Here is a 120,272-nt window from a genome sequence, read left to right on the forward strand (position 1 = left end):
GTAATCATCTAATGGTATACTCAATCAATTCCTTGATTCAAAAGTACTCATAATCATATAGATTAATTTACACAATAATTAATAATTATTAATATTTGTTTTAAAGAATTTTATTTTTTTTCCTTTGTGAAAGAATTAAATGTATATATTTAATGCAATAATGGATTGGATAGTTGGGTTTGTACTTTGTAGCCGGGAAATACAAGAACAGAGGGCCCAATATTATGCTCATTGAAGTTCACTACAAATCCCAACACTTTTGACTTTTGAGGGAAGAAAAATAAATAGAACCAAAAAAGAAAGAAAAGAGATGGTATTTGGCAACTCAACTATAAATTGTTAGTTTGGTCTCTAACTTAATTAACATTAATTTAGTGGCTTAATTTAGTTTGATAAAGAAGGAAAACAATTCATTATTTAATCAATTTGAGTTGGTCGAGTGGTCAATTCACTCGTCCGCTTAAGCAAGTGTTGGGGATTTGAATCCTGCCTTGTGCATGCAGCAATCCATTGACAAGCGGCAGATCTTTAAATGGAGCTTAGATCTGCGACAGATTAGTCATTGATCTGTCGGATTGGGGGATACCGTGGACAACAAAAAAAAAACAATTCATTATTTTGATTCATAATTTTTAATTAATCGCATGATACCATTTTGAATTTCTCATTTTAGATAGAGGAAATGAAATATTCCAATGTGAAATTATTTTCAAAAGTTGTTGTCCTTATTAATTATATCCAACAATTTTCTGCACCGCTAGGCTAACAGCTACATCCACAAATAGAAAAAACAGCATTGGCATCACATGAAAATGATAAATTCAAACCCCCTTTTTGTTTTTTGAAAATTCCATTTGGCTCGGTGATGCACATGTATTATATGAAAGGATACAGCCTAATAATAAAGAAGGGATAGGAGATATAGAAGATATATCATAATATGATATGATACAGTTATAGTATATAGTATATAATAATATATTAATATATATAGTAGTGATGATAGTGGTCCATGCAAAAGTTTGTCTTTAATTGGTGAAACAAAGGAATTCAAATACGCTAAAGTGTTGCGGTGGAATAATGAATACATCTTAATACATATCTTAGAGAATCACGTGATGGGTTTGAATTTTTGTTTAGGAAGTTTCGTGTATATATATATATTCGTTCATTGGTGCAGTTTGAAATTGGATTAGGGTAGGTGAAACATATGAGAAAGAAAGGAAAAGAAACCAAATTAATAAACTCAACATAAATATTTTATTTTTTACATGAATTTATGATCCTTTTATAGTATCCTTGCTTCAAAGTTTGAACATGGACAAATACAAAACCCATCTCTCTGTTTTGAGTGTTATTATTTTTGACCAAATTATCGCACCAGTATTTAAATTCAGCACATAATAATTGCTGGGGTATTTTGATAGATCACAAGTAAATTTAAAAATTTTATATGATCACGAATACCTCTTCTTTCTTTCTTGCTTGCTATAAAAGTTTGTTTTTATTTGTGATCGATTACTTGGCAAATTTTGGGTTTATACTTAATTATAAGGATCGGAACAATATTAATCACCAGTCTTTTTTGGATTTATAAAGGAAAAAGACGCGACGAGGAGGAGGAAATTTCTAAAATTTGTCATTCTCTGTTGGTTTAGTCAAAGCAAAACTATTATTATTATTATTATTATTATTATTATTATTATTATTATTATTATTATTATTATTATTATTTATCTATGTATCTTGTGTTTCAAAATACGTATTAAATATATAAATTAAAATTTTTTAGTAATAGTAAATTTATCATGTGCAATATGTTAGCTAAACCCTTATTATTATAAATGAAAAGAAAATGAAAGCTGAAAGTAAAATATCTACTAACATTTTATTTTACGTCCTTTCTTTTCTGTGGAGAGTAGGGCCGGCAATATATACTCTACCCGCGGATACTCAACCCGAACCAATTCGTTTGAGTAAGGTTGTTTATCTGATCTGTTGCGAATAGAATAAGTACGGTATAAATTTATTTGTTGGTAGGATAAAGTACGAGTTCATAGTATACCTTATCTTATCCTACCTTCACTTATAATATATATATATATATATATATATATATATATAGAGATCAGAATAGAATAAGTACGGTACAAGTTTATTTGTTGGTAGGATAAAGTACGAGTTCATAGTATACCTTATCTTATCTTACCTTCACTCATAATATATATAACCTTCACTCATAATATATATATATATATATATATATATATATATATATATATATATATATATATATATATATATATATATATATATATATATATATATATATATATATATATATAAATAAGTTATGTATGCAGTGAGAAAAGTGAGTGTTGAACTTACAATTTTTTTTTATAAAAATTTGAAATAACTACTAAACTAATTGATGATCATATTATTTATAATTTTATGTTAGATTTTTTAAAATTTTATTATTTTTAATTTTAATTTGAAGTTAGTTTTTATTTTCTATTTTATTAATATGTATGAAATTTGGAATGGTTAAATTTTATATTTGTTTAAAATTTTTTTATTTTTTTGTAGGTAAAGTCGGGTAGGGTAGGGTTTAGAATTTTAGGATAATGGTAGGGTTAGAATTGAGAGATTCTCAACTCGCAGGTAAGATAGGGTATAATTTTATAAAAAGTTTTTAACCCGCAAATAAAATTAGAATAAAATCTAAACTCTAAACCCTACCTTACTTTACCCATTACCAGCTTTAATGCAGATGTTGATCTCTTTATTGTGTTTATTTGGGATAAAAATAAAAAAAATGAAAAAAAATTTGAAAAATAACTATTTTTTATTATTTAGTTAAATGAAAAAGTCAAAAACAAAAAACTGGGACGTACTAATTTTTTTTCCAACATTATTGGATGAAAAATAAACAAATATATAGTTAATATCAATATTCTAATATTATTTTTTAATATGTTTTAAAATATGTAATAAATTTATCTTTTTATAATATTATATATTATTTTTTTCTCATCAAAATATATTAAAAAAATAAAAATTTATTCAACTTCTTTTTTTTTTCTCTTTTCTTTTTACTTCTTTTTTTTTATTTTTTTTAACTAAACAATATAGTCCCTTCTCAATTATGTTTGTTTCTTTTAATAAAAAAATATAGAATAAAATATTAAATTAGTCCTTTATATTTAGACGTAATTTTATTTTTGTCCTTTAAGGTTTAAAGTATTCTATTTAAATATAAAAAAGTTTCATTTAGTTTTAATATAGTTCCACCGTGAGGTCAAAATTAAATAATTAACGAAATGTCCTACATGACCGCAATAAAAGAACCAGGTCGATAATCTATCTGGAGAACAAGTACAAGTTCCAAAGGCACAAAATCAACCGTGAATGCATCAATACATTTATTTATCATTTTTCTTACAATTTAAATGAAATATTTTCTATAAAACTAAAGATAATGATAAATAAATGTATTGATACATCTACGGTTGATTTTGTGTCTTTAGAGCTTGTACTTGTTTTTCACTCTCCAAATTATCGACCTTATTCTTGTATTGCTATCATATAGGACATTCTGTTAATTATTTAATTTTGGCCTTACGTTAGGACTGCATTGAAACTAAATGAAACTTTTTTAGATTCAAATAAAATACTTTAAACCTTAAAAATCAAAATAAGATTACGCTTGTAGGAGATCAATTTAATACTTTATCAAAAAATATATAAGACAAAACTAATGAATCATATTTGATTTAATTTTCTAATTTGCAAAATATTGAGTAAATGGTCAAAGTGTTTTTTAAAAGATCGTTCATTTTTTAAATTGATTTTTGAATTTTTTTTTAATCAAATTCGTCTTAAAAAAAGTTTAAATTAGTCATGTTAATTCTTCTATCATTTTGGTTGCTAATAACATCTGAGTTTGTTGATGTGACATGTTAAATAATACCATAATACATATTTAGTAGTCCTAATTAATGGCTAATATAATAAGCTTATAAAATTATTTCAAATCAATCTTAAATTGAGGGATGACAATACCTCAAGGTCCATTCTCAATTAAGTTTTAATTTCATTTAATTTCATAAATTTATAATGTTATCATCTAATTAAAATTTTTAAATATGTATTGCATTATTATTTAACGAATATTATTAGTAAATTTTGATGTTGTCAATAAAAAAATATGACAAAAAGATCAACATAATTAATTTAAAATTTTTAAAAAATAAATTTAATTAAAAAAATTGATAACTAATTTAAAAAACAAGCTATATTTTTCGGGGACGAATTTTATTAATTACTTACAAAATATTACATTTCTTATATCAAAAAGTCATTGTGACAACCAAATGAAATTTTCACATAACTAATTGAAAAAAGTCCCCACTTATTCAAAAGTGATGTTTTAACATTGACACTTTGTGTTAAATGTGCATTTGCACATGCGTGGTTGCGTGCTTACCAAAATAGGCAAAGCCATGACATGATACATTAGCATAATATTTGGGAGTCATACTTTAAAAATCATAGAGATTGTTTTGCTTTTTTTTTATATGCATTATTTTTTTATTTTGTAATTATTATTAAAATAAATAAATAAGTTTAGATATAATGAACATGTAATTATAAATATCATATATATAAATTATAAATATTAAATTAAATAAAATAACTTTATGTTATTATCTTCCTAACATTATTCATACATTATATATAGTAAAATGTTGATTATAAAATAAAATTCTTCAAAAATAAAAAAGATTGATAAAATAATAAAATAATATTTAATTATTTTTAAATTAAAATAATAAAATTCACATATGATAAATAAAAATATAAATATATTAATAATTAATTTATTATTTTATTACTTTACTAATTTTTTTACAATGCAAAATATTTTCCCTAACTATAACAGGCATAAACTATTCTTGAATGGCATGAAGTTAGTACCAATACCAATATCAATAGCAACTAGTACTAAATACTTTGAGTGGTGCTAAAAAAAAAAAAAAAAGCAGCAGAGTTGAAAATGTTAAAGGAAGTCGATGGCATTGGTGGAATCAAGAAGATGCACACAAAAAATGAACTTTAGAAAAAGTAGCTGCCATGCACAAACCTAAAGTCAAGGGCTTACGGTGCCTCTATATTTTCACAAACGGATATAAAACACTTTTGCCTTTTTCACTTGGCTTCGGCGAGTTTAAAAAGACGAGCGTAAAATATTATTTTAATTTTTAATTTTTGAATAAATTTTTAATTTAATTTTTAATATTTTTAATATTTTATTTTTTAAGAAATTTTAAATAAATTTAATATTATTCTACCTTAAATTTGATATTAATAGTTAACAATGTGAGTAACGTGAATGTTAATAATTTTATTAGTTAAATTATATATTTTTTATGTGTTAAAATATAATTTTTTTAATTTTTTATTGTACAAAATTTTAAATTCTAACAATTAATCATTAATATTTAAAAAAATATTTGATGGATTAATTTTACTTTCATATTAAAATTGAATATTATTAATTTTTTAGTATGCGTATTATTTGTATCAAATTTAATAACGATGTAACATTAAACATGTTTAAATTTTTTTTTAAATTGAAATATAATATTTAAAAATTTTTAAAACTAAAATAAAATATTTAAAATATTAAAAATTAAATTAAATTTTAACCCCAACATTAAGAGTAAAATAATACTTTACCCAAAAGAGATAAAATTAAAGGAGTATGCATGAGCCGTTGTAGCTGTAGGCACTATGTTTGGCCTTTAGCCTATAGCCTTTGATGCCTTTGGAGATGTTGGATTTCAACGGAAACATGTCTAGAAATTTGAATCCAAGCATCTTACGTTAAACGTCCATAACGGCATCACACACACACCCGTATATATAAATAAAATTTAATATGATTGTATTATGGCTAACTACGGATTATATAATATATATGAAAGGATATTTATCTATTTTGGTTTTAAAAAATTTTAGACTAGACATTTTAGTTTTTATCTAAAATTAATTACTCAATTAATTTTTAATAATTACTTTCATCAGTCACTTTGATAATATTTGATGAAAAAACAGAAATAAAAAGACTGAGACTGAGAGATAGAGACTAAGAGACAGATATTAAAATAAATCTCAATATTCTGTTTGGTGTAAAGTATGAGATAGAAATTGAACCAAAAATGAAATTCTAATTTAATTTGTACAAAGGGTAAAATTAAAATTAATTAATTGAAATAAAAGTATTTTTGGTATAAAATGTTATTAAAGTTTCAGTCTCTATCTCTAAAAATTTTAGTTCTTTGTGTCTCCACTTTTTAGAGGTATTGAAATACTAAAATTTTGGGAATAGAGATAGAAATTTTAATATCAGTCTTTAAACTAACAAACATGATATTGAGTCTCGTCTCCCAATTTCTATCTCAGTACCTCAAAACAAACGCTATCTTACAGGGGTGGAGCTACATTGCAAGAAAGGGGGCAATGACCCCTTAATTTTATTTTTTTTTACATATAAATTATAGGTAAATTTCAGTTTAGCCCCCTTTAAAATTTTATTTTAGTCTTATTTCACAGTATAAATATTTTTTGGCCCCCTTCTAATATTTTATCTAGCTCCGTCCCTGCTACCTTAGGTCTTTAGTTACATCAATTCTAACAGAAGATAAAATAGTCCATGACAACTTTAACAGCAGACAAAATGATCCCTGATAATTCTAACAGAAAACAAAATGATCTCTGACCCCTTATTCGAAAATAACACTGTTTTTTTCAAATTTTCATCATATCTCGTATAACCCTAACATTCATATAAACTCTCCTTTTTCATTTTTAACGTAAACTATTTAATATATAACATATTGCGTTGTTGAAAGTTTAGAAAACTAACACTTTTATTAAAATTTAGTCCACATTTAATCGTAAAAAAAGAATAATTTCATATTATTAGATATAATTTTATACTATTAAAAATACTTATAATAACTAATTAATGAATACAAATTACAAAATCAAATCTGCTATTGGGATTACAGTTACGGTATAAGGTATTAGTGTAAAAAAGTATTGCTTACACGCTAATTAAAATCAATATTATATATCCCTTTTTGCCGACCTATGCAGAATGCTGAAGTTCCTGATTATTAGGCAAATTTTATGCTAATTATTTTTAAAAGAAGAAAAAAATGGTGCGTAAAAAGTTATAAGTATAACAAAAAAAATTTAATAGAAATATAAAAGAAGTGAATATCTAACTCGATCTTTGACAATTATTTCGAAAGAATTATGAAATTTAAAAAAAATATCCAATTTGATTCCTAAATTTTATTTTTATAGGATTGATTAGTCTCTGTGTAAAAGAAACAAAAAAATACTATCACAAAAATTAATTAATCTCATAAAAATAAATTTTAAAAACAAATTGGATATTTTTTTGTTAAAGATTTCATTGTCTTTTGAAATAATTATGAAGAATGGTTTAAAATCTTTTTCTAAAAAAAATTATGTATGATTGTGGCGCTATATTTTGAAGCTACTGATCAGTGGCGGAACTTGAAACAAAATTTTGGGGTGTCAGATAAAAAATAAATGTCAAAAAGTTTTTGTTACGAACTCCATTTAACATAAGCTCGTCTAATCTCATTTCTCTGATTTGGATGATATTGCCAAATTTAAAGCCGTTTTTCAAGGTCTCGTTCCAAAAAATTAAAGTCAAATTTATCATATGTAACTTTTTGAACTTTTGAAGGTTGTATCTCACTTTCTTCGTGATTCATTAAAGTAGAAGAACTATCTACATGTGTTGATATTGTAAAAGTTATATGTTCTCCTCCTTAAATATTAGCCTTCCTCTTAAAAAATGTATCAATTCTTTAATTTTTTTATTATTATTTTATATAAAAATTGGAATATATATCCTATAGAATATGTAAAGAAGAAGTTAGAAGGACAAATATTAAAATTTATAATATTTATTGAATTTTTTTTTATCAATTTATACAAATACAATAATATTAATACTTATTGAATATTTTATTATTTTTTATAATATAAAAAATTAAATTAAATTAAATAAATATTAAAATATAAAATAATATTAAATTAAATAAATAAAAAATATCTAATTTTTTATATTTGAATTTAAAGGTAGAGAGAGTGTTGCTTATTAAATTTATTGAATACTTTAAGTCATATTAAAGTATGTAAGCCAATTGAACTATTTTTATCTTTTAAAAAAATATTACTAATTTTTTTATAAAAAATTTGAGGAAGTCATGACCCTTTTGTCTAAACTAAGCTCCACCACTGCTCTGAACTAAGTTCCACCACTGCTGATTAAATAGTAGTATCACTAGTATGTAATGTTTTATTCTTAGATTTTCATATATGAATTATGACCGTCAATTATATATTAATAGAAATCTGTGAAGTAAGATCATTGATTGCGTCAACTCACATACATAACCTGCAAAGTTAGAGGGTTGAATTAATACACTATCAAACTTGTTGTTTACCTGATCAAACTAGTATAGAGCTGCAATTAACTAGGTTTTTATGCTGAATTTGGTTCCTCTTCTAATTATTGATAGAACTTAGAAGCATATCCAAATCCTTTTGTTTAATCACTTTGATATATATTACTTGTTTAATTAATATTTGATGTGTTGATAAGGGAGAGTCGTCAGCAACTTCTGCCAACTGCTCTTTAACGGCCACATTTTGCTTATTATAAGTTTGAATTATAAAATGACCAAACCTCATGACTACAGCAATTACTGAATAGCCCTTGCACTTTTCACTGCAAATACGGTTTTGCCCAGGGCTCATATTTTGAACGCTCAAGACTGAATACTTCTATCTTCTACGAGTGTGTTCTTCTACGAAGTAAACACAAATAATAAGTCTAAGAAGCTAACTACACCAATTCAAGCCAATTTTTTATATTTTTAGTTTTAAGATTTAAAAAATTTAAACAATAGAAGATTATTTTTTTTTAGGACAAAACTCCTATTTTTTAACTAGTTAATTCTAATTGGCTAGACTCCTAATTAGTTTTCTAACGACACCAAATAAATAATAATACAAAAATTAGATCGGGTAGAAGAGAGGTATACATGCTATTATAGGAGAGTGATTTTGCGTCTTAATTGATGATATATATTTTTTATTTTATTTTATGCTATTTCCAACTAATTCTCTATGAAAAATTTATTTAAGAAAACAAAATAATAAAAATGAAAGATATATTTGAAAAAATGGTAAAAAAAAAAGAGTGTTATTATCAATTTTAAGAGTAGCAAAATTAGTTTCCAATATTATAAATATAAAATTTACTAGTAAAAATTAAAGAAATGTTACCTATTTTTAGGAAGAAAAAAACACCACAAACTTCCACTTTTAATTTTGATGTTGGCCTTCCATTGGTGTTTTTCAACATTGTTAAAACTTAGTTTGTTTTTTTATGATGTGAAATTAAAATTATAAATTTGGCTCTTAGATTTGTTATTTTTAATTTTAAATATTTTTAAATATACAAATCTTCTCCTCATATTTGTCATTTCAGTATTTATTTATTTTTTAAATGTGCTAATAGGACTTTTCAATTTGTTTTACGGTGCAATAAAAAAATTTACTAGCAATGCCAGTGTCGGATTGATCCAAAATGGGTGATACAGTTACAAATACGCTATTTTGGTAACAAAATTGCTTAAATGTTAAATCTTACCTAGTGAGTATTCCAGTAACTTAATTTAACCTGTTAAAACAAATTAACTACTAACTAAATTGTTTATCTTTTTGCAATTAGGATAAAAAGTATATTAATAGCTGGATATCATGATGCTATATTAATAGTGTATTAATGCTTATATTTATGGGCTGAGTTAAATAAGGATGCTACCCTTTTTAAGGCAGCATGAATCTAACAACCGTTCAGTATTTATAACTTATAAATATCATCAAGCACTTTGATTTCATAATAAGATTATATTTGGCCGATATAGACAAAATATTTTAGATGTGCAAGATGAATAAATTGTCAAATTTGACCGTTCATGTTAATATAGATTATGCTAACGTATCACTATAAAATTAGAATTCTAATCTGTTATTACTACTTGCCAGCTGTTTTTACTTTTTAGCATAAAATTATGTTCAATAATATTTTTTTTCACTGTATATAAAAGTAAAGTAATAAAAACAAGAGATAATTTTAAAAAATCACACACAATAATAAAATGAAATTATTAATTGTGACTTGTGAGAGTAATATTGTTCTCTAAATAATTACTATTAATATTAAATATATTTTAAGAATAAATTATAACATTCTGATTGCGTTAGCAATTAGCATAATTAAAGTACTAGTTTGGCATAACAGTACTAATTTCGTTGCTAAAGTACACTTACAAAAAGACACAACAAATTAATTATTTAACTGTGCATAGGGGCAATAATGTAATTTAAGGTATTCGTCGTTTTGCACAGCAACCAGTTTTCAAAAATGGCAACTACTCAAATGAAGATGCTAAAAACATCTTTTTATGAAGATTCTTGTGTTAAAAGTGTACTTTGTTTGTTTAGCCACACTTTAAAAAAAATAACACTTTTGCAACACATCAAAATCAAACCATACATTTTATCATCTAATGGTAAAAAAGAAGTATCTTCATATGAAGACAATAGTAAAATCTTCATGATAGTATCCACCTTCAAAAATTGTTAATAAAAATGATATAAAATTTGAACGTACGCATTACTGTGAGAGCGAAAGCCAGAGAGAGACGTTGGGACATGGCAGGTGCCACTTCCAATTGCAAAGCTTCAAACTTGAAATCAAATTTCCGAACTTTCTAACACTCTCTGTATGAAATGTGCTTCCTTTTTTTGAAGCATCTCAAAACACACAAACTTTTACGGAAAAGGCCACACGTCTTCATCATTTCATCGTCTTTTTTCGTTTCAAAACAACCTTAGAATCGGTCCCTCCCTATAATAATAATAATATCACATTTCTCCTCTTCCTTTGTTCCTTCCATGTCCAAGCCTATGTTACTGGGACCTGGTGAATCTTATCTGGGTCAGTGGTGAAGTGAGTGGTGACTACCCCTTTTGCCTTTTCATATATATAAGCTTGTGTTGTGTGTGGGTGTGGGAAGTGAAAGAGAATTTGTAGTTAGCTGTTAAAGATGAGTGCTTTGTCTAAGAAGAGTGAAGAATTTCGGAAGAAGAGAGATGGGTTGGTTAAGAAAGAGTCGTTAACTGATTCCACTGCTGAGTCAAGAGAAAGCAGTTTCAGTGGATCAAATTCAATTTCCTCGTGTTCATCAAATGAAGAAGCAAAAGCAGCAAAAGGGTCTTCTTCTCCATCTCCACCTGCTCCTCCTCTTGGATGGCCTATTCTGAAAGCTGCAGTTTCCAAGTGTGGGAAATCTGATGAAAAAGATAATGATCAAGAACATCATTTGGATGACACAAAATTTAGTAGTATTGGTTCAAAAGTGTCAGGTCAGTTTCTCGTTATTTTAGAAATCTGTCTTGTTTAATGATATCAGAACTATAAAAGTGGTTGATGTGCTTGAATTTTCAAAAGTATAACGATGACAACGCTTTTCTTTTTTTTCAGTTTAATTATTCATTGGAATCTAATAATCCCTTTTTATGTCGGTTTAGTTGTAGTTTATTCTCCTAAATCATTTTTCTAAATATCCTGTCAATTTTTCAAATAAGGATTTTTTTTTTTTTACTGTTTGTTCTGTTTTTAAGATAATAAATGTATTTCACTTTTACCTTATTTAGTAGGAAGTAGAAGAATTATTAGAAGATGATTTAGGATGATATATGATTATTGCTAGTAGGTTTGTTAATTCCTTTCAAATTGGAGCAGATGCTGAAATGATGAAGGAAAGGTTTGCAAAATTGTTGCTTGGTGAAGACATGTCAGGTTCTGGGAAAGGGGTTTGTACTGCTTTGGCCATCTCAAATGCTATCACTAATCTGTGCGGTATGCATTGCCTTCTTCTGATACTTTCAAACTTCAAAGTTTGAATTAAAATTGTGCAATTTAATTCATTTTGAACTTTTATGCAACTTGTGTAGCCACTGTGTTTGGACAATTATGGAGATTAGAACCTCTACCTTCTGAAAAGAAAGCTATGTGGAGAAGAGAGATGGAATGGCTTGTTAGTGTTAGTGATCACATTGTTGAACTAATACCTTCTTGGCAAACATTCCCTGATGGAAGCAAGCTAGAGGTAAATTTGGATTGAGTCCTAAATTTTCAAGTGCAGTTTCATTCAACAAAAGTGGAATATGAATCATAATGTTTCTATTTCTAACAGGTAATGACTTGCAGGCCAAGGACAGATATTTTTATCAATGTTCCAGCGCTTAGGAAACTTGATAACATGCTTCTCGTGAGTGATGAATCTTGTTGTTTGAATGCACACTACATTGGTGATTGTTGTCACATGTGAATTTATACTTTCTATTACAGGACATATTGGATGGTTTCACCTCCACTGAGTTCTGGTATGTTGACCAAGGAATTGTAGCCCCGGAAGCCGATGGAACGGCCTCATTTCGCAAGACTATTCAACGGCAAGACGAGAAGTGGTGGCTCCCCGTGCCCCGTGTCCCCCCTGCAGGTCTTGGCGAAAACTCAAGAAAACAATTGAATCACTCAAGAGAATGTGCAAACCAAATTCTAAAAGCAGCCATGTCCATAAACAGCATTGCTTTGGCTGATATGGAAGTTCCAGAATCATATTTGGAATTGCTTCCTAAGGTCTCTTATTGTTTAAATTCTTACACTTGAATCTTCTAACCAAAATATGATTGAAATGTTGACAAATTGTACTTTGAACCTGCCTCAGAATGGAAGGACATGCTTGGGGGATTTCATTTACCGTTACATCACATCAGATCAATTCTCTGCTGAGTGCTTGCTAGATTGCTTAGACCTCTCCTCTGAGCATGTTGCACTAGAGATTGCTAACCGCGTTGAGGCGGCGATCTATGTGTGGCGGCGGAGAGCTCACCCGAGACCCTCACCTAATCCAAACCGTTCAACTACAAAGTCCTCTTGGGAGATTGTTAAGGACTTCATGGTAGATGGAGACAAGAGAGAACTCTTAGCAGACAGAGCTGAAAGCATTCTAAATTCCTTGAAGCAGCGATTCCCCGGCTTAACTCAAACTACCCTTGATACCAGCAAGATCCAATGCAACAAGGTTCCATACATTTCTCTTTTATCCAATCCAAATATAAAAATGTTGATATTGACACATTTAACTCTGAATATTTTAGGATGTTGGAAAATCCATATTGGAGAGCTACTCAAGAGTGTTGGAGAGCATGGCTTTCAACATTGTAGCACGTATCGATGACTTGCTATATGTGGATGACCTGACCAAACACTCGGATAGGTTTCCATTGGTTCCTAGTAGTACGGTTAATGTGGTGTCTCAGCAGAAGGTTTCGCGTCCGTTCTCGGTGTCTGTCTCTGGCACTCCACACAAAGCAGGAATCGGCACACCTGGCTTTTCTCCGGCGCCATTGATTAGTCCTGCAAGAGGGGAGAGAACTCCTTTCCTCCACAACAACCCCAACAATAACATCATGAAACCACATAGGCGGGGATTTGGGGTCAGAAGAGTCTTGTCAAATTATCTTGGAGTAGAGACAAAGGCAAAGATATGTAGCAATTCTACAGAGGTTAATTCTTCAAATCTGAATAACAAGAAGAATGAACAACAGCAACAAGCTCAGACCATAAGGAACAAGACAAAGTAGTTTTAGATCTGTATTTGTTGGAAGTTGAGAATTCAAATTCGTAGTTGTTAGAAGCAGAAGTAGTTGGTAATGGTATAGTATATGTATTTGTATTTAAATTTGCTGAAATTCATTTTAGTATTTAAAATGATATCTAGTCAATTGAAGGTACCAGAGTTTCTTTTCTTAAATTATTTTTATCATCCGTAGCAAAATTAGCAAGTGTGGAGTGATTGAAGGAATATCCTTACCGGCAATTGGGCACTGGTGGAGAAAAAATATAATTGAAAGTATATCATAATAGAGTGGGGCATTCCGAGAATTGAACTCGGGACCTCTCGCACCCTAAGCGAGAATCATACCACTAGACCAAATGCCCTTTCTTCCTTAAGTTTTTTTTCTTTTAATTATAAATTGATTATCTAGGTTACTGAAACCTTTTAAGCACTATTGATCAATAAAAATACTATTTATATATTCGAATTACTCGTCAAAATTAATTACTATATAGTTTATATTTTATATAGTTTATATTTTTTACTGATTTTGTATGGTTAATTAATTAATAACGCTGTTTACTAATCAGGTTGCCGAATGCGGACCAAAGTCCTAATTCCACATGGCTTAAGCTACCTGGAGAAGGTTTCAATATAAAATTAAAAGAAATGGAAAAAATTTTAACTATTTATGAATTTTTTTTCCATAAAGAAAATTAAAATTGTTTGAACTTTCGGACTAAATCTCTATTTTTGCCATTGAGATTCATGCGATTACTCATTTTGGTCTTTAAAATTTAAAATTATCTATATTGGTCCTTCAGATTTAAGTTTGTACACTAATATGGTCCCTCAACTCTTTTCGGTGATAATTAAGTAAATAGAGTGTTGAGATGAGCTATTATGTTGGATGCTGTATTGGCTAGCTAATATGACGAGAGTTGTATTTGTATCCAATTTATAATTAAGGTTTGAGGAACTAAATTGGACACAAATATAACTCTCGTCATCAAAAAAAAGTCGAGGAACTATATTGGTGTCCAAACTTAAATCTGGAGAACCAATATAAATAATTTTAAATTTTGGAGACCAACATAAATAATCGCCTAAATATGAGGTAGCAAAATGGAGATTTTGTCGAACTTTGGAGAAACATTTTTTTTTTCTTTTGGTTTAGCAAACTTTACTCTTTGAGAAGAAAGAGTGGAAAAGACAAAGACACTGTCCATTTCCGACGACGACGCGCTTGGAAAGATCACGACGAAGAAACAAAACGCAATGTCATCTTCGTCGTTCACGAGGCTCCACATTACAGCACTGGACGCCATCGTGAACGTGAACTCCCTCTTCACCCTCGCCGTCTTCGTCGGCCTCTCTTGGAACCCCAACGACCCCTCTAACAACCTCAACGCCGATCCAGCCTGCTCTCCCACCGCCGCCATCGCCGAGAATGTCGTCGCCTTCCACGTCTACTCTTTCAGCTCCTTCCTCTTCTCCAGCCTCGTCGCCCTCGCCCTCAAGCAAGCCATCCGCCTTTCCCGTCACAACAACCACCACTTCTCCATCCACTACCCCGCCGCCGTTGAGTTCATCGCCGCTCGCATCAACCGCTCCGCTCTCCGCGCTGGCATGCTCGTCTCCGGCGCCGGCTCTGTTGTTGGATGCGCCTTCCTTATGCTTGCACTCGTCAACGTTGTCCAGATCAAGCTTGGAACACTCGCCTGCGGCAGCGCCCACGCCTACGCCGCCGTCGTGCCACTCCTCATACTCGTCCCCATCGCCCTCCTCATTTACGTTTCCGTTGTTTTGTACGCTTTTACTCGCTAGGGTTCTTGTTCTTTTTGTACTTTGTGCTCTGCAATCACCTTGAATGAACGGGACTAATCTGTTTTTGTTTCTTCTTATTCGAAAATTAAATCCTGAATGCCTGAATTTATTTATTTAAATCTTGTTCTATGATGTGACTAATTTTAATTTATGTGGTTTTTGTTGTAATTATTGTTTTCTTTTGTGCTGAATTTGTTTGGAATGAAACACAGTAAGATGGTGAATTGGAAAGTTTGGTTGAATTGGAGCATGTAATCATGATGTTATAGTTAGTATCACTTTAAATGAGGACTGGTGAAGTTATTAAATTCATATTCATGTAAAATGTAATTGTTGATATTGTGAATCATAGTTAGTAAGGTATGGATGATTATGATCTGAAGTGAGATTGTATTTTGAATTTGAATTTTTTATATAATCTGTAGTTTTCGTCATTACAAATATTATAACTTATAAGTAAGCATTAGAGTAGTTTCAATGTGTGAAGGAAATTTATTAAGAGTATGGGGAAATTAGAAGCTGCTACATTCTTCTTCATTCTTCAAGTGATCACTTCTCTGTAGATGATACTAAATTGAAGAAAATTGTGTAAGATTTAGGATAAGATCATTTGGTGGTTCTAACATCTTTGTTTGGCTTAATCTTGTATGCACATGGGGACAGAGTTTCCTTGTATCCTTGGCAAGTTTAACAGCTTTTGTGGTAATACTTGGACAGAGTAACATTTTGCCTTTGGTTTTGTGCCTTTCTGCCTTATAATGCCAACTGCTAAAGTCTGTATAGGGGGTTCAAATCAAGTAATGTGCGGGGTTGCTTAGAACATGATAGAAATCTCGAAAGGACAATGAAACAAAAAACAAGTTGAAAAATAAGGGTTACTTTTTATTGAAGCTTCGAGGGCAAGAAAGCTTTAACTGAACATTTATGGCTGTTAATTGTTGTCTTTAATTGCTTAATGATGATGTTGTCTTCTCATAAAGAGTAGTGGTTGTGTTTGGTTTCTTTTAAGGGAAAAACCCTAATGCAGAGGGTGGTGGGACAAACCTATTGGCAAGCCATATGATGCCGACTCGCATTCAATCACTCTTTCTTCGTTGCCTTATCAGGTATAAATGTTACTGGCTTAAAAAGTAATTGAGCTTTGAATTGTACTTTGAAGAGAAGGAAGATCCAACAATGTACGTTTCCCTTGTGTTTGTTCTACTTATTGGCCTTGGTGAAAGTGGGAAACTGGGAATGCTCTAGTTTTGATAGGTGATGCAGTCAAATAGAGAAATAAGTTCAGACTCCAGAGTCTAATTTCCCTTTGTGCTGTTATAAAATATTAAAATCTACTCGTGTTATTAGGAGTGCAGTTGTTGTAAAATAACTAAATAAATAAATAAAAAAGAAGTAATAAATATAATGTATGAAAATATAATTAGATAATTCTAGTAGTAATGTTCACTAGAATTACTATATTGATAAATATATTTAATAATATTGTCATAAAGAATATAAGAGAGAGAATAGTATAAGAGAGAGAGTAAAGAATATTTAATATTTTTATTGTTGTGTAATTGTGTGTTACGTAGTGAGGTTTAACCTCTATTTATACACATACTAAGCCTTGCTTTTCAAAGTACATTTATTTGCATCTATTTTGAAGATTGATTCTTTTAATCTTGAGAAAGTTGGCCGCCCAATATTGTGAAGAAAGTCACAATATATTAAATGGACATCCATCCATTCATACTTATCACAATACTTTTCCTTGGATGGCCATTTAGGAATATGCCTCATTAAAATCTTACTAAAGAAAAACTCAGTGGAAAAAAAATTTTAGTGAAGGAAAAAAAGTACAATATCCTTTGTGACGGGGACTGCCTCATTAAAAACCTTGTCAAGAAAAAATTAATGGGAAAAAAATCTGACCAAGGAAAAAAGAATACAGTCTCCCCCTCTTGTCGACATCAGTTGATGTCTCGAAATCGGCGCATCCCAATCTCGTGTACTAATCTTTCAAAGGAGAATTTGGGGAGTGACTTTGTAAATAAATCTGCCAAATTTTTACTTGAGCGGATCTGTTGGACATCAATTGTCCATTGATTTTGAAGATCATGAGTGAAGAAGAATTTGGAAGAAATATGCTTTGTTCTATCACCTTTTATGTATCCACCCTTAAGTTGAGCAATGCATGCTGTATTATTTTCAAACAGGACAGTTGGAGCTATCTTATGATCAATCAGTCCACATGATGACAGAATATATTGAATCAGACTCCTCAGCCAAAAACATTCGCGACTAGCTTCATGTATCGCTAGTATTTCGGCATGATTAGAGGATGTTGCAGCAATCGTCTGTTTCGTGGACCTCCATGATATAGCTATACCACCATATGTGAATAGGTATCCTGTTTGAGATCTTCCTTTGTGTGGATCAGACAAGTATCCAGCATCTGCATAGCCAACTAGTTGTGACTTGGATCCATATGGATAAAACAATCCCATATCAACCGTTCCATGAAGATACCGAAAGATTTGCTTGATTCCACTCCAATGTCTTCTGGTTGGAGATGAACTATACCTTGCTAGTAAATTCACTGCGAATAATATGTCAGGTCGCGTATTATTAGCAAGATACATTAGCGCTCCAATAGCACTAAGATATGGTACTTCAGGACCAAGGATATCTTCATTCTCTTCTTTAGGACGGAATTGATCCTTTTCCACATCCAAAGATCTTACGATCATTAGGGTACTAAAGGGATGTGACTTATCCATATAAAATCTTTTCAAGATCTTTTCTGTGTATGTCGTTTGATGAATAAAGATCCCATTTTTTGTATGCTTGATCTGCAGGCCAAGACAAAATTTAGTCTTTCCAAGATCTTTCATCTCAAATTCTTCTTTTAGAGTTTTTATAATTGTTGGAATCTCTTCAGGAGTCCCAATAATATTTAAATCATCAATGTACACAGCAATTATAATGAATCCAGATGCAGATTTCTTTATGAAAATATATGGACAGATATCATCATTCTTGAATCCATTTTTGGCCAGATATTCAGTAAGACGACTATACCACATTCGTCCAGATTGCTTTAGACCACATAAAGATCTTTGCAATTTGACTGAGTATAACCCTTCTGAATATTCATTGGATGGTTTAGATATCTTTAGTCCTTCAGGGACTTTCATATAGATATCCCGATCTAATGAGCCATATAAATAAGCTGTTACCACATCCATTAAATTCATATGCAGTTTATAATATGCAGATAAACTGACTAAATAACTCAATGTTATCGCATCCACTACAGGAGAATACGTTTTTTCATAATCTATACCGGGCCTTTATGAAAAACCTTGTGCCATAAGTCGGGCTTTGTAGCGCACAACTTCATTTTTCTTATTTCATTTTCTCACAAATACCCATCGGTATCCAACAGGCTTTACATCTTTTGGTGTACAGACTACAGGTCCAAAGACTTCACGTTTTGCAAGTGAGTCTAATTCAGCCTTCATGGCTTCTTCCCATTTTGGCCAATCATCTCTTTGTTGATATTCTTCGACTGATCTTGGCTCAAGATCCTTATTTTCATGCATGATATTTAATGCCACATTATATGCAAATATTTCATTGACAATTGTCTTATTTCGGTCTCATTTCTCTCCTGTAAAGACATAATTTATCGAGATCTCGTCATTTTCACATTTTTCAGGTACCTGAACGTCTTCTAGCGTTATATCAGAATTTTGGACAATTGCAGGTGTCTTTACTATGTCTTTTTCAACAGGAATAGTATTTACCTCTTTTTTCTTTCGAAGATTTTTGTCTTTGGAACCGACAGGCCTGCCATGCTTCTGGCGTGTATTTGCTTCGGTGGCAATTTGTCCAACTGGGACATTAATTCGAATTGGGGCCTTTTTCGCTGGTATATAATATTTGGTTATCCTCTTTGTATCAGAAAATATATTAGGCAATTCATTTGCTATTCTTTGCAAATGTATAATCTTTTGAACTTCTAGTTCACATTGCCCTGATCGAGGATCTAAATGCATCAACGATGATGCATTCCAATTTAGTTCCTTTTCAGGAAGCTTATTCTCTCCCCCTTATGTTGGAAATTTTTATTCATCAAAATGACAATCTGCAAACCGGGTTTTAAATACATCTCCAGTTTATATCTCAAGATACCTCACTATAGAGGGAGAATCATATCCAACATATATCCCCAATTTTCTTTGGGGTCCCATTTTGGTGCGATTAGGTGGTGCAATGGGAACATATATCGCACACCCAAATATTCTTAAATGGAAAACATTTGGTTGCTGGCCAAAAGCTAATTGCATAGGAGAGAACTGTGTAACACCCTATCACACTAAGCTTTATACTTAAGCCGTAAAAAAGAGGTGGTGTGATATTACGAGCTCTAAAATAAAATGAGTACATGTAATAGCAGAAGAATTATAATATGCTAGGAGCCTTGAATAAAAGAGGAAACAAAAATTGCGAAATAAAAGCGCAACGCTCAAGGTACGAGTTAACTTACGTGCTTAGAAAATCACAATTATTAAACATAAGATAACAGAAGTAGGAATAGAGTGCCAAAGAAACAAAATAACAAGCTCCCAACTCAGCCTGCGAAGTCAAGACTGGCCGGAGAATATTTACACATATATACATACATATCCCAAAACCCAAAAGTACATATACACAATACTGCCTCTCCATAAACCTCTAGGAGGATCAAAAGAACAAGTTATGTGGAGAGAAAACCAAGTACATATATACACATCATAGCATAACAAAATAACCTTGTAACCACTCTGTTTTAAGAGTCCAGACGCCTAACGAGATGCCTCTCGACCTGCATCTGAAAAACAAAAACATAGTATGGAATGAGAACCAGAGGTTCTCAGTATGGTAAAGGTGCCACACACATAATATATAATGTATTGGGAATGCCAGAGGCAATCCTAGAACGCCGACACTTAGATTATAGAGCTTAAAGTATTAAACAGGAGCCATAAAAGGTGGTTTTCTAAAAATATTTAATCCTAACTTAACTTAACCTTAAATCTAAGTCTCATACTGTCATTCTTCCACCTCCAACTCCTTTATGCATTTTCACAGACAAATAGACACATAAAGCAAACACAAGAAGGTTACAGTTATTACAGGTAACAAATACACATTTAGCATGGCAAGTACATATAGGCACACCCAATTAAAGCACAAGCAAGTAATTCAAGTAATATGCATATGATGCATGCCTGTCCTATGGATGATGAGGCTCATCTGTTGGTTATCTAGCAAACCTGACAAGTCTGAATTGTCCTTAGACTGTCCCCCGACGTACATCCCCAAGAGTCTATGCATAGCTTTTTCTCAAATAATCAATATTGCTCAATCGGGGTAACATTCCCGGAAATTTATATAGTGCCCGGTGACACTTACGTCGTAGGGTCAACATAGTATCGAGTTTTCAACCTGGTACACGTGGTGGCAAACCACGACACTTGATCCAGGGAATCTCGTATCTCAGATTATTCAAATTCATAAGCCATATAAATAATTCAATTATAATTCATCAACATACACATCATTCTCAATCACATCTCATTCATCATTATACGTCAATCATATTCAATTCTTATCCTTCATTATCACACCTCCCATTCCGTCCATCAATAGTTCCAATTCAAAATATAATTCATTCTTTTCTAAATGAATCAAACTTAAAACATGCTCATTTTCTTAATAACTCTAAATCAAACCATATAACTTTTGAATCTAAATCATTTTAAATAATCATATAAACAAAATCTCTAATTTTTGTAAAATTTCGACAGCATCTCCTCTAAAACTCGGACTTTGCCACCCTTTTCGGGTCCAAACATGCTTTCTTTTCAATTCAACATACCCTTCATCTTCATTATAACAGTCACCACAATAAATCTATCTTAGATCAACAATTATACTCATACAATATTCAAATCCAACAACCAAAATTCAACTAAGGATCATAGTTCACTAATCCTAGGCTTCTAACACAAAATACCTCATTATCACAACAACCTTCACAATAGTTATACCTCAAATCAATAATTTACGAAATCATTAGTTAATCAACAAGCACCAAACCAACCTGTTCATCAACAATAACATTCAACCATAATTCTCTCCAAATTAACATAACAACATTCACCATCCAAAATTAATAACTAATTATCTAATAAACTTCAACCAAATATATTCATCGACAAATTACTAAACATTAAACATACACCTGCATTCCAACTTATCCTATGGTCATCTAGCCTATGTTTTCACAGAACATTATATATTAAATGTAAGAAAACTAAACCATGCCTTGGCCGATTTCCACGTAACGACCAAAGCTATTTATTCAAAACCAAGGCAGCCCCTCAAAACTCAACTAATTTGCTTCCTCTAAGTTCCAGTATTCACAATTTCAAATTCTAATTATTTATTCACAACCTAATACACATTCATAACACATATATATCCAATTTAATACTCAAAACTAAAATTCAATGAAAATAAAATAAAATTATCATATCCTTACCTTATCCAAGCTTCACATAAGTAAGAGTGGACGTTTTCCTCAAACTAATTGGATCCTAAAACATTTGAAATCAAAGAAATTCAACCTTCCCATTAAAAATTTGAAAATTGGGGAAAAAGTGGACTGAGAGTGATTAAACAAGTTACCAGTGAAATTGTTCCGGTAGAAATGTAGAGCTCGACGCGGTAGATGCGTGACCGCAAACGGTGCGACAATCGGAGCTCGGACGGAGAAGTTATGGGATTTGGAAAGTAACGTAAGGGTTTCGGTGAAGTTTTTGTTTTTCCCTCCCCTGGAAGCTGAAAGCTTCGTTTCTGTTGGAATGAAGGGGGCGAAGGGCTTGGGTTCACTTAAAAGAGCTGGTCCGGTTGGACCGACAACCCGGTTTGGATTCGGTTCAACTGGTTCGATCTTTTCGGTCTAATTTTGGACTTTTTTTCGAAATTAGTGTCAAAATTCTCGTTTTGATTAGCTCTACCGTAATTTAATATAATATTCACATTTCTAATCCTTCTTATTAAAAACTAATTTATTGACTAATTATCTACTAATTTAACCGGGGTTTACAAACTGATGGTAACTCGTTGGCCTCAAACGAATAAGTGCTGCGGCATGTAAAATAGCATGTCCCAAACCGAGGTTGGGAGATTTGTTCTCATAAGTAAGGGTCTAGAAATTAATTGGAGGCGCTTAATAAGTGATTCTGCTAACCCATTTTGTGTGTGAACATAAGCTACTGGATGTTCAATACTTATTTCATTAGCCATACAATAAGCATCAAAAGCTTGGGAAGTAAATTCACCAGCATTATCAAGACGAATTGCTTTGATTGAATTTTTTGGAAATTGTGCTTTTAATCGAATAATTTGAGCCAGTAATCTCACAAACGCCAGGTTGCGAGAGGACAATAAGCACACATGTGACCATCTCGAAGATGCGTCTATCAAGACCATAAAATATCTAAAAACCCACATGGTGGATGAATAGGTCCACATATATCACCATGAATCCTTTCTAGGAATTCCAAGGATTCAAATCCAATCTTTACTGGTGATTGCCTTAAAATTAACTTCCATTAAGAACATGCAGCACAACAAAATTAACTAGTTTTAAGGATCTTCTGATTTTTTAGTGAAGGCCCATGAAAGTTTTCAATAATTCTCCTCATCATGGTTGTTCCCGGATGACCCAATCGGTCGTGTCAAGTTATGAATTCATTAGAGCTAGTAAACTTCTGGTTTACAGTGGCATGTGATTCAATTGCACTAATCTTGGTATAATATAAACCAGATGAAAGTAATGACAACTTTTCTAATGTAACCTTTTTATTTAAATCATGAGTTGTGATAAATAAATACTCATGATTTCCTTCATTCATTGTTTCAATATGATATCTATTTCGGCGAATATCTTTGAAACTCAACAAGTTTCTCAGAGACTTGGTAGATAATAGTGCATTTTTTTATTATAAATTTTGTTCCTCCGAGAAACAAAATTATAGCTCTCCGGAGCCTTCTATCACCAATAATAGTATTAACATATTCTTAACAAAATTTTTTCAAAGACAAATAATAATAATAATAATAATAATAAAATGAATAGAAGTACATGCACATCAACATTATTCACATGAATACTTAACAAACACAAACATATATCAAACTATTCCATTATTGATCAAATAGCCAAAATTTTCTTCAAAATCCTTAAAGAAATTAGATACATCATAATGAGTGGTGAAATTTTTATTATTTGAAACAAAATTTGTTTCTTTTTCTTTGTCATCCTTTTTCAAGGATGCTTGATAAAGATCAACTAGTTGTACGATAGGTACGTGACCAATGGCTCTTTCCACCACAACGGAAGTATTTATCCTCAATTGATTTACTTTGCCCATTGTTTCTTTCTTTATCCCACTTCTGGTGAGATATTTTCTTATGAACATAATTTTTTTTCCTTCCGTAATTTTTCTTGTTATCAAAATCTTGCCATTTACCTCTTCTGGGGTTATAATTTGTCGTATTTGCTTCAGGAAATGGGACAGCGCCAGTTGGGCGCGCTTCATGATTTCTCAAAAGTAACTAATTGTTGCGTTCAACAACAAAAAGGTAAGAAATTAACTCAGAATATTTTAAAATTCTTTTTCTTGATACTGCTGCTGCAGGAGCACATTCGAGACATGGAAGGTCGAGAAAATTTTCTTTAACATATCGGGCTTGAGGAAGTATCACCGTCTTTTCATGATTATACCTTTTTCAAGGTCTTTCCACAGATCTGCAGGATCTTTTAATGTGGGATATTTATTTTTCAATCATATGTCAAGATGAGGATGAAGGAAAATTATGACTTTGACTATATCCTTTTGGGATGTATTATTTTCAACCTTAATGGTATCTCCAAGATCCATTGAATCAAGATGGATTTTAGCATCTAGTATTCATGATAAATAATTATTTTCAGATATATTAAGAGCATTAAATTCAAGATGAAAGAGTTTCGACACAATGAAAATTTGTTACCTGAAGTCTTCATAAAATTTCGTTAGAGCATCGTGCTGATAACGTATTGTAAAATAACTAAATAAATAAATAAATAAAGAAGAGGTAACAAATATAATGTATGGAAATATAATTAGATAGCTCTAGTAGTAATGTTCACTAGAATTACTATATTAATAGATATATTTAATAATATTGTAGTAAAGAATATAAAAGAGAGAGAGATTAGCGGTACTGAGCCTTAAGCGGACTAGTGAACTAACCACTAGACCAACCCAACTTGGTTTAGCAATAATCATTCTTAATGGTTTTAAGTTTTAACTTAAACATGAATTATTTTTTTGGTTTATAGCCACAGTAATTGATCGGATTTAATAAGAGTAATGAGGGTATCGAAAGTCTAAAAACTCTTCAAGCAATTGGATTTCTTGGTAGTAAGTACGAAGTTGCAACTAGTGTGGGCTTATATTAGCCCACTTTATTTGATTTGCTTTTGATTTTATCTTTTTTGTTATTGCATTGTCTCCTTATAGTAAACAAAAATATATACATGTTGATTTGATTCTAAATTAAACCACAAGCTTTCAGACATTGTTTTGTCAGTCTGCATGGTTTGGTTGCTTTAATTTTCATTATAGTTCAGCCGTAAAAGTATAAAAAAAATTGAATTGACTAACTATTAAAAACTTAACATTAGGAATAAAATTAAAATTTATGTTAAATAATAAAAATTAAATTAAATATTAATTTTTTAAAAATTTTAAAAAATTTTAAGAACCAGAATTATACTCTACCTGTTTAGTATATATTCTGTTTGCATCGATTAGATTATTTCTTACATCATGCCCCAAGTTTAAAGTTGGTACATTGTAACACTCCAAAATAGTCAAACAAAATTTGCATTGCCATTAGTTTTGCGTTTTGTTTTTGAATTTGAACCTCGAGAAATTAAAAGCCATCGAGCAATACTTGTCAAAGTACAGTTCACATAGGTTTGTAACTAAGATAAGATCTTAGTTTTGTGATGTACGACAAAGTAGTATTAGCTAGCTGCTCCCTTTGAAGTCTGGATGATACCAAATTATATGTTTAGCACTAGGGCGGCAACATCTCTCTCTCTCTCTCTTTCTCTTAAATAGATATTGAACCAAAATTTTTTTGCTAAATACAAAAAATTAATTTTATTTTAAATAACTAAAAATATTTTTAGTTATTAAAAAAAATTAATTATTAATTTAATACGTTTTTTTTATATAAAAATTAATTTCATTTTAAATTATCATCAAGTTATATAATAATATTGTATATTTTTTGTAACTTATGAATTAAAAATAGGTAGAATTAGAATTAAGATATTCTTTACTCGCGAATATAATAAAATTGAGTTTATATAAAAATTTTAACTTGCGAATACGATTAAAATATTAGATATAAATTTTACTCTATTCTACTCATTATCACCTTATTTAGTACATAAAATCAAGAGATTGAGAATTTAGATTTGACTTATCTATAATCGTATTAAAGACCAAAACTGAAGACATGCATCTGCATGCATACAGTATATGTTATTATATTATTCATTCGCCAATAGAAAGCATCCGTTGATATTTACGATTAAATATTTTGGTACATAACCAAAAAATAAAAAATAAAAAATATGTATTTAAAAGCATACATTAAAATTTTTAAATTACACATTTATTATAATCAGATTTGGACAACTTAATTATATAAATTTCACATTTTAAATGTATTATTTTTTTTATAATTTTAAATGTGCAATGAAGATTTAAGTATGTTAGCTTAGTTAATTATTGTGTTTCCTTTTTATAACAAAAAATTAGTTAATTGACATTGTATAGAAATTTACATTTAGTAGTTTTCATAAAAAAATGATTATATTATTATAAAAAAAATTAATTATTCTACCATCATAACCTATTTAATAATTATTTTTGTTGTCAATTATTTTACTAAAAAATATGCATGTAAAGTAATAATATAATTTGCATAAATATACAAAAATTCATAATATTTATTTTTATTTTCATCATGAAGCATTTTTTTTCATAATAAAAAAAATTAAGAGATCAATATTTTTAATATAAAAAGATAAAAATAAATTAGCATTAATTTAAAAATAAAAAATATATTTACTACCTAAAATAATAGGTCGTTCCTAACTGAAGAAATTCCACGCTATATATTTTAGTAACATTCCAATGGATGGCATGCATTTAATTTATGGTGAAAAACTAAAGTGCAATCGACTTAATGTGAAATTTATAACTGAGAGTGTTAGTTGAAATTTTGTCAAATCATCTAATAGTTCTGAATTATCAACTTTACGTGAAGTCAACTGCACCTGAATTTTAACCTTAATTTATTGGTTTTAATAGAGAATTAATTAGGAGGTGAAGGCAATTCTAATAAATTAGTTAAAAGTTAAGTTTGTTATAAAATAAACAAAAAATAATTCTCCACTGTCCTAATTGATTTATAATGTAGTTAGTTTTTTAGACTTTTTTTTTAATTTATCGCTCCAAAAAATCTTAATATAGATAACTACATAATTTCTGGGTTCTAACTAATCAAAAACCATATGCTTTTGGAACATTGTTTTAGACTTTAGTGAGAAGGACAAGTAGCATTTCTGTTATTGTTATTAGTGAAGCAAATCAGTCGCTATAAATAGTCCTTAACACAGAGCACAATCGTATCATATTCATCACATACATACATACATACATAGACACATCAGTTAATCAGTTATCGAAAATGAACAAGTCAATATTGTTGGTGGTGGTTTTGAGTTTGGTGATAGGGGTGACAATGGCTGAGCTTGAAAGCGAGAAGCAATACGGGCCGTGCGGGAAGTTCAGCACACAGAGGATACTCACTCATAAGCTCAGGCACTGCGAGAAACCAGCAAGAAACTTGTACGCACCCGTTTCTAGGCAGTGTTTCCAGGACCTTCAAAACGTCTCCTTCCAATGCCTCGTTACCGTCTTCAGTTCCGATGCCTTCACCAAAATCGGTGTCGACCCACACGTCGCCATGACCATCCCCTCTCGCTGCCACCACGCCTATCATGACAACCCCTAAACCCTGCAGGTCATTAAATCTACTTTTATTTTTTCATTTACGAGAAAATTTAGAATCCAGCACTTTTATTAAAATTTGATCAATACTTAGTCAGTAAAAGAAAAATAAATAATTTTTTATCATTAGATAAAATTTTACATCATTAAAAATATTAATTAATAACTACAACTCATAAAATTGGTTGCCTCTAGCACTCCTCTTTTTTTAATATTAATGCTAGAGGATAGTAGAATTTATTGTTTTTTTGTTGTGGATTAAAAATACGTTGCTGAATTACTAAACTAAAAAAAAAAAAATCATATTTATGACTAAAAATTGCCAATTAAAAACAATAAATTCACGCTGATCCTTCAGTGTTTTTTTAGTTAACAATCTGTCAGTAAACAAACGTTTAAACATAAAAAAGAAAAATTTAAAACCTAAAAAATAATTAATTGATTATTAGCTGAAAAAAAGTAGTTCATAATTTTAAATTAAAGTTAGTTATATTATTTAGCAACATCACAAAATTCGAATTAAGTATCAGTAAAATTAGAAATTTAAAATTTTAAAGATTTAACTATAATAAAATAATATAATTATATATAAAATATTTTTATTTTAAATTAATTAAACATTAAAAAATAAAACTAATTTGATTCGTTTATTAAATTTTTTGTCCAAAATTTTCAGTTTTTAAACTTGATAATCAATTTTTATCATGAACTGAATTGGTCTCATAATCGATTTTTAATTAATTAATCTGATTAAACTGGTCAATTCTTCTCAAAACCATGTTATTTAGTGGGACTTATTTAACTATTCTTGAATTCAATGTGATGTCTTCTTTTGCTTTTCAAATACCGATTAATTATACTGAAGTGAAAGTTTAAGTTATAGTAAAGGAAGAAGTGATTTAGAGTATATAATTATAGTTTTAATTTGTATTATTGGCCGTAAATTTTAACCATATGCTTACGTACTGAATTTTTCACATGATCATTTTGCAGCATATGATCACATACCTTGAAGGCTAAGAGCGTGAGCTATATATGGCGCCTGAAGTTATGCCATATGGTCAAGTTCAAGTTACAATAATAGTTGTTCTTCTATCTTTAATATATAATAAATTGAGCTCGCTATGTATATATAGCAGCTCACACATGTATGTTCAATTGTAATAAACTATAACGTAATAAATAAATAGCTTTCGGCTTTCTTAGCCTTTCAAGTAATTATATAAGATCCATCGTCTAGTACACTCTTTATTCTAGCGTTACACTTGGAAGAGTAATCAATTGTGGACGTTAATATTTCACATATGTAAGAATTGTGTATGTCGCTGGTCGGCTGGTGTGAATTTCAGTGAATGTTTATTTATTAAACTCTAACCAGTGCCAGAATAAAAAAAATTTGATAGTGAAAATAAAATATATATATATAACATGATAATTTTTATAATAAAATATTATATTTATATAAAAAATTAATATTAAATTATTTATTATAAATTTTTGTGTATATATATATTATTTAATTTATTTTTAATATATATTTTATATTTTAAAATTTATTTTATACAAATAATTATTTTTTATGTATACGTATAATTATATTTTATTATAAAATATAATTAATCTTCAACTAATTACAAATTAAAAAATTAAAATAATAATTCAAATAATAACATATAATTTAAAATTTTATATTTAAAATAGTAACAATTAAAATCTCTCTTTTATATATATAATATATAGATATATATATATTATTAAATAATTATTTAAAAATATTTAAAATTTACTTTCATACAATTAATTCTCATCTTAATAATATTTAAAGTTAAAAAAATTCATTTAACTAGTGTAATTATTATAGAAAAAATTAAAACTAATTTAAAAAAATACTAATGAATAAATAATATTTTTTAAGTTGATTTTAAAAAAAAAACACCAATCTTATTTAAATTTAAAAATTTAATCATTATAATGTACATATAATATAAAATTTATAAATTTACTATCAAATCTCAAAAATTAAATAAAAAATTATTATAAGATCAAATTTAATAATTTAATAATAACAAATAAATATTATTATATATTATTATTATTATTATTATTATTATTATTATTATTTGAAATTTCAAATTGTATTAGAGCTCCTTGTCCCATTTCAATATAAGTAGATCAGTCCGTGACTCTACCCATATTGTGTGACAATATATATATATATATATATCAGAAACCATTCATATATAGTTGTATGTTATCAATCTTTTCCTTAGAAGTTGATAAGAGACACTAATTTGGGATTCTTGAATTCATAAAGTTTAATTATAAAGATCCCTACTGTGAGAGATGGTTGATCCAATATATAATTTTTTATTTTTTATTTTTTTTTAATTTTTATTCTTTTGTTGTTGCTATCCTCACTCTGCGGTTTATTTCGTTGTCAGCGCGTCTTATATTATCAAATTTCTTACAATATAAACATACATGTCATTTTCAGAAGGGATAGAGAGAGAAGAACAAAGGACATTTATGTAAACCACAAAGGATACACTATATTATATAGACCCAGAAACCTGAAAGTACATGCAACAAGCTAAGGAGATCACACGATTGTAACAATACAAGACCTAAAGTCTAAAGCTGAAGGTCAGCTACAAAGACGAAACTAACCTTTTATGTAAAATAAAATTACAAAAACAAACTGAGCAGCAGGGAGCAACTATAATTTATATGTGTACTAATTAAGTACTATTGATTTTGATGGTAAGGGCTAACTACTTTAGTTTATGTGCAGTTAACGTTATGTATGTGATGCGACCTGCTTGGTATTAATTAAAAAAAACACCCATAATGTTGTTAATATACTACTTAACCAGGACTAGCTAGCATCTGATCTGATCTCTTATTTAATTTTATCATACACTTTATATATAGTTAATTCTTCAGAGTTCACATCACCCTGCAACATGGCCGGGGAGTTAAGTGTGTAGTAGTGTGTCAATAATAAAGGGAACCTGAAAATTAAAAGTAATAACGATAAAAATTAGGTCAATTATTGTATATAAATTAAATAACAGTATGAGAAGAGTGCATGTATATGTATATACCTTGCCACCAGTTTCCTCTTGAGGCGCTATTTGAGTCGTTACCATCGGGATCATCATCTTTCTTATCTTTGTTAAACTGCACAAATAACACAAATTTAATTTATCTAAAATATAGTGAAACTCAAAGTGCAATTAATGAATGAGTTGAGTTAAGTGTAGATAAATTAAGTTAAGTAGCATATGGCAGGTGGCAGAGAGGGTTAACAAAGTTGTAACGGTGATAAGGTATAGAGTGAGGTGCAGGTCCATAGTAGCCAATTAAATAAAAAAATATAAGAATATGTGTGAAGTGTGATGCATGGACCACCAGAAAATAAAGTAAAGGATGGGGATTAAGGCACTCACAGCATGGTGGGATTCAGTGGTCCTGGTTGATGATGATGTTGTTTTTGGGGAATAATTTTCTTGACCACCATAGTAGATTGATGAACTGTAGTAGCTGCTGGGCTCCACTGTCTCATTCTTGTTGCCACAATTGCTTTCACCTTTACCGTAATTACCTGCAAACCAACCACTATTATATGTTACTCAAACCGCCTAAACATTTAAACTTATATTATAAAGCAAATTAAATATGTTCCCTCTATGTAGACAACATGTTATCAATTATTGTACTATTCAAATGTGGGATCGTAGTACCTAAGTCAAATAAATTCAACTAGCTAGTATATATTTTATACTAACGAACCTGGTGCTCCATAATTTTTGAATCCCACCTCCTGCTTCCTTGAATCTCTCCCTCCTCCAACCTAAATTTGTGCATGTCATATGTTACTTATATATATATATTTACATATAATACCATTATTAAATAAGATTTTGAATTAGAAATTGAATATTATAATATATATAACCTGTAGAGAGGTGCAAAATTAATAAAAATTCATGATTGGTTGGTCAAATGCCGTATATAGTAGAATAATTACAATATTGACCAAAATTATTAAGAGAGGCGGAGGTTATGTGAGAGAACAAGTGTTAAATATGGTAATATTAAGATTATTTGAGTAAAGAAAAAAGGAAAAAAGGAACATGCAAGAGGAAAATGAAGAATAAATGTTAAGAGGCATGCATACAGTGGAAGAAGGAGGGGGGAAAATAGAGCCAAAGATGCTTGTGGAAGAAGATGAGATGGTAGAGGGATCCTTGGGACCAAAAAGATGATCAAAGTTGGTGGTGGAAGAGGATGATGAGGAAGAAGAAGATTTCTTTTTGTTGTTGTCCATGAAAGTAGTAACTAGTAATTGATGAAGCAAAGGGAATGGATAAGATTGAAAGAGAGAAGCACGTGTTGGATTAGTGAGTGAGATTGAAGGTAGAAAGCAAAGAGGAAGAGAGGGGTATTTATAAGCAGAAGCATAAGCATGTGCATGTGCTCTCTCTTCTCTTCTTTGACACGTGGCTTCTCTCTTTGGGCCCCATTTGGACGCCATGCCCAAATCCCAACCCCTCTTGCCACCTCCCCGTCCCACTCTTTCTATTACTTTTATTCTCGAAAATTTTCCACCAAATTTTTATATAAAAATTAATAGTTAAAAATTATTAAATAATTAATAAAAAATATTAAAAAATTATAAAAATTTATTAATTTTATTTATTATTTTTAGTCATAAATTTAGTTTTTTAATTTTATATTCTAATAATATATTTTAATTTATATTTTTAAACATTGATATAATAATTAATTAATAGATAAAAATAATAAATTTTAATAATTTTTTAATTTTTTTTCTATTGAAGTAATAAAACTATCCAAAAAGAGTACAATGAAAAAAAAATTCTTAAAAAAATTAAAATATTTTGTATTTTTTTATTCAATTCTAATTTGATCTGAAAATTGTAGAGTCAAATCAAATAACATCTAAAGATAAAAAAACGTATATATCTTATTTGATTCGATTTTTTTTAATACTGATCTAATTAATATTTTGGTCAAATCTAACCTGGTATGTATACATCGTATATTCTAATATTTAATATAAAGGTAAAGTATATATTTTTTTTTTTGAAGTTTAGTAAAAATTTTTAAAATATTTTTAAATTTTATTTTGTTTTAATTTTGTTTTAAAAGTTTTGTATTTGTATAAATATATTTTTGACAGCTAAATTTTTAAAAATTTAAAATTAATCTAACAATAATGCATGAAAATTATGCTTAATTTGCTTGTATTGAGGATTGTTCTCATGAAATTGTTGTTAAATTGGTCTTCAACTATTTGAAAAATAAGCCGTCAGAGATATATTTGATGTAAATCGAAAATTTTTAAGACAAAATTAAAATAAAATAAAAATTAGAAATATTTTTAAAACTTTTATCAAATCTTAAAAATAAACAATATATACTTTACCCATAATATAAAAATATTTAATTATTTAATTACTTTATTATTATCTTGACTCTAACATCTTAAAAATTTTGGAAAGATAAATATTTCATTGAATATTAGTAGATATATAAAACTCATCTTAAATGCATTAAAAATGTAATTATTTATATATTTTTTATTTAATTTAAATTTTAAAGATAAATAATTTTCTTAAACTTACTACTACCTAGCTACTACCATAATGTGCTCTACACTAGTACACTACACTACTCTTGCGGGCTTGTGGCTATCTAGCCTATAGCATACGGTGATAGGTGAATATGAAGTAGTTCTTTATGCATGCTTACCTAACTTCTTTCATGTTAGAAATGAACCACATAACTGAATTTGTCCTTGACATTCTTCATTGGTAAATCAATAAGCAATATAATCGTTTTGTTAAGGGTATCTCAGCTAGCATTTGGTTGATGTTCATATGCCATTGAGACATGAATATGGGAATATATGTTTGCTATTTGGTTTGATAAGACACAAATTTTAGAAAGATACGAAAAAATACAGATGAATATGAAAATATTAAATTTGTATACTTTTAATTTAGTGAGATTTTGAGACAATTTATAAGGTATTAATTTTTTATTTTTTATCTTTATTTATTTTTAAATTTTTAAAATTTATTCGTTTATCTCTTTAAATTTTTTTTAAACAAAAATAATTTAGTCTTTTTTAAATATTTGTGTCTTTTTTATTATTTTTGTCAAACACAATACAATATCCAGTGGCGGAACCAGAAATTCTATAAGAGGGGGGCCAATTAAATATAAAATATAACAAAAAATTAACAAAATATGATTTGTAGCATATATATCAAAAAAGTAATTATATTATATAAAAGTCAATGTTCAACTACATACTAAAACTTTATGGTCCAAACTTTATGTATGCTCTACGAATTTCATCTTGTTGATTGATAGGATAATTCCAAATTTGCGGACGCTTTCCGGGATCACGCATCAATGTATCAATATTAACTTGATCTATTTCAGTCCTTGCTATTTTGGAAGCAGGGGTTGAATATCTTGCTCAACAAGTTGTGTCACAGGTTGTTCAATAATATTTTGAACATTACTCAAAGAATCTGAAGCTGAATTTTGTTTATCATATATTCTCTCTTTTCTCTTGAAAAATGAGTGAATTGTTTTCATCTTTGACATTTTTAACTTAACTTGAACTATCTAACCAAAAAAAAAACAAAAATAATTGCATATATATTATTTTCTTAAAAAAAATATTAAACCTATTGAGCAATAACAAATAATTTTAGAAACACAAATATATAATAACCAAAAATAAAGTTATTGATTTACCTGATTATTTTTTGTTCCAAGTCTCACAAAAAAATAATTCTATTGAGTTTTGTCCTCACTTCAATCTTTGAACACTGTCCATTATAAAAAAAATAAATTAATTATTTTAAATAAATAATGTAAATAATACTTGACATTGTCATTAACTTAAAAAAAATTGAAATATACCTCTTTGAATCTTTGTTGTGCATTGAATGGTTAATATTTTGTTGTTCACTTCTCTTCAATGGTTTTTCTTCATATGTCTTGTTTTGGTATGGAAAGAAAATTAAAATGAGAAGAGTAGAAGACCAAAAGTTTGGGAATCACTAAAAGAGAGAGAAAAGTGACGCTATGCCTATGATAGTTTGAAATAAATATTTGAAAAATGTACTAGGATTACTTTAATTAATAGTATGGGCTTGGGCTAGTATAATAGAACCATTTTTATTAATTATTAGAATGAGCTATTTGTTAACAAGAACAACAATAATTCAAATATCCAATACATAGTGCAGTTTTTAGTTATTTTAATTTATAAAATTTTGTAACTTATATTTTTTTTAATATTATATATAAAAAAATTTAATATTATTAATTATTACTATTTACTATTTTTTTTTTAAAAAATTTGGGGGGGACCATGGCCACCTTAGGTCCCCCCGTGGATCCGCCACTGACAATATCCATTGACATATATTTTATGTCTTTGTCTTTAATATATATGTCTTTGTGTCTATGTCTCATTCTATACATCAACTAATCAAAACCTCAATGCTTATTTTTTAAATCAATTTATTGATAACATCTATTTCAAAATTATGAAATGCAATTTATTTCATTAATGTAATTGGTTTTTTATTTCAAATATGATAATTATTATATTTATACTAGGCTTTAATTATTCTTCCACATATAATTATTGGCTGTTGACTTTTTCCATATAAAGGCCATATACCATTATACCAATATATATCACCTAATTAAGGCCATACCAAGTCACCATGTAGTTACTATATCTAGAACAATTGCATTTGCACCACGCATAAATATTGAAAAATCTTAAAACATTTTGAGTCCATGTGTAATTGACACCTAAAAGATCATCAATAATGCGTTCAAAGCAGAAGTTGTAAGAATGACACGCACAATAAGAATTCTTGGATTATGGATAAGGTGGCGGTTGCTCTAGTTTCGTTTTTTATTCGGATAGGACTCCCATACCAAGTTGACCCTAGATGTTTCTCATGTACAATTCTATTAATATTCTCTTATGGTAGTTATTTAAAAGAATATTTTCATATAAATATAATATAAAATATAAATAAGTGGTATATATGGTGAGTAATTCTATTAAATATAAAAAAATTTAAGAGTTCACATTGCACAAATAATATTACAACTAACAATCAATAACATAACAAGAAAAAGTTCTAAAATTTTAAAAAAATATATTTAAAACTTAAATAAAAAAATCCAAAATTCAAACTCAACATAAACTCATCTTTAGTATGTGTTGGTTCTGCAATATTAGTCGTCAAATATATATATATATATATTGAATTATTACTTTTATATATACGAGTAGTAACTTTTATAAATACATTATTTTGACATAATTTATAAATATAAAAAATATGTATAAAATAACAAATATCACGTGACGAGCGAAGATTAAATATCTGATGAAATATAAAGTCTATACATACATAGAATTGCACATTTAATTTATAAATGTCCTAATTACATAGAAAATATCCGATACTATGTTAAAAATAACAAAATTTAATTAGTTACTAAATATTAACGTTTTATGACTCGCTCATAGATTTCAAGTCAACTTGTACACAATAATATCACTTTGATATTAGGATAAAAATTCTGATTCTTCAGTATTTTTCATACAAAAAATTATTCTTTTCCGCCATATTCTCCCTCTCCCCCTCCCCCTCATTTTTTTTTCTTTTAATTTTTAATTTTTTCTCTTTCTAAAGTGCTTCTCCTTTTAAAAAAAATAAAAATATATTTCCTCTATTAAAATGGAATGATCAGATGAGAAAAGGAAATCCGATCCAAACCCATAGTTATGTTGTATCAAATCTTTGAAAGAATCTATTTGTGATTTAGGGCCAAAGATACCAACCCTCTGGTTGGATGCAGTTGTAGATTTTTCTAAATGCCATATTAATTATTAAATACTGGTTTAAGTGGTCGGCAAGGAAATCATGATAATAATGCATGTTTCACTTATTTCGTATAAAGATTCTTGAAAAAATTCAAGCGCCGGATATCACAAAAAAATTCAAGCGCCGGATATCACAAGAAATTCACAGATACGCTACCTTAAAAAGAAAGAAAGAAACATTTCCTTTCTCCAAATGGAAAATAGTTGAACACAAGGACTTCCCATTTTTATATTGACTAGTATTTTTAGTTTAATAATTTAGTATTATATTTTTAGCTAATATTTTTAACTATTATTAATAAAAAATAAAAAATTATATTAATTTTATCGTATTGTTCATAAATAAATATATAATTGCCGTCAATAATTTAATACTGGAATGGAATGTGAAAAATTGAAGCAGCCAGCTCTACAAATATATCCAATTTAATTTGCAAGATTATTTGTCTTGGTAGATATGAAACCCTAGTGCTTAATTAATCAAGTATATGTTCCTTGAAATTATCCACATGCCTAATAATTTTCCATGCAGAGGGACGGCTAACACTTTTTAATATTATTCATATAACCAAGAAGATATTCTAAGAGCATATATGTATATATCAAACCTAATTATTAATTCTTATATATACTAAGTGGATATCATATATATGCTCTCGTGATTAATAAAGTGGGATCTAGATCATGAATAGTTAGTGAGTAATCATGAAAACAAATCTATGGCATCAATATCGAAGGCCTAGACGACTCTATTCAAATTTCAAATGCCATGAATTTGATAATAAGATTGCTAGTTGGTAAAGGAAGGTATCCAAAAAGCAAATATATATATGGAGTATTAAATATTAATTAATTAGAGCAACCAGCACAATCTAGCTAATTATTGTTAAAATAAAGGTTGCAACTACCACATGGGGAATGGTGTTAAAGAAGGTGTAAAGTGGAGAAAAGAACAAATATAGATGGAAGGGGATGAAGAGAATTGAATTGAGTACATATATTATTGGTGAAGTATTAAAAGAATTGGGATCCCCTCATTCTTCTGGGGTTCGTTTTGGATAACTAAGGATAAGGACCTGCATGGCAGAATTTCTTTTGAAAGTAATATATTCTATAAAGTGCTTTTTTCACATCAAATTAAATATCGTTATTAGCAATATGCAAGTATACGGAATATGCTGCTCTAAGTCCCTCGAAGCTTCACCATTGCAACACATGCTAATCTTTCCCATTATTTGCCGACATTTCCTAATTAATCATTTTTGCTTTTCTTAATTTCTTTTAAAATAATATGTCGTCTTAGCTATTACAGTGTATTGACGGAATCTAATGCTTCGTTAGCTTTAATTTGTCTTCAACATTATCATATCCCGTTGTTATTGGATATATGTATAGAGAGATTTGGATTTTGGAGTATAATCTTCAAATCAGTCAGACCTAGATAATATTGTCTCACATTCTTAAGGTTGTAATTTAAATATTCAATTTTAATTCAATTCTTTCAATAATTTATGTTTAAAATACTATACTGCTCTAAGAGATTATCACGCCCTAGTAGATTCCGAAATTCAATTCAATGACTATTTAAATGAAATGAGATTTTTTAGTTCACATGGAGATAAAAATACTCATAATCTCAAGTTTAGGGATGTGGCCTGTGGGGACCCCTCTCTGTTTCTAATTTACAAAAAGATAAAAATTCTTATAATGTCAAGTTTAGAGATAACAATAGAATAATAGGAATAGGAGTGGAGACTCCTCTTTTATTTATCCCTTTTTTATTTAATAAAAGATCTTTTATATAATAAAATATTTTTTATTTTTATTTTATTATATCATTTGAGTTATAATTTATTGACGGCGTTATCCTATCGTTAAATTCATAATAACTTTGTTTTAACTTTTATGTCAGAATTCAACAATTTTTTGTTCTACAACTAGAATACTCGATAATCCTATTCCTCATTTTCCTCCAAGAGCAAACCCTAACATGCACACAGATAGAAGAAATTAGTTAGATTCTTAATTATATAACATTATTTACATTGATGGAAATTGGAATAATCCCTTTATACTTTTTTTTTGTGCATCGAATGAATTATATTGCATTATTGCAAGCCGGGTCCAAGTCCTTTGCTTGTCAGGACGCGGTGCCTCTTTAATTTGGTTTGTAATCAGGGAATTATTGTTCAACCACATTATAATAAATTAATAATAAGATCGATGATTATTCAAATTCTGTATTATATTGTGTTAGTTAATTATGATGATGCAATATGGATTAGGCAATGAATACATAATAAGTTTGGACATATAATCACATATATAATCCTTTAATTTTGATACCAGAAAAGTTATATCTTTTTTCACAAGTGATTTTTTGGTGGCTTGTAGCTCTTGGACCTGAAAAGGCTTGAATTTGACACCTCTTAATAAGTATATAATGCATCACACTATACAATAAGCTAAGGTGTGGTGGATATGAATATAATTTTGTATCAAGCAAAGCAAATGATTAGCCTTTTACTCATCACTGTATTCATCATCATGAATTGTTTATACACCAGTAGTGATCTGAGTAGAGAAAAAATAGAGAAATTGAAAAGAATATATACAGCAGAATAAATAGATTCTTAACTTTTTGATTTATGGATATTTAAATTTTTGAGAATTTGAAAATATATTTAAGTCTTAATCTTTTTAAAATTTGAACACATTAATTCTTCTGTTTATTTTCGTTTGTCAGACTCAACGAAAAAATTAAACGTAACTTCTATTATACTAACTTGGTCGATATACAGATATACACGTAAGAGAATTTTTAAAATGAGATAAATTAGACTAAAAAATCGATATGTCCAAATTTTTAAAAAAAAATTGAAGACTTAAATATATTTTTAAATTTTCAAAAATTTAAATATCCATAAATAAAAAGGTCAAAAATCTATTTATCCTTTTCTCTTAAAACAACAGTATACATTAAAAACACTATACAAAATTACAAGTACTCTTTCTAGTGAAATAATTAATCCTTCCGCAATGCATTTGTTGTTGAGTATGTATAAGTTGTTACCGAATTTATAAAACTCAGTTTCATAAGTACACCGGATTATTAATCAAGTATCAATTCACTTAAAATAGTTACTGTCTAAACGTTCAAATTATGGAATGAATAAATAAATAATATATAAATAATTTTATTAGATAATCATTTAGGATACTTAATTATATCTAATTAATATATAAATTATAAAAAAAATTCAACAAGAGAAAAAATTCACAATCTTAAATTAAGAATAATCTTAATCTCATCACTTTCATTCTTATTTACAATAAAAAAAATTCTAACCTTCTCTCCCACATTTTTTACTCGCACCGTTTAGTATCACTTCTAACTGCCTTAGTTGTTGTGTCACGTCATAACTGCATCGCATCACTCATCACCACTCAGTTGTCATTCATCAACATATGTTTTTTTCGGAGAATGTACAATAAAAACTAAATAAAAGAATATTAAAAAAATATTTAAACCTATTAAAAATAATTATCCAAAATATAAAACAAAGAAACATCCAAAACATAAAAAAAACATTCAATACCTATAAAAATTACACATCCAAAATTTAGGATAAAGAAACATTTAAAACTATTAAATAGAATCGTCCAAAACCTAAGAAACAAAAAAAAAGAATGCAAAAGATGCTTCGATGCTAAGAAGGGACACGCCAAAGGATTGGAAGGCGCCGCAGCAGAGCAACGAGAAGAATTCGACAAGGAGAACCCAGCGTCGCGGTGAGAAGAGTTAGAGAAGAAAGTCGCAACATGAGAAATTGAAATGGGAGGACACGTTTTTTTAGCGCAAATCTAGTCTTTTAAAGTTTTAAAGTCAAGTTTTTTAAAAGTTGGCTAATAAATTAACCAATTGGGTGCATAAAAAATTAGTATACAAAATCTAAAAATCAAATAAAAGATAAAAATTCAACTTATGAAACATGGCTAATTTTTTTAGATATTAACTAAACTTTAGCGTAATATTTAATTATTGGATTTTTTGGTATTTTTTAAAATTTTTGAGACGGGACAATACACTTTCTGTGTATTGTTCTGTTCCACATTTTAAAAAAAATCATAAAATCTAATAATTAGATGTTATACCAAAGTTTGATCAATATTTAAAAAAATTACTGATGAAAGACGACACTAATACTAACATGAAGGAAACGAAGTAATTGGGAAAAAAGAGTAAATAATGTATTGATGAACTATTTGTTGATCGAAAAAATATTTTCGATAAAGGCAGCTTGGTTCGAAATAATAAAAAAGTCGAAGACTTAAACAGTTTTGGAAAGGATACATGTACAAGTATTAGATGGAGGTACTCGACCTAGATTTGATCTCAAGGCCCTTCATTAAATCGAATAAGTCCAATCGAACAAGGTATTCGAGTCAGGTAATCGAATAAGTTATTCGAATAAGTGGATCGAGCAGTTATGGTAGTGAAGAAGTTAAAGGCTTCCATCACGCGAGGAAATCATGGGAAACGTTTATAGCCAAAAGGCGGGAATGGTTACCAAAGAATATGCATTTAAGGTAATGATTTTGTAATTAAGTGTCGGTTACCAAAAGTAGATTATAAATACTAGGAAGTCTTATGGAATAAGGGTTGGAACTTTAACTCAGAAAAACACTCAAGCATACTCACATCCCAGGAAATTCCTAAGTTTGCGATCGAGTAACTTTTCTGTAGGGTTCCTTCCATGTTTTCATTCTTTCAATTTATCTTTCAAGTATTCTTTATCTTCTTTGATTAATTTACATTCCTGCATTTTAGATTTTCATGTCAAAATCCTTTGACCCAGTTGAAGCATTTTACTGCTTTCTTTCAATTTCAACGCATACCTTTCCGTTTTCAGCATATTTCCTTTTCGAAAACTTTACTTTTTCATTTCTTTCTTTGACTTTTAAATTTTAATTTATCTTTATTCCTAATTTTCGTCTAATCAAAGACACTTTGATGCACTTTTAGAAAACTGGTACCTGCAAAGAGGAGTAGGTTTCGCTCCCAGACCACTAGATATCGAACCACTATCGATTTGTTAAAAATCGACAAAACAAATTGGTACGCCCAGTGGGACAGTTTTAAAAATTGAAAGTGTGTCAAATAAGTATTTTTTTGGTGTCATTCGGTGTATGCGATTACGAAGTGGGAAGATCATTCACATGGCTGATAAAATGTCAAATAAAAATGGTGGTTCATCCACCAATGATAGCATACCAGTATCCATGCAACAGGCTGACGTGACTTCACACTCGGAAAGTGTAATTGGAACTGAAAATATAGCAGTTACGATTGCTCAAACTGGAAATATAGGACGTAACACTCGTTCATGTGGCACTTTGCCACCATTCCAGCCTCCACTGACCGCTGGTTGGCATTCATATGGTCTTCCTCCTGGTTATACCCCACCAGTGGGTGGTTTTGTTCCACCTATCCATTTTGGGAGTATAAGTGGAGTGAATAATACTCAAAACCCACAACAGTATTCTGAGTATTCTCGTGATTATAATGTGGGCTCTACATCGAATGCTGCTAATTCAATGGCAATATAGCGACAACAAGTAGAAAAATGTCATCATGACTTAGTTAATTTATTGACTCAACAAATGACCACAATTCTGAATTCTATGATGGCTAATCATGAATCGAAATTCGAACGTCTTGCTAGACAAGTTGAACGAATTGCTCGAATTGTTGATTATGATAAAGGTGAAGGGCATAATGCTAGAGGAAATCATGAAGAGTTAGGGAATGGATTTCAAAATGAAAATAATGTTTTTAATAGAGAAAATCCTCATGTAGTTCCTCGTGGGCAAAATGCGGACGAAGTTTTGGCCAGGTTACATGCTAATCATGGCGGTGAACGTTATCAGGTCACCAGAATTGTGGAAGAAGTTCTGAATCGAGTTGGTCTGAATGTTGGTTTTATGAACCGACGGCACTTTATGTCTGCTTTTCCCCAAGTTGTTCAAATGGCTGAAGTGCCAAGAGGGGTTAAAAATTCAAAGATAGTCACAAAGTTTACCGGGGAGGTTGGAGAGTCAACTACTGAACACGTTACTCGATATTTGGTTGAGATTGAAAACTTAGTCAATGATGAAAATTTGAAAATGAAGTTTTTTTCTTCTTCATTAACGAAGAATGCATTTACTTGATTTTTGAATCTCAGACCAAATTTGATAACAACATGGAATCAGTTAGAAACTGCCTTTCACGCTTAGTTTTATCGAGGGGAAATGAATGTGGCAGTTACTGATCTAGTGGCACTGAAACGTGAAGATAGTGAAACCATTGATGATTATCTAATACGTTTCAAAAACGCTAGGAGTAGATGCCATGTTTCATTACCTGAGAGTGAGATAGTAAAAATAGCAACTATGGGACTAGGATTTTATATGCGCAGAAAACAACTTATTGTGCATATCCCTGATTTAGCCCATTTGGCTAAAAAGGTTCGTCAGATCGAACTCATGAAAAAGGAGAAAAAGAAATATAGGAGTGAACAAAGATCGAAGAGTAAACCTTTTACTCGAAAAGAAAAGGTTGCATAGGTGACTGATGAGCGGATAATTTATACGCTTTTTGGCATTGTTTTTAGTATGTTTTTAGTATATTTTAGTTAGTTTTTATTATATTTTTATTAGTTTTTAGTTAAAATTCACTTTTCTGGGCTTTACTATGAGTTTGTGTGTTTTTTCTGTGATTTCAGGTATTTTCTGGCTGAAATTGAGGGACCTGAGCAAAAATCTGATCCAGAGGCTAAAAAGGACTGCAGATGCTGTTGGATTCTGACCTCCCTGCACTCGAAATGGATTTTCTGGAGATACAGAAGCCCAATTGATGCGCTCTCAACGGCGTTGGAAAGTAGACATCCTGGGCTTTCCAGTAATGTATAATAGTCCATACTTTGCCCGAGATTTGATGGCCCAAACCGGCATTGCAAATCAGCTTCAGAATTCCCGGCGTTTAACGTCGGAACTGGCATAAGAATTGGAGTTAAACGCCCAAACTGGCATAAAATCTGGCGTTTAACTCCAGAAAAAGTCTCTACACATAAAAGTTTCAATGCTCAGCCCAAGCACACACCAAGTGAACCCCGAAAGTGGATTTTTACGTCATTTACTCATTTCTGTATACCCTAGGTTACTGGTTCACTATTAATAGGATCTTTTGACATTGTATCAGTACCTCATGACACTTTACACGTTTCTCATTGTATCTTCTACAGCATGAGTCTCTAAATCCCATGGTTGGGGGTGAGGATCTCTGCTGTGTCTTGATGGATTAATGCAATTACTACTGTTTTTCATTCAATCATGCTTGCTTCTATTCTAAGATATCACTTGTTCCTAAACCTAATGAATGTGATGATCCGTGACACTCATCATCATTCTCACCTATGAACGTGTGCATGACAACCACATCCGTTCTACCTTAGATTGAGTAGATATCTCTTAGATTCCTTAATCAGAATCTTCGTGGTATAAGCTAGAATTGATGGCGGCATTCAAGAGAATCCGGAAGGTCTAAACCTTGTCTGTGGTATTCTGAGTAGGATTCAAGGATTGAATGACTGTGACGAGCTTCAAACTCCTGAGGGCTGGGCGTTAGTGACAGACGCAAAAGAATCACTGGAATCTATTCCAACCCGATTGAGAACCGACAGATGATTAACCGTGCTGTGACAGAGCGCGTTGAACATTTTCACTGAGAGGATGGGAGGTAGCAATTGACAACGGTGAAACCCTACATACAGCTTGCCATGGAAGGAGTCTTGCGTGCTTGAAGAAGAAGACATCAGGAAAGCAGAGATTCAGAGGATAAAGCATCTCCAAAACCTCAACCTGTTCTCCATTACTGCAAAAAAAGTACTTAGTTGTTCATGTTCTTTTACTTTTTACAATCAACCATGATAATTATTGATATCTTGACTAAGAGTTACAAGATAACCATAGCTTGCTTCAAGCCGACAATCTCCGTGGGATCGACCCTTACTCATGTAAGGTATTACTTGGACGACCCAGTGCACTTGCTGGTTAGTTGTGCGGGGTTGTAAAAGTGTGATTGCAATTTCGTGCACCAAGTTTTTGGCGCCGTTGCCGGGGATTGTTCGAGTTTGGACAACTGACGGTTTATCTTGTTGCTTAGATTAGGACTGTTTTATTTTTTTGTTGGTTTAGAGTCTTTTATTTGAGTTTAGTTTCATATGTTAAGTTTGGTGTCAATTGCATGCTTTTGTTTTCTTTTATTTTTCGAATTTGCATATCCTTGGTCCTTTCTTGATCCTTAAAAATTCTAAGTTTGGTGTCTTCTTTGTGTTTTCCTTTAAGTTTTCGAAAATTTGTGTCTGATTTTCTAAAAATTTTAAGTTTGGTGTCATTTTGTTGTTTTTCTCTTTCCTCATTTCAAAAAAATCAAATCTTTTTCAAAATAATTTTCAATCATATCTTTTCAATTGCTAATTCCAAAATCTTTTTAATTAACTAATTGATTTAGTTTTCAATTTGCTTTGATCTTATTTTCTTTTAGTTTTCGAAAATTTATTTTATTTTCCTTTTGTTTTATTTTATTTTTTTCGGTCAACTAAAAAAATTTTTTTTACTTTACTTGTGAATTCATATCATATTCCCTTTCTCCATCATGGACCTAAGTGGAATTGAACACTCCAGAAGGACTCTGGGGTCATATGCTAACCCCATTACAGCTGCATATGGGAGTAGCATCTGTATACCTCCCATTAAAGCAAGCAGCTTTGAGCTAAATCCTCAACTCATTATCATGGTGCAGCAAAATTACCAGTATTCCGGTCTTCCACAGGAAGAACCTACTGAGTTTCTGGCACAATTCTTATAAATTGCTGACACAGTACGTGATACAGAGGTGGATCAGGATGTCTAGAGACTATTACTGTTTCCATTTGCTGTAAAAGATCAAGCTAAGAGGTGGTTGAATAACCAACCTACAGCAAGCATAAAGACATGGAAACAGTTATCAGACAAATTCCTGAATCAATTTTACCCTCCAAAAAGGATGACACAACTAAGGCTGGACATCCAAGGCTTTAAACAAGAGGATAATGAATCCCTTTATAATGCCTGGGAGAGGTATAGAGGTATGCTAAGAAAATGCCCCTCTGAAATGTTTTCAGAGTGGGTACAGTTAGACATCTTCTACTATGGGCTTACAGAAAAAGCTCAAACGTCTCTAGACCACTCATCTGGTGGATCTATACATATGAGGAAGACGATTGAAGAGGCTCAAGAGCTTATAGATACTGTTGCTAAAAATCAATATTTGTACTCTAGCAATGAGTTCTCTACAAAAGAAGAAGTTATGGCAGTAGCCACTGATCCTAATCCTCAAGAACAAATGGTTGAGCTTAATCAGCAATTACACCTGATGACAAAACAGTTAGCAGAATTTAAAGAGATGCTCCAAGAAACTAAAATTGCTAACAAGAACATAGAATTACGGTTGAATCAGGCAAAACAGCAGTTATCTAAACAGATAACAGAAGAATGTCAAGCAGTTCAACTGAGGAGTGGGAAGACATTGAATAACACTGCTCAAAGTAGCAAGAAGCCAATAAAGGAACAATTGACAGAGGATAACCAAACCACTGTCCAAAATCCCTCTGAGGACAGTAAGAGCCCAGAGAGGAATACTCTTGGCGTCCAAACACCAGAAAAGAGGGAAAAGCTGGCGTTAAACGCCCATTTCCTGCCCAGTTCTGGCGTTCAAACGCCAGAAAAGGGGGAAAAGTTGGCGTTAAACGCCCATTCTTCACCCAATCCTGGCGTTCAAATGCCAATGGGGAATCAGACACCTGAGAGTGCTGATAGTAACCCCTCTAAAAAGGCTTCTCCAACCACCTCTGTAAGGAATAAACCTGCAGCAACTAAGGTTGATGAATATAAAGCCAAGATGCCTTATCCTCAGAAACTCCGCCAAGCGGAACAGGATAAGCAATTTACCCGCTTTGCAGACTATTTAAGGACTCTTGAAATAAAGATTCCGTTTGCAGAGGCACTTGAGCAAATACCTTCTTATGCTAAGTTCATGAAAGAGATCTTAAGTCATAAGAAGGATTGGAGAGAAACTGAAAAAGTGTTTCTCACTGAAGAATGCAGTGCAGTCATTCTGAAAAACTTACCAGAAAAGCTTCAAGATCCAGGAAGCTTTATGATACCATGCACATTAGAAGGTGCTTGCACCAAGACAGCCCTGTGTGACCTTGGAGCAAGTATCAATCTAATACCTGCATCCACTATCAGAAAGCTTGGGTTGACTGAAGAAGTCAAACCAACCCGGATATGCCTCCAACTTGCTGATGGCTCCATTAAATATCCATCAGGCATAATTGAGGACATGATTGTCAAGGTTGGGCCATTCGCCTTTCCAACTGACTTTGTAGTGCTGGAAATGGAGGAGCACAAGAGTGCAACTCTCATTCTAGGAAGACCTTTCCTAGCAACTGGACGAACTCTCATTGATGTACAAAAAGGGGAAGTAACCCTGAGAGTCAATGAGGATGAGTTCAAGTTGAATGCTGTAAAAGCTATGCAGCACCCAGACATACCAAATGACTGCATGGGCGCTGACATTATTGACTCTTTGGTGGAAGAGATCAATATGACTGAAAATCTAGAATCAGAGCTAGAGGACATCTTCAAGGATGTTCAGCCTGATCAGGAAGAACCTGAGGAAACAAAAGAATTTTTGAGAATTCCTCAGGAGGAGGATAAGCCTCCCAAACCTGAGCTCAAACCATTATCACCATCCCTGAAATATGCATTTCTGGGAGAAGGTGATACCTTTCCTGTAATCATAAGCTCTGCTTTAAATCCACAGGAAGAGGAAGCACTGATTCAAGTGCTAAGGACACACAAGACAGCTCTTGGGTAGTCCATAAGTGATCTTAAAGGCATTAGCCCAGCAAGATGCATGCACAAGATCCTATTGGAGGATAATGCCAAACCAGTGGTCCAACCACAAAGGCGGCTAAATCCAGCCATGAAGGAGGTGGTGCAGAAAGAGGTCACTAAATTACTAGAGGCTGGGATTATTTATCCTATTTCTGATAGCCCCTGGGTGAGCCCTGTCCAAGTTGTCCCCAAGAAGGGAGGCATGACAGTAGTTCATAATGAAAAAAATGAACTGGTTCCTACAAGAACAGTCACAAGGTGGCGTATGTGTATTGAGTACAGAAGGCTCAATACAGCCACCAGAAATGATCATTTTCCTTTACCATTCATAGACCAAATGCTAGAAAGACTAGCTGGTCATGATTATTACTACTTTTTGGATGGCTATTCAGGTTACAACCAAATTGCAGTAGATCCTCAAGACCAAGAGAAAACAGTATTCACTTGCCCTTCTGGCGTGTTTGCCTACAGGAGGATGCCTTTTGGTCTGTGTAATGCTCCTGCAACCTTTCAGAGATGCATGCTATCCATCTTCTCTGATATGGTGGAGAAATTCCTGGAAGTCTTCATGGATGACTTTTCCGTATATGGAGACTCATTCAGCTCCTGTCTTAACCACCTAGCACTTGTCCTGAAAAGGTGCCAAGAGACTAACCTGGTTTTAAACTGGGAGAAATGTCACTTTATGGTGACTGAAGGAATTGTCCTTGGGTACAAAATTTCAAGCAAGGGAATAGAGGTGGATAAGGCAAAGGTAGAGGTAATTGAAAAATTACCACCACCTGCCAATGTTAAGGCAATCAGAAGCTTTCTGGGGCATGCAGGATTCTACAGAAGGTTTATAAAGGATTTTTCGAAAATTTCAAAACCTCTGAGCAACCTGCTAGCTGCTGACACACCATTTATGTTTGACACACAGTGTCTGCAGGCATTTGAGACCCTGAAAGCTAAGCTGGTCACAGCACCAGTCATCTCTGCACCAGACTGGACATTGCCATTCGAACTAATGTGTGATGCCAGTGACCATGCCATTGGTGTAGTGTTGGGACAGAGGCATAACAAGCTTCTGCATGTCATTTATTACGCCAGCCGTGTTCTAAATGATGCACAGAAGAATTACACAACCACAGAAAAAGAGTTACTTGCAGTGGTCTATGCCATTGACAAGTTTAGATCCTATCTAGTAGGATCAAAGGTGATTGTGTACACTGACCATGCTGCTCTTAAGTACTTACTCACAAAGCAGGATTCAAAACCCAGGCTCATAAGATGGGTGTTGCTTCTGCAAGAGTTTGATATAGAAATAAGAGACAGAAAAGGGACAGAGAACCAAGTAGCTGATCATCTGTCCCGAATAGAACCAGTAGCTGGGGCATCCCTCCCTTCTACTAAGATCTCTGAGACTTTCCCAGATGAGCAACTCTTTGCCATTCAGGAAGCTCCATGGTTTGCAGATATTGCAAATTACAAAGCTGTGAGGTTCATACCCCAGGAGTACAGCAGGGTGCAAAGAAAGAAATTAATTTCAGATGCCAAGTACTACCTATGGGATGAGCCATATCTCTTTAAGAGATGTGCAGACGGAATGATCCGCAGATGTGTACCCAGAGAGGAAGCACAAAGGATCCTATGGCATTGCCATGGATCACAGTATGGGGGACATTTTGGAAGTGAGTGAACAGCCACTAAAGTCCTCCAATGTGGCTTCTACTGGCCTACTCTCTATAGAGATGCCCGAGAGTTTGTGCTTAACTGTGACAGCTGTCAAAGAGCTGGTAACTTACCTCATGGATATGCCATGCCTCAACAAGGGATCTTAGAGATTGAATTGTTTGATGTATGGGGGATTGACTTCATGGGTCCGTTCCCACCATCATACTCAAACACTTACATTCTGGTGGCAGTGGACTATGTATCTAAGTGGGTAGAAGCAATTGCTACACCCACTAATGATACTAAGACCGTGCTGAAATTCCTCCAGAAACATATCTTCAGCAGATTTGGTGTTCCCAGAGTCCTAATCAGTGATGGGGGTACTCATTTCTGCAATAAACAGCTTTACTCTACTATGGTCCGATATGGAATTAACCACAAAGTGGCAATCCCGTATCATCCACAGACAAATGGGCAAGCTGAAGTCTCTAACAGAGGGCTCAAAAGAATCCTAGAACGGACTGTAATTGCCCGTAGAAAGGATTGGGCAAAGAGCTTGGATGATGCTCTGTGGGCATACAGAACAGCATTCAAGACTCCAATAGGAACCTCTCCATACCAACTTGTGTATGGCAAGGCCTGTCATCTGCCCGTGGAACTGGAACATAAAGCCTACTGGGCAACCAGATTCCTAAACTTGGATGCTAAGTTAGCTGGTGAAAAAAGATTGCTCCAGCTAAATGAGCTAGATGAATTTAGACTCAGTGCCTTTGAAAATGCAAAGATTTATAAGGAAAATGCAAAGAAGTGGCATGACAAGAAGTTGTCATCCAGAGTCTTTGAGTCAGGACAAAAAGTTCTGCTCTTCAACTCTAGGCTCAGATTGTTCCCAGGAAAACTTAAATCCCGGTGGAGGGGTCCGTATGTGATTCCAGGAGTGTCACCATATGGATATGTTGAGCTTCAGGATACTGATTCTGACAAAAAGTTCATGTTAATGGACAGAGGATCAAGCATTATCTTGAAAGTAATTTTGAGCAAGAATGCTCAAAACTGAGGCTTGAATGATCCTCAGTGAAGGTCCAGCTAAAGACAATAAAGAAGCACTTGCTAGGAGGCAACCCAGTCATTAGCAGGTTATCTGTTTTGTTTAATCAAAGTTTGATACATATTCTCAAAGGGCAATTATCAAAATTGAAGGAATTCACAGAGTTACAGAAGGATTCAGTACAAAAAGCAGAGAAAAAGAGCTTGCTGGCAAAAAAACGCCAGTAAGGGGTACTTTGGGCGTTAAACGCCAGAATGGGCACCATTCTGGGCGTTTAACGCCAGGTGTGCAGCATCCTGGGCGTTTAGCAAAACGCCCAGTGATGAAGGGAATTCTGGCGTTTAACGCCAGCCAGGGTACCTGGCTGGGCGTTAAACGCCCACAATGGCCAACATTTGGGCGTTAAACGCCAGAAAGGTGGGGGACAGAGATTTTGCTTTCTAATTAAATTTTTTTCAAACTTTCCTGTTTTGATACATAATTTTCTACATAAACACATTTCAAACTTTCATCATTCACCTTCAAATTTTCAAAAATTAAAATCATTCTTCAAATCTCTCTCAAATCCTTCCCAAATCTTCTTCAAAAACTCAAATTTTTCTCAAATTCTTTCCATATCTTCTCAAATCTCCTTCAAAATTTTCGAAATCTCTCCCCCTCCATTATAAATACACGTTCGGCCACCCCTTTCTCCCCACCATTCGAATTTGCTCTCCTCCTCTCTCCCCTCTTTCCTTTCTTTTACTTGAGGACAAGCAAACCTCTAAGTTTGGTGTGCTTTTCCGTGATCACTAAGCCAAGATTCATCAAGATCATGGCTCCTAAGGGAAAACAAACCAATTTAAGAGGCAAGAAAGAGAATAATCCAAAGAGTCTTTGGAATCAAGAGAAGTTCTTAACCAAAGAACATGAAGACCATTATCACAAAATAATGGGTCTATGGTCAGTGATCCTGGAAGTCAAATTCGATCTAAAAGAAGATGAATATCCGGGGATCCAAGAGCAAATTCGAAACAGAGGATGGGAAGTTCTAACCAATCCTAAGATAAAGGTTGGAAGAAATATGGTTCAGGAATTCTACTCAAATCTGTGGCTGACAGATAAGCAGAGAATGACTGGAACTGCTTTCCATACTTACGGAACCATGGTCAGAGGGAAAGTTATCTACTTCCATCTGGACAAAATAAGAGAGGTCTTCAAATTGCCTCAACTGCAAGATGATCCTGAATCCTTTAATAGGAGAATGGTGAGAGCAGATAAGGGGTTGGATCAAGTTCTAGAGGACATTTGCCTCCCTGGAACTAAGTGGATAACCAATTCAAAAGGTGTCCCAAACCAACTCAAGAGGGGAGACCTCAAACCAATTGTAAGAGGCTGGCTAGACTTTATTGGGCGTTCCATATTGCCCACTAGCAACCGTTCTGAGGTCACTATCAAGAGAGCAGTGATGATTCATTGCATTATGCTTGGAAGAGAAGTGGAGGTTCATCATCTGATTGCTTGTGAGATCTACACAATTGCAAACAAGAATTCCATTGAAGCCAAACTGGCTTATCCAAGTTTGATCTCCTTGCTCTGTAAAGAGGCTGGGGTGAAGATGGAAGTAGATGAATTCATCCCAATTGAACATCCAATCACCAAGAAGTCAATGGAAGGACAAATGCAAGACAACTCCATCAAAAAGAGGGCGCATTTCCTGAAATTGACTACTGGGCCAGCCTAGAAGCATCTATCACCAAACTGCAAGAAACTATGGAACAACTTAAGGAAGAACAGCAGAATCAGAACTGCATGCTCTGCAAATTGCTGAAGGAACAAGAGAAGCAGGGGCGTGAACTTCAAGAGTTAAAACACCAAAAGCTCACCCCACAAGTTGAGGGAGCATCCACTTCTCAAAATCAAGGTTGTTGAGTCCTAACTCTGTGATAACCTCTATCATTAGGAGTCTATTTAAATTTTTGTTTTCTATTAGTCTTATCTTATATCTATCTTTGAGTCTTATTCTTAATTCATGATTAATAAAATTTAAGGTTCATGTCTTAAAGCTATGAATATCCTATTAATCCATCACCTCTCTTAAATGAAAAATTCTCTAATCATAAAAGAACAAGAAGTACAGGATTTCGAATTCATCTTTGAAACTAGTTGAATTAGTTTGATGTGGTGACAATACTTTTTGTTTTCTGAATGAATGCTTGAACAGTGCATATGTCTTTTGAACTTGTTGCTTTAAGAATGTTAAAATTGTTGGCTCTTGAAAGAATGATGGAAAAAGGAGAAATGTTATTGAGGATCTGAAAAATCATCAAATTGACTCTTGAAGCAAGAAAAAGCAGTAAAAAAATGATGAGAAAAGAAAAAAATAATAAAGTTGTGATCCAAGGCAAAAAGAGTGTGCTTAAGAACCCTGGACACCTCTAATTGGGGACTCTAGCAAAGCTGAGTCACAATCTGAAAAGGTTCACCCAAATATGTGTCTGTGGCATGAATGTATCCGGTGGTAATACTGGAAGACAAAGTGCTTTGGGCCACAGCCAAGACTCACAAAGTAGCTATGTTCAAGAATCATCATACTTAACTAGGAGAATCAATAACACTATCTGAGTTCTGAGTTCCTATAGATGCCAATCATTCTAAACTTCAAAGGATAAAGTGAGATGCCAAAACTGTTCAGAAGCAAAAAGCTACTAGTCCCGCTCATCTAATTGGAGCTAAGTTTCTTTGATATTTTGGAGTCTATAGTATATTCTCTTCTTTTTATTCTATTTTGATTTTCAGTTGCTTGGGGACAAGCAACAATTTAAGTTTGGTGTTGTGATGAGCGGATAATTTATACGCTTTTTGGCATTGTTTTTAGTATGTTTTTAGTATATTTTAGTTAGTTTTTATTATATTTTTATTAGTTTTTAGTTAAAATTCACTTTTCTGGGCTTTACTATGAGTTTGTGTGTTTTTCTGTGATTTCAGGTATTTTCTGGCTGAAATTGAGGGACCTGAGCAAAAATCTGATCCAGAGGCTAAAAAGGACTGCAGATGCTGTTGGATTCTGACCTCCCTGCACTTGAAATGGATTTTATGGAGCTACTGAAGTCCAATTGACGCGCTCTCAACGGCATTGGAAAGTAGACATCCTGGGCTTTCCAGCAATGTATAATAGTCCATACTTTGCCCGAGATTTGATGGCCCAAACCGGCGTTGCAAATCAGCTTCAGAATTCTCGGCGTTTAACGCCGGAACTGGCATAAGAATTGGAGTTAAACGCCAGCTTTTATGCCAATTTGGGCGTTTAACTCCAGAAAAAGTTTCTACACATAAAAGCTTCAATGCTCAGCCCAAGCACACACCAAGTGGACACCGGAAGTGGATTTTTACGTCATTTACTCATTTCTGTATACCCTAGGTTACTGGTTCACTATTAATAGGATCTTTTGACATTGTATCAGTACCTCATGACACTTTACACGTTTCTCATTGTATCTTCTACAACATGAGTCTCTAAACCCCATGGTTGGGGGTGAGGAGCTCTGCTGTGTCTTGATGGATTAATGCAATTACTACTGTTTTTCATTCAATCATGCTTGCTTCTATTCTAAGATATCACTTGTTCCTAAACCTGATGAATGTGATGATCTGTGACACTCATCATCATTCTCACCTATGAATGTGTGCCTGACAACCACCTCCGTTCTACCTTAGATTGAGTAGATATCTCTTGGATTCCTTAATCAGAATCTTCGTGGTATAAGCTAGAATTGATGGCGGCATTCAAGAGAATCCGGAAGGTCTAAACCTTGTCTGTGGTATTCTGAGTAGGATTCAAGGATTGAATGACTGTGACGAGCTTCAAACTCCTGAGGGCTGGGCGTTAGTGACAGACGCAAAAGAATCACTGGATTCTATTCCAACCCGATTGAGAACCGACAGATGATTAGCCGTGCTGTGACAGAGCGCGTTGAACATTTTCACTGAGAGGATGGGAGGTAGCCATTGACAACGGTGAAACCCTACATACAGCTTGCCATGGAAGGAGTCTTGCGTGCTTGAAGAAGAAGACAGTAGGAAAGCAGAGATTCAGAAGATAGAGCATCTCCAAAACCTCAACCTGTTCTCCATTACTGCAAAACAAGTACTTAGTTGTTCATGTTCTTTTACTTTTTACAATCAACCCTGATAATTATTGATATCCTGACTAAGAGTTACAAGATAACCATAGCTTGCTTCAAGCCGACAATCTCCGTGGGATCGACCCTTACTCACGTAAGGTATTACTTGGACGACCCAGTGCACTTGCTGGTTAGTTGTGCGGGGTTGCAAAAGTGTGATTGCAATTTCGTGCACCAGTGACCATGGAATCTTCGGAGGAGGAATTTGATTTTGAAACAGAAGTCGATTTGGCTGAACTTAACAAAAACCCTCCGTATGTTTGTTGCTTACTCAAATAGCTTCCTAGTAACGAAAAGTCGAATGATTCAAAACTAAAAAGTGAAAAGAAATATAGTTTTGAAATCTCGAAATCTTATCAGATTTTCCATATGTTGCTTAAAGATAAACAATTAATTCTGCCTGAGGGTAGAACTTTACTTTCGGTGAAAGATTTAAAAGGAAAACCTTATTGCAAGTTTCACCAGGCAACAAGTCATTCGACTAACAGTTGTGTTCATTTCAGGGACTTAATTCAGGAAGTAATAATGGAAGGACGGTTGAAATTCGATGATGGCAAGAAGGAAATGAAGGTTGATGTCGATCCCTTCGATGTTGATGCTAGCTTTATTGAACCATGCTTTGGAGTGAACATGGTTGGAATGTCCTATGATTTTGATGTGACTCTTGATGATTTTGAGTCGCAAGTAAGATCAGTATATCCCCGGGTGACGGACAGATTGTTGGATTTTCTGGTTTAGCAAAAAATTAAAGACCGGGATGTATCTCTGTGTCCAAGGTGTAATGATGTTTTTGACACCGAAGCAGCAGCAATTTTTGAAAAGGAGAGAATAAAGAAAGAATTGGCTCATAGAGAAAAGCAGGCACGCCAGAGGCAACCAATTTGGCATTTTGAAGGTCAGGGTTCTAAGACCCCTCAGCAAAGTACTGCTGCACCTTTAAACCGATCTCAAGCCATAGGTGTTCAGTGGATTCGAAATTGCTAGGAGTTCCAGAAATGGGATCCTCTGTATCAACGCAACCCACAATGGGGACATCGAAGACCTCCTCGAAATCAGTATCTTTATTAACGTGGTCGAGCTAGAAGGTATCTGAGAGGCAGAAGAGGCAGGAGAAATTTCAATCAAAATAAAAAACTCAAGTGGAAGTAAGCAAGGGGGCAACGCCCTCTGTGCATTCTCAGATTGTCTTTCCTTCTGATGGAGAGACTTGTCCAAAAGAAATTCCATCTCCTATTAAGATGGAAAAAGGCAAGGCGATAGTCCAATCTTCAGGGATCGACAAAAATAAAGAAGTCGATATTGATGAAGAATATTTCTAAGAAGGGGATGATGACAAGATTAGGACGATTTTGATCATTTCAACAGAGTATCTGGGTGAGTATGAAGGTGACCCAGAGGTAGATTATGACATGGAGGATGAGGAAGCTTTTTCCTTCATTCTAATTGAAGATGAGTCGGGGTATTTCCTGCGGCCTACTGAAAAACAGATGTCTCATCTCCGCCCACTCCATATAACCACCACTTTGATTAGGATTGAGGTAAACAAAGTCTTGATCGATGGTAGGGCAGCAATTAGCCTTCTGCCTGAGAGGATGTTAATGAAAGTGGGAAAGCATCCTGATGATTTGGTCCCCACAAATATTGCTGTGACGAATTTTAGCGGGACTTCGACTCCGACAAAGGGATTGGTCACTTTGACTGTAAAGGTTGGTTCATCTGAATGAAACACTGTGTTCGTGGTGGTTCCATCCAAAGCAAGTTATAATGCTTTGCTGGAGCGAGACTGGATTCACGGTGTGGGAGTAGTACCTTCTACTGTGCATCAGAGTGTTCTTCTGTGGACGGAGGATGGCAAGCCTGAAATCGTCAAGGCAGACTCGAATTTATATGTCGAGCAACTGCATGTCGATTTTAGAATGTACAATCCTAAGCTAAAACCTATGAATGTTGACCGAACACTGAATTCTTATAATTGTGAAGGTAGTTACTTGTCCTCGGAGGGTTTTTTGGTGAAGTTACGTTACCGAGAGTTGGGATTTGCTCTAACTGATTGGGACTGTCTATCTTGAAGATCCTTTGAAGATTGCTCTATGGACCGGGTTGAAGGGGTTTCCGACCACCTGGTAACTTTGCATAATTATTTAAATAATTTTCTTTCTGTAAAGAATAAAGATGATTCCTCTGATGAAGTAGAATCACATAGGGTTAGTAGTTTTTCTAATTATAATTGTACCGACTTGATGTCTTCAATCGAGTTTAGTCATATTTCTACTGCTTTATGTAATAAAATAATGATGCGAGCCAGACTGCAGATTTGATAGCAGAGGCTCATTGTGTAGAAAATCAAAGTAATATTAATTTGATAAATGATCAAGTTCCAGATTTCACATTTGATTGCATCTATGATTTAGAACCGTTGGATTTTGAAAAATGATTAGTAAAAGATGATGATCATTATAAAGGGTTTGAATCTCAAGATCCCTTAGAAGAAATTAATTTAGGGACTTTTGATGATGTTCGAATTACGTATATTTGTAAAGATCTTGTCAATCTTTTTCGTACTGAAGTCTTTAATCTTTTACATGAGTTTAAAGATTGTTTTGTTTGGGATTATCATGAGATGCCTGGTCTCGATCGTTCACTTGTGGAACATTGATTAACATTAAAACTGAATGCTAAACCCGTGAAACAAACTCCAAAACGTTTCGCTCCTGAAATCAATGAAAAAATTAAAGAAGAAATAGAACGCTTGAGTAAAGTGAAATTTATTCAAACTGTACGCTATGTTGAATGGGTTTTGAATATTGTCCCTGTGATGAAGAAAAATGGAAAATTAAGAGTATATATTGATTTTTGGGATTTGAATAATGCTAATCCAAAGGATGAATATTTTATGCCAATTGCAGATATGTTAATTGATTCTGCATCAGGAAATGAAATCCTTAGTTTTATGGATGGTTATTCAGGATATAACCAAATCTTCATTGCGGAAGATGACGTGTCCAAAACTATTTTTCATTGTCCTGGGACGTTAGGTACTTATGAGTGGGTGGTTATGCCTTTTGGTTAGAAAATACTGGTGCAACATATCAACGAGAAATAAATGCTATTTTCCATGAGTTTATTTGAAAATTTATGGAGGTTTATATTGATGACGTCATGGTCAAATTGATTTTGGTGAGTTAACACATCGACCACTTGAGAAAGGCGTTTGTTACCATGAGAAAAAGGGATTAAAAATGAATCCTTTAAAATGTGCTTTTGGTGTATCGGTTGGAAACTTTTTAGGTTTTGTTGTTCATAAAAAAGGAGTTGTAATTGAAAAAAATAAGGCAGATGTAATATTGGCATTATCTGCACCCAAATCGAAAAAGGAAGTGCAGTCCTTTTTAGGCAAGGTGAATTATCTTTGAAGGTTCATTTCGAATCTTTCTGATCAAACTCGAGTATTTGCACCTTTAATAAAGTTAAAGAATGACTCGCAGTTCGAATGGACAAAGGAACATCAATTAGCGTTCGACTCGATTAAAGCTTATTTGTCTAAGGCTTCGATTATGGCGAGTGTTCATCCACGTGAGCCCTTAAAATTATACATTGCAGCATCTGAGAACACAATTGGATGTATGTTAACCCAAGATGATGAGAACAGGCATCAGCGGGCCATCTATTATCTTAGTTGAGTTCTAACTGATATCGAAACGAGGTATTTCTTGATAGAAAATTTATGTTTATCTTTGTATTATGCCTGTATGAAACTTAAATGTTACATGGTGGCTAAATCGGTGAAGGCTATAGCACAAACTGATCTCATTAAATATATGCTAAGTTTTCCAACGTTATGGGGACGTTTAGGAAAATAGATGCTGGCATTAACAGAGTTCGATTTACAATATGTTCCAACCAAGGTTGTAAAAGGATAGGTCATTATAGATTTTTTTGTGGATAATTCAAATAATCTGAATGAGCAGGGGGCAAACGTAATCGAAATCGATGTCGATTGTTGGAAGTTATATTTTGATGGATCGAAGCATAAAGATGGCACAGAAGTTGGAATTCTTATTATTTCACCAGAGGGGATTCCATCAGAATTTTTGTTTGAACTAAAATATCCCTGCTCGAATAATGTAGCAGAGTACGAAGCTTTGATCTTGGGTCTCGAGATATTAATTAGTAAAGGGGCTTTAGAAGTTTAAATATTTGGGGATTCTCAGTTAGTGTTAAAGCAGTTATCGAAGGAGTTTAAATACAATAATGAGAAGTTGCAGACATATTTAACAATTGCTTGGAAATTGTTAACTTCCTTTCGAAAAGTTTCTTTGGTCCATATTCCTAAGATCCATAATGAAATTGCTAATGAATTGGCCCAAATTATTTCGAAATACAGAATCGGTCCAAAAATATTTAAAAAAGTATCTAGTATATGTCAAATATTAGTGCCTGCGAATGAAAGAGAAGTTTTGTGCATAAATGAGTGGAAAGATTCTGACTGGAGAAAGTCTATTGCGCAGAATTTAAAGAATTCTAATATCCCAGTCGATAGAAAGATGAATTGCAAGAAATAAATTTTGTCTTGATGGCCAATAAATTGTATAAAAAAGGAATCGATGGGAGTTTATTGAGATGCTTAGGTCGAGATGATTAAAACATTGTTTTCGGTAAAGTTCATAATGGAATCTGTGGTCTTAGCTATTACAGTGTATTGACAGAATCTAATGCTTCGTTAGCTTTAATTTGTCTTTAACATTATCATATCCAGTTGTTATTGGATATATGTATAGAGAGATTTGGATTTTGGAGTGTAATCTTCAAATCAGTCAGACCTAGATAATATTGTCTCACATTCTTTGGTTGTAATTTAAATATTCAATTTTAATTCAATTCTTTGAATAATTTATGTTTAAAATACTATACTGCTCTAAGAGATTATCACGCCCTAATAGATTCCAAAATTCAATTCAATGACTATTTAAATTAAATGAGATTTTTTAGTTCACATGGAGATAAAAATACTCATAATGTCAAAGTTTAGGGATGTGGGGACCCTCTCTTTTTAATTTACAAAAAGGGAGATAACAATAGAATATCAAGAGTGAGACTCTTCTTTTATTTTTTCATTCTCTATTAATAAAAGATCTCTCATCTAGTAAAATATTTTTTATTTTTATCTCATTATTATGTCATATGAATTATAATTTGTTGGTGTATACATACCATTTATTTCAAGCGTTATTCTAACGATAAATTCACAATAACTTTATTTTAACTTTTATGTCAGAATTCAACAATTTTTTGTTCTACAACTAGAAACTTGATAATCCTATTCCTCATTTTCCTCCAAGAGGAAACACTAACATGCATACAGATAGAAGAAATTAGTTAGATTCTTAATTATATAATATTATTTACATTGATGGAAATTGGAATAATCCCTTTATACTTTTTTTTTATGAATCGAATGAATTATATTGCATTATTGCAAGCCGGGTCCAAGTCCTTTGCTTGTCAGGACGCGGTGCCTCTTTAATTTGGTTTGTAATCAGGGAATTATTGTTCAACCACATTATAATAAATTAATAATTAGATGGATGATTATTCAAATTCTATATTATATTGTGTTAGTTAATTATGATGATGCAATATGGATTAGGCAATGAATACATAAGTCTGGACATATAATCACATATATAATCCTTTAATTTTGATACAAGAAAAGTTATATCTTTTTTCACAAGTGATTTTTTGGAGGTTCGTAGCTCTTGAACCTGAAAAGGCTTGAATTTGACACCTCTTAATAAGTATATAATGCATCACACTATACAATAAGCTAAGGTATGGTGGATATGAATATAATTTTGATATATATATATATATATATATATATATATATCAATCAAGCAAAGCAAATGATTAGCCTTTTACTCATCACTATATTCATCATCGTGAATTGTTTATACAGCAGTAGTGATCTGACTGGAAAAATAGGGAGAAAATTAAAATAAGAGAACAGAATAAATAGATCTATGATCTTTTAGTTTATAGACATTTAAATTTTTAAAAATTTAAAAATATATTTAAATTTTTTATTTTTTTAAAATTTTGATACATCGATTTTTCTGTTTATTTGGGTCTATCAGACCTAATAACAGAAAAATTAAACATAATTTTTATTATATTGACTTAGTTGATATACGAATACACACATAAAAAAGTTTTTAAAATAAGACAAATTAAATCTAAAGATTGATAAATTTTAAAAAAAAATAAAAAATTTAGATATATATTTAAATTTTTAGAGATTTAAATATCTAAAAACTAAAATATCAAAGATTTATTTATTTTTTTCTTAAAACAATATTCAACAGAAACGCTATACAAAATTACAAGTACTCTTTCTAGTGAAATAATTAATCCTTCGGCAATGCATTTGTTGTTGAGTATGTATAAGTTGTTACCGAATTTATAAAACTCAGTTTTCATAAGTACACCGGATTATTAGTCTAGTATCAAACTATTAATTCACTTAGAATAGTTACTATCTGAACGTTCAAATAATGGAATGAATAAATAAATAATATATAAATAAGTTTATTAGATAACCAATAATATATATATATATATATATATATATATATATATATTAAAAGTAATCTTAATGTCATTACTTCATTCTCATTTATAATAAAAAAAACTATTAAACTCTTTACCTTCTCTCCCACGTCCTTTAACCGTATTATTTAGTATCACTTCCAACTGTCTCAATTGTTGTGTCATATCATACCTGCGTTGCATTACTTATTATCATTCGACATGTAAATCTTGAATAATTATTAAATAATTAATCAATAAATTAATTATTATTTTAAAAATTAAAAAATTAATTTTTTTAGTAAAGTAGAAATAATTAAAATATAAATTTTGATATTAATTTTAAAGATTTTAGTCTAAAATCAGGTTAACGGATCGAATCGATTAGACCAAATTCAAACCAGACCCAACCTATAAAACTACTAAACGAGCCATTTTCATTTTCATTGTTGCAAATACATTGAAGAAGAGAGAGATTAACGTGAAAAAGCTAACTCTCACCTCCGAAAATTCAATCGTTCATAATTTTTAATCCGGAACTCCGATTGACGAGCTGTTAGCAGCTATGTATTCGTCTCAGAATTCTATACAAAATTCATCGAACAATTTGGTAAGAAAATCATGTTTTCTCACCTAGTTCTCCCCTTTTCAATTCGTGATATTGGATTTTAGTATTGAGCGATTTTGTGATTTTGATGGTTTAGTGATACTCTAGCGGTGGATAATCACCGAATTTTGTCCATTTGACTCATGGGTAACGGTAAGGAAACCCTAACCCTTGTGAATTGGTGATTTAGTGAGATCAATGTTGATTATTGTGATATTGTATGAATTAGATCGTGTATCTTGTTGAATTGGAGTTAAATTGGTGGATATTGAAAGCTTGAAATTGAATCCTGGGAGCTGAAAATTCAATTGGTGAGGAATTGGAGCTTTGGAGCTTGAGGAACGGTGGATAATTGAGGTGTTCCGGACTTAGGGAGGAATCGGCCAAGGTATGATTTTGGTTTCTCGTAGATAAAATATAATGTAACGTGAAAATTTAGGCTAAAAGACCATAAGATAGGAATGAACTGAATGAATTATTGATGGATTATGTATATGGTATACGATGTGTGTATAAAGGATAAATGAACTTGTATGTGTTGTATTGTGACTTTGATGAGTATAAAATAAACATGATTGTTGATGTGTTGAGAATTGATGGTGAGTTTGTGACATTGAATTGAATGGATTGGTTGAGAGATGTATGATTCGATGTTATAAACGGTTTGTTATTGGAGTTGATTGGTTTTTTAAAAAGATTTAATATTGGAATAGGTTTGATTTTGAAATGATTTGATACTAGGAATGATCTGAATGACTGAGAGGTGTTTGGTCTGATGGTTGGGACCCTTGAAGGGTGGCAGAAGTTTGAGTTTTAGGGGAGGAGCTGTTGAAATTTTTAGAAGAATTCTAAGAAGTTTTATTTTGGTTAATTTGGATCGAAAGAATTGTATTATTTGATTTTGATTTATTTAAGAAAAAAATGAATTATGTTTGAGTTTAAATGAGTTGGTTTTGAAATAAGATTGGTTATCGCTCCTCTAAAGTCTAGAGGCCTTGTCGAGGGATTTAACTAATAAATAGTTTTCCTTTGTCTTTTGAAAATAGTTTAAATTCGAAAACGGTTTTGAAGTTAGCTCAGAGAATATGTAAATGAATGAGATACGTGACCCCGGATAAGAGGCAGTGGCGTTGTCTGCTTGCTCTGGGAAAGAGATGAGAAAGAAGAATAATGAAAATTGAGTTTGAATTGATGAAATGTGAATGTATGAGAAGAGAGGGTATAAGGGCGGTAATGATATATTGTGGCTATGATTGATTAATTGAGGAAGTGTGGAAGGTTGCGAATATGCTAGAGATGCATATATAAGTTAATGAATGTATGAATAGTTTATAATGAATTTGAAAATGAAACTATTTTTAGGCTTGACCTAGCGAGGATCGTGGTGGTTTACCGCTTGTCCAATGTCGACATGTTTGTGGGGATCGTGGTGATTTACCGTCTACGGATTATGAAATTGTGATTTATACACTTGACAAGGATCATGGTGGTGTACTGCTTGTTAAGGATTGCAGTTGAGGTGGGGATTGTGGTTATTTACTGTCCACAGGTTGTTCCTTTCTAATTGAAAATGTCTATGGAGATCGAGGTGGTTTACCGCCCGCAGATAGTGAGGATCGAGGTAGTTTACCGCTTACCAGGTGAGGATCGTGGTACTGTACCGCTCACCAATTTTCAAGAAGACGATGTCCGGATTAGCTACCGGACATGTCGGGTTGTCTTTATAACCAACAGATGAGACTCATCAGCCGTAAGGCAGGCATGCATCATGCACATTTGTGTGAGTTGTTTGAGAATGATTTGCTTTGGCTTGCATAATTCTTTGACTTTAATTAATTGCTATATGTCCTATATGCTGTACTTGTTATTCATGCTTGTGCTTTCCTTGTCTGTTTTGCTTGTGCTTGCATCTGAGAGGTCCTTTGTCTGGCAGAGGAGTGACGAAGGCTGTTCCACCGGTGTTTTGGAGGGCTGGAGGAAGCAAAAAGTGAAGGGTTAAGTTAGAAATTGATTTAGGACTTGAGAACCTTAGACAGTTACCTACTTTCTGGTTTAGTTTACTTTCCTTAAGTTTGATTCTGAGTGTCGGAGTTCTAGGAATGCCTCTAGCTTTTTTCGGGACCTTATATATTATTTATGTGGGCACCTTTACCATACTGGGAACCCCCGATTCTCATTCCATACATATGTTATTGTTTTCAGATGCAGGTCGTGAGGCACTACACTGAGCATTCTGAAAACTCTTAGAAGTGAAGAACTATCTTGGGACTCGGTGTTTGTATTTTGTTTATGTATGGTTGAACTGGATATTGCATCCCAGGAGGAATTCATTTTCATAGAAAGAGGACTTACTAAGCTATGGGAATGTAAGTCTAACAAGTCTTCTAGCTATAATATAAAAGCCTGACCATGTTCTTTATAAAATGTGTAATAGATTTCAATTTGTTTTGCTACGATGTAACTTTTAGGACTATCTCAAGAGAAGATTCAAGAGGAAACAGAAGAGATGGAGGAGATAATTAGTTCAAAACTCAATGGAAGAAGAAGTCGTGTCGTGCAACAGTTCTGATGAAGTTGTTTCGACTGGACCCATGGCTTCCATGATAAATTATGACCTTAATAAAACACCAAAAGAAAATGAGAGATCTTGATTCATGTCTAGTTTGATTTCTTGAGATTGCATTTAAAGACTAATTGTTTGTGCTGAAATTAGATCTAACGTTAACATGCATACAGATAGAAGAAATTAGTTAGATTCTTAATTATATAACATTATTTACATTGATGGAAATTGGAATAATCCCTTTATACTTTTTTTTATGAATCGAATGAATTATATTGCATTATTGCAAGCCGGGTCCAAGTCCTTTGCTTGTCAGGACGCGGTGCCTCTTTAATTTGGTTTGTAATCAGGGAATTATTGTTCAACCACATTATAATAAATTAATAATTAGATGGATGATTATTCAAATTCTGTATTATATTGTGTTAGTTAATTATGATGATGCAATATGGATTAGGCAATGAATACATAAGTCTGGACATATAATCACATATATAATCCTTTAATCTTGATACAGAAAAGTTATATCTGTTTTCACAAGTGATTTTTTGGAGGTTTGTAGCTCTTGAACCTGAAAAGGCTTGAATTTGACACCTCTTAATAAGTATATAATGCATCACACTATACAATAAGCTAAGGTGTGGTGGATATGAATATAATTTTGATATATATACATATGTATCAAGCAAAGCAAATGATTAGCCTTTTACTCATCACTTTATTCATAATCAAGAATTATTTATACACCAGTAGTAGTGATCTGAGTAGAGAAAAAATAGAGAAAATGAAAAGAATAGAACAGTTTGAAACCGCTGCTATTTAATGGCCACGGTTTTGTTCAAATGTAATGATCGGCGGTTTGAAAACGCTGCTGTTTAACAGCCACTGTTTTCAAATGAAACTGATTAAACCGCCGCTATCTCCTAACCTAGTTTTACAAATTTCTAACGGCTATGTTGTAATCGCCGCTATTTCTTGGTTAAATGGCTGCAAAAATACTGTATTGTACATTGGCAATCAACGCTCTTTTTTATTTTAATGTACAATTTTTATTGTTGTATTTTTTTTTACTAAGAGTTGCATAATCAACACAAAAAAAGTGTATATCTGAAAGAAAAAAAGGTTCCATTATCCTAAGATCTACTTTCTATTCTGTCCCTCCAACACACTCATCCATGCGGCGACGTCTGATAGCAGCTTCCCACCTTGCCCTTGAAGTAGACATATCAAAGCACTCTCCATTGCCTGTATCCTGACCTTCCCAGCTGCTACTTCATCCTCCACTGCCTGTCTCATCCTCCACTGCCTTCCTTTTCAATTTTTCTGCTGCCAACTCGGCTTGTAGTTCAAGTAGCACCCTTTGGGTCTCCTCCCTTTCAAAATCATTGCTCGGCTGATGGGAATTCATACCGAAGACTTGACTAGAAGTGGGCCCTAACCTCATGCCACGCACCCTACCCGGGTGCTCCTTTCTGAGAGCTTGAGCAAGCAAATCATTCTGAGACAACAGTCTAGAAGATTCATCACGTTTCTCAATAGCCTCAATCATTTCCTACACACATAGATAAGCAATTATAAGCATTTATTAGCTAGTCGCTAACTGCACAGACTTCCAATAAAATTTAAAAAACTAAAACATGGGAGAAACTACTTCCTGACTCGCAACACATTACTTACTCCAATAGCCCGAGCTGCATCACGGGCATACGAGCCATTAGCTCTTTTGTGCGTTAAGAGATACAATTCTCCTCTACTAACTCTCCTCCCATGTCGTTCCGACTGTACCAATAATGATGACAAAGTGAATAAGTAGAGGAAGAGATAGTCCAAAAACATTCTCAAAAATAGATTACCTCTTCTTCTCCGAGCCTTGCCAAGCTTTTCGATCCGCCAGTGTGGGTGTAAAGTTACTTTGATCGATTCTCAGCATTTTTCTTACACTTATCCTGTCATGCCATCAAATTAAGAGTTACTAGACACTAGTTCTGACTAACTCAATGTGACATAAATAGACTTTTTCTGCTATGAAACAAAACTATATTACCTGTGGTTGGGGTACTTTAATGAAACAACCCCCTTCCCCCACCCTGTTATTAGATGCGGTTGGGACAAAAAGGGCAACAAATTTGGATCTATTGGAGGCGGACCATCAAAACGCATCAAGAACTGCCGCAGCTCACTCGAATAGCAGCGATCTGGAAAAGGGCTAGTATTTTATTGCAGGTAAGAGCCGTGTCCCTTGTAGTGAAAGGTCAATGATCTATTTATCCTTTTCTCTTAAAACAACAATATACAATAGAAATACTATATAAAATTACAAGTACTCTTTCTAGTGAAATAATTAATCCTTCCGCAATGCATTTGTTGTTGAGTATGTATAAGTTGTTACCGAATTTATAAAACTCAGTATTCATAAGTACACCGGATTATTAATCAAGTATCAATTCACTTACAATAGTTACTATCTGAACGTTCAAATTATGGAATGAATAAATAAATAGTATATAAATAATTTTATTAGATAATCATTTAGGATAGTTAATTGTATCCAATTAATATATAAATTATAAAAAAATTCAACAAGAGAAAAAATCGACAATCTTAAATTAAGAGTAATCTTAATCTCATCACTTTCATTCTTATTTACAATAAAAAATTACAAAATTCTAATCTTCTCTCCCACATTTTTTAGTCGCGCCATATAGTATCACTTTTAACTGCCTTGGTTGTTGTGTCACGTCATAACCGCGTCGCATCACTCATCACCGTCCGTTACTCAGTTGTCGTCCATCAACATATGTTTTTTTTCGGAGAATGTACAATAAAAACTAAATAAAAGAATACTAACAAAAAATATTTAAAACTATTAAAAAGAATTATCCAAAATATAAAATGAAGAAACATTCAAAACATAAAAAAAAGCATTCAATACCTATAAAAATGACACATCCAAAACTTAGGATAAGAAAACATCCCAAACTATTAAATAGAATCGTCAAAAACCTAAAAAACAAAAAAAAGAAGAACGCGAAAGATGCTTTGATGCTAAGAAGGAAGAGATGTGGATGAGATAAGAGAAGGGACATGCCAAAGGATTGGAAGGTGCCACGGCAGACATTACAACAAAACAGCATTTTGGCAACGGTTTTTTTAATGCTTGGTGACGGTTTTAACTGTCACTAAATGGTTTTACGACGGTTAAAAAAAACGTCACAGATTTGAGCGTCGCTAGCTGACATAGTGACGGTTTTGGACCACCGTTGGTAAGGAGTGTCGCTAAATTGTTTGTGACGGTTTTTAAAATATAAAACCGTCACTAATTTGTAACACTTGTAAAGGTATTTTTTATACTGTATTTCGCGACGTCTTGAAACTGTCGTTAAATTACTAAATTCTGTGACATTTTTTCTTATATTTCATGACTATTTTAAACTGTCACAATATTTAGCGACGATTTGAAACCGTCACTAAGTTACTAATTCTTATGACAGTTTTTAGGCATATTTAGTGATTATTTAAACCGTCACAATATTTTAGTGACAGTTTCTCGATTTAAAACCGTTACTAAGTTACTTATTCCTGTGACATTTTTTTTTCTGTATTTTAGTAACTATTTTAAATTGTCATAATCTCTCCAACATCAAAGATTTCTATTATCAAAATTTGAATTCTCTAAAAATGACCTTGTATTTCACCAAATCCAAATTCAATCCCACAAGTTTTACAAAAATAACAACAATGTGAGACTAATTTTTTTCCAGCCAATTTATGGAGTGGAAGGGCCCAAAAAAAGGAGAGAAGAAAAAAGCTCATATATACTACTAAAATTTAAATGCATATAGCATAATGAAGGAGTATGAAGGAATGACAATAACATTTAGGAAGCATATTGTTAAATGCTGCTAATTTCTTTCATAACCAAGGTGTCATCTGAAAATTCTCCATGTAGCAGCTAGTTTAATAGTTCTTCTTCTTCAATGTTATCTTCATTGTAACACTTGTTGCCCAAAAAGTTGGGTTGATTCATCGAAGATAACAGCCTAACCCACATTCTATCATGTATTTTCTGTATAAAAATGAACCCAACAAAGAGTTAGGCCAAAGATTTTCACAACTTTTGCTACCCTCTGCTATTATTACTTCCTGGATAGAAGTTACTTTCTAAACTTGCTTTATTTTTTAGTTAGAATGAGAGAAAAAATTCAAATGTTCAAAAGTTTAATTAAATACCAGCAATTATATTACATTAAGACTCCATTTACAGTGCAGCAAAGAAAATTACCTATATACAGCATCTGCAATGGCAAAGGGATGTGGACTTAGCTCACTAAACACTGCTCCTTTATATTGTGCCATCATATGACTATCATATAAATGAGGAAGCTTTATGAAAGGGTTCACCGCAATCAATATATTTCCAGTGTAAGTCTGGAAGCAAAGTATTGGACAAATTAGCATAATATTCCACATTTCCAACCATACAACATCATCAAAATATGAAATATGTACGTAAATTTCATTGATATCATATCTTGATCTCAGATTTTCTAGTACACCAGATTTGTGTAGGTATGCAAGCTTTGTCATATCGTCTACTCCACCTGGCGGAACTTCAGTGTCTTTATGATAAATACAGGACACTTTAACAACAACCTGAATTTCAAGGAAAATTAAAGCATGGGCATATTGTAATACAAGAACAATAGTTTCATTAAGCTAAAATCAGAGGACCCTCACCGTCTTCCGTAAAGTGCAAGAGACTTTAACTTCTTCTTCATTAACCTCCAAGACTTCACTATCTATCCATGCTACTTCAGAATCCTCAACCCAAACATGGGACCCAACTGTAGGAGTAGCAACAGCAACCTACAGTGCAAAAAGTGTCCAATTTTGCTTAACTAATCATAGTAGGATTCATTTGCCTCTCTAAATAAATTTATGCATAATCAAGCAACTAAAACAAAAGGCATTCACAGAACAAAGTTTATAGTTTTTTTCTTTCAAAAAAAAAAGGGAAAGATTCCAAATTCTATTTTCTATGCAACAGAAAAAAACCATAGCCGCCAATATAAAAAACTCCATCTCACACCAAGACTTGGAATTAACTCAAGCAAGATGAGAAAAGACTAAGAAATAGATACCATTTTGAGAATGGGGATGGGAACAAAAACTGAGCTTGCAACTGGAATAGTGAACTGGGCTAATGGTCAAATCTGCAGCTTTCACCTCCCACACCTGAATAAATAAATAATATAATACATTATCAGAAGTATTCCCTACAAGTTAAATTGCGATATAACATTATACTTAAGGAAATATAGTATAAGTACTACTTACAATGGCATATAGTACACTAATAGAAAATGACCTCATATCTTCCATTTAAGCAATAGAAAGAAGTGTGCAATATTCCAATAATCAAGAGGCAAACGACAACTCATTGACAGAACTAGAGAACAAGAACAAAATTACCAAGGGCATACAACACTCTTACCTCACTAGCTTCAAGCCAGATATCAGGCTTCATTGTATCTCCATATCAATAGTATGACTAAAAATCACTAGTAATATTAGGCAGGATTCAAACCAGGTTCAAAGAGGAACAAGAAATGGAGGTACCTTTGGCTCATAAATCACTTGAGAACCAAGAATTTTAGAACGCGCTTTGAACACGTCTTCAGTAAATCCCGTTCTTACTCAGAGTAAAAATTTCAAAATATAAGACAATTAATTTTAAGAAATAAAGGAACTCAACAGTTACTTAACAACATCCGATCACTCACCAATCTTACAAATACTTTGAAATTCTTCGTTATTGTAGTCATAGCAAGCAAGAAGAAAAGCACCATAGACTCCTACAAGACATCATCCAGCTTTCATTTCAAACCACTTTGAGCTCAGTCTGTAATATAGCATTATGTAGAAAAACATAATAATATCAAGTTAGAGCAAATTCGTAAATCATTCCTCCAAAGATAATTAGAACATCAAGTTAGTCCCTCAAAACATTAAACACCAAATTTTTCATGTATAGGGTAAATTAATAATCAATTTAATTAATGGTCAAGTTGGTATCCCAAGATATGTTGAAGAATTAAACAGATGTCCATTTTAGACATCAAGCAATCTACTCAATGATAAAGAATCAAACTCTGTAGAAGACTAACTTGATAGTTGATATAGCCATATACATTTGGCCGACAAATTTGAATTTTAACTACCATTCAAATGTTTTTAATATGTTGTGAATAGAAAAAGAATTCAACACTATTGAGTTAAGATTGATTTTGATAAATAAATTATGATGACAAATATTTATTGGGTTAAAAGTTCAATTGTAGTTTAATATGTGTTTTAGTGATATGGGCCCATTATTCTTTTCTCAGCCCAACAGTGTTGCTTAAGTATTCCTTTAATGCTTCAATTCAATACACAAGCCCAAAGTCTTTAAACAAGCACCGATCAACAAAAAGGTGCAAAGGAAGAAGGCTCTACATTTGTAAAGTGATAAAGGGGCATTTGTCTTCATCATGGAAAAAGGAAGATAGCTAGAACAAAAGGGGATCAACGAAGCAACAAGACACAAGGACATTTGGCACAATTATGGGACAGCTATGGCTCTAGAAAGGCGACAAAAACACAGAGAAAATATTACTACTCCAAGGACAACTCAGAATAAAAATTCAGAAGATCATTAGCAAGTTTGGAAGAGCAAAACAAAAATGCAGAGTTATGGACAGCAGTGGGAATGGCTCAAAATTGGAAGTGCTTTGCATGGCAAGGAAGACAGCAGTTTCAAGGACAACAGAGGTTGGTGGATCAAACTCTCCAACAAGCAACGTTAGTGGAGCAGGATAGAAAAAGCACTGGATGCCAGTAGAGATAACTTCAACGGGTAGATGGACAAGGAATTGGAAGAGGCAAATTGAAGAGCAAGCTGAAGATATAAAATAGACCTCACTTCAATATTTGAAATCAAGGAAAATAGAGTGATACAAGAGCATCATCTCAAAACACTTAAGCTGAAATTATTTTCCTTTAATTTGTGCTTTATTTCAGATTTTTCTTTGCTATGGCTATCTAATGTCATCTTTCTGTATTTGAGAAAAAGGATAGTGAATGTGAGTTGAAAAAGCCATGAGAGAAGATGTAAGAGAGATGCATGAAAAAGCCAAAGAAATATTTCTGTGTAATATGGTTTTATTAAACTAAGGTTTAGTTCCCCTTGCCAAGTTGGGATAGCACTTGGTGGTAGATTGAATCTGCGGGTTCCCCTTGCCAAGTTGGGATAGCACTTGGTGTTTCTGAATCTGGTTAGGTTCTCCTTCCAAGTTGGGACAGCACTTGGGAAGCTGAGCTTTGGTGAAGAAAGTTTAGTGGTAGATACTAGTTGAATTAGGTTGTAATTCAATAGTATTGATGATTGTAATCAGTTTATTATAGTGAAAATTCCACCATGATTGTGGTGGAGACTGGACGTAGGATTCATGGAACTTAGAATCCGAACCAGGATACATGCTGGCCTCTTTCTCTTCTTCCCTTCTCTGTTTCTTTTCTGCACATGAAACAAAATGGAAAAATCTCCTACATATTTAGCTTTCGCAAAAACAGAGCTTGAAATGTTCAGTTTTGAGCCAACTTAATTCAACCCCTCTTCTTAAGTTCAAGTAGTTCCATCAATTGGTATCAGGAGAAAGGTCTCAAGGAGTCAAGCTTCACAGCTTGGAGTAAAGATCCATGGCTAACAATATGGGTCCGAACATCATGGCCTTCACTCTCACTGAAGGGCAGTCAAATAATAGACCTCCTTACTTCAATGGCAGCATCTATTCGTACTGGAAAGAGAGAATGAGAATCTTCGTGCAGTCAATCGACTACAACATTTGGAAGATCATCCTTAATGGACCAGACGTTTCCACTAAGCAAAATTCTGATGAAGAAGTTGTGGCAAAAGAAGACAGCGAGTGGATAGAGGAAGAAAAGAATAAGGTTGAACTCAATGTAAAGGCAATCAATCTAATGCACTATGCAATCAGTTTTGAAGAATATAGAAAAGTCTCAAGGTGCAAGATGACTAAATAAATTTGGGACAAGCTTAGACTCACCCATGAAGGCACTAAACAAGTGATGGAGACCAGAATTGATATGCTGATGAAGGAGTATGAAATGTTTAGCATGAAGGAGGATGAGAGCATCGATCAAATGTTTGAGAGGCTCTCAATAATCATTAACAATCTGGATGCCATGGGAAGGAGCTATTCTGAAGAAACCTTAGTAAGGAAGATCCTGAGGAGTCTTACTAAGAAATGGAAAGTAAAAAGTACAGCCATCTCTGAAAGGAATGATTTGATCAAAATCACCTATGATGAGCTAAGAGGCAAGCTGCTGGCCTATGAAACTACTCACATGTCTCAAGACAAAGATGACAAAAAGAAAAGTGTAGCACTAAAATCAAGAATGACAGCCAAAGAAGAAGAATATGATGATAGTTTCTCAGATGAAGAAATGGTTCTCTTTGAAAGAAAAATGAGAAGATTACTGAGATTCAAAAGCAAAGACAAAGGAAGTTCTTCAAGAAAGATCAAGCCAAGTTCACATGCCACCACTGCAAGGAACCATGTCACTTTAAGACAGATTGCCCTCAACTAAAGAAAGGCAAAAAATCCAAGAAAGACAAGAAGAAAGTGATGATGGCAACATGGGAGGACTTGGAGAACGACACTAGTTCAGAGAACTCAGATCAAGAGGCTCAGCTATGCCTGATGGCTGATCACGATGATGAAGATGAGGTAGATCTCTCTGACATATATATTGATGAATTGCACTATATTATCAAAGACATTACTGTGACTTTTAAGAAACTCTTAGATAATTATGTTAAATGCAAGAAAGATAATGAGGCATTGAGAGCTGAAAATGATTCTCTATTGGAAAAGGTTAAGGAAACCGAAGCTTGTGATGAAAATTCTTTAAAAGAAGAAAACAATGTTTTAAGAGCTAAATTAAACAAATTCAAACTCAAGCATATGGTCACTGCCTCCACTGATTTGATTGCTAAAAATAAAAAGCTAAATGAACAAATTAAAAACCTGAATGAAGACTTAGCAAGATTTGTTCAAGGTTCCTAAAATCTTGATAAATTACTTGCTTGTCAAAGATTTGGTGGTGAAAAATATGGACTTGGATTTAAAGAGGAAAGTAAGGTTGTTTTCAAACAAAATGTTAAAAAATCTGAAGCTTCCTCTTCCAAGATTTTCAAACCAAAAATTTTCAGCAAACCTCCAAAATCAGTGAGCAAGAATCATTGCTACAAATGCAATAGAAAAGGTCATGATCCTCAACAATGTTTCATCTTTCTAAGGTCTTTTGGTAATGATAGTAAATTATAAAAAGTTGTTCATGATTTTAATGCTCTTGTGCGACCAAAAAGATTTCACATCAAAGGATCCAAATGGATTTGGATACCTAAGGTTAGTTAAAGAACATGCAGATTTGCCTTACATCCAAGAAGAAATTGGACATATGGTATCTTGATAGTGGATGTTCAAGGCATATGACCAGAAAGGATACTTTCTGCATTAAACTCAATAAGTATGATGGAGGATTTGTCACTTTCGGAGATAATGGTAAAGGTAAAATAATTGCCATTGGTAAGGTTGGCAAAAATTTTTCTACTTGCATTGATAGTGTCTTTCTAATAGATGGGTTAAAGCATAATCTATTAAGCATAAGTCAATTGTGTGACCTTGGATATGCGGTAACCTTTAGGAAATCTGATTGTAGGGTCATTAATGAGAAAACAGGGGTTGTTTTATTTGTTGCCAAAAGAAGTGACAATGTTTATGGACTCACACTAGATGATCTTAAGATTCAAAATGTAACTTGTTTCTCTGCAATGAAATCTAAAAAATGGATGTGGCAAAAGAGATTAGAACATGCTAGCATGTTCCAAATCTCTAAGCTTGTTAAAAGAGGCTTAGTAAGAGGTCTTTCTAATATCAAATTTGATAAAGACATCACATGTGATGCTTGTCAAATGGGTAAACAAATAAAAACCTCTTTTAAACCTAAGGAAGACGTCTTAACTAAGAAACCGTTGAAGTTGTTGCATCTTGATCTGTTTGGACCAACTAGGACTCGAAGTCTTGGAGGAAAAAGTTATGGTATGGTTATTGTGAATGACTATACTAGGTTTGGTTGGATGTTTTTTCTAGCTCATAAACATGAAGCATTTTCTGTTTTCGAAAAATTCAGCAAGAAGATTCAAAATGAAAAGAGTTTAAAAATTGTTTCAATTAGAAGTGACCATGGCAAAGAGTTTGAAAATCAATACTTTGAATCTTTTTGTAATGAACTAGACATATCACACAACTTCTCATGTCCTAGAACACCACAACAAAATGGTGTTGTGGAAAGAAGAAATAGAAGTTTACAAGAAACGGCTAGAGCTATGTTGTGTGAATATGAAGTTCCCAAATTCTTATAGGCTGAACCTGTGAATACAGCTTGCTATGTTTTGAATCAAACTCTCATAAGGAAGTTCTTGAAGAAAACTCCATATGAGTTTTGGAAAGGACATCCTCCCAATCTTAGTTATTTTCATGTGTTTGGTTGCAAATGTTTCATACTGAATATCAAAGAAAATTTAGGAAAATTTGATCCTAAAACACATGAAAGCATCTTTCTTTGTTATTCCACTTATAGCAAAGCATATAGAGTGTATAACAAGAACTCTAAAACTGTTGAGAAAACCATGCATGTCACGTTCTGTGAATCTAACTCTGTTCCTAGTGTTTGCATTGATGATAGTCCAGGTTTTGAAGCTGAGTTGCCCAGAAATATTGAGTCAGTGCCTCAAAATACAAGTTCTCAAGATACTACACCTGTTAGTAGCAAAAATATCATTTCTGCAGGAGACAATTTAGAATTATCTCTTGTTGCAGTAGAAAATATTGATGCAGAGGCCATTGTTGATCAAGAGGAACCTGAATCCTCAACCCAAACCAGAAGACCAAGAGAATGAAAATTTCTGAGAAATTATCTTGAAGAATTCATCATTGGCGATCCCTCCAAAGGAATGACTACTCGTTCATCTTTGAAAAGAGCCAAATCTAATAACTTAGCTCTTATATCAAAGATTGAACCTTAAAATATCTAAGAAGCACTTGCTGATCCATCTTGGGTATTAGCCATGGAGGAGGAATTGCAGCAGTTTGTGAAAAATCAGGTCTGGACCTTGGTGCCTCACTCAAATAGAAAGAAAGTCACTGGCACCAAATGGATTTTCAAAAACAAATTGGGTAAAGATGGAATCATTGTCCAAAACAAAGCAAGATTGGTTGCTCAAGGCTATGATCAAGAGGAAGAGATTGATTTCGATGAATCATTTGCACCTGTAGCTCGAATGAAAGCCATCAGATTGCTCCTTGCATATGCAGCTCATTGTGGCTTCAAGCTATTCCAAATGGACGTAAAGTGTGCATTCCTCAATGGTATAATAGATAGAAAGGTCTATGTGGCCCAACCTCCTAGATTTGAAATCAAAACTTATCCTAATTATGTTTTCAAACTGGTTAAAGCCTTATATGGTTTAAGACAAGCTCCTAGAGCTTTGTATGAGAGGCTTAACTCATTTTTATTGAAAAATAATTTTCAAAGAGGAGCCACTGATACCACTCTATTTATTAAGAATTATAATGATCATTTCATTCTTGTGCAAGTGAACATTGATGATATCATTTTTGGTTGGATGAGGCTTTGTATGCATATTTTGCTAAACTAATGACAAGTGAATTTGATATGAGCATGATGGGAGAATTAACCTTCTTCCTAGGCTTGCAAATTAAGCAATCTGCAGAAGGCATATTTATGCATCAAGAAAAATATGCAAAGGAATTTGTCAAGAAATTTGGGCTGGAGTGTGCCAAGCCAATGGAAACCCCTATGCATCCTAACATCAAGCTTGACAAAGATGAACATGCTAGAGACGTTGATGAGACACGTTACAGAGGAATGATTGGTTCTTTAATGTATCTAACCTTCTCAAGGCCTGACATCATACAAAGCGTTGATTTTGCTGGGGACAGAATTGATAGAAGAAGCACAAGTGGCATGTGTTGCTTTCTTGACAAATCTCTCAATGTATGTTCAAGAAAGAAGCAAGCAACAGTGGCACTATCCACTACCGAAGCTGAGTATATTGCAGCCACCTCTTGTTGCTCTCAATTACTATGATTGAAAACTCAGTTAGCTGATTATAAACTGAAAGTATCTAATATTCCATTGTTTTGTGATAACATGAGTACTATCAATATTTCAAAAAATCCTGTTTTGCACTCAAGAACAAAGTACATTAAAGTTAGATTCATTTTTATAAGAGAACATGTGCAAAATGAAAATTTAGATATTCAGTTTGTTAAATCTGAAGATCAACTAGCTGATATTTTCACTAAACCATTGATAGAAGAGAGGTTCTACAAATTACGAACTGCTCTGGACATTCTTGATTCATATAATTTTTCTTAATCCTTCTGATATTCTAGTTCAAGCGTTTTGTCTCATAGGTCGAGATGAGACTATTCTGGGAAGATGATGAGTGGCTTCATTAATTTGATTTGTTGCTATTTGGACTCGTTGGAGGCTTATCAGATTTGGTGGGTCTAGGGTGTTTACTTGTCTACTCTCAGATGGGTCACTTGTGTCTAAAAGTGTTGGGCCTACTTTGGACTTGGATTTTAAAATAATTATTTTTTATTTTAACTTGGATTTATTTTTTTATTTTTCAAGTTGAGACCTTTGCACTACTTTAGGTCTATCTTTTTTTCTCTTCATGAGTCATTTCACACACGCCGCTCTCCACTCCTTAACCCTACTTCTCATTTTTGTTGAGGCACATGCATGCATGTGTGAGTTCGAAAAATGCTTTGCTTTATGCCATGTTACTTATAAATTTTTTTTTTCAGTATTATAATGTTAATTTTGGGACTGAGATCTTCAGGGAATTTAAATTCTTACATTAAAGGGGGGTAGTGTAGTAAGGAGAATAGCGACCAAGCGTAGAAGCACTGATGAGGATACTGAAACTCTTGTTCATGGTTATAATCCATTGATTCCTAAGTCCAACTTAGCCAAAATCCGAATCATGACTAAGATCATAAAGGATTTGCTCCGAGAATTTGTGAATCTGACGGATCTTCTCATCAAATTTGGGGCTAAAAAGAAGAGAGCTGAAAGCATGGAGGAAACTGCACTTAAGACGACAAAGGGCCGCATTCACATTTTCAGAAATTGTGTGAAAAAAATTGAAGCTGAGTGTACCACCACTGACAATGACGATGAGGATGAAGGCTCCGATGACTCCAACTCTGATGCCTAGCTACTCTCATCTCTAATCTAACAGTTTGTTTTGCTACTACTTCAGACTGCATGTGTTTAGCTACTAACAAATTTTATGCAGGGTCTTTCATTTCCCTCATTGATGACAAAAGGGGGAGAAAAGAAAAGAAAAGTCAGATTTGGCTTAGGTTATAGATGATGATGCTTAATGATATGTATTGTCTTATGTGTTGCTGTGTTATGGGGGAGAAATGCTAACATTAAGAGGGAGCATTACACAACACCATAACAGTTTGGATGGTCATCAAAGGGAAGTACTCTTAACTCAATTCAGCTAGAAGTTTAAATTAATTTATCCTCTTTATCATGTTTGTCATCAATTGGGAGATTGTTGAGTTAAGATTGATTTTGATAAATAAATTATGATGACAAACATGTATTGGGTTAAAAGTCCAATTGTAGTTTAATATGTGTTTTAGTGATGCAGGCCCATTATTCTTTTCTCAGCCCAACAATGTTGCTTAAGTATTCCTTTAATGCTTCAATTCAATGCACAAGCCCAAAGTCTTTAAACAAGCACCGATCAGAAAAAGGTGCAAAGAAAGAAGGCTTTGCATTTGTAAAGTGATAAAGGGGCATTTGTCTTCATCATAGAAAAAGGAAGACAGCTGGAACAAAAGGGGATTAACGAAGCAATAAGATACAAGGACATTTGACACAATTATGGGACAGCTATGGCTCTAGAAAGGCAACAAAAACACAAAGAAAATATCACTACTCCAAGGACAACTCAGAATCAAAATTCAGAAGATCAATAGCAAGTTTGGAAGAGTAAACAAAAATGCAGAGTTATGGACAACAGTGGGAATGGCTCAAAATTGGAAGTGCTTTGCATGGCAAGGAAGACAGCAGTTTCAAGGACAATAGAGGTTGGTGGATCAAACCCTCCAACAAGCAACGTTAGTGGAGCAGGATGGAAAAAGGACTGGATGCCAGCAGAGACAACTCCAACTGGTAGATTGACAAGGAATTGGAAGAGAAAAATTGAAGAGCAAGCTAAAGATATAAAACAGACCTCACTTCAACATCTGAAATCAAGAAAAATAGAGTGATACAAGAGCATCATCTCAAAACACTTGAGCTGAAATCATTTTCCTTCAATTTGTACTTCATTTCAGATTTTCTTTGCTATGGCTATCTAATGTCATCTTTCTGTATTTGAGAAAAAGACTTGTGAATGTGAGTTGAAAAAGCCATGAGAGAAGAAGCAAGAGAGATGCATGAAAAAGCCAAAGAAATATTTCTGTGTAATATGGTTTTATTGAACTAAGGTTTAGTTCCCCTTGCAAAGTTGGGATAGCACTTGGTGTTTCTGAATCTGGTTAGGTTCTCCTTCCAAGTTAGGACAACACTTGGAAAGCTGAGCTTTGGTGAAGAAAGCTTAGTGATAGATACTAGTTGAATTAGATTGTAATTCAATAGTATTGGTGATTGTAATCAGTTGATTATAGTAAAAATTCTACCATGATTTTGGTGGAGACTGGACTTAGGATTCATGAAACTTAGAATCCGAACCAAGATACATGCTGGCCTCTTTCTCTTCTTCCCTTCTCTGTTTCTTTTTTGCACATGAGACAAAATGAAAAAATCTCCTGCATATTTAGCTTCTGTAAAAACAGAGCTTGAAACTTTCAGTTTTGAGCTAACTTGATTTAACCCTCCCCTTCTCAAGTTCAAGTAGTTCCATCAAACACCTTTAATTTTCTAAATTCAGCGCCTAGTATGGCTTATAATTTCTTATAGCTTAAGCTAGTTTACTTATATTTTATTCCAAATAGCATTTTTAGCTAATTAGCTTTTTCATTTCTAGTGTAGCAATTTGCATAATTCAAGAAGAGTACTAACTAATTCATGATGTCATCAAGGCACAAAAATATCAAAGAAATCAAGAGAAGAAATAATAAAGAGAGATTCAAAGAAATCTAGTTGAATTATTTCATCGAACATGTTGAGTGCGGAAAAAAGAAATAAGAGAATTCAAAGAAAATAGCAAATATGAACATGAGGATAAAATCATTACGATAAATTGCAACAAAATAGAACACCAAGATCAAACAATTGCAACAACTTCAGCACAACAAACATTAAGCAACAACAAAGGAATTGCAGGGGTAAAAATTATAGTAGAAGAACAATTAAATACCACCATCAGTGTTTAGTATTGAGGTTGGAAGAGAAGAAAAAGTCGCTGGATGAACAATTAAACGATGCAGGAGACAGCGAACGGTGAACGGTGAATGCGAACCGCAACAGTGAACAGTGAACGGTGAACAGCAAACGGTGAACGTCCAACACGATTCACGACGACGAACGACGAACGACGAACTGTAGCGTGGTGAAGGTTGTTGCGTGACTTTCTCTGTTTCTCATCTCTTCTCATCTCATATGAAACAGTAGTGAGACCGTGAATACAGTTTTAGAAAAAAATAGAAAATTAAAAAAAAAAGAAAAATAGTGAGAGAGATATAGAGTCAATGACGGTTTAAAAATTAAGAGTATAAGTGTCACAATGTTGATTAATAGAGACCCTTAAAAAAAGGTTCACAAATTAAGTGTAGTTATTTGGCCAATTTGGTATAGTGAGAGCAACGAGAAGAGTTGGACAGGAAAGACGTGGCATAGTGGTGAGAAGAGTTAGAGAAGAAAGTCGCAACATGAGAAGTTGAAATGGGAGGGAACTTACTTGTTGAGTGCAAATCTAATCTTTTAAAATTTGAAAGTCAAATTTTTTTAAAGTTGGCTTATAAATTAACCAATTGGGTGCATAAAAAGTTATATAATTGCTTATACTTTTTTGTATACAAAATCTAAAAATCAAATAAAAAATAAAAATGCAATCTATAAAACACGGCTAATTTTTTTAGATATTAACTAAACTTTGGTGTAGTATTTAATTGTTAGACTTTTTGGTATTTTTTAAAATTTTTGAGACGAGACAATATATTCTCTGTATATTGTTCTATTCCGTATTTTAAAAAGTATCATAAAATCTAATAATTGAATGTTATACCAAAGTTTGATTAATATCTAAAAAAATTATTGATGAAAGACGACACTAATACTAGCATGAAGGAAACGAAGTAATGAGAAAAAAAGAGTAAACAATGTATTGATGAACTATTATCAGAGTTGAATCAATTACAGTAAAAGTAAGCTACTCTGCAAATACATGAGTTGCTATTTATAGAAACTGCAGCAATTTTAACTAATAACAAATTATGTTACGCTTATTATTTTTCATGTGAAAAAAAGACGTGTATCAAAAAATAGTGTGAAAAGTGTTTTATGTTTTTATGGGTTACATAAATTGGTGTCTCTAATTTTTTTGTATTATTTTGTTTTTTAAACAAACAATCACAAATCAGTTTGATTTGTGTTTTTGAAAATTAAGATATTTTTAATATTGAGATCGGACCGTCTGATTTTTATTTTTAAAAATAAAAACTTTAAAAGTACAAATCGAAAGTTTATTTTTTCTTCAAACAAATTGGACCGTCCAATTTAAATAATATCAATTAAAAAAAACATCATATAAAAAAACACCTAATTTTTCAATAACAACATATTACAAGTATATTTAATCAAAATAAAAAAAATTAGCCAAACAACTCATCACCCAGAAAACTATCTCACATTTTTTATCCTATATACTCTATTATAACATTTCATCTAATCAAGTTCCATAATTATTAGCTAGTGTTCCCTAGTTTCTTTGATTTATTGAGATTATGATCGATTTATTCTTAACTGTAGTCAAAATAAAAAAATAGTTTAATTTTAATTTAAATCTAACTAATGATGCTAAATAATAAGAATTTCTAAGACTATGTATAAACAAACAATTTTTTGATAGGTCATGCTTTGGCTTATGAGAATTATTTGTTTAATTTATTCTAATTAATCTTTAAACTCGCATTCATAAATTAAAAATATAAATCAATTCCTAAATTCATAACTGTTAAAATAAATATTAAGAAAAACTAAATAATTACATAATTCATTAAATAAAGAAAAATAAAGAAAATATTATTAAGATTTAATTTTTAGAATAAAATACAAATATTACATTATTGTTCATTTGTTCCTAACATTCTAAAGTAGAAAATTAAGAGAAGAACCTTAACAGTAGAAGAAACATGATTTCTTTTGTAAGATTCAGAAATTTCAGAAAAAAATTTAGTAAAAGCTAATTCTGACTTATTTATTCATTAAAGTCTTTATTTTTAAAAATTATTTTATTAAAAATAATTAAGTTAAGTTTTGATAATTAAATTAAAAATTTTACTTGATCTCATAATTATTGAGTAATTTTTTATATTTAAATTATACAACTTAACCGTTATAAAAGGATAAGAATTTTAAATGATTTAATTTAAATAATTGAGATTTTGGAATGTAATACTTTAGTTTTTATAAACAAAGAAAATCAATTATATTATTTCTAATTTTAAATTAGAATACTTAATTAAAATCTAATTAGCAAATTAATAAATAAATAATATTTTAAAAATAATTTTAAAGAATTAAATTAAATTTTAAATTTATACATTATATCATAATTTTATTAGAAATCATGTGTAGCTTTCAAAATGGACTTCATTTACAGCCTTCTTGCACCATTGACTTCTTCATCATCATCATCATCATCATCATCATCATCATCATCATCATCATCATCATTCAGTCACATACACACAAACAAAAACACAAATGCACCCACACATCACATAACACATACGGAGAGGGATTAAGAAAGAAAGGAAATAAAGAAAGAATAGTAAACTATCATTTCTACCTATGGAAGTTGAAAACGCTAACAAATCTACCCACAAGAGACAGAAACTACCAAATGTAGCCATCACTCATGAGTTCCGTGGGACGAAACTAACCAATCCATATTCCGGCGTTGACTCCGGCAGTAACACTCCCTACGTGGCACTTCATGGCATGACATGGCTTGGTGGGCTGCACACGTGGATATTATAATTACAATTAGTTAAAAAAATAATTAAATTTTGAATTCTTTTTGAAAAAAAGGAAAATTAGAAATGAACAGTTAGCAAAGGTTTTCCATCTTCGCGCGTTTTAGAAAACAAAGGGTAGAGCCCTAGGAAGAAACTGTTCATCTTCTACACTCAAAGAATACCTCCCAGGGCGACGACAATCTCCGTATTGAAGAGAGGGAGCTTGTTGGTGTGGATCGTTTCAGCGGGTGGAGTTACGTGGTGTTATCCATAGGTAAGTAGTTACCGTTGATCTATATGTCATGGTTTTCTTGTTTTCGGTGCATGGTTGTGGAAACGGATTTTTCATTAGGGTGTGTTTGTATTTGCTACGATTTGGTTGTTAATTAGGGTGTGTCTGTTTGCAGATGGCAACTATCCACATTACCTTAGTCATTAGTCACAGAAGAAAATTTGAAAAGGGTGTTGATGGGAGACTGGCATACGTTGGGGTGAGAAAATAGAGATTGAACGAGTGAATATCGATACCCTAAATAGGTTCTTCATGAATGACTTAGTAAAGGATATAGGGTACACTGATGTGAGCGAGCTTTACTGGCTTGAACCTGGGAAGGAGTTGGATGGTGGGTTGAAGTTGCTTAGACTTGACATGGATGTGGTGACTATGTACGAAGCAGCCATTGCTAATGGTAGGAGAGTTGAGGTGTTCACTGAGCATCCAATTAACCTTCCTGAGTTCGCAGAAGAAAAGAATGAACCTGAACCTGGTATTGAGATTTTAAATGTTACTAAGACCCCAGTCAAGCGCAGAACCAAACTGTGTGTTAGGAGACCCCCAACCCCAAAGAAGAAGGGAAAGAGAGTGGTGAGACTGAAGGAGGTATGCCTGGACCGGATACCCAAACAGAGGATGATGCGGCTGACAAAGATGTCCATGCTACCACAACAGACACACAATCACCTAAAGTAGGCAGTGACCAACCTAATGTCCCCACACACTCACCAAAAGTAACCTTCGAAGAGCCACCAAGGATCATTCCGACCCCAGATACACCCACTGAACCCAATTTGCCTCCACATGAGCTGTTGGACCATACACCTCTAGACCCTCAACCACCACGTGTGTCAGTTGGAAGTGAAGAAACTGGATACCGAAATCCAGTTTCTGCGGAGTCAGTAGCACCCACAGTTGATAATGAACTTACTGAATCTAATGAGGTTTTCACACAATACATCCCACAACCTTACAACGAACCAGATTCTCAGGAGCAGAGCATTCAAAATGAGAATGAAACACCTTGTGAAGGAAGTCAACCTAGCAGTTCACAGCCTGAATCGTTTATAAACCCAGAAGTGGGTGGTGGTAATCCAAAGAAGCGGAAGAGACGATCAACAGTGAGGCCTCCTCTATCAGGGCAAACCTTCATACCTAACCAGGATCCAAACAAGCATCCTTCAATCTTTATACCTGTGGAAGGTGAAGATATGTCTGAGGCAACTGCAGGGATGCATTGTTACGAGTCTGAAGAGCTGGATTCTGTTGCAAGTGATGATGAAGACAGTCAGCAAGCAACATTTCCTCAAGCTAATCCAGATGCTCCAGTAAGGGAGGTAAGGTTGGAGCGTGGCATGGATTTTGAGAATCTGGAGCATTTCAAGAAGGCAGTTAGGAAGTTCAACATCAACATAGGGCGAAGCATATTCTTTCCAAGAGTTGATTCAAGTAGGTGCAAGGCCATATGTTATGACGAGGATTGCCCATGGCAGATATATTGTGCAAAACGGTTGTTTCCATCAAGCTTCCAAGTGAAGACCTTTGTCAACGAACATACCTGCAGCAGAGTTAATAAGAACAAATTTGCAGATGGAAAATGGGTTGTAGAGGAGCTTGAGGACAAGATCCGTGACCATCCAGACATGACTCAAAGGCAGGCACAGGATTTTTTCAAGAAGGAGTTTGATGTGATTGTCAATGAGAGGAAGATATACCGTGCAATGGTGAAGGCAAAAGAACTAATAGAAAACTCAGAGATAGCTCAGTATGCACTTCTTCGGGACTATGCTAATGAAATAATGAGGACCAACCCTGGCTCCACCGTAAGGATTAGCACTGATTATGTCGAAGGCACTGGGCATAAATTCAAAAGGATTTACATATGCTTGGAAGGGTGTACGAAGGGCTTCTCTTCTGGCTGTAGGCCTTTTATCGGGTTAGATGGTACTTTTCTAAAGGGATACTACCCTGGACAGTTGTTAACTGCGATAGGCCACGATGCCAATAACCAGATATACCCTATATCCTATGCTGTGGTGGAGTGCGAATGCAAGGATAGTTGGAAGTGGTTTCTCAAACTTCTCCAAGAAGACTTAGAGGACGCAGCTATCAATGGAATCAACTTCATGTCAGACATGCAGAAGGTAATGGCCTCAATTCTCATTGTTCGTGTATGTCTTTATAATTAGTGATTTACAATGTTCTCTAAATAGTTACTGCTGTCATATATATTTTCCTTCATATGGGATAATCATATACTTGCTTTACTTTTCCCCACCAGGGCCTCATCCCTGCTATGCGTGAAGTAAACCCAAGTGCTCATCATAGATATTGTGCTATGCACATATGGCAGAACTTCAGAAAATAGTGGGGTGATACAGAGTTGAAGATGGTAATGTGGAGGTGTGCCAAGGCCACAACCTCCCAAGAGTTCAATGCTGTACTGGATCGGATCAGACGGGTTAATCCCCATGCTTGGGAGTATCTGAACAAGATCTCTCCAAGTCAATGGAGTAGGTCTGGTTTTAACGAATACCCAAAGTCTGACAATTACACGAACAACAACTGTGAATCGTTCAATTCTAGGATCAAGAAGATGAGAGGGAAGCCTATTATAACTATGCTGGAAGAGGTTAGGGTTTACATGATGAGCATAATTGCTAGAAACAAGAAGGCATTGGTGGGGGTATAACAGAGTCATCACTCCGGTACAGCAGAGTAGGCTGGAAAAAGAGAAAAGGGAGAGCAATAAGTGGCGGCCATTTTCCACTGGAGATGATCCTGGAAATGTGTATGATGTTTAGTGCTTGCCACATAAGGTTATGGTGGACATAGGAAAAAGGATTTGCAGTTGCAGATGTTGGCATCTGACTGGCTTGCCATGTAAGCATGCATGTGCTGCCCTTGCATACTAGAATAGGCGGCCAGAGGAACATGCACACAACTGGCTTTCCATGGGGTATATAACAGCACATACCAGTTCGTCATCCAGCCTGTTTCAAGTCAAGAATACTGGGAGCATGTTGACCTACCACCTGTACTGCCACCAGTATACAAGAAGCAAATTGGGAGGCCAAAGTCGAAAAGGGACAAAAAAAGAACGACGCCCCAAAGGAACCCACCCCAGATCCACATAGGGCCCCCAGAAAGTATGGCCCCATCACCTGCAAGTATTGCCTAAAGGTAAATCATACTTCATATGTTGCATTACTTATGAATTGATGCTCCACCTTATGAATTCATGCCATATGTTACTGCAGACTGGACATAACAGTCGCAGCTGTTCCAAGAAAAAGGAGGCAATGGCAGGGAGTGCTGGGGAACAAAGTGCAAGTCAACACCCACCTGCTGCAGATGACAAAGTGGAGGCAGCAAGACTAGAGGAGACGTTCTGGAAGGAAACTCTTGAAGCTATTGAAGTAGCTGAAGCAGCAGCAACTCAGCCCCCGCCTGTAACTCTATTGATTTATTTTGCAATCCCATTTTACAAGTTTTATTTCATTATGTCACTCATACGTTTCTATTTGAATAGGAGACCACCCCAGTTCGTCAACCCATTCCTAATCCAGCCATGTCTCCTCCAATTAGGCCACCCACCACAATAATGCCACCAAAGAAGAAGAAGAATGTGAGGAGACCACCACCAACTAGTCAGCAACCACGACCTCCTCAGCCTACCCTAAATCCAACAACACCAACTAGGCAACTACTACTAGTCCATCACCGCCAGCCACTGATGTGCCACCCACTGTGACTCCTCAAACTATGCAAGTTGCCTCCCAGGGTACTACTTCAAGGTTCATAGAATTCATGCCAACTCCCACAGTTAGAGTATCAACCTCAAGGAGGTGGCCGCAGCCAGCCTTCCATCCACCAGCCAAAAAAGGGTCAACAACTGCACACTTGAAAAAGGGGTCAAGCGGAAGCAGCAACTCCACTCCAATTCCATGAAGCAATAGTTGATTAGTTATGTTTTTTGTAATCCTGTTGGCAGTTTATCGTACAATTGTTGGACATGTCACATACTTTGCCTCATTTTGTTTATGTTTTGATAACTCTTATCAGTATCTTACACATTTTTGTCACCCATTTAGTACATACTTATCTGGAGTTTATGCCTGTCTTTGATGTTATTTTGGACCAGAAAGTAAACAAGATTTGCAATTAGTTCCAGATAATTTATGTATGTTATATAACTTATAAGACTACATCTGACATTAATTGGAAACCATGTGTGCACAATTGACATATTTAGAATCGATCATGGGTAATTTTGTCATGATCTTAGACTAACAACTGATAAGGATCAAACCCTCCTAAGAATCAGATACACAGCGCACACAACATTACAAACCACAGCCATTGATATCACCAGAAGCCAAAACCTAATTTTGCTAAATTTAGCTTCAAAGCTCCCTAATATGGTGAGCATCTTCATTTCAGCCTCATCCTCATCAACATCTTCCTGCATCTTTCTTTCCGACAGTGCTCTCCTCAAACCCTCCCACTGCCCTTCGATTTCGTCTACCCATGCAAATAAGTTGCAGTCCGAGTTCTATCCATGGCAAAAAAAAACTAAAATCAGATGCACATTCAACACCCACAAAACAGGGTGTACAACGGGTTACATTCCAATTGGGATAACGGACGAACCATCTCCCAGGATTCATCGCCGTCCCCGACTGTAACAGCGTCACCCCCTGACCACAGAAACATCTGCCACTGAACTTCCTATCATGCACCCGTTTTGAAATTGAGCTTCCAGACACACTAGCGCTGCCATTCGAAGGTGGAGTAAAGAGTCTTCGCCTCGACATTGGTATAATTTCGAAGATTATTGTCGATCTAGGGTTCGTGCTTTGGATGAAAGAAGGTTTGAATTTGGGAAATTTTGGGGTTGAGGGTACATTATAACGGTCAGATATGTCACCAATCCACGTGTGCAGCCCACCAAGCCATGTCACGCCGTGAAGTGCCACGTAGGGAGTGTTACTGTCGGAGTCAACGCCGGAATATGGATTGGTTAGTTTCGTCCCATAGAACTCATGAGTGATGGCTACATTTGGTAGTTTCCATCTCTTGTGGGTAGATTTGTCAGCGTTTTCAACTTCCATGGGTAGAAATGGTAGTTTACTCAAGAAAGAAAGAAAAGAAGAAAGAGTGAGGAAAAGAAGGGAAGCGGGGAAGGGGGCCACCGAGGAAGAGAAGAGGAAGACCCGTGAGAGAGGAAGAGCGCCAGGGAGGGAGGAGCTGTCCGCACCGCCTCTGTTGTGTCACCTGCGCCATTGCCACCGTCCGTCACGCCACCACCATGCTGCACCGCCATCGTCATCATCGCGGGCTGTTGTTGCTGCGCGTGTGGTCGTCGCCGCCTCTGGGTCCGTCACCGTCAAGGTTGGTCGCGGGTAGAAGAAGGAGAAGAGATCTCCATCACCGCCGAGCCAAACGCAGGAGAGAGAAGGAGCCCACGGGAGAGGAGCTTGTTGCCGCCGCTGCCATGGCTTCCTTGCGATCGCCGTGGTTGGGTAGTCACCGGAAGGAGCCGTCGTTGTCAGTGCCGCCGTCGGGGTTACCGCCGCTTCTGCCGCCAGAGAACACCTCTGCCACCACTGAGATCTGCCGCCGGTTAGGTTTTAAGTTCTGGTTGCCGTTGCCGTTCGAGGTGGCTGCCGGAGCTGCCGCCAAACGGATTCAGCGACCGCCACTGTTTCATTTTCTTAGTTCGGTAAGTATTTATGTTTCGAAAACCCATGTTAATATTCTGTTATGTTTGGTTATAAATTCTAAGGTTCTGGTAACGTAGGGTTGTGTTTTGAGTGTTGCGTGTCGCTTTTAAGTTGCTGTGAGTGCTGCGAAAGTGATCAGGGACTGAGTTTGCGGTAACTGTTGGTTTCGGGCTAAGAGAAATGGTTTCTTTGGCGCATTTTGAGTTATGGTTTCGATGAGTCAAGGTAGGGGTTTTTCTTAAATCTATTTTACATTACAGGGTTGTTATAAATCGATATTAACGCGTAAAATACATTTTTTGTGATTTCGTGAGTCTTATGGATTAAATTGAGTTGTTTTGGTTGAATGAGATTATTAGTTTGATTGATAAACTGATCGATTGAGAAAGTGGATATTTGGATTAGTTGATTGATGTTGTTAAAGTGGTTTTCCTTGAATTATTAGAGAAGATTTATTATTGACTTTTAGGTCAATTTTGGAAACAGTTTGATTTTAGAAAAGATTTAATATTAAGATTTGATTTGATATTAAACCTGATTTGGTATCGGAATTTGATTTTAAAAATAAATTTGGAAAGGACTTGATATCTGAAAACAGGTTATTTATTGAGAATGATTTGCTATTTTGGAAATGATTCGAAAAATGTTTGAAGAATGGTTTGGTTTGAAACTGTTTGAGAAGACCGAGAATTCTTAAATATTGATTGATGTTGTTGGTTGAAATTGGTTTAAATTGCGATTTATAGAATTGGTTGATTGAATTCTGGAATTTGCAATTTTCTTGGATTGAGTGTTGTTGTGATAATGGTTATTGGAAGTGATTTGACTGATTAGCAGGCGTTTGGTTTGGTTTGGTTGGGACCCGAAAAGTGTCGCAGAATCTGAGTTTTAGAGGAGATGTTGCCAAAATTTTATAAAATTAGAAGTTTCATTGGGAGTAGTTATTTTAAAAGGTTTTAAGTATTATATGATTTAAAATTACCTTATTTATCAAAGGAAGAGTTATGTTTTGGATTGGAAATTGTTAGTGAACGGAATGAAAAGAAGGATGATTGAGAATTTTCTTTGAAATATGGTTTTTGAATGAATTTGGAAATGAGATTTGGATTGATGAATGATGATGATATTGAGAATAATGAGAATGTTGAGATATGGATTGAAAATGTTGAAATATGATCTTTGAATTATTCATTTGGCTTATGAATTTGAATTATCTGAGATACGAGGTTTCCTGGATAAAGTACCATGGCTAGCCACCACGTGTACCAGGTTGAAAACTCGATACTCTGTTGACCCTACGATGTAAGTGTGACCGGGCACTATATAAATTTTCGGGAATGTTACCCCCATTGAGCAATATTGATTATTTGAGAAAAAACTATGCATAGACTCTTGGGGATGCACGTCGGGGGACAGTCTAAGGATAATTCAGACTTGTCGGGTTGGCTGGATAACCGACAGATGAGCCTCATCAGCCATAGGACAGGCATGCATCATATGCATTTGTATGCTTTGCTTGGGTTTGAACTTGTTTTGGTTTGCCTAATTGCTAAACTGTTTTTAACTGCTACTTGAACTATTTGCTGTAACTGCTATCTACTTGTGCTTTCCTTGTCTGTCTTGTCTGTGTTTGTCCTGACGTGCTACATTTGAGAATGAACTTTGGTACTGAATTAATGATTGTGTTGTTTGATTGCGTGGTTAGTTTCTGATTGAGATTTTTCTTATAAGAAAGAAAAGGTTTCGGATTTCTAAAAGATTAAATATTATTTCTTCAAAAATGTTTGAACGATTTCCTATTGGTTTTTAAAAGATTCATAAGGCAATGATAATCACTGAGCTTGAAAATACTTTGCTTATTAAATATCTTTTTATGACAACTTTGAAACTATGTGGTGAGACCGTGTGGTTAGGTTCTCACCCCCTATAGCTTTACCTTTTCAAGAACCGGATGGAGAAGCATTAAGAAGAGTTATACTGCGTTTGGTTTATATGTTGTTGTATTAATTAGTTTATTTTCTTCCCTCGTCTTTGTTATTACAAATTTGTAAGAGGGATAGGAATTGTATGTTTTATATGTATATATTATTATGAGTTATTATGTAAAGAGTCTTGTATATGAATCTATGTCTGCTTGTATTTTTCTTAAGATAAGGTATTAATTTCCAATTTTCAAAGAAATCAGCGATACAGTGTCGAGTCACAGGCTCCTATTTAATATTTAGTATGTAAAGTAATCGTAATACTTTTTACTATCAAAATAGCGCAGCCGGAAGCGTAACTTCTGATAGTTAGGGTGTTACATTTTTTTTATCTCCCCAAAACTCCTTTCAATAGTGTTTCTAATACTATATTTCTATGAATAAAAAATTATATACTTATTCTCTAAGCTGTGCTTATCATATCTTTTAAATCAAATATTCATTTAATTTTATATTTTTAGATCTTATGTTTTAAATTTTTTAAATTTGAAACTAAAATTATGTAACAATATAGGGTTTATTAGAATGAATATTATTTCAACAATTTAAAATTATGTAACAAATTTGAGTTATGAACTAACAAAGATGCGAGATTCATATTATATATATATATATATATATATATATATATATATATATATATGTATAACTACATATAATTATTTAATTTGATGATAATGCATACATTTATTTATTTAAATTTTATCTTTTAAAAAATTGTAAACTAATGAATACATATATAATAAATAAATATACGACAGATATTTTAGTTTTATAGTTTTCAGTGCAATTAGCCGAGTTAAAAAAATGAATTTAAATTTTTTAAATTTTAAATTTTATTTTAAAAAGTAAATTATAATTTTTTATTCTTTATTTTATAAATAAATTTAAAAAAATATAAAAAATATTAAAAAATAAAAAATTATACTTTATTTTCTAAAATAAAAATTTAAAATTTAAAAGCATACATATTTTAGATGCATATAAAGTAATTTTTCAAAAAATGCTAATAATAACAGGGCACATATGATCATATGCTTTTGTTCTTCTGGTGCAACTTGCACTATTGTTACTGTTAATTAATTGCAAGTTGCACATTAATTGCAAGAAGAATTTTGGAACATTAATAATCTTGTAAACTGATGAATACGTATAGTAAATAAATATATGACAGATATTATTTTAGCTCTTCAGTCTTCAGCGCAATCAGCTTAGTTAAAAAAAAAATACACAGATGCAATTTAGAAGCACACAACGTAATTTCAAAAGATGCTAATAATAATACAGCGTACATATATATGATCATATGCTTTTGTTTCTTTGGTGCAACTTGTATTATTGTTACTTTTAATAATTGTCAAGTTGCATATTAATTGCAAAAAGAATTTTGGAACATTAATAATCTTATTAAGCATATTAGGTATATATACTAAAATTAAGGTAAATTCTACTATATTTTTTTTTATTATAATAACATATAAATTATCTTTTGTGACATATCGTTATTTAATTAGTTGTTATATTAACTATAATTAAATTATTTTAAAATTAAATTATAATTTAAAATGGGTAATTGTATAATTTACTAAAATATTAAAAATTAAATCTTTCTTTTTTTCCTAAATCATTCTTCCAGAAAACTCTAATTCAGAAAAGACATTAGTTAATGCAGTGGAAACAGCAAGATCAACTCTAGGACCTGCTCTACTTTTAATGAGTGAATATTTGATATCTAGCTTCAATGAATCCTATCAATCTAAGTTTGTAAACTTCAACTTTCCGGTCCAATCTTGGTTTGTCATGTTTTAGAACTGTAAGCTTTTGTGATGAGAAATTATATCAGATTTGGAAAGAAATGTATCATTAATATGAGGAGAATGATACAAGATGGGAGGATAACAGGCATGTCTTAAAAAAAATGTGATGAGAAATTATATCAGATTTGAAAAGAAATGTATCATTAATATGAGGAGAATGTCACAAGATGGGAGGATAACAGGCATGTCTTACAAAAAGAAAAAAATAAAGAGAAAAAAAAAAAGCAACCAGTGAATCATAATCTTTCGATCTCACAATATATCTAAGCGGGGAAGTCCTCTAATAAAAAGATACGAGTCTTTGTACCGTATAGAAGCCAAATATCTAGTTCTGTCCCATAAAACTTGTTTAATCGAAAATCTACCATTGAAGGTGCATAAATTGCGTTCCAGTCAAATACATGTATACATTTTCTAAAATAACTAAAAATTAAAAAGGTGATACGAAGCTTAGTAGAAATGAATTTGAGTAGGAAGAAACAGTAGAAGGGAGGAAATGTTCTTCACTCACTAAGGGAGGTGTTCTTTAATGGAAGGGTGGAACGAATCAAATTAATACTGATTTAGTAAAAAACATATGAATTTACTTTTTAATATTTACAAAAATTATATAATCATCAATTTTAAAAAATATTTAATTATAAAATGACCCTATTTTAGTTAACATGTTAATTTTTATTGGGCTAAATTAATTCAAATTAAAACTAAACATCCAATTAAAATGTGCCACGTCCAGAAACAGAGCTAGGATAAAATTTAAAAAGGGACTAAAGTTTAATTTTTTAATATAAAAGAATTAAAACTAAAATTTTAAGGAAGATTAAACCAAAAGTTACACATAATTTATAAAAAAAAATTAAAATTTGGAGGACACTGCCTCTTTTTTGTATGAATAACTCCGCCCTGGCCACGTCATAGAAGATAATGTATATGTTGATTTAGAGGAAGTTAGATAAACTCACCTAAAATTAATCACTAATATAATTTAATTTGTGTGGGATAAGCTGAATACCGTTATATTATACGCACACACAAAAAAAAAGTCTACCGCTTCCAACACAATTATATACTCCTTTTCCTTTTTTTTAATTATAATTTAATTTCATTAGTCATTGAATTCTACGTTGTCTCATCACACTACTCTATTTAACATACAGTGAATTGATTTATAAAAGTATTATGTAAGGAAATTAGCTGCTATATATATAATACAAATTTTAGATCTATCAATCATATAACTTCTAGTATAAATATGAGATAATATTCACTTATTTAATTAGTTTTAGAATCGAGTCTGGAATATTTAATTTTAATCTTATTATGATATGAGAATTAGGGTTAGAAATAATAGGTTATACAAGATTTGGGAGTGATTTCTCTCATTTTTTTAAATTATTTAGTAAAATATGATTTTTAATCATTTAATATATTTTTTTACATGTTTATTTTTTGTTTCACTTAAATAATATAAAGTAAGAAATCATATTTTATCGAATAATTAAAAAAAATTTGAAAAAAAATCATTTTCTACAAGACTCTAGGTCAACTTTAAACTAATTAATTGCGTTATAAATTTAGCTTATTAAAGTGAAACGTAGTTTGATTTGAGCTGTTTTTATTCTTAATCAAAGTCTATCCAATTATCAATTACTATTATATCGTTAAAAGAACCGTTCTGTAATTTTTTTTTAAAGAATTACATCCCGTTGTTTATAATACGAAAATTAATATATCTAAATTATAAATGTATCACATTTGTGAGTTTTATTTATTTTTTTTAAATTGAAGCTAAGAAAGGGAAAAACTTGTAATCTTGCGAGTTTGGCGACATGTCTAAAAATTTGAATTTCATTTGATGATATATGAACACAGCATCAAAACGAAAGACATGGAGATGACAAGTCGAAAGTGGGAATTTAGAGAAGGAAGCAGAATATTTGTATTATTAACGTGGTTGATTCGCAAATAATAATAATGCTCATATCCATAGATTATGAATTTACATTCTCTAAAATAAAGACGCGTTTGACGTTCAAATTATTGTAGCTGCCTTTGATGGGACTCGACTCGTGTATGCATGTATGGGTTAAACACGCACCTACCATTCCTTTATTATCATTTATGACATAACTAACTCAATTATTATCTCCATATTTTGAATCAACAAATATGCCTTCTTCTCTAAATTTTGTGCCCTAATTAATGTAATGTTTTTAAATTGTAATGTTGATTTCGTATCCCCGCTCTCCAAACTCCAAAACGCAAATTAAAAAAGTTGAGGCACTTTCTCTAGAAAACACATTTATTTTATTTTCATAGTACTTTTATAAAACTAAAAAATAAGAAAACCCTAAATAGATACCCTGAATAGTTTTCATATTTTGAGAAACAAAAAAAATACAATATAATTAAAAAAGACAATATAGTCAAAAGACTTTATATTAGCACTTAGCACAGTACAATAAAACTGACATTTTGCGACGGTTTCTAAATCTATTTTGCAGCTGTTTTCAACTGCCGTCAAATATATTGCAGCGGTTAAATCAAACATTGGAAGATAGATCGCAGGTAAACAATTAGTGACGGTTTAAAAATTATTCATCCCAAAAATTAAAATTGATAGCAGAAGTTAAAAAAGGTAATATATCTAAAATCTCCCTTAAAAAAGATTTTTTTTTAGTTTACTTATTTTTTTTGTATAAATCTTTTTTTTTCTCTTTGCTTTATGTTATATTTTTTTCATTAAAGATTAAACTCTAAATCTTTTAAATATAAAATTTTGATATATATTGCATCATGAAATTACTAATTCTAAATTACATGAATAATTATATATATATATATATATATCCATTTAATTTGTTGGTTCAGAAATTGAGTGGTGAAAACAAATAAAACGAAGAAAACAAGTTCTTCCTCTATATAATACAGTGAAATGATTGCTGTTGCATTATTAAAATTGTAACAAATCTTATTAGTGTTACCTCTCTCCACCATTTTAAAATAAAGCGTTTCATTTTCTTAAATTTTTGTATTACGTCCTCTACTAACAGGATTGATGAGAATCTAATTACGAAAAATATTAGGTGATTAATACTTTTTTTATTTTTGTATTTATATATTTAAATCAACATTGGCTAATTCTCCATTTATTTCTATCGCTAAAAATGTCGATCACCTAGTTTATCCTTTTAACTATTATAACTAGGGTTCTCTGAACACATGATTTTGTTGCAAGCTCATCAGAAACAAAAAGTCTTCGTCTTACAAGAAGCTTCCATGGAGCTTTGACTTTTTGAGTCTTGTGTATGTCTGCTCTGCTGATCAGAGTACTTACTGATGGTGTACATATAAATTCAATTATTTGAGTTCAAAACCACTAATGAGTAGTGAAAATTGATGAAGTTGTTTTTTTTTATTAATTAACAAGCACCTTGTATTATTATCAATATAGTTTATATATTGCTAGCAAGTATTTATCATACAAGTTTGGTATGAATATATGTAGGAAAAGTACCACATTAATTAATTCAGTCAACAAATTTGAAAATAAGTTAACATTTGAAAAAAATTTTAAAAAACTCCAAAACTAAAAAAATAAAAACATTTAAAATTTAAATAAAAATAAATAAAATAAAATAATCAAAATTTAACTATTACAATTTATGATTTAAGATTTAAATTTTAGAGTTAACTCCCGTCAGTAAAGTTAATTGTTTTTTCTTTGGTTAATTTCTTAATAAACTTGATATAAGTAAACTAAATTCTAATGAATTCTCTCTTAATTAATTAAAAATTTTTTACTATCCTTTATGACATGTTTTATGATTATTGGAGGAATTTAATTGAATCATCATAATTGATATTAACTATCTCTTTAACTTGAGTTTGAATAATCAAATCAGCCAATTAAAATTGAATAATTTCTGCAAATTACAAGGATTTTTATAAAAGTTCTCTCTTTTAATTTCACTTTTTCCCCCAAACTATCCAATCCTTTAATCTTTTTCAGCCACACAAAAAATAAAAAGAAAAGAGAGAATTAACCATTGAATCAAATATTCTTTGGTCATACTTGTGGATGATTAATCCTTTTAATTATTTACTAATGACTGTGAGAAAACATTGAAACGATAAGTTTTTAATGTGAACTAAGGAACTTGAAAAAAAAAAAAAAGCTTCCACTCTCCAGAATCTATTTTCCAGTGATACTTATCCAAACAAATTTGGGGTTAAAAAAATTTGTGGTGGCCTCCAGTGGCAAATCTGATTCAAACCCAAAATATTATTAGCATTGTTTAAGTAGTTCATGGTTAATTCACAGCAAAAAAATGTAGTTAATGATTTTTCTCTAGTTATTATTGGCTATGTGGATGTGTAAAATCTGGTTAATATTAATTATAATGATTCAATTAAATTCCTTCAATAATAATAAAACATGTCATTGAGATTATCAGAGTAGCAAATTCTTAATTTAAGATGGATTTAGCTAGAATTCACTTATAAATAATAAGATAATTGAAGTTAATATATAATGTGCGTGGAAAAGAAATTCTGTAGAACTTATTTTATTTATTCATTCATTATCTTTTAAGAAAAATATCCAACTTTCGTTAAATAATAGATGTTGCTATCACATGATCTATTTATTGTGTCTTTATATATAAAATATAATATTCCTAATAATAATAACTTAGGTAGCTATCTAGTATTTCCATGGTTTGCACACAAGGTTGGAGCAAGCGTCATCCAAAGTAGTAGAGTTTCTGCATTTTCCATCTTTACCATCACAGCACTTGCACACAACCCCCAAACTCACATAATAACCTTCACCCTTTGAGTAATACCCTATTATAAACATACATACATATTTATTAATCAAAAACATATTGAACCAAAAAACTCCTAAGCCCTATAATATAAAGAATAAATGAATAAAAATACACCTAGTTTATGATCATAGACAAAAATATATATCAAAATTCATAAATATCAAAGTATATTTAAAAAATTAATTTTGATGGGTAAAAATACACTCATCAGATCTTACAAATTTACTAATGGTATGTTACTTTTGTCCATAAAAAACAATCTTTCGAGTATATTTTAATCAAATCGCATAAAATATATTTATGATATATATATTTTGTGTATATTTTTATAAACTTAATGTTGATGTACTATCAATGTAAAATAGTTTTACGCAGGTATTTAATTACGTAACGTTATCACATAAAACTATTATTTTTATTAGCTGTCTGAAATGATTATCTAAAAAGTAGTTGTAATTGCACAACTATTTAAAATATTTTACATTCTTAATACATTAAAATTAAATTTTATTTATATAAATCACAAATTTACTGTAATGTAAAATATAAAATATATAACATATTACCTTTTTTGTGTATGGTTAGAAGCTGCCTGGCTTCCACGGCATAGGGTTTGGGAGAAATTAATAGGAGACAAGCAAAGACGAGAACAAACCACTTTTGTTTGAGCATTTTGGTGAAAACACTATGACCACATACACTAATAAACTATAGAAGATTACACTTGAAAATGAAGCACAAAAATAAGAAATGAATTGAATATAATAATATGCATGCACGTTTGTGTGTATGTTCTGATTCGTTTGTCTTATATATTAATGAGCGAATGAAGCTATGAACTTCTAGAATCGACGGTAGCCAACAATCCACGCGTCTAGAGTCTTGGTCGCAAAGAAATTCAAGGGAAGCTGCTTTATTTCCTTTAATTTGGTTTTTTTAAGCACTTCCTTCTTATTCCCTCTCCTCAATTATTGTTCCATTTTGCTCCAATAAATTATCAAAATTCTAATCTACTATTAAAATATTCTAACAAATTTGGTTTTACACACAAAAATCTCACTACCTTTAATTTCAACGAGAGCAAACCAACATATATTTTTGTGAAAACTCAAGTGTAGTCGATTTCATGTGAAACTGATAATTGAGAGCCATTAAATAATTTAACTGATTTGACTAAATTTTCATCTAACGGCTCTCAAATATCAACTTTACGTAAAGTCGAATGCACCTGAATTATTTTTCTCTCAAAGTGCAAGATATATATATACGTCCAATCATTCATTTATATCTATTCAACTGTTTAAGCTTTTAGAATAAATAATTTATCATACAATATCAAAATTTTTATAATAAAAAATTGAAATTATCTTAAATTAGTCTAGTAGTTAATTTATTAATCCGTTTAAGTAAGAGTTAAGGTCTATTAATTAGCGATAAACTCTTAAATATAATTTAAATTTATGATGAATTAGTTTTTAACTTACCAAATTAAAAAATATTATGGAAAACTAAAAAAAATTTTGATGTATTAATAGTGTAAAATATTTTACACATTCATATAATCACATCTATTTTTTTGAATGATTATTCATACGGTCATCAATATAAAAAGTAGTTATTTTTTATGATGTGATATTATATAATTAAATGTACGTATAAAATTATTTTACACTGACAATACATTAAAATTAAATTTAAAAGGCTATGCAAAAGTCATAAAAATAACTCCTGCCTAATATTAATATATATATATAATTATTTATATATTTTTATCAATAGTTTAGACATTTTAAAATAAATAATTTTATGATAATTTGAACTCAAAACATTTGTTTAATAAACCAACACACATATGTACTTTTTATTAATTAAGTCTCGGTCCTTCTCAATTATTGACAATTGCTTGGTAGAAGTAAAATGCATATTACTTTTCAAAGGCAAAGAAAAGACAAATTTAACGGAAATTATTTGGTTATTTCAACTGATTATAAAATTAAATTAATTCTCATTTAATTATTTGAAGAATAATGTAAATAATATTAGGGCTATGCATGCAATTTCTTCTCTATCTTCATCAGAAAGTAGTTATCTTCTTAATATTTCTACATGAATTTATATTAGGATATATAAGATTGGGCAGAAACTCACCTGCAGTCGACTGCAAGTGAAGTTGCTTCTGGATGGTTGATATGTGTTACTATATGGTTTAAAAAAAATCAGTTTATTTTATATAAATGGTTTATTTAAAAAAACCAGTTTGAATTGAACCAAACAGCTACTTTTATTCTCTTCTTCTTCGTTTCGCACGTAAAATTCGTTTTTTTCGATCCTTTTTCAGAACTAATATGAAACTTTCAATTAGGTATGTTCCTTTTATTTATATTTCTTAATCAAATTTATTATTTCAAATGTATTTTTTAATTTATGTTTTTATTCATTCCTCTGTGAATAATGAAAATTATTTAATAAATACGTACATATTTATGTCATCACACCATTTTGATGTTCAGGATCATAAATACCAAGATAATTCATGGCAATTTCATGTGATGGAAGACAAAAATATAATTATGGTATAACGTAGACTAGTTTGATAGCATGAACATTGTTGAAATTTTGGCATGATCTCTTTCATATTTGTTATATATCTCTTTAGTTGGTGATGTTATAGTTTATTGTGATGATATGATGATAGTTTAATTGTATGAGTTAGGTCCTTTTTATTTGTTTGAATTTTTTCTATGGCTATCCTATTCTAGATGACAATGTCAAAATAAATATTTTCATTAGTTGTTCTTTTTTTTCTCTATTTTTGAATCAATTTTATTTTGAAAAAATTTATTAAAAATTTTTGTTGTAGACAAAATTAATAATATTATGTTCAATTATTTAAGGAGACCAAATTAATATTTTGATTAGATACTTTTGTTTTATTGAAAATAAATTCTAATTTCATTAAAAAATAAATTCTAGTTGATAAGTAAAAACATAAAAACGTGCATGATAGTGAAATCATAATTTCTAGACAAGTAAATTATAGTCTTATTATCTTAAAAAAATAATTTATTTATAGAATAATATTAAAAAATTAACAATAATTTGCATGAAAATAGTTTATTAGTAAAATAAAAATTAATTGATTGATTACCATAAAATTTAATTTAACGATAAATTTGTAATTGAACATATTTTTACAACTTAATTTAAAATCTGTTTACAGCTTAATTTAAAAGCAACTGAAAATGTAAGTTATGGGAAACAAAACAAAACTCATCAAGAAAATAGAAACAGAGACACAAAAAAAAAGACAGATAATATCATTTATGCCATTCCTATAAAAAAAATCGTGAATTTTGTTTCTTTTTCAAAATACTAAATTTTACTTTTTCAAACAATTTGTATACATATATTTGACAAAATTAAATAAAAAAAGTTCAGATAAATTTAAAGAAAAATTGGTCAATATGAATGAAGAAAAAGAACATATCAAATTCATCTGTTAGAAATTTAGGAATAACACGTAGAAAGAATTTAAATTATTTTAAAAGTAGTTATTTGGTCTATTCAAACCGGTTTTTTTAAATAAATTATTTGTATAAAATAAATTGGTTTTTTTTAAACCATACAATAACACGTGTCAACGATCCAAAAACAACTTTACGTGCAGTCGACTCCAAATGAGTTTCCACCATAAGATTGAGTTTCAACTACCTAATAAATAACTTCTAATAAATTATTTATTTTTGGAATTCATTGTTACATTAGACCTGATTTATATGAATTGTGTTTAACTCACTCTTTTTTTTAATAAGATATCAAGTATTTTTTTATTTTTAAATCTTATAGAGTTAGTTAAATCTATGACATAACGCTAATATATATGCATGTGTGATATGAAAGGATTAAGAGAGTTGTCACTTAAGCTAATAAGTTTCTACCCAATGACGCTATATTAGCAACTGCAATATAATACGAAAATGTAAACAGAGAAGTGTATATAATAATGTATATATGTTTATATTCCTAATTATACTTCTCTTTCTTCTTAGTTTTGGGTAATTATATTTTATATAGTTCTCAACAAAAATTGTTGGTAAAAACTCAGGTGTATGTAGTCAATTTCACGTGAAATTGATAACTGAGAACTGTTAAATAATTTAAATAATTTGATTAAATTTTCATCTAATAATTTTCAATTATCAACTTTAGATGAAGTTAACTACATCTGAGTTTTCACAAAAATTGTTTACAATATCATTATTCTTTTAATAAAGTCAATTAGGAATTTAGGATGTTTATATGATGTATACATATTAAAGAAAATGTGCTTAGCTTGCTGCTTTCGAGAAAGGATCAACACACAATAATTTTTGTTTTGCATGTATACAGTCTATTTTTCCATATCGTCAAACCTCTTAAACACGAAAGAAAAAACTTGATTGATTTATTGTCGTCTTCTTGGGTGTAACATGACTAGGTTGTTTCATATGTCAGTTTTCTTTATACTAGCGTGTCTATCAAGTTGTAATTTTATATATATATATATATATATAATTTTAAAACTTGAATATAAAACTCAGTATAAAATTTTAATTGTCTTAATTAATTTTGTATTTATTATAAATATGTACATTTGATAAATGAAATAGTAATTAGTAGTAGACGTATTAATAAGTATTTTTGGTTAAATTTATTAAGTATTCGAAAGAAACAAAAAAAAACCCGTAAAAAACTCATCCAGATTTACCAAATAAAATACTGAGAAGTTTTCAATTTTCATCCATGTTATATATTATTTTTTGTAATTGTGTCATATGATCAATTTTATATAGATAATAATTTATAATTTTATAATATAAAAAATAGTTAAATTTCTACCTAGTAATGATAATTGCAAAACTTTAATTCTTATAATCAATTAAGTTTAATATATATTAATACTTAATTAAATTAACCATTAACGGTTAAATATAATTAATATTTAAATTAAAATTTTGATAATAATTGTTATAAACAAGAGACTTTGAGAGGGTAATCTGAAAAGTGTATTATTGAGTTGTGTTCAAAAGGTACAATATACAAGGGGTATTTATAGGTGCTAAATGAATCAAAGTAATAAAGACATAGAATCCTACAATTAATGTACAGATATACTATATAAATATAGACGATACTAATTGATCTAAATTGATTCTAATGATTCTCTAACATCCCCCCTCAAACTCAAGTGGGAGCTAAAGATACCAACTTGAGTTTGAATAACAAAGTCCGAAAACGAGTCGGGTAATGAGCTTTCGTGAAGATATCAGCAATCTGATCTAGTGTCCCAACAGCAATGAGACGAACAGCATCAATAAAGATACGTTGCCGAACAAAGTGACAATAATCTCAATGTGTTTGGTGCGTTCATGAAATACATCATTATGGGTGATCTGAATAGCACTGCGGTTATCACAAAAAACATCAGTAAGGGACGACTGAGGAGCACCCAAATCTTCGAGAAGCCAACGAACCGAGATAACTTCAGCAGTGGTGTCAGCGAGGGTACGGTACTCAGCTTCTGTGCTTGAGCGAGCAGTGAACGTTTGCTTCTTAGCACGCCAAGAGATGAGAGCGTCGCCAAGAAACAAACAGTAACCAGTAGTAGAACGACGATCAGTGGGATCACCAGCCCAATCAGCATCAGAGTAAGCCTGAAGAGACAAAGAGGAATGGGCAAAAAATAAAGGCCATGAAATAGAGTGCCTTTGATGTAGCGAAGAATGCGAAGAACTGCCGCATAGTGAGTAGTACGAGGAGCTGACAAGAACCGGATATGTGATGTCTGGTCGGGTGACAGTCAAGTAGACGAGACCGCCAACTAACTGTCAATAGAGAGTCGGATTATCCAAAACAGTGCCATCCATAGGGGTAAAGCAAACATTAGGCTCAAGAGGAGTAGACTCAATGCGACTATCTGTAATCCCAGCGCGAGCAAGAAGATCTGAAGAATACTTAGCCTGAGAAAGATAGATGCCATCATCAGTGGAGATGACCTCGAGATCAAGAAAATAGCTGAGAGAACCAAGATCTTTTATCTCAAAGGTACGGTGAAGTGAGGCCTTGAGATCAGAGATACCATCAACATCATCTCCAGTAATGATCATGTCATCAACATACAAAAGTAGAAGAACAACTCCACGTTCGCTTTTACGAATGAAGAGCGCATTCTCATGAGGGCTAGAGGTAAAACCAAGACTGCATATGGTAGTGCTGAACTTGTCAAACCATTCACGAGGAGCTTGCTTAAGTCCATAAAGTGCCTTGCGAAGGAGACAAACCTTATTAGAAGGACAAGGATATTCCAAATGTGGTTTCATATAGACTTTATTTTTCAAATCCTCATTAAGAAATGCATTCTTCACATCCATCTGACTGAGAGACCATTTTTTAACCGCGACAATGGCAAGAAGAGCTCTAACAGATGTAAGACGAGCGACAGGGGCAAAAGTCTCTTCATAATCAATACCATACTCTTGCGTACAACCTTGAGTAACCAAGCGGGCCTTATAACGGTCAATAGAGCCATCAGAGCGAGTCTTGATCTTGTATACCCATCTACTGCCCACAACTTCCTGATCAGAAGGAGGATCAACCAGATCCCAAGTGTGTGCTTTTTCAAGTGCCTGTAATTCTTCTTGCATTGCTTGTTGCCAATTTGGATTTGAGGAGGCTTTTCTGAATGTCTTAGGTTCATGTTGATGAAGAATAGTAGAAAAGCAATGGTAGTCAAGAAGATGAGGAGGTGGATTCCTTACCCTAGAAGAACAAGCGGGAGGAGGAGGCATGACTGTAGGAGCAGGATCATCGTCCAGTCTGGAATCATCGGAAGATGGAGAAGGTGGAAGAATAGGAGACTGTGGAGGGTCACTCGAGATAGAATCTGTAGAATCATCACTAGAAAAAAGATCAACATTAGGGTTAGTAAACAAAGGTGACTGAGTAGTAGGAATGGACTCAAAGGATGAGATTGAAAAAACAAGTGGTGCTCCCAGAAGACAACATGACGAGATATACGAATACGTTTAGAGAGAGGATCCCAACAATGATAACCCTTGTGTTCAGTCCCATAACCAAGAAAACAACACATACGAGCCCGAGGTTCAAGTTTACTATGTTCATGAGGCTGAAGAAGAACAAAACATACACAATCAAAAACTCGAAGAGAACTATAATTTGGGGAGGTATGATAAAGACGCTCAAAGGGAGTAACATTACCAAGGACAGAAGAAGGGAGTCTATTGATAACATGAACAGCAGTAAGAACAGCTTCACCCCAAGTACGCTCAGGACACGAAGAAGAAAGGAGCATTGCACGGACGGAGTCAAGAATGTGACGGTGTTTGCGTTCAGCTCTACCATTTTGTTGAGATGTACCATGACAAGAAAACTCAGACAAAGTACCCTGTTCTGCAAGAAAGGCTAAGAGTTTGGAATCACGATATTTCATAGCATTATCACGTCGGAAAACCTTAATGACCTTGGAAAACTGAGTTTTAATCATAGTAGCAAAGTTGATATAGATCTGAGGTAACTCATGGCGATTAGTCATCAAATAAATCCAAGTAAAACGGGAATAATCATCAATGAAAATGACAAAGTATCGAGCCTCACTCATAGAGACAGTGGGAGCGGGGCCCCAAACATCAGAGTGAATGAGATCAAAAGGAGAGCAAGTAAGAGATGAATTATTGTGAAAAGATAAAGCAGGTTGTTTGGCAGTTTGGCAAGAAATGCAATCAAAAGATTCATTTGGAACCTGAGCTAAAACACCATGAGAAACAAGAGGACGCAATTTTTCTAAGGAGGTGTGGGCAAGATGCTGATGCCATAAGTGGAGGGTAGAGGGAGAAGAAGCAGCACAGAGATTTGATACAGGAGAAATATGAAGATTCTCGAGTTCAAATAACCTTCCGACCTTACGTCCAGTCCCGATGATTTGTCCCGTCCGAGGATCCTGTACACGACAACCAGAAATAGAAAAAGTGACTTCAAAACCCAGATCAACAAGTTGACCAACAGAAAAAAGATTGAAGTTTAATTTGGGAATATAATAAGTATCAGGAAGATTAAGAGTTGACTGGGATATAGAACCCTTGTGTGTTGTGTGCAAGAGAGAGCCATTTGCAGTATTGACAGAAGGTCCATTTGTAGTGGTAGACATGGACGAGAAAATATTACGCAACGGAGACATGTGATTAAAGCAACCCGAGTCAAGGTACCATTTAGAATTACCTGGAGGGGTGGAAAAAGCAGCATGGGTATTACCAGAAATAGAGAGAAGACGTTGAAGAAGAGATGCAATATCAGAAAGAGAGACAGGAGATGACTTGAGTGGACTAGGACGTGGTGGGCGAGTAGGACAGACAGTAATTAAATGTCCCGAGAGCTTGCAGTAATGGAAGAACAGCTGTGAACAATGGTAGCTAATATGACCTTTTTGGTGGCATGTGCGACATTCAACAGAAGGACAGTCGGGGAAGAGGTGCCCAGAACAGTTACAGTTTTGACAGAATTTACCCTTTCTGTCGGTGGTAGCAAAAACATCTGGCTTTATCATGATAGCAGTCACAAAGATCAAAGAGAGAAGAGAAAACGGCAATTTCAGAGCAGAAAATGAGAAATCGGAGTGCAGAATCTGAAAGAGCTCACCAAAAAATCTTAGGGAGGGTCCACTTGTCTGCCACGTCAGCGCCACATCAGCACCACGTCAGCAGGGACGTCAGTGCCACGTCAGGGCAACGGTGACACGTGGCAGCCTGTGAGAGGACGAAGAAGACAGGCTGGCGTTGAAGTGGCGGTCGGGTCAACGCGCGGTCCGGGTCGGGTCAAGAGCGGGTGCGCAGGTCACAGAGAAAGCTGGTGGCATGACACGTGGAGGCTCCAGGATCATGGGATCAGCAGCAAGATCTAACGGCTACTGAAGCATCTTGGAGAAGGAACAATGGAGGTGGACAGCGAACTTCCAGCAGCGCGTGGCGGCGCGTCCGGGGGCTTCTGGCGGCGATCTTGGCGGCGTTGGAAAGCTGACGAAGAGAAGATCACAATGATGCCGGAAGGGACGAACCAAAGCATCGAAAACAGATCGAAAAATGCGAGCAAAGAGGCACGGGTGAAATCTGGAAGGAAGATCAACCTGGTCGTTACAGCATCTTTCGGCGGCGCGTGGAGGCGCGTCTGGAGGCGTATGGCGGCGATTCTGGTTGTGTTGGAATCACAGCGACAAGACGAACAATATGGTTACGGAGGTGACGAACCAAAGCGTCGAAAAGAGAACGAAAAAAGAGGCCAAAGAACACTGTCGGAAAGGAAAAAAAATAATGGGACTATGAACTAATATTCTTTGAAAAAAAGACCTAAGCTCTTGATACCATGTTATAAATAAGAGACTGAGAGAGTAATCTGAAAAGTGTATTATTGAGTTGTGTTCAAAAGGTACAATATACAAGGGGTATTTATAGGTGCTAAATGAATCAAAGTAATAAAGACATAGAATCCTACAATTAATGTACAGATATACTATATAAATATAGACTATACTAATTGATCTAAATTGATTCTAATGATTCTCTAACATAATAATAACATTTTTAATTATAAATTTTCAGAGTATATATATATTATTTGGTCTATTTAAATATGTTTAACAACATTGTTGTTACCATTATTGGACAAATTGGACAAAACATCTCTAAGCTTTTACAACAAAATCCGCTTATTACTAGGTATATAGTAAAATATGGGATGATGAATAAAGTTTATTATAATTTTATATTATGTTTTATATGTTTTTATTCTCAATTATTTATTTTTTATTTTATGTGGTTTGTTTATAAAAAAGAAAGGTATAGATAAACAATTTATATGCAATCAAATGGAGCTAATTTTTTTAAAAAAAATTAGTTTTTAAATTAAAAAAAAAGAAATTTGCACTCAAATATAACACGTGTCTTCTTACTTTATTTCCTCGCGCCACGACCTTTTTTTTCAACTCTTCTCACCGCGACATCGCAGCCTTCCCTCCAACCTTTCTTATCGCGCCACCATGCCCTCCTGATCCATTTGCTGTCGCGGCGCTTCCGTACATCCCCTTCCCAACTCTTCTCGCGACACCACATCTTCTCCTCCAACTGAATTCGTGTCGCAATCCACCCATTTCCTCCAACCTTTTTCGTTGTGGAGCCGACCCTTCTTTCTTCACCTACTCTCATCTTGTCGTGTCACCGTCCTGTGGAAGTCCTTTTTTCGTGACGTCCATATCATCACTCTCGAAGTCTTCTCACTGTGACACATGACGTTGTTATTGTTGTTGTTATTGTTGTTGTTGTTGTTGAACTCTGTTTGGTATATTGGCTGAATATTGGTGAAGGAGGTGTTTTGCCGAAGTGTGGTGTCGGATTCAACATGCCAAAGACATGGTGCCTGAACCCGTAAGTGGCGTGTCAGCACCCCGTCAACACGCAGGAGGCGTGGGGATGCCAACATGCCGGGGGCGTGGTGCTGTGGAACCCGTGAAGCGGTGCACGTTTTTTCTGAGTTCCAATGTTGCAGCAGCCGCACGTGAGGGGGGCGTGTTGCAGGCCTGCCTACATGCAGGGAACAGCCCCCTACTTCGGTAACCAGCGAGCAGCCCTCAACCCTTTATAAATTCAATCTTCTTCCCTTCCATTGAAGCACACAAAGAGAGTGCTGAAGCAAGGAACCGAGAGAGAGAAAAAAGAGAGAGTATCGGGAGGAGCGTGTATAGATTGAAAGAAGAAAAAAAATTATACGATGCAGTAGTGAAGAGAATATTGGTAGTAGTAGTGATATTAGTGTGTAGTGTGAGTAGTAGTTTAGAAGAAAAAAATTTGAAAAAAAATTATTAGTTTGTAGTGATTAAAAAAAACATATTCTACATACTCGCTTTGTCAGTGATCGGCATGATATCAAACTGTATTAGACCACCAAAAACAATAACAGAATTTCAGTACAAAATTCTTCTCACTCTTGTTAACATACCGTTCTCCATGCTTTGACAGAGACCATTCTGAAGTTCCATTAACATTATGGTGCATGGAACCACAAACGAAAACGGATTCGGGCACACAAATCTCACTCCCTTATGAGTATTCCGTATTATCTCACTGTTGCGATATACTATCAAATTTGCGGTACCCTCCATTACACTACCAACACTCAAAGACCACTCAAAGCACACTCTTTTTCGGAATGAAAATAGTACCGAGCTTTGCCTTATATAGAGGTTAGCATTCAACACACCCCCACGTGCTGCCAGCTTCAATGACCAGGCCTCGCCATGTGTCAGCACGCGCCCCACGTGCTGCCAGCTTCAGCCAACCAATCCTCGCCACGTGTCTTCCACGCTCCCTGCGTGATGTATGTAACACGCCCCTGTGTGTTAGACCTCTCATCTGACACGTCCATCAAAGTGTAAATACACTCCCTACACCTATTTCTAACCAAAACTCCACCCTTTACTCCATAACAAAATTATTGAGCCTTGTTATTGTTGTAAGTTTTGAATGACTTTTTTTACTTGTTTTAAATGTTTCTTTTTCTTAAGTTTCGGATGTACCTTTTTTATTTATATATTTGGATCTTTTTATATATCTTTTTATAATTTTATCTTTTGGATGATTTTTTTAATAGTTTTATATTTTTCTTTTCTTAGTTTAATTTTCAAATGTTCTTTTTTGAATAATTTTAAATAGTTTTGTTTTTGTTAAGTTTTATTAAAACAATTTTGGAGATCTCTTCTTTATTGAGTTTTGAATTTTTTCTGTTACATTTCAGATGTTTTTTTTATTTTGATCTTTTTTCACAATAATTTTAAATGTTTGTTTTTATTTGGTTTTATATGTTTTATTTTTAGATTTTGAATTTTTTTTCATTTGGTTTTGGTGTTTTTTATGATAACTTAAATTTATATTTTTTCCAAAAAAATTCAAAAAAAATTATATATGAATTTAAGTTTTTTTATTAGACTTCTTGGCTTTTATGGTCTATATACTAATTGACTGCAGTTATCTGTCATCCTAATTGATTATCTATTAAAATTATTATGAAAAATATTCACACCAAAATAAAGATGAAATTATTTGTTCAAAATTAATTATATTAGATGAATAAACTAACTACTTAATTAAATAAATTAGTTTAATATAATATTTTTAAATTTATATTATATAATATAATTATTTTAATTTTTTACACATTGTGCCAATCTTAGTCTAGACAGTAGGAAATTTGAAAGTGAAATATTCCACTCTTATTTAATACAGACTCGAGAACTTTGCAGGAAGTTACACTAATATATTATACAAGTGCTTTGCACATGCGTCCATTATTGAACTTGTTCCTCAATTTCACAGAAAAAATTGAAAAGGGAATCATTGTTTACCAAAGTTTTCATTTTTTGGAAGATAATTACCTGATCAAATTAGCTTTTCATGATAACTAAAGTATAATAAGTTTTTGTCAGATATATTAAGTATTTTAATTAAATATGTTAAATTATCTAAATAATTATTTTTATATAAAGATATTTTTAGTATTGGTTTAGATTGATTTTTTAAGTGAAAAAAGTACTTTTTTTAATAAAATATTTTTATTCAATTTAAAATCTATTTAAATACATTTTTAAAAAAAATATTTTTATTAAAAAAAAGAAATTATTTATTTTTATTTAAAACTAATAATATCTTACTTTAAAAAAATAAAAATAAAAGACATTTTTAATACTTAAATTTTTTTTAAAGTCTATTTAAACATAAAATAATTTTTGTTTATTAAAAAATTTTTTTTTTTTCAAAAACCAATCTAAACTAATCCTAAGTAATAGTATAAATTTATATTCAAACTAGCTTTGTGGAATTATTGCTTTGAAGTTCTTAGTCATGACTCATGAATAGCGTTTGTTTTCAGGTACTGAGACAGAGACGGAGAGACTGAGACTTAGTATCGTGTTTGTTAGTTCAGAGACTGGTACTAAAATTTCTGTCTCTGTCTCTAAAATTTCAGTATTTCAGTACCTCCAAAAAGTAAGGACACAGGAGACTGAAATTTTTAGAGATGGAGACTGAAACTTTAATAACATTTTATACCTAAAATACTTTCATTTCAATTAATTAATTCCAATTTTACCCTTTGTGCAAATTAAATTAGAGTTTCATTCTTGTTTCAATTCCTGTCTCCCATTTTGCACCAAACAGAATACTGAGATTTATTTCAATCCCTGTCTTAGTCTCAGTCTTTCAATTTCAGTCTTTCTGTCTCTGTCTCTCCACCAAACGCTACCTAAAAGAACCAGCCGGCAAGTCAATCAACGAGAGTTTCATTAATCAAACTTTTGGTCATCATACATTTTGTTCCAAAAAAAGGGAGTATCTTGGTTTAAAACGAAAATTATATTCCTTCCAATTTCGAACGATTGCCTCGTTGACTAAATTAACTACTCGTTAAGAAATTGACCTAGTGTTTGTATACCAAGTTACTTTGTATCAACTGTGCTAAATTCAAATGTGCCCTAATGTTTTCTTTTTCAAGGAATCAGCGAAGAAGTATTGTAAATTGTAACCGATCAGAACTATGCAGGCATAAATTATGAGCTTCTTGCGTGGTTGAATATTGTGTTTGAAAATGCAGAGGAAATATAATTCAAGTTCAACGCATATAAAAGTTTTCCAAACTAAGGACCATAGATCATACTTTGAGTCATCCAAGTGGCATTGTGTAACAAATTAAAGTGTGTACTAGTTTTAATCTGACTTTTAATATATTTTTATTTATCATTTATTTTCTCTAGAAAATAGAATAATATGACTCTAAGGTTTAATTTATACGATGATCTTTAAAATTTTATTAAATTTATAATTAATTTTTTATATTATTTTTAATTAGGTCTTTATAGTATTTTTAATTTTATAGTTAGATTTTTTTCGTATTAAAAATAGTAAAATTAACAGATTATCAAATATTTAATTAGGTTCTTAATTGTAAATATTTTCAATTTGTAAAAATATTTCGTTAACTATAATATCTTTTACACTTATAAAGACCTAATTATAAAATTAAAAATAATATAAAAATTTAATTATAACAAAAATATAAGAATCTAAATATAAATTTAATAAAAGTATGTAAACAATAGAATAATTAACCATAAGAATAATTACAAATATTCCATCTGCTTTTATACAACAAAATTAAATGGTAGAACACTGGAATTCACTTCAATTTTTAGTCTTTCATGAGGAAAGCGTGTATATCAGGATAAGTTTTGGAACATTTATTCCTTTGATTGAATGATTCAGATTCAAATAGAATGTTGTTTTGAAAATGAAATTAGCCGCAATTATTATTATTATTATTATTATTATTATTATTATTATTATTATTATTATTATTATTATTATTACTACAATACCGTTGATATTATTAAATAATAAAATGTTGTATAAGTAATTAAGTTTGTGTGGCAACCTGAATTATTAAGCACTCCGTTTAGGTAAAGTTAGTTACTCCCAAAGATATGAATGCAATCATTTTGTTATTCTCTTAAATTTCCAAATCAGATGTTTAGTGACAAATGATATGATATATATATAAAAATAATATAAATGGAATATAATGTTAGTTGAAGAGTTGAGGTGGAAATGCACGTTTGAGTGCTGAGAGTTTGAGGTTCCGTCCAAAGTGGCTTGTCATTCGTTTATTGGCACTCAATGTAGGCCTTTCAAAATGCATGCCGAATTTCTAATTTGAATTTTCAATCCATCTCCATCCCCATCCTATCCTTCTTCTTCAATTTTATGGTAATAATTAATTGGAAATGCATGCATATTTGTGCAGATCTATATGATGTGATCTGGATGCAGGTTTAGGGTGGTGGTTCAGGTCTTGGAAATTAGAGAAGGCATGGCATACAAAGTGGACCATGAATACGATTATCTCTTCAAGATCGTACTCATTGGTGACTCAGGTGTTGGTAAATCCAACATCCTCTCCAGGTTCACCCGCAACGAGTTCTGCTTGGAGTCCAAGTCCACCATTGGGGTTGAATTCGCTACCAGAACATTGCAGGTGCGTATTCTAATCTTCCTTTTTCTTCTTGTTTATGTCCAACATTTCCGTATTCTTCAATAGTTACTATCAATTCAATTTCAGAGTGCAAAACAACAAATCAATTATCTGAAATTGCCTTGCAATTTCATTTTAGATTTTTTTTTTGTTTTTTATGATTTTGTGAAAGAAAAAATCACATGAAACGAAAATAAAAAATGCTATCCGATCCATATACCAAAATCAACCACCAATGTATTTGTGTATAATACATGTGTGGTTTAATTTATTTTAATACATATTTTATATTGGTGACTGATTTTAGTGTAGATATAGTATAGTCGAACAAAAATATTTGGAACATAATATCAGCTCAAAGCAGCACAAAATTATCTTATTTTGCATTCTTTAATTACTGTTGGAATAATTGAGTAATATTAAGTTAAATAAGATCATTTCAGGATATTGTTTTCCTATCAATTTAAGCATGATGAAATAGGTATATAACAAGTTAGTTAGTAAAGAAGGTAGAAGAGTGAATAGTGTAGGTTGGAAATAAGGCATATATAACAACACAAAACACAGGTGGAAGGGAAGACAGTGAAGGCACAAATATGGGACACAGCAGGACAAGAGAGGTACAGAGCGATCACAAGTGCATACTATAGAGGTGCAGTTGGTGCATTGTTGGTGTATGACATAACAAAGAGGCAAACATTCGACAATGTGCAGAGGTGGCTAAGGGAGCTGAGGGACCATGCTGACTCCAACATCGTTATCATGATGGCCGGAAACAAGAACGACCTCAACCATCTCAGGGCAGTCTCCTCTGAAGATGCTCAGAACTTAGCTGAGCAGGAAGGCCTCGCCTTCCTCGAGACATCCGCCCTCGAGGCCTTCAACGTCGACAAGGCCTTCCAGACCATCTTGTTTGATATTTATCACATTATCAGCAAGAAGGCCTTGGCTGCACAGCAAGCAGCTTCTTCTACCATTCCTCAGGGCACTTCCATTAATGTTTCTGCTAACATGCCCGCTAATGCCCAAAACAAATCAACGTGTTGCTCCAATTAACATTCATTCCAAGCATGCTTTCTTGCTTTTCTTCTTTTTCCTTTTTTTTGTAACTGTAAAGAGTACTAATGAGAGACAATGAGAAATAGTTGCAATAGTAGTCTCTGTAACAAACACAGCTCAGAATGAATCGATATATTGTTTTTAACAATTTTGTATCCTCAGCTCTGCTATATTGTTTTCTAAAATGCATATTAATGCTCAAATTGTATGAATGCTCTTGTTTCTCTGCTTCAAATGACTGAAAACAATTTTAGTTTTGGAGTTGGGTACTGATAGTGTGATGTGAGGTAAAAGTATTTATTATCCAGAAGATGTTTATAGGCATCTACCTCAATCTAAGAGCATGGTTTATAAAGGAAACGCTTAAAATAGAGAATCCAGCTACAGCTTTATAAACCATGCCTTATTCACTTCTAGGATGTGATATTTTGGGTATGGCTGTGATAGCTTTGCAGCACCTTTTTTTTCCCTGCATAATAAATACCAGTTATTGGTTCAATGGTTCCCCTTTTTGGTATCTGTCCCAGCAAGATGATACCATGGTACGTACGATCATCTTATAACCTTCAAAAATGTGAAGGCTAGAACCATTGGCAAGCAAAGAGAACTTATGCTTTTCCATGACTTTTCATACATAAAATTCTCACCTTGTCTTGAAACATTTTAATTTAATTTGTAACTCGTGATTTTTTTATAATTAATGAAGTTTCTACTACCACTAGTATTTTTTGTTTTTTACATTATAGGTTATGATTTAATTGCTTGCATTTGTATTTTGACTTGCTGTGAGCTTTGAATGGTGTAGAGGCCCTATGTGCCTTAAATTTTGCTCCAATCAAGAGAATCTGATTCAATTTGAGGTGTGTACTTTTAATGGCAGCACAGTTTCATTCAATTCTGCATAGATCGATGGTCATTTGAATCACACCGATCGCCATTATTATTTGCTAGAATTGGATGAACATAAAGGCTAGAGTCATTTACAATCCAAGATTCAATGATCTTTTTTACATCAATCTCACAAATCACAACTAAATTATGGCAATATTCTTAAATCTAGATACTTGCTAACTTGGTTAATAGTTTCCTTCAATGCATGCATCTCAATGCCACTAATAAAGGCTACCAAGTACCAACCATAAAATGCGTGTTACTTTTTCGACTTTTGCCTTTTTCCTTGTCTATATAACATAGCTTCCTAGTGAGGCTCCTTCAATAATTCTACATCATCCATTAGAAATGGAGCAAGAATTGGAGAAGAGAAAGATAGAAGAAGAAGAAGAGAAATGGGTACTTGATGCTTCTAAGGATTACAAAGGGAGAGTTCCTCTCCGTGCCTCCACTGGTTCATGGAAAGCTTCTCTCTTTGTCCTCAGTAAGATATATAAACCTCTTCATATCAGTTTTCTCTATGCACTTTCTTTCTTTCTAGCATTTTTTTATGTTATTTCAAGTGTTAATATTGTGTTACAATTTGGAGCAGCAATTGAGTTTAGTGAACGGGTAAGCTTCCTTGGGATAGCCATTAACCTAATCTCCTATCTGACTAAAGTGATACATGAAGATCTCAACACAGCAGCAAAAAATGTAAACTATTGGACAGGAACAACAACCCTCATACCTCTTATAGGTGGATTTCTTGCAGATGCATACACTGGCCGCTTTCTTATGATCCTGCTTTCTTCCCTTGTATACATCATGGTATATCTTTAGTGTCTTATCCATTTAGTATGCACCATACTATATTTATTATTACACCACAAGATTCAAGGATCCTGTCTTGAAAAATCTTCTTTTACTATCAAGATTTTCCCAAGAAATGATACTTTCTCAAATGGGTTCTCTCATTTATTGTTGTCAAAGCAGGGTTTAAGCCTGTTGACTATGTCTCAGTTCATACCAAGTCTAAAGCCATGCAACATCAATCTATGTCACCAGCCTAGGAAGCTCCATATAGTAGTTTTCTTCCTTGCCTTGTACTCTATCTCCTTGGGAACTGGAGGATACAAGCCATGCTTGCAAAGCTTTGGAGCTGATCAATATGATGACGACAACACCCAAGAGAGGAAGAAAAAGATGTCTTTCTTCAACTGGTGGAACTTTTCATTGTGCTTTGCATTGCTGCTTGGTTCAACATTGGTTGTTTATGTTCAAGATGACTTTGGCTGGGGAACTGCAAGTCTTGCCATCACTGTATTTATGACACTCACTGTTATAACTTTCTATGTGGGGAAGCCATTTTACAGGTATAGGAGACCAGAAGGGAACCCTTTAACCCCGGTTTTTCAGGTGCTAATTGCGGCCATAAGGAAGAGGAAACTGTCCCATCCTTCAAGTCCTTCCATGTTGTATCAAGTCTCAAAGTCAGAGTCCCATGGAAGGCTTCTAAGCCATACCAGCAGGCTCAGGTATCAAAATGCATCTTGCACTTTCAATGCTTACAACTCAATGGAATGCACTCTCTCTATTCTCTTCTCTTTTATCTATCTATTATTGTTATTTTTCTATATATCTTTGTATCGAGATACATTGATTCAATCATGTAGACAGAAATATAGATTTTTTTTTTCTGCTCCAAACACTTACCAAACTCGGTCTAACATAACAGAGAAAGCACATGCTTTTTGAATGAATGTTAATTTACCATGAAGATTAGACCATTACCTATTGTATTAACTGGAATATAAGTACTCAAATTTAATTAATTCAATGAATAGGTTTCTTGACAAGGCTGCAATAATCGAAGACAAAAATGTTGAGGAGAATGAGAATCCATGGAGATTAGCAACAGTGACAAGAGTGGAAGAGACAAAGCTGCTTCTCAATGTTATCCCCATTTGGGTAACTTCACTAATAGTTGGAATCTGTGTAGCACAATCCACAACACTCTTTGTGAAACAAGCAGCTGCTATGAACTTAAAGATAAGCAACAACAGTTTCAATGTCCCACCAGCTTCCATTACCTCTTTTGCAGCCATAGGAACCTTAATAGTTGTCCCTATCTATGACAAGATTATTGTTCCAATTCTGAGGAAAGTCACTGGCAATGAAAGAGGCATCAGCATCCTTCAGAGGATGGGAATTGGCTTAACATTCATAGTCATAGTCATGGTTGTTGCAGCATTAGTAGAATCAAAGAGACTAAGAATGGATGCAACAGAGAAAAAAACCATGAGTGTTGTGTGGTTGATACCACAATACTTGTTAATTGGATTTGGAGATTCATTTTCCTTAGTTGCTTTGCAAGAGTATTTCTATGACCAAGTTCCTGATTCAATGAGGAGTCTTGGAATGGCTTTGTATCTTAGTGTTATTGGTGTTGGAAACTTCTTGAGCAGCTTTCTAATCATAATTGTGGATCATGTCACTGGCAAAAATGGAAAGGCTTGGATTGGGAAGGACATAAATTCAAGTCATTTGGACAGGTTTTATTGGCTTCTGGCAGTGATTAGTGCTTTGAATTTGTGTGTGTATGTCTTTTTGGCAAAAAGGTACACTTATAAAACTGTTCAAAGGAGAACATTGGAAAATGATGACGTGGATATCAATATCATCATGCCATGATTCATTACATAACATACCAACTTCATGTCATCTCTTATGTTATGTTGTATTTTCACTTGAACCATATCTTGAATATATATTATTGTGTCTACTTTATTTAAATGCAGATTATTATTATTATATATTATCCATATCCACAAACAACATATAATATGATTAAGATTGTTCAATTATGTGATACCGATTTAGATATAACTGACGAGGAAGATCTCTGACATGATGGACAAGCTAAGGTGATGATTAAACTCCACTACTATTTTTCCTAGGGCTTTGAATATAATATAGCATGCATGCCATCTTAAAAGTACGTAATACTACTTTTACTATTTTCTTAACTACTAACAATTTAAAATTATATATATATATATATATATATATATATATATATATATATATATATATATATATATATATATATATAAAATAAATCTTCTTATCAGAAAATACTTCATACTCATCATTGGTTAGATTCTTTTATAGTCTCATCATATTCTTGGTTAGAATCAATTTTCACAAGCTATGATACATTCTAGTGAAGTCTTAACTCTTAAAGGCTATTTGTATTTTACATATATAAGCAAAAATAATATAGTGTAGACTGTAAATAAAAAATAAACAAAAATACTTGGGAACGTTTTGGGGTTTAAAACATGACGAATTGTTTTTTTCCCCCCCTCTTTAAATAGATCATTTTCCTAGCTGAAACTATATATAATGAAATATTTTAAAATTAATTGTTTTCATATGTTAATTACAATTAGCGTCTATTTAAAAAAAAAACTCAGATTAACTTTATTACCTTAAATGAAAAAAAGATGAGAAGAAAAATTATGAGAAAAAGAACAAGATTAAGAATATAAAAGTTTAGCCAATGAAAACGGTGAAGACGAGACGCGTTGGATTTTGCTGAATAATTTAAAACTTTTTTTTTTCCATGCATTTAAATTTCAGCAGAATTAGGTTCTTGACAAACGTAAAGTTTAGCAGTGAAGATGAATAGCTATTAAATTTTTCCCCTCCATATATATTCTTTACTTCTTCGCAACTTGCAAAAGAGAAAAGCTTGCATATATTATGTCCTCCCTTCAATTCCTCGTTTTCCACGATCAAAATAATACTCTTATTATTAGTTCCAAGATGCGTTATTATATTCTTTTATAAAGCTGGTTCCATCTTTTATTAACTAGAATAAGATCCGTACAATGTACAGATGGTAAATTAATAATAGTATATAATAAATATTAAAAATTACTATATTTTATAAAATTAAATTAAATATGTGTAAATTAAAGTTAAATTTAAAAGGTGTTTTATTTAAAATAATTTGTAGTATAAAAAAGTTGGCTATTAGAGTTGTACAAAATGACATTTTTATTTGGTAGGTTAATTTTTATATTTATTTTAGTTGATGGATTTAGTCTTTTTATGTGCTGCTCGTCCTTCTTTTTCTTTACTGGTTATTGTTAAAATGGTTGCTTTCTTCTTTCTGTCGAAGTTCTTGTGAAGGCATGTTCTTCTATTATGTTGTTTGTTCTATCTTTGCATGTATGTTTTTCTTCTAAAAATGTGTCTTGAATTTGTATAATTCTCTTTCTTTTTAATCTCTTTGATATAGTTTTCCAATGACATCTACAATAAAAAGAACAAAAATGTGTAGATTTTTTTGAATAAGTTATTTTTAATAAAAATAATTGAAATAGTATAAAATGAAATTACCTGTTAGTATTTTTTTGACCCACTCTGTCAGATAATGCATGTCTCAAGTGATGCAAATTCAAAATAATTTTAAAAAATGTTCAAAATTTGATCTTTAATTTCTTTCACAACAATTGTGAGTAAAAAGTTTGCTTTCATTATACCTTTAATTGGCCTGTACAAATCATTTGTATCTTCTATTTTTAAATTTTTTATAGTATAGATTTTTCTTTCTCTACAGTGTTAGTAAATCATAGTTCATAATTAGTTAAAAAAGAATAATGAATAGCATATTAAAAGAAGTATAATTTTAACGATATTAAAATACAATTATATATAAAGTATTGTAAAATAATATAAAAAGTAAAAATAATTAAAGTATTTTTTTGTAAATTCAATTTAAAAATATAATAAATATGTTTAATTTGTTTTGTACTCTTTCATCTAATATAATCATTTCTAAGCAAAGAGATTCTTCTTTATTTGTGGGTGTTAATGTTTCCCATAGATGAACTACGCAAACTTTGATAAATAAATTGTCTTTTTGTTTGGTGATATTGTCCGAAGAATGATGTTCTATTGAGTAAGTTTGAGATGTTGTGTAGTTCGAAAATAAAGTTTTTGTGCTAAATTTGATGTCATTTGAAGGAATAGTGATAAGAGACTTATATAAGTAGTTCAAATAGTATGAAATTTGAATATTTGTAACGTAAAATTTATTATGATCAATAATATTATTGTTACATTTGTAATGTGAATATTTGTTATATTTAATGAGTTATTTATAAAAATTAATAATTAATTATTAGAGTTATAAATTTATTGTATTGTTTATAACGGTGAGATATAATAAATATATGAATATAGATTCAATGTCTTTCTTTGTAGATTATAAATTTAATTACAAATTTTTGTGTGTATATATATATATATATTTATTAATTTGAAAATAATAATTGATTTAGTAAAAATTAAGTAGTTGATTTTAATATTTTGTCAAGTAAATGATGTTGCTGACATGACATTAATAAAAAAAAAATGTTTTAAAAATAATATAAATAAACTTATATATTTAATTTTATATATATATTAAGAATGGATAGATGAATTATTCGTATCTGCATATCATAACTTATAACCTTCGTATATAATTAAGTTCGATACTTTACTATTAACATTCAAACATATCTTCTTATAATTAATATAATGATGATTTATATATATATGCAAAGTTCAATAATCTTACATGATTAATGATAATGATAGAATAATTTGACTTGGGTGGGTACTATGTGCTTTAAATGACTTAGAGACCCTAAATTGTACAAGTGCAGAAGTGCTTTAAATTTTATCTCAAGAATCTGATTCAATTTGGAGGAAGGACATGCGTGCATTTATGATATTATTGAGGAATCTCTAATCTCTAATATAGAACACAAAAGCTTTCTTGGTGAGAAATTAACCATTAA

General features: G+C 32.4%; 7 protein-coding genes, 3 long non-coding RNA genes and 1 other non-coding gene across 13 annotated transcripts; 6 read left to right on the forward strand and 5 right to left on the reverse strand.

The window, feature by feature from the left end:
- Nucleotides 1-10,794: 10,794 nt before the first annotated feature.
- Nucleotides 10,795-14,003, forward strand: LOC112791566 (rop guanine nucleotide exchange factor 5). The gene is made up of 7 exons (XM_025834448.2): nt 10,795-11,547; nt 11,927-12,043; nt 12,139-12,293; nt 12,381-12,455; nt 12,536-12,826; nt 12,915-13,271; nt 13,348-14,003. Exons 1-7 carry the CDS (start codon nt 11,229-11,231, stop codon nt 13,831-13,833), a joined length of 1,800 nt encoding a protein of 599 aa, XP_025690233.1. The 5' UTR covers nt 10,795-11,228; the 3' UTR covers nt 13,834-14,003.
- Nucleotides 14,004-14,119: 116 nt separating this feature from the next.
- Nucleotides 14,120-14,191, reverse strand: TRNAP-AGG (transfer RNA proline (anticodon AGG)). Its single transcript has one exon. It is a non-coding gene; the product is annotated as a tRNA-Pro (tRNA).
- A 718-nt stretch (nt 14,192-14,909) lies between these two features.
- Nucleotides 14,910-15,767, forward strand: LOC112791567 (uncharacterized). The gene has a single exon (XM_025834449.3). The coding sequence runs from the start codon at nt 15,087-15,089 to the stop codon at nt 15,633-15,635; it is 549 nt and encodes a 182-aa protein (XP_025690234.1). The 5' UTR covers nt 14,910-15,086; the 3' UTR covers nt 15,636-15,767.
- A 4,450-nt stretch (nt 15,768-20,217) lies between these two features.
- Nucleotides 20,218-22,533, reverse strand: LOC140183881 (uncharacterized). The gene is made up of 3 exons (XR_011880358.1): nt 22,356-22,533; nt 22,210-22,264; nt 20,218-20,493 (listed from the first exon to the last, which is right to left on the reverse strand). It is a non-coding gene; the product is annotated as an uncharacterized lncRNA (long non-coding RNA).
- Nucleotides 22,534-27,436: 4,903 nt separating this feature from the next.
- On the forward strand, nt 27,437-29,029 carry LOC112791568 (uncharacterized). The gene is made up of 2 exons (XR_003197240.2): nt 27,437-27,824; nt 28,805-29,029. It is a non-coding gene; the product is annotated as an uncharacterized lncRNA (long non-coding RNA).
- Nucleotides 29,030-30,334: 1,305 nt separating this feature from the next.
- LOC112791569 (uncharacterized) lies at nt 30,335-32,381 on the reverse strand. The gene is made up of 5 exons (XM_025834451.2): nt 31,992-32,381; nt 31,604-31,664; nt 31,261-31,415; nt 30,916-30,991; nt 30,335-30,822 (listed from the first exon to the last, which is right to left on the reverse strand). Exons 1-5 carry the CDS (start codon nt 32,346-32,348, stop codon nt 30,806-30,808), a joined length of 666 nt encoding a protein of 221 aa, XP_025690236.2. The 5' UTR covers nt 32,349-32,381; the 3' UTR covers nt 30,335-30,805.
- Nucleotides 32,382-68,043: 35,662 nt separating this feature from the next.
- On the reverse strand, nt 68,044-69,979 carry LOC140182781 (myosin-8-like). Its single transcript, XM_072230162.1, has 5 exons — nt 69,870-69,979; nt 69,517-69,610; nt 69,113-69,241; nt 68,658-68,803; nt 68,044-68,441 (listed from the first exon to the last, which is right to left on the reverse strand). The coding sequence occupies exons 2-5, from the start codon at nt 69,517-69,519 to the stop codon at nt 68,399-68,401; spliced, it is 321 nt and encodes a 106-aa protein (XP_072086263.1). The 5' UTR covers nt 69,520-69,610; nt 69,870-69,979; the 3' UTR covers nt 68,044-68,398.
- A 2,133-nt stretch (nt 69,980-72,112) lies between these two features.
- Nucleotides 72,113-75,398, forward strand: LOC140183599 (uncharacterized). Its single transcript, XM_072232058.1, has 5 exons — nt 72,113-72,438; nt 72,550-72,814; nt 72,898-73,495; nt 74,077-74,252; nt 74,862-75,398. Exons 1-5 carry the CDS (start codon nt 72,113-72,115, stop codon nt 75,396-75,398), a joined length of 1,902 nt encoding a protein of 633 aa, XP_072088159.1.
- Nucleotides 75,399-97,085: 21,687 nt separating this feature from the next.
- LOC140182782 (uncharacterized) lies at nt 97,086-98,150 on the reverse strand. The gene is made up of 2 exons (XR_011878904.1): nt 97,932-98,150; nt 97,086-97,381 (listed from the first exon to the last, which is right to left on the reverse strand). It is a non-coding gene; the product is annotated as an uncharacterized lncRNA (long non-coding RNA).
- A 13,851-nt stretch (nt 98,151-112,001) lies between these two features.
- Nucleotides 112,002-113,692, forward strand: LOC112791573 (ras-related protein Rab2BV). 3 transcript variants are annotated; one of them, XM_025834456.3, is made up of 3 exons: nt 112,002-112,132; nt 112,258-112,488; nt 113,053-113,692. In XM_025834456.3, the coding sequence occupies exons 2-3, from the start codon at nt 112,324-112,326 to the stop codon at nt 113,539-113,541; spliced, it is 654 nt and encodes a 217-aa protein (XP_025690241.1). In that variant the 5' UTR covers nt 112,002-112,132; nt 112,258-112,323; the 3' UTR covers nt 113,542-113,692. The 3 variants fall into 3 exon arrangements, with proteins under 3 accessions (XP_025690241.1, XP_025690243.1, XP_025690240.1); XM_025834458.3 differs by having other exon boundaries at nt 112,035-112,220; nt 112,284-112,488; XM_025834455.3 differs by having other exon boundaries at nt 112,035-112,132; nt 112,284-112,488.
- Nucleotides 113,693-114,648: 956 nt separating this feature from the next.
- Nucleotides 114,649-117,228, forward strand: LOC112791570 (protein NRT1/ PTR FAMILY 5.6). Its single transcript, XM_025834452.2, has 4 exons — nt 114,649-114,919; nt 115,028-115,245; nt 115,411-115,952; nt 116,262-117,228. Exons 1-4 carry the CDS (start codon nt 114,784-114,786, stop codon nt 117,106-117,108), a joined length of 1,743 nt encoding a protein of 580 aa, XP_025690237.1. The 5' UTR covers nt 114,649-114,783; the 3' UTR covers nt 117,109-117,228.
- The last annotated feature ends 3,044 nt before the right edge of the window (nt 117,229-120,272 follow it).

Source organism: Arachis hypogaea, chromosome 3 (assembly GCF_003086295.3).
Source record: "Arachis hypogaea cultivar Tifrunner chromosome 3, arahy.Tifrunner.gnm2.J5K5, whole genome shotgun sequence".
NCBI lineage: Eukaryota > Viridiplantae > Streptophyta > Magnoliopsida > Fabales > Fabaceae > Arachis > Arachis hypogaea.

Bases quoted from the DNA above. Each gene is read 5' to 3' on its own strand.
- LOC112791566 (XM_025834448.2), top strand. From the start codon at position 11,229: ATGAGTGCTTTGTCTAAGAAGAGTGAAGAATTTCGGAAGAAGAGAGAT. The intron at 12,044-12,138 runs GTATGCATTGCC...CAACTTGTGTAG, and splicing joins TGCTATCACTAATCTGTGCG to CCACTGTGTTTGGACAATTA. The intron at 12,827-12,914 runs GTCTCTTATTGT...AACCTGCCTCAG, and splicing joins ATTTGGAATTGCTTCCTAAG to AATGGAAGGACATGCTTGGG.
- LOC112791569 (XM_025834451.2), bottom strand. From the start codon at position 32,348: ATGGCGTCCAAATGGGGCCCAAAGAGAGAAGCCACGTGTCAAAGAAGA. The intron at 31,665-31,991 runs GTATGCATGCCT...GCACAAATTTAG, and splicing joins TCCCCCCTCCTTCTTCCACT to GTTGGAGGAGGGAGAGATTC. The intron at 31,416-31,603 runs GTTCGTTAGTAT...GTTGGTTTGCAG, and splicing joins CAAAAATTATGGAGCACCAG to GTAATTACGGTAAAGGTGAA.
- LOC112791567 (XM_025834449.3), top strand. From the start codon at position 15,087: ATGTCATCTTCGTCGTTCACGAGGCTCCACATTACAGCACTGGACGCC.
- LOC112791573 (XM_025834455.3), top strand. The intron at 112,489-113,052 runs GTGCGTATTCTA...CACAAAACACAG, and splicing joins TCGCTACCAGAACATTGCAG to GTGGAAGGGAAGACAGTGAA.
- LOC112791570 (XM_025834452.2), top strand. From the start codon at position 114,784: ATGGAGCAAGAATTGGAGAAGAGAAAGATAGAAGAAGAAGAAGAGAAA. The intron at 114,920-115,027 runs GTAAGATATATA...AATTTGGAGCAG, and splicing joins AGCTTCTCTCTTTGTCCTCA to CAATTGAGTTTAGTGAACGG. The intron at 115,953-116,261 runs GTATCAAAATGC...TTCAATGAATAG, and splicing joins AGCCATACCAGCAGGCTCAG to GTTTCTTGACAAGGCTGCAA.
- LOC140183599 (XM_072232058.1), top strand. From the start codon at position 72,113: ATGGCTAACAATATGGGTCCGAACATCATGGCCTTCACTCTCACTGAA. The intron at 72,439-72,549 runs GTGCAAGATGAC...TGAAATGTTTAG, and splicing joins GAATATAGAAAAGTCTCAAG to CATGAAGGAGGATGAGAGCA. The intron at 72,815-72,897 runs GTAGCACTAAAA...TCTCTTTGAAAG, and splicing joins AAGATGACAAAAAGAAAAGT to AAAAATGAGAAGATTACTGA.
- LOC140182781 (XM_072230162.1), bottom strand. The intron at 68,804-69,112 runs GTGAGGGTCCTC...CTTTGCTTCCAG, and splicing joins CTTGCACTTTACGGAAGACG to ACTTACACTGGAAATATATT. The intron at 68,442-68,657 runs GTAATTTTCTTT...ATTTTTATACAG, and splicing joins ATTGCAGATGCTGTATATAG to AAAATACATGATAGAATGTG.